Source organism: Oncorhynchus gorbuscha, linkage group LG06 (genome assembly GCF_021184085.1).
Source record: "Oncorhynchus gorbuscha isolate QuinsamMale2020 ecotype Even-year linkage group LG06, OgorEven_v1.0, whole genome shotgun sequence".
NCBI lineage: Eukaryota > Metazoa > Chordata > Actinopteri > Salmoniformes > Salmonidae > Oncorhynchus > Oncorhynchus gorbuscha.
The window spans coordinates 78,343,537-78,487,715 of record NC_060178.1 but is presented as its reverse complement, the minus strand read 5'-3'; the positions used below and the strand labels follow the sequence as shown (position 1 = coordinate 78,487,715).

Below are 144,179 nucleotides of genomic sequence, written 5' to 3'. Positions count from 1 at the left end.
CTAATCTGAAAACAAGACTCCCTAAATGTTAACAGCATATTGAATGCTCTACCCGGGTGAAAAAAATCCTGAACCATTGTTACTCTAACTTCCGCGATGCATACAAAGCCCTGCCCCGCCCTCCTTTGGGAAAATTAGACCACGACTCCATTTTGTTGCTCCCAGCCTATAGACAGAAAATAAAACAGGAAACGCCAATGCTCAGGTCTGTTCAACGCTGGTCCGACCAATCTTATTCCACGCTTCAAGATTGCTTTGATCACGTGGAATGGGATATGTTCCGCATACCGTCGGACAACAACATTGATGAATACGCTGATCAGGTGAGCGAGTTTATTAGCAAGTGCATTGTTGATGTTGTACCCACAGCAACTATTAAAACTTTCCCCAACCAGAAACCGTGAATTGATGGCAGCATTCGTGCAAAACTGAAAGCGCGAACCACTGCTTTTAATCAGGGCAAGGTGACTGGAAACATGACCGAATACAAACACTGTAGCTATTCCCTCCACAGGGCAATCAAACAAGCTAAGCGTCAGTATAGAGACAAAGTAGAGTCACAATTTAACGGCTCAGACACAAGAGGTATGTGGCAGGGTCTACAGTCAATCACTCAGTCATCATGAAGTGCTTTGAGAGACTTGTCAAGGACCATATCATCTCCACCCTACCTGACACCCTAGACCCACCCCAATTTTCTCACCGCCCCAATAGGTCCACAGACGACGCAATCGCAATCACACTGCCCTATCCAACATGGACAAGAGGAATACCTATGTAAGAATGCTGTTCATCAACTACAGCTCAGCATTTAACACCATAGTACCCTCCAAATAGTTATTAAGCTCGAGACCCTGGGTCTCGACCCCGCCCTGTGCAACTGGGTCCTGGACTTTCTGACGGGCCGCCCCCAGGTGGTGAGGGTAGGAAACAACATCTCCACCCCGCTGATCCTCATCACTGGGGCCCGACAAGGGTGCGTTCTCAGCCCTCTCCTGTACTCCCTGTTCACCCATGGCTGCGTGGCCATGCACGTCTCCAACTCAATCATCAAGTTTGCAGACGACACTACAGTGGTAGGCTTGATTACCAACAACGATGAGACAGCCTACAGGGAGGAGGTGACGGCCCTCGGAGTGTGGTGTCAGGAAAATAACCTCACACTCAACGTCAACAAAACTAAGGAGATGATTGTGGACTTCAGGAAACAGCAGAGGGAACACCCCCCTATCCACATCAACGGGACAGTAGTGGAGAAGGTGGAAAGTTTTAAGTTCCTCGGCGTACACATCATGGACAAAGTGAAATGGTCCACCCACACAGACAGCGTGACAGCGCCTCTTCAAACTCAAGAGGCTAAAGAAATTTGGCTTGTCACCAAAAACACACAAACTTTTACAGATGCACAATCAAGAGCATCCTGTCGGGCTGTATACGGCAACTGCTGTCTGGCCTGGTACGGCAACTGCTGTCTGGCCTGGTACGGCAACTGCGCCGCCCACAACCGTAAGGCTCTCCAGAGGGTAGTGAGGTCTGCACAACGCATCACCGGGGGCAAACTACCTGTTCTCCAGGACACCTACACCACCCGATGTCACAGGAAGGCCAAAAAGATAATCAAGGACAACAACCACCCGAGCCACTGCCTGTTCACCCCGCTATCATCCAGAAGGCGAGGTCAGTACAGGTGCATCAAAGCTGGGACCGAGAGACTGAAAAACAACTTTTAACTCAAGCCATCAGACTGATTAACAGCCATCACTAACATTGAGTGGCTGCTGCCAACATAGTGACTCCATCTCTAGCCACTTTAATAATTAAAAATTGGAGGTAATAAATGTATCACTAGTCACTTTAAACTATGCCACTTCATATAATGTTTACATACCCTACACATCTCAAATGTATATACTGTACTCTATACCATCTACTGGATCTTGCCTATGCCATTCGGCCATCCATATATATTTTTATGTACATATTCTTATTAATTCCTTTACACTTGTGTGTATAAGGTAGTTGTTGTGAAATTGATAGATTACTTGTTAGATATTACTGCATGGTTGGAACTAGAAGCACAAGCATTTCGCTACACTTACGTTAACATCTGCTAACCATGTGTATGTGACAAATAGAATTTGATTTGTTCTGGACCAAATGCAATTTTCCAACTGGGCAGTAGTCTAGGTGTAACAAAACTAGGTCCCGTAGATCCTGACTGGTTGATTTAGAAAGAAAGCAGAGCAAAGCCTTATCATGGACAGACTTCTTTCTATTTGAGCAATTATTGTCTTGACCATGACAGCTTTCTATCTAGGGTGACACCCAGCAGTTTAGTCTCCTCAACTTGCTCAATCGCCACATTATTCAGTAATAGATCTAGACGAGGTTTAGGGATGCGTGAGTCTTTTGTAAAAGAAAAACAATCGTTTTTTTAGTTTCAGAGAAATTTAACACCAGCCTATTACTAGTCAGCTATTCAAAACCTGACTGGAGCTCTATGTGAAGGGTGTCAGTTATTTATTTTACTGTCGTATCTGAAATGTATAAGGTTGAGTCGTCAGCGTACATAGACACACAGGCTTTATTTAAGATCAGTGGAAGGTCATTAGTAAAAACAGAACACAATAATGGCCCAAGCCGGCTGCCACACTCAACCAAATTTGCATTAGAGAGGCTTCCATTAAAGGAAACCCTCTTGTGTTCTATTAGATAGGCAACTCTCAATCCATGATAAGGCAGAGGATGTAAAACCATAACATTTAGTTTTTCCAGCATTAGCATCAATGATATCAAAAGCTGCACTGAAATATAACAAAACAGCTCCCACAATCTTCTTACTATAAATTTCTGTCAGCCAATCATCAGTCATTTGTGTCAGTGCCAAGCATGTGCCCTTCCCTAAAAGCATGCTGGGAAAGTCTGTTGTTAATTTGTTTTCTGTATAACATTTTATTTTGTCAAACACGTTTCTTTCCAAACGTTTGCTAAGCACCGGTAACATGCTGATTGGTCGGTTGTTTGAACCATGAAAGGGTGCTTTGCTGTTCTTGGAGTGGAACAACTTTTGCCTCCCTCCAGACCTGAGGGCACACACCGTCTTCTGGGCTTAAATTGAAGATGTGGCAAGCAGGAGTCTGTGTTTTCCTCTAACAACTTCAGCAATTTACCATCCAGGTCATTGGTACAAGATGGCTGATATTTTGTTTTACTATCACCTCTTCCACACCAACTTTGCTGAACTCATAACAGTGCTCGTCTTTCATTATTTGGTCCATTATGCATGAATTTGAAGGCTCAGTGGTTGTTGTTTGCATATCATGCCTAAGTTTGCTAATCTTGTTGACAAAAAGTTCTTAAAGTGGTTGGCAATATCAAAGGGTTTTGTTGTGAACATGCCATCTGCCTCAATGAAGGATGGAGCAGAGTTCACTTTTTTGCCTAGAATTTCATTTAAGTCACTTTTTAATCATTATTTATATCATTTTCTTTGTTCCATAGTATAGTTTCTTCTTTTTGTTTAGTTAAGTTACGTGATTTCTCAATTTACTGTATGTATGCCAATCTGCTGTGTTGTCAGACTTATTTTCTATTCCCTTTCCCTCATCCCTCTCAGTCATACAGTTTTTCAATTCATCATCTATCCATGAGGATTTGGAAGTTCTTGGCAGGCCTATCAGTAACCGGAATAAGTCATTTAATAAGTGATTCAAGTGCGGTGTCAGGTTGTTCCTCGTTACACCCATCAGACCAACAAGGATTTTTCACATCTTTGACATAGGAATCATTGCAAAACCTATTGTATGATTGTTTATACACAATTTTAGGTAAAGTCTATGGAACTTTGTTTTTTCTAGATATGGCTATTATATTATGATCACTACATCTGATGAGTGTGGATACTGCTTTAGGACAGACTTCTGCCGCATTAGTAAAGAGGTGGTCAATACACATGGATGATTGAGTTCCTGTTCTGTTTTTAAATACCCAGTAAGATTGACTGATAACCTAAACCAGATTGCAGGCATCGGTTACAGTTTAAAGGTTGTTTTTTTGTGGACATCTTGATGTCAACCGGTCAATATTTAAATCACCCAGAAAACATGCTCCTCTGTTTTTTTCTCACATGCATTATCGAGCATTTCACACAGTCCAAATACAGACTTTTAGCACTGGGTGGTCTATAGAAACTTCCTACGATAATAGGCTTTAAGTGAAGCAAACTAATCTGTAGCCACATTACTTCCATGTCATCGGACATGAGATCCTCTCTCAGCCTAAATGGAACAGGACTCTGGACATATATAGCAACACCTCCATTTGAATTTCTATCTTTCCTGTAAATTCCATAACCATGTATAGCTACTACTGCATCATCAAAGGAATCATCTCCATGTGATTCAGAGATGGCCAGAATATGAATGTTTTGTGATGTAAGTAAGATGTACATTTCATGAACCTTGTTTCTCAGGCTATTCTGAGAGGCTGATCCGAGGTAGACATTTCAGTGACATTTGAACCAATGGTAATGAGTGAGCTGACCACAGTGGGCTTCTTCCTAAGGCAGACAGTTTCAGCGCAAACAGCGGAATTCAATTATACAGACATATGATCATTCACTGTTAGCTCTGATCAATACCATCAGAGCTAACAGTTAAAAGAACATAGATTAGGTTACTTACATTGACAGGACTTTCTCTGGGACATAATATATCCTAGCTGTGTCTGAATCCTGGCTTAGGAAGACCACCAAAAACCCTGAAATTTCCATCCTTAACTATAACATTTTCATACAAGATAGAGCTGCCAAAGGGAGCGGTGTTGCAATCTACTGCAGAGATAGCCTGCAGAGTTCTGTCTTACTATCCAGGTCTGTGCCCAAAAAATGAGCTCCTACTTCTAAAAATCCGCCTTTCCAGAAACAAGTCACTCACAGTTGCCGCTTGCTAAAGACCACCTTCTGCCCCCAGCTGTGCCCTGGACACCATTTGTGAATTTATTGCCCCCCATCTTTCCTCAGATCTCGCACTGTTAGGTGATCTAAACTGGGACATGCTTAACACCCCGGCCATCCTACAATCTAAACTTGATGACCTCAATCTCACACAAATTATCAATGAACCTACCAGGTACAACCCCAAATCTGTAACCATGGGCACCCTCATAGATATCATCCTAACCAACCTGTACTCCAAATATACCTCTGCTGTCTTCAACCAGGATCTCTGCGATCACTGCCTCATTGCCTGCATCAGTAACGGGTCTGCGGTCAAACGACCACCCCTCATCACTGTCAAACACTCCCTAAAACACTTCAGTGAGCAGGCCTTTCTAATCGACCTAGTCCGGGTATCCTGGATGGAAATTGACCTCATTCCATCAGTAGAGGATGCCTGGTTATTCTTGAAAAGTGCCTTCCTCACCATCTTAAATAAGCATGCCCCGTTCAAAAAATGTAGAACCAGGAACAGATATAACCCCTGGTTCACTCCAGACCTGACTGCCCTTGACCAGCACAAAAACATCCTGTGGCATACTGCATTAGCATCGAATAGCCCCACGATATGCAACTTTTCAGGGAAGTTAGAAACCGATATATACAGGCAGTTAGGAAAGCAAAGGCTAGCTTTTTCAAAAAGAAATTTGCATCCTGTAGCACAAACTCCAAAAAGTTCTGGGACACTGTAAAGTCCATGGAGAATAAGAGCACCTTCTCCCAGCTGCCCTATGCTCTGAGGCTAGAAAACACTGTCACCACCTATAAATCCACAATAATTGAGAATTTCAACAAGCATTTTTCTACGGCTGGCTATGCTTTCCACCTGGTTACCCCTACCCCGGTCAACAGCCCTGCGCTCCCCACAGCAACTCGCCCAAACCTCCCCCACTTCTAATTCAGATAGTTGATAGTCTGAAAGTGCTGCAAAATCTGGACCCCTACAAATCATCTGGGCTAGACAATCTGGACCCTCTCTTTCTAAAATGATCTACCAAAATTGTTTCAACCCCTATTACTAGCCTGTTCAACCTCTCTTTTTTATCGTCTGAGATCCCCAAAGATTGGATAGCTGCCGCAGTCATCCCTCTCTTCAAGGTTGAAGACCCAAACTGCTACATACCTATATCTATCCTACCCTGCCTTTCTAAGGTCTTCGAAAGCCAAATTAACAAACAGATTACCGCCCATTTCGAATCCCACCGTACCTTCTCCGCTATGCAATCTGGTTTCCGAGCTGGTCATGAGTGCACCTCAGCCACGCTCAAGGTCCTAAACGATGTCATAACCGCCATCGAAAAGAAACAATACTGTGCAGCTGCACATCTATCACTCCAGTGTTTAATTGCTATATTGTAACTATTTTGCCACTATGGCCTATTTATTGCCTTACCTCCGTTATCCTACCTCATTTGTACACACTGTATATAGACTTTTTCTATTGTATTATTGACTGTATGTTTGTTTATTCCATGTGTAACTCTGTGTTGTTTGTGTTGCACTACTTTGCTTTATTTTGGCCAGGTCACAGTTGAAAATGAGATCTTGTTGTCAACTAGCCTACCTGGTTAAAAAAATATATATATATTATTTCCCCTTTAAATACAATTTCCATGTCCTCTGCTGCTTATTATGACAGAAAGGACTGGAGATGGAGGACTGGAGACTAGACAGTCAGTCTCTTAAGAAGTTTGCTATGTTGATGGAGATAATCCGGGAACCTCCGCGGTTAGAGTGAATGCCTTCTCTTTTAAAGAGTGTCGGTTGCTCCCACAGTGAGTTAAAATTGTCACAAAAAGAGAAATTCCTGTCTTAGCAATTTTCTTCAGAAACTCGTTTAGGGCAGCGAGGCAGCTGTAACTTCTATAGCATGGCAGGAGGCCAGAGATTATTATTCTCTTTCCTGTGGCAACAAGGGTGTTCAAGAGAGAATGATGTAGTAGAGATAGAAGGAGAGTATTTTCCTGTGTGCATGGTCAGTCTGTCTGAATGGTGACAAATAGAACTTAGAGTTTGTGTGCTGTGACCATCCCAAACGGCAACCGATTTACTATTTAGTACACTACATTTGACCAAAGGTAGTGGATTATTTGGGGGCCCCTGTGTGGCGCAGAGGTCTGAGGCAATGCATCTCAGTTCTAGAGGCTTCACTACAGACCCTGGTTTGATCCCGGGCTCACAACCAGCCGTGATCGGGAGTCGGCGCACAATTGTCCAGGTTTGGGACTTGCCTAGTTAAATAAAGATTAAATTAAAATAAATATATAGGGATTATGGTGCCATTTGATATGAGCACTTGTTTTACTTTTTCTAAATTCACTGAGCGATTTATTTTTTTATTTTTTTATTTAACTAGGCAAGTCAGTTAAGAACAAATTCTTATTTACAATGACCTGCCACAAAACCCACATCATGACAAGAGAGACAACACTACATAAAGAGAGACCTAAGACAACAACATAGCATGGCAGCAACACAACATGACAACAACATCTTATCAACACAACATGGCAGCACCACAGCATGGAGGCAGCAGCACATCATGGAGGCAGCAGCACATCATGGAGGCAGCAGCACATCATGGAGGCAGCAGCACAGCATGGAGGCAGCAGCACAGCATATATATATGCCATTTAGCGGACGCTTTTATCCAAAGCGACTTACAGTCATGTGTGCATACATTCTACGTATGGGTGGTCCCGGGAATCAAACCCACTACCCTGGCGTTACAAGCGCCATGCTCTACCAACTGAGCTACAGAAGGACCAGCATGGAGGCAGCAGCACAGCATGGAGGCAGCAGCACAGCATGGAGGCAGCAGCACAGCATGGAGGCAGCAGCACAGCATGGAGGCAGCAGCACAGCATGGAGGCAGCAGCACAGCATGGCGAGTGAGTAAGTAAGTGATTAGACTAACCTGATGAGAGGAACATTGTCCAGAGTACAGCACAAAGTTGGTCCACTCTGTAGATAAAGCTCCTCCTCACATGACTGGTTATACAGCCTAGACAAATAAAATGCACACACACACACACACACACACACACAGGAGGGGGAATGTTTTGATGAGTACATGGTTTTAAAAATCATGTCAGGCCTTGTAATTGTAACACTGTGGAACAGTCTAGTGTGTAATAGCAGACTATGTTTCTCCATTGCAATAGTCCTGTTATGGAAATACTAGTCTGGAAGTGACGTTACATGGAAGACAGTTTTGACAACCCCACACACACCCAGTATGGTGGAAGACTTTGGGAGTGAGTCAAAGACAGTTAAACATCATCACTAAGGACAGCATGTCACGGTGCACACACATTGTCACACACACACATTACACACGTGTGGTTTTCACATCACCCAGAAATACTCTGGTGAACCACAGCTACTCCCACGCCATATAAACCCACACACACAGAGGAATGCACCTCCCTCTGTGAGGCACAGTTTGAATTCTCACAAGACCAGCAACATTATACTGGTGTGTTTGACCCGAGGTAAATATTAGCATCAATGTTGTATATTATTGGTTCTACCACCACAGAGTGAGACAATACAATGGTACTTGGAGTGTTATTCCACCTGCTCTCAATAAAGTTGTCATTCATGTTTTTCTAGCATTCCCTTTAGACATACTGTATGCTGTAGGTCAGTGTCTGCACCTACTAGCCCCAGAAACAGGTGTGGTGTCACATTATAGGGACAATGGCCGTGAGTGCTATAGAGTTTCTATTTGTAGCCTAAACATTAACTAGCCTAAACAGGGTTTGCCCTGGATCAAAAAGGGGCTTAGGTGGTGTAGGGGCAGGGGGTGTATTATAAAAAACATATCCTGTAGCTCCATGATCTTTTCTGCATATTTTATATCTGGTTTTAATCGTTTGAGTTCACACTGAAAGTGTTTTTCCATCCCAAAAATGTGTTTCTAAAATTAAATTAAAAAATCTATATCTGTTTTTTTTTACATATAGGCAGCCCGGGGGGGGAAATGCTTAGGCGGCCCATTCAAGGATTTCAATTTTAAGGGGAAAGGGGGATACCTAGTCAGTTGTACAACTGAATGCGTTCAACTGAAATGTGTGTTCTGCATTTAACCCAACCCCTCCGATTCAGAGAGGTGCGTGCGGAGGGCTGCCTTAATCGGCAGCCACGTCTCTGGCGCCCAGGGAAGAGTGGGTTAACTGTTGCTAAAATGCTGTCAATTCTAGTTTAATAACTGGTTATAACTTTAGCTGGTTAACATAGCCAATCAGAGCTACAGTAGGCCTTTATGTAAACAAGCCATTTGCCACAAGGGATTGTCATCATTCACTTTGAACATGACAGTGTGTTTACAGGCAGTTGCAACAGCGCAAATGTAGAACATTAGAAATGGATTACTGCAAATATGTAAATACCACAGGAGTCCTCTTACATTTGGGAACTTTTACTATGACTTTTTTTTTTTTGCCTAGGTTTACTGACACCGGTCACATTCAGCGACTGTTACGAGTTCTTAAATTCACCAGTTATTCTGAGCTCTGGCACACCAAATGACATCTTTAGCTGTGTAGCCACCGAAAAACTGAAGGAAAAAGTCAGCCACTCACCTACTCCTCCGATGACATGCCATCCTCCTAGCTAGTTATATAGCTAACGTTAGGCTCTGTGTTTTTAGTTCGCTATATAAATAGATATGCTAGCCGATTAGCCACGTTATGACTGACTTGTGATCATTGCCCCTGGTAGTTTAATTGTATTGACATTCCCAGCCTTAGTTACATTCATCAGTTTTTGTCCAAAATATTGAGTCATTGAAACTGATTTACAACCTGATAGCAATCTTTTTTGGACTACCAAGAAATGTATTGGTGAATTATATTAATCATGCATTGAACTGCATCCGTCAATTCTTCCAACAATTCCTTACTGTATGTCATGGAATGTGGAGTCAAATATAACCCATTTTTAAAACCTCTTATAATGTTGGTTTTATAACATCATTATATTTTTGACTGATATGATTGTCTGTTTGTTTCATATCTGCAAAGTAGTTCAAAGGCTGTCAGTTACACATTAACATGAATAGGGTATGATTTAGCTACGTACCAGTTATCCACAGGGCAGACATGCTGGTTGTACAAGGCCATTGCGTACCTGTGACGAAGAAAAGAGTTAGCCTATACATCAGACAGACAACGTGGATCAGGTAAAGGGCACATGGTTAGGGTTAAACACATCAGGCAGGATGCAACACACCCGACTCAACTCATCAACTAACCATGGTCTTATATCTGGACCACACAACTGGAACTTGAACATTTGATTACTTGAAGCATTGCACTTATTAATACCCACTCATTCATATTCAAATATGCAATGTGATTTTGTAGGGGTGTAATCACACATGTAGGTATGGGTACCTAGGTTCGGTCCACACTGTGAACCTAAATGAATACATCAAAAATACAAAATAAAAACACGAGGCCTTTAGGCTATGCTGCATTGTAGGCCTATATCTCTTGAGTAAATCTGAGCTGAAAACAACTTTTCAGGCCTTTCCGTTAAAACAACTAGAGTCTATGTGCACGTTGCAATCAAAATTAAAATCTTAATTGGCGCATTTCAAACTGTCATTTTGTGAGGCGCAGCCGGGAACTAGTTATGTAAGTGGTGGGGTCGATCAACCAGAATTTGAGAATCTTCCATCATTGTTTAAATATCCAGTTTGGGAATGTTTTGGCTTCCCAGTCGAATACAACGGCGACGGACAGAGAGTTGTGGATAAAACGTTAACAGTATGTCGCCACACTCAACGAGAAAAGCCTATGCAATTGCCAACGCCTCAAATATGTTGACAAATGTACGTGGACATCACCCCAGTATACCGGAGCAAGACCGAAACGCAAAGAAACAACATCATCGCCCCGCTGCAATCAAGCAGCCCTTGGCAGCGGATTCTGACCGGGCCAAATAAACTACAAGAGCGATAGGTAGGCTGTGTTCATATTTTTTTTACAGTCTTTGGTTTATAGACGGATATGCGCCCATTCTCGGTAGTTGAGAATGTGACAGCAGAGATGAGGTGCGCACTGTCGACCACGCCCCTGACTTTGAGAAGTTCCAATCAGATTTAATTAACTACATTTTTTTTAGAGAAAGAACTTGTAAATCGGTCCAATTCGACCAAGAACACAGCAGGAGGGTTAACACAGGGAACAAAATTGTATTTGCCTACATGAGATGAATTGTCCTACATCTTTATGTGCACAAATATCATATCAATGCCAAGCGTCGGTTGGAGTGATGTAAAGCTCATCGCCATTGAAGCAGTGGAAACGCATTCTCTGGAGTGATGAATCACGCTTCACCATCTGGCAGTCCGACGGATGAATCTGTGTTTCACAGGTGACAGGAAAACGCCACCTGCCCCAATGCATAGTGCCAACTGTAAAGTTAGGTGTAGGAGGAATAATGGTCTGGGGCTGTTTTTCATGGTTCGGCCTAGGCCCCATAGTTCCAGTGAAGGGGAATCTTAACGCTACAGAATACAATGACATTCTAGACAATTCTGTGCTTCCAACTTTGTGGCAACAGTTTGGGGAAGGCCCTTTCCTGTTTCAGTATGACAATGCCCATACGCACAAAGCGAAGTTCATCAAATAAATGTTTTGTCGAGTTCGGTGTGGAAGAACTTGACTGGCCTGCACAGAGCTCTGAAACCATGGGGATTAATTGGAACGCCGACTGCGAGCCAGACCTAATCGGCCAACATCAGTGCCTGACCTCACTAATGCTCGTGGCTGAATGGAAGCAAGTCCCATTAGCAATGTTCCATCATCTACTGCAGGTATTCCCAAACTTGGGTACTTGCAATTCGGTCGGTGGTACGCCAAATAAAAATGTAATTCACATTTAAAAATATATATTTTATTATTCTTCACATTTTCAAACAGTCCATTTCTATTTTCCAACAGGGCTATACATTTTTGATGTTTCCAGTCAAAACTGTTCGCTGCTCTGGCCCCCCAATGGTGGAACAAACTCCCTCACGACGCCAGGACAGCGGAGTCAATCACCACCTTCCGGAGACACCTGAAACCCCACCTCTTTAAGGAATACATTTACATTTAAGTCATTTAGCAGACGCTCTTATCCAGAGCGACTTACAAATTGGTGCATTCACCTTATGACATCCAGTGGAACAGTCACTTTACAATAGTGCATCTAAATCTTAAAGGGGGGGGGGGTGAGAGGGAATACTTATCCTATCCTAGGTATTCCTTAGAGGTGGGGTTTCAGAATACCTAGGATAGGATAAAGTAATCCTTCTCACCCCCCCCTCCCCTTAAAAGATTTAGATGCACTATTGTAAAGTGGCTGTTCCACTGGATGTCATAAGGTGAATGCACCAATTTGTAAGTCGCTCTGGATAAGAGCATCTGCTAAATGACTTAAATGTTCATGTTAAATGTTCTTCTCGCCTGAGTAGCCTCGTTTCACTGGCAAAAATCAAATGAAACCATCTAGTGTTCAGCGAAATAACAACACAATGTCAAATACAGGTAGCCCAGTCAAATAATTAACATCCAATCAAATTACCCGTTAATCTCTTGCGGGAATTCCATTCACGGTCAGTATGTAGCCAAATGTAGCTGCTGCTCATTCAAGACCCGCATCCATAGAGACACCAGCTCTACTGGTAGTACTGCAACTACCAGCAGTACTACACCTGCACCTGTCGATGACACAAGTTGTTCTGCTTCCACGAGCACTTCCAATGCTAGCATCAGTAATTCTACATGTTGTTAGCCCAGCTAGCATGGACACTGACAGGTGTGAATCTGATGCAGCTGAAGAGCTACTGCCCCCTTACCTGGGAAAGCACTGAACAACAGACAAGGACGTTGGACCATCAAAGAGGCGCAAATATGATAACTACATTGATTTGGGGTTCACTTATATTAGGAGTAGTGCCTTTTCTCAGCTACAGTGTGTTATGTGCAAAAGTACTACCTCACAACTAGATGAAACCTTCAGTCTTGCGCAGACATTTGGAAACAAAACATGCCAATGTGAAAAATAAGCCACAAGGTTTTTTTTAGCAAGAATTGAGATGACTTTCGAGTAATAATAATATAATATATGCCATTTAGCAGACGCTTTTATCCAAAGCGACTTACAGTCATGTAAATTCTACGCCCGGGAACAGATGCCATTAAGTCAAGAAGATGCCATTAATAAGAAGGGGCTGGAAGAGTCTTATATGGTGAGCTACGGAGTGGTTAGGACAGGCAAGCCCCATACTATTGTGGAGTACTTCATTCTTCCTGCTGCTGTGGATATGGCTGGGACAATGCTGGGGGAAAAGACTCCCCAAAAAACTGTACAGACAATGACTTCATCAAACAACTGTTTCATGATGCATCAGTGACATTGCAGATGTTTTTAAACAATTACTGCTTCGCATACAAGCCAGTGAATTCTATGCGTTACAGCTGGATGAGTCAACAGATGTGGCGGCCAGGCCCAGCTCCTGGTACATGATATAATAATATAATAATAATGATAATGACATTTCTCTAAAAACAGGCTATAGGCTACATGTGCACCACCAAGTCAGAACAGTAGGCTAAGCGCTGAGGGGGATGAGGGACCAAATTCTCAGTGAGGCCCATGGGCTACTAACAGCTTACTACACAACATACTGTACACTTAGTAATAATTTCTTAGCTATCCTAGAACTTGAAATAAAAAGGTCAAATAATGACATCATTGACCTTCAGGTCGGAATGTCATAGCTCTAGAAATTGGCCCGAGTTCCCGACTTGGAATTCCGAGTTGGATGACCGTTCAAAACATACTTTCACAGTCTGAGCTTGTTTCCCCGATTTCAAGTTTTCATACCAAACGGAAATCAGTATTTTTGGACACCGATTTGGCCAATTTTTTTTTTCTTACACCTTTATTTAACTAGGCAAGTCCGTTAAGGACACATTCTTATTTTCAATGACGGCCTAGGAACGGTGGGTTAACTGCCTCGTTCAGGGGCAGAACGAAATATTTTTACCTTGTCAGCTCGGGGGAATCAATCTTGCAACCTTACAGTTAACTAGTCCAACGCTCTAACCACCTGCCTCTCATTGTGCAGTAAGCCAAGGTAAGTTGCTAGCTAGCATTAAACTTATCTTATAAAAAACAAATCAATCAATCATAATCACTAGTTAACTACACATGGTTGATGATATTACTAGTTTATCTAGCGTGTCCTGCGTTGCATATAATCGATGCGGTGCATATCGTTGCTCCAATGTGTACCTAACCATAAATATCAATGCCTTTCTTAAAATCAATACACAGAAGTATATATTTTTAAACCTGCATATTTAGCTAAAAGAAATCCAGGTTTGCAGGCAATATTAACCAGGTGAAATTGTGTCACTTCTCTTGCGTTCATTGCACGCAGAGTCATGCAACAGTTTGGGCCGCCTAATTTGCCAGAATTTTACGTAATTATGACATAACATTGAAGGTTGTGCAATGTAACAGGAATATTTAGACTTATGGATGCCACCTGTTAGATAAAATACGTAACGTTTCCGTATTTCACTGAAAGAATAAACGTCTTGTTTTTGAGATGATAGTTTCCGGATTCAGCCATATTAACTGACCTAAGGCTCGCATTTCTGTGTGGTATTATGTTATAACTAAGTCTATGATTTGATAGAGCCCTTGCTCTGCAAGGGCCGCAGCGTTTATGGAGCGATAGGTAACGCTGCTTCGAGGGTGGCTGTTGTCGTTGGCTGTCGGTGGCTGTTGTCGTATACTGTTACACTGGCAATACTAAAGTGCCTATAAGAACATCCAATAGTCAAAGGTTAATGAAATACAAATCGTATAGAGAGAAATAGTCCTATAATAACTACAACCTAAAACTTCTTACCTGGGAATATCTAAGACTCATGTTAAAAGGAACCACCAGCTTTCATATGTTCTCACGTTCTGAGCAAGGAACTGAAACGTTAGCTTTCTTACATAGCACATATTGCACTTTTACGTTCTTCTCCAACACTTTATTTTTGCATTAATTAAACCGTATTGACCATGTTTATTTATTTGATTTTATTGATGTATTATATTAAGTGTTCATTCAGTATTGTTGTAATTGTCATTATTACAAATAAAATAAAAAAGTTGGCCGATTAATCGGTATCGGCCTTTTTTTGGGTCCTCCATTAATCGGTATCGGCGTTGAAAAATCATAAATCGGTCGACCTCCATCACCTACATATGGTTAGCAGATGTTATTGTGAGTGTAGCAAAATGCTTGTGCTTCTAGTTGACAGTGCAGTAATATCTAACCATAATCAAACAATTCCACAACACCTACCTGTCACCGATACCTCCGGGAACTTTCATTACGCACACCTGTCCCCTATTCCCACTGATTAGTACTTGTATAAGTACTTGTATCCTTTGGTTTCCATTGGGTTATCGACTAATGTCCGTTGGTGCATGCGAGTACCTGTGCTGTGTGTTTTGGGCTTTCGTGTCCTTGTTGATTGCGCAGATGATTACGGGTCTCCGTGTGAAAATCACTGTGCGCTAGTGTTATTTATTTGAGGTACTCCTCACTCATCTGGGTTTCAACCCTGTGTTTTTGTTACGTGTTTGTTTAGTCTTCATCCCGTGCCTTTATGCGGCACGCCTTAATTTGGGGCTTAATTTAAAAAACTATTACGCATTCCTGCGCCTGCCTCCAGAATCTCTTCATTCCAACAATTCCACAACAACTACCTAATAAACACAAATCTAAGTAAAGGGATGAAATAAGAATATATACATGAATATATGGATGAGGCCTCCCGGGTGGCGCAGTGCTCTAAGGCACTGCTGTGCCACAAGAGATTCTGAGTTCGAGTCCAAGGTCTGTCGCAGCCGGCCACGACCGGGAGGCTCATGGGGCGACACACAATTGGCCCAGCGTTGTCCGGGTTAGGGAGGGTTTGGCCTGGCAGGGATATCCTTGTCTCATCGCGCACTAGCGACTCCTGTGGCGGGCCAGGCACAGTGCACGCTGACCAGGTCACTAGGTGTTCGGTGTTTCCTCCGACACATTGGCATGGCTGGCTTCAGGGATGGATGTGCATTGTGTCAAGAAGCAGTGCGGCTTGGTTGGGTTGTGTTTCGGGGGACGCATGGCTCTCAACCTTCGCCTCGCCCGAGTCCGTACGGGAGTTGCAGTGATGAGACAAGACTAACTACTACTAATTGCATACAATTATGAAATTGAGGAGAAAAAAAGGGGGTAAAATGTAAAATATATATACAAAAAATATATATACAGTGGGGCAAAAAAGTATTTAGTCAGCCACCAATTGTGCAAGTTCTCCCACTTAAAAAGATGAGGCCTGTAATTTTCATCATAGGTATGATCGTTGTCGGTGATCAGGCCTGGCCATGCAGTCATGAGTGAACAGGGAGTACAGAAGGGGACTGAGCACGCACACAGACACCAACATAACATCAAAAACTAGGAGCAACATGACACAGTCTTAGACACACGGATCACCTGAGACCAAAAACGAAATTACATTTGGTAAACAAACACTCCACCATTTGCCTCTAAAACCCCAGCAACCATGAATAATCATCATAGAGAGAGAGGTAAGCGATGGGAGGGAGGGAGGAAGAAAGAGGGGGAGATAAAAGAGAAGGGGATAGATGAGATAAGAGGGGGAGATTAAAATGAGAGAGGGTTAAAAGTGAAAGAGGGGGATAAAAGGAGAGGGAGAAAGAAAGAGACGCTAGTCTACGAGCCTCAAAACACCAAGTAACTGCTCCCAAAATACAAATCAGCTTGTGTATGCTGCCACACACACACACACACACACACACACACACACACACAAAGTGAAAATAGGACAGGTAGGTGTGAATGACAGACAAAACACAGGTAGTAATAGATTATTGAAAGTGTCCTCACCCTGCATGGGCCTCTCAGGGTTTCAAAAACATGGAGGACAGATTTAAAATAAAAAAAAGAGCAAGAGAGTTCTCCTGCAGAAACACAATCACCACATTCACTCAACCTGAACAGTCACGCCTCACTGAGCTGGGCTGGCTAACTGTTTTCAACCCGTTTTTCCCTTTTCCTCAAACCCGTTTTTGTGAACTCATGGAGTTCTTGAAGTTAAAATAACACCAAGTGTGGTTTGGTTATAGAGAATTTCTCGAAATAAAGTGCTCTTTCTTTGCCTTGATACTAGCTATATGGGCTGTATATGGTGGCATGATAATAATAGATGTGCTTATATCCGTAGGGTGAGTTGTGGTGGTGTGTATGTGTGTGGTTTGGCTATAATTGCATGACTGGGAGGGAGCAGAAGGGAAAGCCATGTTTTCCTATGGAAACTTCTAGAATCTGTACATTCTGGAACACTATAAAATAACACAATGTCATCCGAGACTGTAGCTTAGGTTTTGGGCACATGCATAAGCTAGTACTCTAGTCCAAGTCACATGTGGATTTTGGTAACAGTTTTTGGACAATAATATCAAAGTATGGACAACTATAAACTGAACAGAAATGTAGAGAGACTGTTGAATCTAAAAAGGTCTTACTGCAGAAATGCCTCATGACAAATGAAACGGAGATGAAATGTCAGAGAGAGTGCTGCTATCATTTGTTGTTCTGTAATCAAATCAACATCTAAGATTTCATTCACTGAAGCAAAACAGAGAAGAGTTGAATGTCTGACTATCAGTACACATTAACTTACCTCAGGGTATCTCTAGGCTACATGTAAATTGTCAATATAATTTTAGCATTTTCGGACACCTGTTTTCAGCATTTTGAAGAGCATGGAAAAAAGGACACTGTACTGAATAGACACAGCTCTTCAATAAAACAATTTTATTTAAACATTAGTGAACTGAAAGGTCAATGGGAGAATCAATGTAAGAAGCTGGCTAGCTATGGGTGGACCATAAAGTCATCGTCTAGCTCTGAGTAGCTCTTTCATGGTGCAGGGCTGAGAAGGGCTTACCGTGTGTGTGTGTGTGTGTGTGTGTGTGTGTTCCCATGTGAAAGTCCTGAATAAGCACTCTGACTACCCCGGCAGCCCAGTATTTACCCTACTTCCACCCAGCCACGGCAGTGGGAGGAGGGCCTTTACGTAACAAAGCGTGCCTTTTCAATTCCGCTGCCCAGGGAGAGGGACCATTGACTGCTCTGGAAGACAGGGCAGCCTTGTGAGGCCCACTGGACAAGAAGGAAATAGGTAGGGTTGGGCGGTATCCAGATGTTCATATGGTCCTTCTCTCATCCCGGGATTTACAGTATTACCGGCTTAGTATACAAGGGGGCGCCATGCACTGTCAACTGTGGGACCTTATACTGTATAGACAGGTGTGTGCCTTTCCAAATCATGTTCAATCAATTGAATTTACCACAGGTGGACTCCAATCAAGTTGTAGAAACATCTCAAGGATGATCAATGGAAACAGGATGCATCCGAGGTCAATTTCAAGTCAAGGTATGTTTTTTTATTTTTAATAAATTTGCTAACATTTCTAAAAAACAGTTTTTGCTTTGTCATTATGGGGTATTGTGTGTAGATAGATGATTTAAAAATAATAAAAAGAGTAAAAAGTTTTTGTTTTGTTATTATCGGGTATTGTGTGTTGATTGATGAAGGAAAAAAAGAACTTCATCCATTTTAAAATAAGCCTGTAACGTAACAAAATGTTGAAAAAGTCAAGGAGTCTGAATACTTCCCGAAGGTACTGTAGGTAAGAACTACCGAATGTCATTTCTGGTGAGTTTGGACATTTACAAGCAAATGTGAAGTAGAGATATTGTGCAAATGAACAAAGTTTTGGATGCATGTTTGTCTACAGGAACAACATTACTGGCTCTGGAGCAGCATGTGTACACGCTGTAGCTGTGTGGAGTCAGGAGTCGCTAGGGCAACAGGCCAGCTCGGAGAAGAGGGGGAAGGAGAAAATGAACCGAGAACAGAGGAAAAGAAAGAAACGCAAGGAAATCAAAGATAGCAGTGGCAGCTATACATATAACTAATCCAAAGGGCTTGACTTCTCAAACATGGCAGAAAGCTAATACAATATGATACCCCGTCAATGTATTAATTCAGCCACTTACTTAGATAACTAGCAAGTTAAATTTACAGGTCGTGTTCATGCAGAATAACACTTCTTATTGTATTTCTGCTCAGGATCAGACAAATTTTGTGCTTCGGTTGGACTTCTCCACTATGATGAGAATTCCCAAACGGGCATTCTATCAGCAGACTCGCTCTGACTGATGGGTAGATACTTTTCTCCGGTACTTTTATTTTCTCTTTGTAGCCAGCCTACTTTTCTTGCTAAAATGCAAGATTAACTTTAATCAAAACATTAGGATATGTAGCTGGCTATTTTTTTCTATGATAAACAGTATAAATATGATGGTCGTGCAAAAAATACCTTGCTTCTTCATTGTAAGCTTATTTACTCTGCCAGCCAAATAGCGTTGCACTTCTGTTGTCATCTGATGAAAATTAAGCTATTTTCTGCCGAATGTGTTGCACCAATTTATTTTCTGTGAAGGATAACTATAGTTGCACGACCCTGATCACTCTACTGAAATAAATAAAAAGCACTTGACTTTCAATATAAAACATGACCCCTCTCAATACACAGCTGGACTAACCTGCTACCCCTTTCTCCCGTTGTGCTATTTACAAACAAATAGGTGGCTGGCTCAACTGTTCTGGTTAACTATGGTAACATGCTGACCAGACCGCAGGCTCGCGTGCGTCCGCGCAAGTTGATTTTGTCCCCCCACATCAGACGCGATCAGGACACGCAGGTTGAAATATCAAAACAAACTCTGAACCAATTATATTAATTTGGGGACAGGTCAAAAAGCATTAAAAATGTATGGCAATTTATCTCCGTAACTTGCTGTTGCTAGCTAATTTGTCCTGGGATATAAACATTGGGTTATTATTTTACCTGAAACGCACAAGATCCTCTGACAATTAATCTACAGATCAAACAGTCAACCGAGTTCAATTCTAGGAATCTCTCCTCCTTCAGGCTTCTTCTTCTTTGGACTTTATATGGCGGTTTGCAACCAACTTTAAGGTGCATTACCACAACCGACTGGACTAGAGTGTGGACCTCAGATCATCTTTCAACCACTCATGTGGGTATATGCTCCTAAAACCCAATGAGGATATGGGAGAGGCAGGACTTGCAGGGCGTCGAGCGTCACAAATAGAACCAAGTTCTATTTTAGCGCCTAGCTACACAGCCGTTCATTGACACGCACGAGCAGTGTGGATGAAATTATGAATTAAATTTTATTTTGCAACACTCGCTCACGAGACATGTGGTCAGCATGTAAGCTTCATAATGCTAAATAATGTGACAGGTGAAATGAAGAACATAATCTGCTTTATCTACTAAGGTATTGCACAAGTTGACTGCAGATATTTACTTAAAAAGTAGCTACAAATATTAAAATTAATTGAAAAACATTTGTTTCAAAAATAGTTTCAACGGTATTGAGAGTATTGAAAAACCATCCAGTGGCTATGTCCAAATATCCCAGCATACGGTATACCGCCCAAGCCTATAGGTGAGAGGAAACTGGCAGCAACACAGCAGCCAACACCCTTTCCTCCCTATCCATCTTTCCTTCTCTCACTCTCCTTATTTGGGGAGGACAGGCTCACAGTAATGGCTGGAACAGAATAAATGGAATGTTAATCTATCTCATCAAACACATGTGTTTCATGTGTTTGATACCATTCCATTGACTCCATTCAACCATTATTATGAGTCATCGTCCTCTCAGCAGCCTCCTGTGATACACTCGTATCCTGTGGACCGGTTCGTACATAAAACATTCTTCATTCAGGCTGCAAAGGCGTTGATTTTCTGGGGGGGAAAGGCTGGACATTTTTGGGAAAATATGCCTACTTTCTTTATGAAACACCATTTTACACCACCATGCTAGGGTGACTAATGCTAATTCCTGACTTTGTGTACAGCGTTCAGACCAAATGTAAACAACAGACTGCTGCAACCTGATTGTCTGAACGCAATACGCAACATCCGGGACTAGCATTTAGCCACTCTTAAATGGTGATGGTAAAATTGTGTTTCATAAAGAAAGTATGCATATATTTTTATATCCACCATCTCATTAAATATGGCTAAAATGCAATTTTTTATGTAGTACCTGTCCACGGGGATAGGAGTGTATAGCTGGCAGTACAATGAAACTGCTCAATATCACCACCTGCCTGCCTTTGGGTTCAAGCCTAGATTAAAACAAAAACAGAGGCACTCACACAACCCAAATTCCAGTGATGGTCAAGGCAGGCAGACTGACAGGTAGTATCGCCCAAAAAGACATGTCCACTCCCCGTCCTGTCCCTCCGCTTCGGGAATCGGTCTTCTTTCTCCTCGTCCTTGGCCAAACTTGCACTCTCCTCTCATGAGCTACCATTTAACTCAAGGTGACTGGCAGCTGCATCTCAGCCGATTTGTTCGTGATTTGGGCCCCAAGTTGGGTGCGAGGAAAGGGAGAGAGTAAAGCGGCGACGTGTCCAGTCTAGAAAGAGGAAAAATTGATAAATACTCAACATCATCGTGTTGTCACTATTGGCTATCATGATCATCAGATCAGTTATCTATTTTAGCCGCCTGGTTTATAGTGTAAACACACCAGATGATCAGCTTTTTGACACTTTCGCAGCAAAATGACAGAATTTTATGTGCAACATTTGCATAACTTCAGTTAGAGGTTTGATGCTGAATTCCCTAGATATCAACTCTAGCAAATTCTTACAGGAAATAAAGATAAGATACATTGTCAGTATATCACATTTTCCCTTTTGGATTAGAATCAAGTTTTTCGCTCTCACCTTTTGTTTCTTCTTGCTCGTCTGAGCGCCTTCAGCTAGCTGCAATACCTCTGTCAAAAGACAATCCAATGATGATCACCATTTAACGAGGAAAATCTCCGGTGTTTCTCACGAAAAACTAAGTTCAGTTGATTCAACGATGCAGTTGCAATAGTCCATCAAATCTTTGGGTAGTTTTAAGTCCTCCTTGTCCGTTTTTCTTCTTTGAATGGGACAATGTGTGCTTTTTTCAAAGGGCACAGACAGTGTATCGCGGTGTGGCAGGGTCAAAAAGCATCAAAGCGAGCCAGCCAGCTGTTGAGCTGGACTCCTCCCACAGACGCGAGATTGAGTGGATTCAATTTAACTCACCAATGTGCGCCGGTTGGAGTAGATGTGCAGAAAATGACTGGAAATCCAACGGCCATAAAGGACGAACTCCGGTCACGTGAACTAAATCAAGTGCAACTTTGGGTTTTCTCGCGCCTCCAATGCGTTGACGTTCCAGCCTGCATTTTCTCTCTTGGGGAAAGTAATTAGGCATATTTGCTTTGTTTGTTTGTTGTTCCCAATTTTTTGTTTGTTTGTTGTTCCTAATATTTTGTTTGTTTGTTGTTCCTAATATTTTACTCAATCATATTATTCTCATTACTCTTGGAATGACATTGCTGTTACTCAGTGTATTAACTAGGCCTAAATCCCAATTACCCTGTTGGGCATGCATGCCTTGGGATAAATATTCTTGATACCATGGTGTGTCTCAATAGTCTGACCTCCTCTCATCATCTCCTTTCAGTCCAATATTTTGAAGGAAAGGAGACCTTCAGGTCAAACCAAATAGGTAGCAGGAAATAAGCATAGCATACTAGAAGTTGCACAGCTGTATCATGTACATTACATCTAAATCCGTAGGGAATCCATTTTAACACATTCATCCATCATCAATATGACTGGGTTGAAAACTAGCTCTCAGGAATCCAAGAGGCCATACCCATTCGAACCATTGACCACAACATGGCCAAGGTTTGCATGGGGACCATATGGGTGAAGATTTTCTGGAACCCAACTTGCTGTTGCTAAAAATATGGAGATTTCTGTGCATTCGAGATCCACTAGCCTACCTCCTTTCAGCTGCTCCACTTGTACACAAAACCATTTGAACAAACATAGTTATTTGTCTGTTGAAACAGTAGGCTATTGCAAACATAAGCATGACTCAAACAAGTTGTCCAGCAATTTCATGTTATTTTTTCAGGAGGGGAGTTACATGCAGTTATTTAGGCAAGCTACTGTAGATCAAACAAGCAAGACACACATAGAAAAAAACACTCATTGTTTTTGCTGCAATGCAATTTGTAGACTGCGTCTTGCTTGTGCTACGGCAATATCCATTACGACAGACTTAGAAGGTTGTAGCCTTCATGTACACTGAGTGTACAAAACATTATGAACACCTGCTCTTTCCATGACATTGACTGACCAGGTGAATCCAGGTGAAAGCTATGATCCCTTATTGATCAGTGTCAATGAAGGGGAGGAGATAGGTTAAAGAAGGATTGTTAAGCCTTGAGACAATTGAGACATGGATTGTGTATGTGTGCCATTCAGAGGGTCAATGGGCAAGACAAAATATTTAAGTGCCTGGGTTTTTAATGTTCAACTGGGTTTTTCATGCTCAACAGTTTCCTGTGTATTAAGAATGGTCCACCACCCCCAAAGGATATCCAGCCAACTTCACACAGCTTTGGGAAGCATTGGAGTCAACATTGGCCAGCATCCCTTTGGAATGCTTTCGACACCTTGTAGAGTCCATGCCCCAATGAATTGAGGTTGTTCTGGGGGATACTAAGATTTGAGAAATACGTTTCCAGAGGGCGGGGTTGAAAATGCAGTATTCATAACTGGTTGTCTGCGTGGATGGTCCTATTAGAGTTCGCCAACATGTAGTCCTAAAACCCGGAAATTAGTTATCGCTGGTTCGTTCAGCCATTCCTATTGGGAAAATGAATAGGGAAAGAATAGGTTAACACAGGCCTAGGAGATCTTATATGTTTTGTTCTGAGATAAAGCGAAGGGAATTATGAAGCATTTACTGTATGTGCTATATGTGATTTTTTTGTTACTTTTTTAAAATTCTGTAGCATTTATGTAACATTAGCTGATGAAGATTATATCATAGAACGAAACGTATAAGATCTCCTAAACCTGTGTTTACCATAGACCTTATTTTCTGCATTTATCCAAAAACCCTAGTTTGTTAGTGCCTACAAAAAGAGCGGAGTTAGTGCCTACTATTGCTCTCTATGTAGGCAGGAATTTCAGACAATATATCCACGGGAAACATAGCTGCAGGAAGTAGGGGTGTTGCAGCACCCCTGAAAAATTTGAATAAAAATATATATTATACACATTTTTTACACGTTTTTGCTTCATGTGATAGTTGGTTTAATTAATAATACTTTTCTGTGGATATATTGTCTCAAGTTCCTGTCTATATAAGGACCAACCATGCAGACAACCGGTAGACTAAGTTCAAATGTTATTTTATTCAACATTCTGTCTTGTAAAGGACCTGAGAGGACCATTTCAAGAATCAAATTTAGAAATGTACCTGTCTGGTCCCCACTCCCCAAGCAAGGCCAATGTGTACAACAGTCCTGACCAATGTTCCTTCTGCGCTGCACACGTGCGTCACGCACCTCATCTAGGTCTGCTGCACAGAATAAATGCATGGTATGCAGAAAAACAAGGGATTGAATGTCACTAAGTTCACCCCATTAGTTTGCACTATATAAACAATTTTTTTCTGTGATCGAATCAACATTATATCAGTCCCTTTTCAATGCAACAAAACAAAACAAATCTAACTTTGCAAGACTGAGCCTATTATTTTGTTATAGGCAAAGCCAAAGCACAATGGAGTAGAATTCTATTGGCAGGGGTAGCCCACCAGCAGTCTTTCAATCATCTGTGAGTGAATTAGCTTTTCAGGTCAGAGCATAGAAGTGTGCACATTTGTTGATATTCTTTGTTAGTTAGCCAGTTATTAGCCCCCTTACAAATAAGTATAGGCCAGTAATGGGGAGTTACTTCTTCCTACAAGAGCACAAAACATGCAGGCTACATTTCAACCTGTCTTTGAAAAGCCAGTCAGGTAAAACGTTTGTCTTAATTAAAGGGGCAGTGTTGTATTTTTAGACAGGCTTGAATATGCAAATAAGCCAATAGGCAGAGTAAGGTATGGTACGGTAATAATAATAAATTGTATCTTGTAAAGTGTTTTCTTGCATCATACAATACAATACAATGTAATTTACAGTTATTTGGCCCATGATGTTGTAGACCAATTAAAATTGTATGTCAAACCCTTCATAATGTAATAACGTTTTCTTTATGTCTCATGCAATGTAGGCCTACATTGAGCAACACATATAGGCTACTGAAACCTAAATTAAGAAATAAAAAGCTATTTCCATGTGAAAATGTTTGGGATTTGCTCCATTGGTTTTGTTGGTCTACACTACTTACTGCTCAAATAGCCACTAATGTCAGTGCTTAATTTGACAGGATCCGGCACCTCTCAGATTTGACTTTATGTCACGTTCTGACCTTAGTTTGTTTTTGTCTTTGTGTTAGGTTGGTCAGGGCGTGAGTTGGGTTGTCTGTGTTATTTTGTTCTAGGTTATATTTTCTACGTGTTTGGCCTAGTATGGTTCCCACCTGTGTTTTGTGGGTGATTATTTTCTGTTTAGTGTTTCTTCATCACCTTACAGGACTGTTTTAAAAAAACATTTATTTACGTTGTTGTTTTGTTCGGTGTTCAGTTGTTTCATTAAAATAATGGACACTTACCACTCTGCGCTTTGGTCCACTTACAAGACCTACCTTCTTCCACCTACAACAGCCGTTACACTTTATTTGTTCCGGCACCTATTTGCCTACATCCGGTAGCTCTTGCGGCATGATTTATTCATTGTTTCCCTGTTCAAACTGTAGACATTCTAATAAAAGCTATCGGTGTTAAATCAAGTTGCCTTCTCATTATTTCTCCTGCCCTCCAGAAAGACCATCATGTAAAAGCACAGTGATCCTTCTGTGTAATCATCCTATCCTGCCACACTGATTCCAGACCTGCTTTATTCTTTGTACATAGAGGTTATGGGGAGGGTCAGTGGGGTAAGTAACTGATCTTGACAAAGGTCTTGGTAGTCGTGGTCAGCTAGTGAAGAGATTCCTACGTAATCATGTTAGTCATCATAATCTAGGCTAGTCATGAATCAAACCCAGAATGATTCAGATAGCTGTCAGTGCCGGAGGAGAGGAGTGAGGGGGAAACTGTTCCTGATGGCGATGCCTTACCTAGCAGCACTGCTTGAAACGACTGGAAGGATTAAACTAGCAAAAGAGTGGGTATAGTAAATTACCATCCTATGCCTCAGATGTAAAAAAACAAACAAAAAAACAATTAAACCTCAAATAAAGAGCCCTCAGAAAAATGTTTTCTGAACATGCCCGCCCAAACCAAGGCGCATTTGGTGGGAGTAAGTCTTATAGACAAGGTTAAAAAGGACATCTAGGTTATAGTTAACACTCAAAATGAAAAAAATAGACACTACAGCCAGTCTTCAGAACAGCCTTAGAAGGAGACGAAACGTCACAGCCACAGGTCCGCTCATGGCTTTTAGCAAGAAATTGGCTCTCAGGAGTTAAATGGACTTGACATGGGGAGAGTCATTGTGGGAGGTTTTGAAAACTAAGGTAGGACATTTTTTTTATTTTACAAACTTGTTCGGTACTGTGAAGATAATCTAAATATGTGCTTTATATTATCACATAGGTAGGAGGCCTATATATTCTCATATGTGTGTTCTGCTGTAGCCTTCATTGATTTATTTTATTTGGAGTTATATTCCGATATTGTGATATTTGTTCTACTGCTACATTGATGTCTTGAAAATTATATGAAATTCAGGTCTTGTAAGCCCCACAGCTGAGTATGTGTGCATTACTGGAGGCTCCTCCTCAGAGGAAGGGGAGGACCATCCTCCTCAGTGAATTTCATCAAGAAATTAAATTGTAAAACATTTTAAAAGTTATAATTTTCAGATAAAACTATACTAAATATAATCATGTCACCAAATAACTGATTAAAACACACAGCTTTGCAAAGAAGGTCTACAGTAGCCTAAACAGCACCAAGGTAGCACCATGGTGAAGACCGCTAACTTCCGTTCTCCTTTGGGTACATTGACTTCAATACAAAATCTAGGAGGCTCATGGTTCTCACCCCCTTCCATAGACTTACACAGCAATTATGACAACTTCCCGGAGGACGTCCTCCAGCCTATCAGAACTCTTGCAGCATGAAATGACATGTTGTCCACCCAATCAAAGGATCAGATAATTAATCTAGTACTAAAAGCTACAGCTAGCTAGCACTGCATTGTTAGTGTGGTGAGTAAATGTGGTGAGTATTTGACTCAAAGAGAAAAGCAATAGTTGAACAGTGTTGAGTAAATTAATTTATACCAAAATGAAGGAGAAGCAGAGAGAGATAGAGAGATCTATTTGTTTCACTTTCAATTTCACTTACTTAGCTAGAAAATGCAGCTAGCCAGTTTTGTCATGTTTGTCATTTATTATCATGTCTTGTCCCTGTGCTCCCCATGCTATTCGTTTCCCTCTGCTGGTCTTATTTGGTTCTTTCCCTCCTATCCCTCTCTCTCCCCCTCCCTCTCTCACTCTCTCGCTCTCTCTTCTCTCTATCGTTCCGTTCCTGCTCCCAGCTGTTCCTATTCCCCTAATCATCATTTAGTCTTCCCACACCTGTTCCCGATCCTTTCCCCTGATTAGAGTCCCTATTTATTCCTTTGTGATCCGTTCCTGTGCCGTCGGTTCCTTGTTTTGTATTCCATGCTGTGATTGCGTTTCGCCCTGTCCTGTCGTGTTTTTGCCGTGAGTGTGTATCACCCTGTCCTGTCGTGTTTTGTGCCTTCTTCAGACGCTGCGTGTGAGCAGGTGTCTCAGTTGACTACGGCCTGCGCCTACCCGCTAATATGCAGTCTGTGGCCGCTTCTCCAGTTGTTTTCCCCTCTACTAATCTAGAGGATTTCAGTTATTCGGTTTTGAACATTAATAAACTCTGTTTCTGTTAAGTCGCGTTTGGGTCCTCCTTCACCTGCATGACAGAAGGAACCGACCAAGGAATGGACCCAGCGACTTCAGGCTCGTTACACTGCCGTCAGTTCAAGGAGCCATGCTCGGCAGACACGAGCAGGAATTGTCTGCTGCTCGCCATGCCGTGGAGAACCTGGCCGCTCAGGTTTCCGACCTCTCTGGACAGTTCCAGAGTCTACGTCTCGTGCCACCTGTTACTCCCTGGCCTGCCGAGCCTCCAGAACCCAGGGTTAATAACCCACCTTGCTACTCCGGGCAGCCCACTGAGTGCCGCTCCTTTCTCACGCAGTGTGAGATTGTGTTCTCTCTCCAACCCCACACATACTCTAGAGAGAGAGCTCGGGTTGCTTACGTCATTTCACTCCTTACTGGCCGGGCTCGAGAATGGGGCACAGCTATCTGGGAGGCAAGGGCTGATTGCTCTAACAGATTCCAGAACTTTAAAGAGGAGATGATTCGGGTTTTTGACCGTTCAGTTTTTGGTGAGGAGGCTTCTAGGGCCCTGGCTTCCTTATGCCAAGGTGAACGGTCCATAACGGATTATTCCATTGAGTTTCGCACTCTTGCTGCCTCTAGTGAGTGGAACGAGCCGGCGCTGCTCGCTCGTTTTCTGGAGGGACTCCACGCAGCGGTTAAGGATGAGATTCTCTCCCGGGAGGTTCCTTCAGATGTGGACTCTTTGATTGCTCTCGCCATCCGCATAGAACGACGGGTAGATCTTCGTCACCGGGCTCGTGGAAGAGAGCTCGCATCAACGGTGTTTCCCTGCTCCGCATCGCAACCATCTCCCTCCTCTGGCTTTGAGACTGAGCCCATGCAGCTGGGAGGGATTCGCATCTCGAATAAGGAGAGGGAACGGAGGATCACCAACCGCCTGTGCCTCTATTGCGGAGTTGCTGGACATTTTGTTAATTCATGTCCAGTAAGAGGCCAGAGCCCATCAGTAAAAGGGCTACTGGTGAGCGCTACTACTCAGTCCTCTTCATCTAGATCTTGTACTACTATGTCGGTCCATCTACGCTGGACCGGTTCGGGTGCTACATGCAGTGCCTTGATTGACTCTGGGGCTGAGGGTTGTTTCATGGACGAAGCATGGGTTCGGAAACAAACATTCCTTTCAGACCGTTAGACAAGCCTACGCCCATGTTTGCCTTAGATGGTAGTCATCTTCCCAGTATCAAATTTGAGACACTACCTTTAACTCTCACAGTATCTGGTAACCACAGTGAGACTATTTCTTTTTTGATTTTCCGTTCACCGTTTACACCTGTTGTTTTGGGTCATCCCTGGCTAGTATGTCATAATCCTTCTATTAATTGGTCTAGTAATTCTATCCTATCCTGGAACGTTTCTTGTCATGTGAAGTGTTTAATGTCTGCCATCCCTCCCGTTTCTTCTCTCCCTACTTCTCAGGAGGAACCTGGCGATTTGACAGGAGTGCCGGAGGAATATCATGATCTGCGCACGGTCTTCAGTCGGTCCCGAGCCAACTCCCTTCCTCCTCACCGGTCGTATGATTGTAGTATTGATCTCCTTCCAGGGACCACGCCTCCTCGAGGTAGACTATACTCTCTGTCGGCTCCCGAACGTAAGGCTCTCGAGGATTATTTGTCTGTGTCTCTTGACGCCGGTACCATAGTGCCTTCTTCTTCTCCGGCCGGGCGGGGTTCTTTTTGTTAAGAAGAAGGACGGTACTCTGCGCCCCTGCGTGGATTATCGAGGGCTGAATGACATAACGGTTAAGAATCGTTATCCGCTTCCCCTTATGTCATCAGCCTTCGAGATTCTGCAGGGAGCCAGGTGCTTTACTAAGTTGGACCTTCGTAACGCTTACCATCTCGTGCGCATCAGAGAGGGGGACGAGTGGAAAACGGCGTTTAACACTCCGTTAGGGCATTTTGAGTACCGGGTTCTGCCGTTCGGTCTCCCAATGCGCCAGCTGTTTTTCAGGCATTAGTTAATGATGTTCTGAGAGACATGCTGAACATTTTTGTTTTTGTCTATCTTGACGATATCCTGATTTTTTCTCCGTCACTCGAGATTCATGTTCAGCACGTTCGACGTGTTCTACAGCGCCTTTTAGAGAATTGTCTCTACGTAAAGGCTGAGAAGTGCTCTTTTCATGTCTCCTCCGTTACTTTTCTCGGTTCCGTTATTTCCGCTGAAGGCATTCAGATGGATTCCGCTAAGGTCCAAGCTGTCAGTGATTGGCCCGTTCCAAGGTCACGTGTCGAGTTGCAGCGCTTTTTAGGTTTCGCTAATTTCTATCGGCGTTTCATTCGTAATTTCGGTCAAGTTGCTGCCCCTCTCACAGCTCTTACTTCTGTCAAGACGTGTTTTAAGTGGTCCGGTTCCGCCCAGGGAGCTTTTGATCTTCTAAAAGAACGTTTTACGTCCGCTCCTATCCTCGTTACTCCTGACGTCACTAGACAATTTATTGTCGAGATTGACAAGAGGTAGGCGTGGGAGCCATTCTATCCCAGCGCTTCCAGTCTGACGATAAGGTTCATCCTTGCGCTTATTTTTCTCATCGCCTGTCGCCATCTGAAACTATGATGTGGGTAACCGTGAACTGCTCGCCATCCGCTTAGCCCTAGGCGAATGGCGACAGTGGTTGGAGGGGCGACCGTTCCTTTTGTCGTTTGGACAGACCATAAGAACCTTGAGTACATCCGTTCTGCCAAACGACTTAATGCCCGTCAAGCTCGTTGGGCGTTGTTTTTCGCTCGTTTCGAGTTTGTGATTTCTTACCGTCCGGGTAGCAAGAACACCAAGCCTGATGCCTTATCCCGTCTGTTTAGTTCTTCTGTGGCTTCTACTGATCTCGAGGGGATTCTTCCTTATGGGCGTGTTGTCGGGTTGACAGTCTGGGGAATTGAAAGACAGGTTAAGCAAGCACTCACGCACACTGCGTCGCCGCGCGCTTGTCCTAGTAACCTCCTTTTCGTTCCTGTTTCCACTCGTCTGGCTGTTCTTCAGTGGGCTCACTCTGCCAAGTTAGCTGGTCATCCCGGTGTTCGAGGCACTCTTGCGTCTATTCGCCAGCGCTTTTGGTGGCCGACTCAGGAGCGTGACACGCGCCGTTTCGTGGCTGCGTGTTCAGACTGCGCGCAGAAGAAGTCTGGTAATTTTTTTCTGCTTCTGCTCCTGGTCTTGCTGGGTCTCAGTCTGTTCCCTGCCATCGCATCTCTCCTGTTCTTGTCCCTGCCCTTGCTGTGTCTCAGTCTGTCCCTAGTTCTCTTTTTTTTAGAGTAGTACCCTAGTTTCCCTTTTTATCGTTTTTCGTTACGGTCCTGAGGAGAGGAGTGGGGTTCTTTCTCGGGACGTGCTGGACCGTTTGATCTATGATTTCCTCCGTTGCTGCCAGTGTTCCTCCTCGAGAGCGCCAGGAGGCGCTCGGTGAGTGGGGGTACTGTCATGTTTGTCATTTATTATCATGTCTTGTCCCTGTGCTCCCCATGCTATTCGTTTCCCTCTGCTGGTCTTATTTGGTTCTTTCCCTCCTATCCCTCTCTCTCCCCCTCCCTCTCTCACTCTCTCGCTCTCTCTTCTCTCTATCGTTCCGTTCCTGCTCCCAGCTGTTCCTATTCCCCTAATCATCATTTAGTCTTCCCACACCTGTTCCCGATCCTTTCCCCTGATTAGAGTCCCTATTTATTCCTTTGTGATCCGTTCCTGTGCCGTCGGTTCCTTGTTTTGTATTCCATGCTGTGATTGCGTTTCGCCCTGTCCTGTCGTGTTTTTTGCCGTGAGTGTGTATCACCCTGTCCTGTCGTGTTTTGTGCCTTCTTCAGACGCTGCGTGTGAGCAGGTGTCTCAGTTGACTACGGCCTGCGCCTACCCGAAGCGACCTGCAGTCTGTGGCCGCTTCTCCAGTTGTTTTCCCCTCTACTAATCTAGAGGATTTCAGTTATTCGGTTTTGAACATTAATAAACTCTGTTTCTGTTAAGTCGCGTTTGGGTCCTCCTTCACCTGCATGACAAGTTTAGTCTACTGAAACACCCTGCTCAAACAGAGGGATGCTATGTTAGCTAGCTGGCTGTGACTTTCCAACACAACACTGGAACTCTTCCAAGTCGAGATAAGCTTTTGGTATGACAGGTAGCAGGTTTACTTCTATTAGCTATGCTGACTATGACGTTACTTTAGCTAATATGGTGAACGATGTAGGCTGTTTGTAGAGGTTTGGCTTGGAAAGGTTTTTTCACCTGGTCACAAAATGTGTTGTACATTGAAGTCCAAAGCGAAGGGAAGAGAAGGAATACAACATGGATGTCACAAGAGTGAACTCCGTTTACGCGTGATCGGGGGTGTATTCATTCCGCCGGATATTGTTGTTTCTTAAACGGAAGCAAACGGAACAAAACAGGGATAAACATATCTGAATTTGTCCATAGAAACTCTTGTTTGCAACTGGACTAATGACTACACCCTATGTCATGTAGATGCAGGCAAGAGTGTGCAAGGCGGTATTGAATGTCACTGTCTGTTGTAGCAACCTCATGATGGGTATAGGGAAATTTGAGTATCGTGTAGTAGCCTAAACTTATTCTGTTACATTGAACTGGTTGAATGGAATATGAATGAGAGTCATCCAATATGCTATAATAGAAATAAGGCCATGCTGATGAAAAAAAATGTATCTTCCCTTATCTTAAACGACACTAACTGGCGGGTGTTCTGTCATCAAAATAAAAATTAGGCTATAAGAAATTCGGACTTGTGTAAGTCCCACAGCTATAATCAAGTATGTCGGCATACGTACTCAGTGCCCCAAACAATTCGAGGGAACATTATTAACTATTAATAATGTAACGATCGTCGTTGGAATGAGGTGAGGACCAAAGCGCAGCGTGGTACTTGTTCATGTTATTTAATTCAACTGAACAACATCTAACAAAGAAACAAAACAGCACAACCACACCAGCTCCGTCAGGTGCACCACATTAAACAGAAAGTATAATCACCCACAATTCAAGGGGGGGAAACCGGCTGCCTAAGTATGGTTCTCAATCAGGGACAACGATTGACAGCTGCCTCTGATTGAGAACCATTACCAAATCATAGAAAAATGAACATAGACAACCCACCCAACTCACGCCCTGACCATACTAAAACAAAGACATAACAAAATAAATAAGGTCAGAACGTGACAAATAATCCTTATGTGTTAAACGGGTTTGGAAACCTAAGAAACTCGACTGTATTATCACTCTGAAATAATTTTACAATTACAAAAGATAATTACAAAAGAGGAGTGAACATAAAACAACGTTGGCTCGAACCTGTGTTACACACACAAAAAAGGAAATCAGTGGTAAAACAACTAACAGTAAAGCCGTCTGCATACATAGGCTTGGCTGGCACACAGCATAACTGGGCTTGACCAACCGAACGAGTGTGATTGCATACTCCCTTAAAAGACGTTCGCCTGAAAAACGAGAAGAAAACGGCAAAATTACTGTCCCTATTGAGAGGACATATCAATAAGTACACTTCCCCAAAATACACCTTAAGTGTGTATTTTGCATTAGTAAAGGTTTCCAAAACCATATCACAATCAAGGATTAAAAAAAAACATGTTAGATACAAGTTTGGATTAATACCCCTCAGCTAATCAAAATAATCAAAATAATCAAAATCAAGAGACAATGATTCCAAATGCAATGTCATAATGCATTTGGGAGTCAAAGGAAAATATTGAAAACGTCTTCATACTGCCACCTAGTGCTTTGAAATCTCATTGTTTCCCAAATTATGAAGGAAAAACTGGTGTTTGGCTTGATACTGAACCTTATAGCAAGTGTCATGTGTGTAACATATCATACTGTAATGACCTGGTTAGATCATGAAGAAACAATTGTCCAGACAGAGGGTTGAGTTTACAAATTGACGGTTTATTAAGCCAACTTCACACAGGCTACTGTTTGGCCGTAGCCCACGCCAAATAAATGAAGGATACCCTATAAAACAACCGTGACCTTCTCTTGTAAAGGCCAGACATAAGAGAGAGAACAATGGCTAAACCTGGTCTTAACTTCCAATGCTCCACCCCCCTGGTCCATCCCACCAAGTCAGAACCGTATGATAAATAAAAGGGGCATATAAGCAGACAATGAAAGCTCTTACAATATTCAATGATGACATTACTCTAAAATAGGCTATAGACTACATATGCACCACCAAGTATGAACAGTAGGCTAAATTATGAGGTGAACAGGGAGTAAATTATTAGGGTGAGGCACATGGGCTACTAACAGTTTATTACACAACATACACATTACTTTCTTAGCTACAGTATACACAGTATCTTGAACATGCACGCTCCGTATTAGTACACAATTAGACATGTTTAGTCACAGTAACCTCAGAACATTTAAAAGAGATGTATCTACTGCTTGGACATTTCCATCTAAGCCACTTGATTAATTCCATTCTATAATTGTATTTTTTTGGTTGAGTTGGAGACATGCAGTATCCTTTGTTAACTTGTGGACAAGTTAATATTCTATTTATTGTGTTTCAAAAGTGATATTGAATTGTGTTTGGTTATCAACACAACCAAATATTAACATTTGAATTAGATGCATCTTCAACTTGGATATTTCCATCTGTCCCACTAATTACTGTCACGAGGTTCTTCCTGGGAAGGAAGAAAAAAAAAAAACACCACCAAACAGGCTACTTAAATATGGTTCCCAATCAGAGACAATGACTAACACCTGCCTCTGATTGAGAACCATATCAGGCCAAACATAGAAATAGACAAACTAGACATGTAACATAGAATGCCCACTCAGATCACACCCTGACCAAACAAAACATAGAAACATACAAAGCAAACTATAGTCAGGGTGTGACAATTACTCTGGAGCACAGATGCCGCTTGAGGGAGGATGCTAGAATGATGGAGGCATGAGTGACTGTGCTTCGTGTGGATTATGATGGGCGGGACGAGGAATCTGGGGCTCAGGATGTTAACAAACAAGACCCCGAAGTATTCCGGTAAGGCAGATTTGGAAGCTTTTCATGCTTAGTTTGAACTGTTAGCTCATTTCTGGGGATGGTCGAATGAAGATAGGGCACTGCAGTTGGCTTTATGCCTCACGGATGATGCTCTGGTCTGTTTGATATTGATTTGCTCCTGAGGACAGATGTGATTATGGGGCTTTAGTGGGAGCACTGAGGAGGCGCTTTGGACAGTGTGTACAGCCCGGGCCGTTGCGCTCCGAACTGAGAAATAGATGCAGGCATCCTGGAGAGCCACTACGGGTGCTAGCTAATGACATTGAGAGCCTCTCTCGGTGGGCATATGCTCACATGCCCCCCTCTGTGCACCGCGAGCTAGCACAGGACCAGCTGCTCCTACGGAGCTGCGCATACAGATCCAGCTGGTCTGCAGATAGTCTTGGAGATGGCTTTGGAGAGGGAGCTGGTGTGGGCTGGGGCTTCAGCTGGGGCTTGGGTGGGGGTGCAGGAAGACAGACCCACTGTGCGGGCAGGGGGCAGAGCAGCCCAGCGCTGGAAAAGCCTGCATGGGTGGCTGAAATGACTGAACTCATTTGTGCTGTGTCGCTACAGGCGGCATGAAACACACACCCTGGTCCCAGGGTCTGCTGGGGGTGTGGCCAGCGAGGCCATCTGCGCTGGGATTGCCCCATGTCCCCCAGAGCTCAGGGAAACGGCTCGGGTCTGCATAGACCGGGTAGTGCGGACCCCTGGCTCTCTTTCCCAACCACCATCATCTTCAGGAGGAGACCACCGGCACAGACTGGGAAGCAGGCTCCACTTTCCCCAGAAGCAGACGAGGGCAAGCTGATGGAGCCTGTTGTTGTGGTGGGCCGGACCTGTGTTGGGGACTTTTGTCATGTCCCTGTTACTGTGGAGGGGGTGCCCTGCTCTGCCCTGGTGGACACTGGGTCCACAGTAACCCTGGTGAGGCCGGATATTGTGCCAGGTTGGACTCCACAACTGTGCAGCTCCGCACAGTCACAGGTGAGCTGGCACCCATGAAAGGGAATAATGACTCTTGACAGTAGGGGGCAGGTCTGTGCGTCATCCTGTGTGGGTGGTGGCTGTGCAGGACCCTTGTATCCTGGGGTTGGACTTTCTTAGGAGCGCAGGTTGCCAGTTAGACCTAAATGGGGGCACACTGAGCTTCCAGGGAGGGCCGCCAGTCACCATGGCCCCCCCTAATGTCACATTTACTCAACCCAACAAACCCTTTACTCCAACATTAAAGCAGAAGAGACTCATGGCTGCCCCCCCTCCCCCACATCTGTGTGTGACATTTTCCCAGCTCCTCTGTCACCTATGGCTGTGTGTTACATTCCCCCAGCTACCTCCACGACATATCCCTCCGTGAGCCCCAGCCCAGCTGCCCCAGGTGGGAGAGGAGAGGACACTGTCTGCAATGAGGGAGATATGGGGGAGGAACTGTGTTGGTCTTGACCCCGAGCAGCAAGAACGGTTGTGGCAGTTGCTGTTTGAATTCAGAGACAGCTTTGTGCTGAGTGAGGAAGAGGTGGGTCACTCATCTGGTGCAGCATGAAATCGACACAAGTGATGCTCGGCCCATCAAGATGCGTCCCCGCCGTATCCCTCTGGCACAACAGGAGGTGGCAGACAAGGCTGTGTTGGAGGTGCAGAGGGCAGACTTCATCGAGCCCTCAGACATGGTTCCTAAGAAGGGGGGTAAGCTGAGCATCTGTGCGGACTACAGGCGGCTGAGTGAGGTAACCAGGAAGGAAACCTCGATGACATACTGGCCCATGGCAGCTCCTTACAGTCAGCCCTGGGGGCGCTACGTCGTGTGCTGGGGCGGCTGGCTGCCGCAGGTCTGAAGCTACACAGAAGTGCCACTTCATGAGGAGTGAGGTGTCCTTCTTGGGTACCCGAAGTGGGGAAGGAGGGTATCAGTACCATGGAGGACATGGTGGGAGCTGTCCGAGACTGGCCCACCCCCACCGACCCGCGTCAGCTGAAGAGCTTCCTGCACCTGGCCTCGTACTACAGGAGGTTTGTACAGGGATTCTCAAGCGTCGCTGCTCCCCTGAACCACCTGCTGCCGAAGGACAAGGCCAGTTCTAACCGTGCCACTAATTAGTCTGACTTTAATTCCAGTTGATCTACAAACAAATAATTGATATGTTGAATTCACATCTCCATCTCAACCAAAATAAAAGTTAAAGAATATGACTAAATAAAATCAAACTTTAAATGCACTTTAAGTAAAGTTTGATTAGATTTATTCCTATTCTTTAACTTAGATTTTTGGTTGAGATGGAGACATGAATCACAAATCAACTAATTAACTAATTTGTAGGCAAACTGGAATTGAAACCAGACTAATTAGTTGCACGGATCCAAGAAGAAGATACATCTCCTTCAAATGTTGATATTTCGTTAAATTGACAGCCATACACAATTCAATATCCCTAAATATCAATACATTTGAAATCAGTCAGAGCTTGAAACCCTATTTTTAGTTGAATGCTGATGACTTTCCAAATGCCATAGGCCAAAATAGCATAATTGATGATATATAGTGCATTTGGAAAGAATTCAGACCCATTCACTTTTCCTACATTTTGTTATGTTACAGCCTTATTCTAAAATTGATTTTTTTTAAATAAAACTCATAAATCTATACACAATACCCCATAATGACAAAGCAAAAACACGTTTTTAAAAGTGTATTAGAAATAACAAACTGAAATAACTTATTTACATAACTATTTAGACCCTTTGCAATGAAACTCGAAATTGAGTTCAGATGCATCCTGTTTCCGTTGATCATCCTTGAGATGTTTCTACAACTTGACAGGAGTCCACCCGTGGTAAATTCAATTGATTCGACATCATTTGGAAAGGTACGCACCTGTTTATATAAGGTCCCAAAGTTGACAGTGCATGTCAGAGCAAAAACCAAGCTATGAGGTCGAAGGAATTGACGATAGAGCTATGAGATAGGATGGTGTCGAGGGACAGATCTGGAGAAGGGTGCCAAAAAATGTCTGCAGCATTGAAGGTCCCCATGAACACAGTGGCCTCCATCATTCTTAAATGGAAGAAGTTTAGAACTGCCAAGACTCTTCCTAGAGCTGGCTTCTCGGCCAAACTGAGCAATCGGGGGAGAAGGGCCTAGGTCAGGGAGGTGACCAAGAACCCAATGGTCACTCTGACAGAGCTCCAGAGTTCCTCTGTGGAGATGGGAGAACCTTCCAGAAGTACAAACATCTCTGCAGGACTACCAATCAGGCCTTTATGGTAGTGACCAGACGGAAGCTAAATCTCAGCAAAAGGCACATGACAGCTCGCTTGGAGTTTGCCAAAAGGTACCTAAAGGACTCTTAGACCATGACAAACAAGATTCTCTGGTCTTATAAAACCAAGATTGAACTCTTTGGTCTCAACGCCAAGCGTCACATCTTGAGGAAACCTGACACCATCCCAATGGTGAAGCTCGGTGGTGGCAGCATCATGCTGTGGGGACTTGAAGACTAGTCAGGATCGAGGGAAAATGAACGGAGCCAAGTACAGAGAGATCCTTGATAAAAACCTGGGGCGAAGGTTCACCTTCCAACAGGACAACGACCCTATGCACACAGCCAAGACAACGCAGGAGTGGCTTCGGGACAATGTCCTTGAGTGGCCCAGCCAGGGCCCAGACTTGAACCAGATCTAACATCTTTGGAGAGTCCTAAAAATAGCAGTGCAGGGACATTCCCCATCCAACCTGACAGATCTTGAGAGGATATGCAAAGAATAATGGGAGAAACTCCCCAAATGCAGGTGTGCCAAGCTTGTAGCGTTATACCCAAGGAGTCTCAAGGCTGTATTCGCTGCCAAAGGTGCTTCAAAAAAAATACTAAGAAAAGGGTCTGAATACTTATGTAAATGTGATGTTTCAGTTTTTATTGTTAATACATTTGCAAACATTTCAACAAACCTGTTTTTGCTTTGTCATTATAGAGTATTGTGTGTAGATTGATGAGGGAATAAAACTATTCAAGCAATTTTAGAATACTGCTGTATCAAAACAAAATGTGGAAAAAGTCAAGGGGTCTGAATACATTCTGAATGGACTGTATGATGTATATTTAATTTTTTTATTTTTCAAAAATGTCTAAAAACCTGTTTTTGCTTTGTCATTATGGTGTATTGTGTGTAGATTGATTAGGGGAAAAAACGATGTAATACATTTTAGAATAAGGCTGTAACGTAACAAAATGTGGAACAAGTCAAGGGATCTGAATACTTTCCAAATGCTCTGTATGATTGATAAAGTCTGGTCACATTTCATTTGCCCTGTTAAACCAACTCTTTGGAATGACAGATAGAAACAGTGAATCTGTTTAGTTTTTAAGTGGAGATCTCTTAATAATCATTCTCACGATAACACATTGGTAATAGTAAGTGACAAATACTGTATCATAGCTAAGCAGGGCCAGGTTAAAACCTTGGATGGGAGCAGTGGCGATTTTAGCATGTAAATCTTGGTGGGGCAAAAAATCAGCGGAGCTTTGTCTGGCAACGAAACAGTTAATTCAGCCTAATTTACTGCCTTAAAAAAACATGGCTGACTTGCTTAAACAATGGTGGTTTCTACTGACAATTGAGATGTACAAATTATGGCATAAGAGGACAACAAACGGATATGAAGCAATCCGTAATCAGTCATTTTGATTAAGACAATCAGTGAGCTAGGACGGACGTAGTCAATATAACTATTTGTTCACCACTTTTGAAATGTACAGCGACAGAATTCAGAACATGGGCCGTTCTTACAGTGTACTCCCTGTACATCAAGTCAGAACCGTAGGGGGCATATAAACAGACAATGAAAGCTCTTACAATGTTTGATGATTACATTTCTCAAAAACAGGTTATAGGCTACATGTGCACCACCAAGTCAGAACAGTAGGCGAAGTTAAGAGGTGAAAATAGACCAAATTATAAGGGTGAGGCATATGGGCTACTAACAGCTTACTACACAACATACTCTTAGCATTACTTTCTTAGCTACAGTAAACATATCTTTCAGGCATATTACATGATTTATGCAGCAGCATACAAGACATTTTTGGACTCGCCTTGTTGTGCTGTGCTCACTTGAACAGGAAGGTGTCGTGGGGGTCCTTCGTGGGCAAATTTTGTCATTAAACTTCATCATCAAAGTCTGGCATTCTCTGGATTTATGGTGCTTTCTAGACAACTGGGAGCTCGAACAAAAAAATGGTTGAATCATGATGACATCAGTGATCTTTAGGTCATAGCTCAAGAAAGAGGCCTGAGTTCCCGATTTACAATTTCGAGTTGGATGAAAGTTCAAAACATATTTTCCCAGTCATAGCTTGTTTTTTCCGAGTTCCCAGTTGTCTTGAACTCACTAAAGTCAGATTTTGCAGTTCCAAGTTAACAGTTGTTTTGAGCGCGGCACAAATCATGCTTCATTGACAGCATGGCCAATGTTGAATGTTTATCATCTTAAACTAGGAAAAGACACCCTTAATCTTAGACTTGTGACCACATAGCCATTCCACTGAATAGCAGGCTAATGATTTCCCTGCAATACTTGCAGTTAACTATTGATTCCTTCCAAACCATTGTTGCAATTTGACATTTCTAACTTGTTGTGTAATGTTTATGTCCAATGGCCGATGAGCACTGATACGTTTTGTCTATAATTTCTCTTCATTATTTATCTTAATGTGACAAGGATTAAAAAGTATTTGCCAGTAGATTGTCGACTTGATTCATGACTGCTAGCTAAGATTTTGAAGGTATGATGTTGACATGATCAGTCCAATCACAAAATGTGGGGCTCAAAACAGGTGGGTCTCTCCCCTGAATGACGGGTCGCCAGTGGATGGGAGACCAAAGGGTAGTTTTAGATAGATACGTTCTCTAGTCAGAGGTGCTGCCCAGCCTATAGTTGTTTTTTTCGGATAGTGGCTATAAAGTTGAAAATCTGACTTGTATTAAAGGAACAAATTCAACATATTTGTCTATGTTGAAATTTAGTTACCATGATGACATAATCCTGTGGTTGAAATGTCACTCTCAAAGACAACAGTTTATCATGATAAAAAATGTCAAATCCAATGTAAAATGTTGGATCCATGGATATTTACAAGATGTTAACGAACACTGACATATAGATTAAGAATTCCAAAATAACAAACAAATAAGCCAAATGGCTCATATGCAGACACTAAGACCGGCTTCCAAGGTAGAGCACCTTAGACAGAGTGCCTATAACTTTGTCAAAGCTTCAATCATTCCTCACACAGCTGAGTTAAAGAGAGCACTATGACTTCGCAATTCCCCTGGAATTACAAACCCATCCCCTAATACTGGGCCAATCCAATACGCACCTAAACAGGTAGGCTATTTCATAAATTCCTTCACAATCAATAGCCTACTTCTCATAGTTATCATATTAATGGCGAATATATAATACATTTCAACATATCACAGCATATGTCACGTTCTGACCTTTATTTCCTTTGTTTTGTATTTATTTAGTATGGTCAGGGTGTGAGTTGGGTGGGCAGGCTATGTTTGATTTTCTATGATTTGGGATGTCTATGTTAGTTGTGTCAGGACAGGTCTCATTTGTAGCTTCACGGTCGTCATTGGTTTATTGTTTTTGTATAGTGTTGCAGTGTTCAGTGTTTTCTTTATTAAAATTCACTATGAACACATACCACGCCGCATTTTGGTCCTCTGATCCTTCTCGTCTCTCCTCTTCAGAAGAAGAGGAGGAAGACCGTGACAGAATCACCCACCAACCAAGGACCAAGCGGCGTGGTAAAAGACAGCGACGACAGCAGCAGCAACAACAGCAGCCAGCATCACAGCACTCCTGGACATGGGAGGAGATACTGGATGGAGAGGGACCCTGGGATCAGGCTGGGGAATATCGCCGCCCCAAAGCAGAGCTGGAGGCAGCGAAAGCTGAGCGGCGGCGATATGAGGAGGCAGCACGGCAGCGCGACAGGTACGAGAGGCAGCCCCCCAAAAAAATGGGAGGGGGCAGACGAGGTGTGGGGGTAAGCCAGGTAGCAGACCTGACCTCACTCCTCGTGCTTATTATAAGCAGCGCGTTACTGGTCAGGTACCGTGTTATGCGGTAAAGCGCACGGTGTCGCCAGTACGTGCCCATAGCCTGGTGCGCTATAGGGCAGCCCCCCGAAAGTGCCATGCGAGTGTGGGCATCGAGCCAGGGCGTATGGTGCCTGCTCAGTGGGTCTGGTCGCCGGTACGCAGTTTTGGTCCAGGGTATCCTGCGCCGGCTCTGCGTGCTGTGTCTCCGGGGCGCTGGGAGGGTGCAGTGCGTCCTCTGCCTGCGCTCCGCTCGTGCTGGGCAAATGTGGGAGTGGAGCCTAAGGGAGAGGTGCGCGTAGTAAGCACTAGATCTCCCGTGCTTACCCACAGCCCGGTTCAACCTGTGCCTGCACTCTGGAGGGTCCGGGCTAGAGTAGGTGTCCACCCTGGGGAAGTGGTGCCAAGGCTGCGCACCAGAGCTCCAGTGCTCCCCCACAGCCCGGTCCTTCAGGTGCCTCCTCCTAACACCAAGCCTCCTGGGGGGTCTCCCCAGCCTGGTGGTTCCGGTGGCAGCCCCACGCACCAGGCTGTCTCTCAGCCCAGAGGCGCCCGAGCCTCTGCCCCTCTGTCCTGAGCCCGTGGCCCTCTGTCCCAAGCTGCCCCTCTGTCCAGTGGGGTCATTGAGAAGGGTGGCCATGGTTAGAAAGCCACGGAGGCGGACAATAAGGCGGACTAAGACAATGGTGAAGTGGGGTACGCGTCCCGCGCTGGAGCGCGCGGGGGGGGGGGGGGGGGGGGGGGTTCTGTCACGTTCTGACCTTTATTTCCTTTGTTTTGTATTTATTTAGAATGGTCAGGGCGTGAGTTGGGTGGGCAGTCTATGTTTGATTCTCTATGATTTGGGATGTCTATGTTAGTGGCTTGTGTCAGCACAGGTCTCATTTGTAGCTTCACGGTCGTCATTGGTTTATTGTTTTTGTATAGTGTTGCAGTGTTCAGTGTTTTCTTTATTAAGATTCACTATGAACACATACCACGCCGCATTTTGGTCCTCTGATCCTTCTCGCCTCTGCTCTTCAGATGAAGAGGAGGAAGACCGTGACAGCATAATAATACATAAACATTCATCAAATAAATATTAGGCAAACACACCTCAAGTAGAACATTCTAATTACTCAGCCCTCATTACTCAGCCCTCATTACTCAGCCCTCATATATATATATAGAACTGAGTTTAAAAAAGCCTCATACAAACATCGTCTCTTTTTTGTAATTCAACGATATTGAAATCAATGTCATTTCCTATTTTTCTAAGTGTAGGCTGCCTACAGTCTGTCATTTTGGACTCAGTATATCTAGTGATGTTTAACAACATGTGCTTAATGATATGCCAAGACTTGATTTGCATTTACATTTTAATCATTATAGGGTAGACTAAGCATTAGAATAAGCCACCACAATATTTGCAGCCGTAGGTGATAATATCTTTCAAGGAGCGGAGCCTTTGTCAGTATTGTGGAATAATTATAATGTTAAGGTACAATTTGACTTTCTTTCCGTCCTATCAGTATCGACTGTAGGCCTATGCCTCAATGATGTACTTAAAGTCAGGGAACGTTCTCTCTGCATGGTCTTTTGGGAAATGTTACAGTTTCGGCCTTTTTTTTCAACAAAGCATCATTCAAACGTTCATGAGCCTAAATTCCATTGCTATTTGGAAACCGGGCCCAGGTCATTTGGTTCTTATTTAGATGAAGAACATCGATAACACATTATGTTGTATGAATAAAGAAAATATCTGACATATTCCCATTTGAAGTTTTCTGTGCTTTTAAACGGTTGCAAACGCAGTGATAGACATTTGGGTGGCAAACTAAACCAAAAATCGAATTGTTTTTCTATTGGAATTTGGTTGTGCTTTTAGCTGGTTGAAAGCATAGTGATAACACATTGGAAATTCAATTTACTTTTGACTGTCTTTTTGAGTGATTTTTGGTTGTTAATTAATTTATTAACATCACAATCAAATATTACAGAATTCTCCATGTTGAAAGTACATTGTGTGCCCAGTGGGAATACCATAGGGTAGGGTCCACTTTTCTTACATTCATTATGATTATACAATATCTGATTATTATAAAAGGGAAAGAAAGGTAAGTAGTACAGGACAGAAAGGTCCAATAACATCCAACAGTAATGTTCTCACCGAACTGTCAGAGCAGATTCCGTCCCATCACTCATCTTAAAGCTTCTAAACATTTGCTTACTCTTTTCTCCTTTTTTTCTTCATAAACATAAAACATTGCATCTCTCTGCAATTACATAGGTATTCAAATGTAATTCATCTATTGTAATGACAGAATTATACACACTTTATAATGAGCATCAATCTATTTACAGGTACATTTCAAACAATATGCTCATACAGGGTAGCCTCCCTGTATGTAAGCATACAAAAACTTCAAGAGGTCTGGACCTTTATGGCACAGATTTAGTGAGATTTCTCTGTAACCATAGGGTCGCTGGTTCAAGACCCCCATTTAGTGTTTCCCACTCAATCATTACACTAGTTTCACACTGGAACCAAAGCCCCACACACTGAAGGCAGGGTAGAGAGGCTCTATGAAGGTGGTCTGTACTTTGTGAAGGAGGTTCATGCTATCAGACACACTGTAAAATGCCAGAGTCCCCTTTATCTGGTCCACATACACTCCTACCCTTGAGGACCTGGGCTTGGCAATATCTGTGCTCTGGTTCTTGTGCACAAAGGAATATTTGTCCTCAGAGCAGTACAGGCTCCAGGACTTGTCGTTCCAACCCAGGCTGCATTCGTTGCTGTTGCCCTTGCGGTTGATGCTCTGAAAGGTGACGGCGATGTCTATCTCCGTTCCTCTCCAGTCCACCTCCCAGTAGCAGCGACTCCCTGACAGACCCTCCTTACACAGCAGCTGGGATGGAAGAGAGTTGAGTTGAATTGAATGAGTTTAGTTAATTGGATGTGAATCTGACTTTCTGCCCACCCACCATACAATGTAAAGCACTATGAGTGCTTTGAAAAATATTATGTGAAACAATGAGAAAGCCCTATCCTTTCCTTGTCTAAGTCATGTGATGTCACACCTGAGCAAAAACAGTTTCTTACCTGCTGCCAATGGTCGAACCTGTCTGGATGGTCTGGGTAGTTCTTGGGTTCGCTCATCATCTTGGCTACAGTGTTGCCCTCAGATAGGTACAAGTTGGGGTGGGCACTGTTGACATCCAGGGTCGGCTGGACCAGGTCTGGAACAGAGGGATAAAAGCTTTAGAATAGAAAGATAGACCAAACCAATAAATGCTGTGGCAATTTCAGGGGGGTGTCCCCAACCAGGACTTGAACGCAGGACCCTGAAGCTGTCAATCCAACACTTAACATTTACAGCAGGGGGTTTGAACAAGATAGACCAAACAATGACCAAACAAGGCCTACATCAGAGGAACTACCAGTGTGATATGCTGTTTAATTATGCTGTTGTTTCCTTATAGTTGCCGTGGAGTAACAACTTATAAAATGGAAGCTCCAGTTGCACTTCTCTCTTATTAAAAGAGAAGAAACTCTGTCCCGTGACACATGATTAGGTGTCAATATTGCGTAACTGTTTGTTCAATCATAAATGTTCCGTGTTTTTCCACCGCTGGGAGCGACACAGTTATGGATTGTTTTCACCTAACCTGTTCTGCAGGTAGACAGACTATCTCTGTAACTGTGGCACACTGGTTTCAATGCCCGTTTCATCCATCATGATAATGTGACCACAGGAAGGTCGTGTTACATTTACTTCCCTCCTTCAAATAAATATGAGTGTCTGCTGTTACAAGAGACAGGACACAAATTGAAATAGACACACTGTTATTTAATAAAAAATGTGTTAAAATGACTCACATTTCTTGAAATCCTCTCTTGTCTTAGGTTCGGAATATTCTCTTGTATTGGTTTCAAGTTCTTCTCGTGCCATATGTTCTAGTGGTTGGATAATGTGGACCTCTTTGACTGTGGAGACAGACAGACAGACCGCAGTAATAAATATTTGATACAAACAAAAACAATTAAATAGCAAATAAATATGCTACTGTGAAAATGGAATGAATCAAAACACACATTTTCAAACATAGCATGACATACATCGTAAAGAATAACCAGAGCAAAGTCACCCAAAAATAAGAAATCACTGTGTTTTGAGGTAACTCACCTGCTGAGGCGATTTTGCTGATTTCCGTCTTGTTGATTTCCTCCACTTGCACCTTCAACGCAGCGATGGCTCTCTTGGCTCCATCGAAGGAGTAGTATGGAACGACAGTGACATTGTTTAGATCCTCATACCCAGAGGGACCAGACAGAGACTGCCAGCTCTAGAGGAACGATGGAGAAAAGGTTGGAAAAGAGGAGCATGATGATGACTTTGAGCAATTCAGTTAAATAGCCACATTGATGATACAACATAATTACGTTAATTAATTAAGCTGAAATTGAGTTTGAAGTCAGTTGAAAGGACAGGTGAAACAATGTGGTTTCAAGCCACTTCTGCCCAGTATACATTTAGTGCCTGGAGGGAAGTCTGATGCTCCAGCTTCATCACGTTCCTGTGCCAGTTCCAGTAGCCAAGTGAATACAAGACTATGAAATCTGTCAGTGTGAGACTGTAACTGTACATTATACCAACGTGTAGGAAGTGTATGTGGTCATCAGTGTGGGAGAGTTTCTCCAGGTCCGTGTGTTTCTTCCTCAGCAGAGTTATCTCTTCTTCCAGACGGTCCAACAGTCCCTCAGCCTGGATCACTGTGGTCTTCTCCTGGGCTCGCACCAGCTCCCTCACCTCTATGTACCTTCTCTCTATGGAGCGCAGCAGCTCTGTGAAGATACGTTCGTTGTCATCCAACACCGCCTGTGCAGAGTGCTGTATGGGGGAAACAGAGGGAGAGATAATAGAGCGGGAGTAAATGAAAGAGGGGACATGTAAGCAAGAAAGAGGGAGGGGAAAAAGGGGAGGTTAAAGAGAGAGGGACATCCCCAGTTTGTTAGGAAGAGTCTCTTACGAGGTTTGTGGGGGTTTATTGATGTGATTTAAAATAATACGCTCTCCCACCCACTGCTTGCATGCAAAGTTTCATAATGTTTTAACCCACTTTGACTGACTCCACAGCCTGGCGAAGGTCTGTCCACTTCTTCACTCTCTGATCCAGCCTCTGCTGAGACTTCATTAGAGTGGACCCCAGCTGTTTCTGTAGGGGACAACGTTGACACAATGTCATAGGAGCATCAACATATGAACCAGGCCTATGATGGATGTCATAATGTCTTAAGTAGTATCTGTTATAAAGGCTTTATGAATGCATATGGTGTGTAAAAAAAGGCCAGCTGTCTGAGGCTTTTTTAATGGGGCCTAGAGTATGGTATTACTAAAACTCACGTACTTGTTTCTCAATCCTTTCGGTGCCAGCCGGCACAGTGTCGTGGCGCTTGTGTTCATCCATCATGCAGAGGACACAGACAGAGGTCTGGTCTGTGCGGCAGAACACCTCCAGCAGCTTGTCGTGCTGGGCACAGATCTTCTCCCTCATCTGGCCCGTAGCCTTCACGAGCTTGTGTTTCATCAAGGCTGGGTACTCATAGTGGGACTGGAGGTGGGTCTCACAGTAGGAGGCCAGGCACAGTAGGCAGGACTTCACAGCCTTAAGAAGAAGACAACACAACACAGGTTTTATATGACACTTTTACAGAACCTAAAGACACTTTACAATATAAAAAATAAACAAAACAATGTCGAAAAATGTTATGGGGTAGCAGGTCATCTACAGTATAGCGTTTAAGAGTGTTGGGCCAGTAACCAAAAGGTCACTGGTTTGAATCCCCGAGCTGACTAGTTTAAAAATATGCCGTTGTGCCCTTGAGCAAGGCACTTAACCCTAATTGCTCCTGTAAGTCGCTCTGTGTAAGAGCATCTGCTAAATTACTCAAATGTAAAAAGATTTTATAAACGTTTTTTCACCAAAATAAAATAAAACCAAACCTTTTGTTTCCGAGTGGTGCAGAAGTCACAAAGGACATCGCCTGGCTTGGAGGTTTTGGGCTGAGCCTGGGAACTCAGGGTAGTGGAGCGCCGTTGGGCCTGCCCTCCCAAATTACTGTACTTGCTGGTAATGTCCAGGTCCAAGGTACTGGCACGACGAGACATCTCTCCTGGGACAAGTAGTAGTCAGATCCTCAGATAGAAGTGAGATCCCTAAAGGTGAGGTCCTCAGGTGAGATCCACAGGTAAATGAGCAGTACAGATTTAAAAGGGGGTGTCAGAAGGTTAAAGTGAGGTCTAAAGATTAAATCCACAGGTAAAAGTGTGACAGACAAGTAAAAGGTTAAAGTTGAGTTTCCACATTTAAATTAGGTGAGATCAGCAGGTGAAGAATGTTCACATATGTAGGAGATGGGATCCGTAGGTAAAAGTGAAATCCACAGAGATAGATGTTGACAAGTGGTTGGTTTCAGTGAAACTGTGTGACTGGAATGTATGTGCTTGAGAGAGAGAGAGAGAGAGAGAGAGAGAGAGAGAGAGAGAGAGAGAGAGAGAGAGAGAGAGAGAGAGAGAGAGAGAGAGAGAGAGAGAGAGAGAGAGAGTGTCAGTAATGAAGCCTGGTCACTGGGCTAAACCAGTCCTTCTGGTTGGATGTTTAAAGGCTGGAGAGGTGTGGCTCTTCACTGCACATAGGTGCTGCATTTCACAAAAAGACAGGCAAGCACAAAGGAATTTAAAGCAGAGGGAAGTTTCAACAAGGAAGACACTAAAACAAGGTGTTATTTCACAAAGAATGATCAGTAAGTTGGCTAGCTAACTTTTATAAACACCTATAAATAACTTCCTTTTATGGTTTGTAAAGGAAGAAGCCAAAGTTCAATATACTGAGAGAATCTGTCAATTATACCATGCCCAACTGTCATGCCCTGACCTTAGAGAGCCGTTTTATTTCTCTATTTGGTTAGGTCAGGGTGTGATGTGGTGTGGGCATTCTACGTTCTATTTTCTATGTTTTGTATTTCTTTGTTTTGTATGAGTATGGTTCTCAATCAGGGACAGCTGTCTATCGTTGTCTCTGATTGGGAACCATAGGCAGCCCTTTTTCCCACCTGTCTTTGTGGGTAGTTAACTTTGTTTGTGGCACTTAGCCCTGTTGAGCTTCACAGTCATTTTCTTGTTTTGTTGGCGACATTTATCTTAAATAAATGTAAATGTACGCTCACCACTCTGCACCTTGGTCCTCTTCTTCAGACGCCCGTGACAGAACTACCCACCACCAAAAGACCAAGCAGTGTGGGAAAAAGGAGGACTGGACATGGGATGACATCCTGGACGGCAAGGGATCCTGGACGTGGTAGGAGATTCTGTCCGGAAAGGATCGCCTGCCGTGGGAGCGGTGGAAGCAGAGAGGAAGGCGGAGGCAGTGAGAAAGAGGGCCCGGGATTACACAGGGTCACGGCTGGCACTAAAGACCGGGAGGCCACTCCCCTGAAAAAAATTGGGGGGTACACGGGGAGTTTGGCTGAGTCAGGTTGGACACCTGAGCCAACTCCCCGTGCTTACCATGGCGAGCGTCGTGCTGGTCAGGCACCGTGTTATGCGGTGGAGTGCACGGTGTCTCCAGTGTGCGTTCACAGCCCGGTGCGCTACCTTCCAGCTCCCCGAATTGGCCGGGCTAGAGTAGGCATCCAACCAGGTCGGAGGATGTCAGCTCAGCGCATCTGGCCGCCAGTACGTCTCTAAGGCCCAGGATATCCTGCGCCGGCTTTGCGCACTGTGTCTCCGGTACGTCTGCACAGCCCAGTGCATCCTGTGCCAGCTCCCCGCATTTGCAGGGTGAAGATAACCACCCAGCCAGGACGGGTTGTGCAGGCTCTAAGCTCAAGACCTACAGTGCGCCTCCACGGCCCAGTGTATCCGGTGCCTCTGCCAAGGACAAAGCCTCCTGTGTGTCTCCCCAGCCTGGTGAGTCCTGTGCCTGCTCCCAGAGCCACACTTCCTGTGTGTCTCTCCACTCCAGTGATGATCCATGGCAAGAAGTCTCCAGCGATGATCCATGGCAAGAAGCCTCCAGCGATGATCCATGGCACAAAGCCTCCAGTGATGAGTCATGGCACGAAGCCTCCAGCGACGTCCTCCAGTCTGGAGCCTCCAGCGACATCCTCCAGTCCAGAGCCTCTAGCGACGGTCTCCAGTCCAGAGCCTCCAGCGACGGTCTCCAGTCCGGAGCCTCCAGCAACGGTCCCCAGTCTGGAGCCTCCAGCAACGGTGCCCAATCCGGAGCCCCCAGCGACGGTCCCCAATCCGGGGCCCGCAACGAGGTTGCCCAGTCCGAGGCCCGCAACTAGGGTGCCCAGTCCGGGGCCCGCAGCGAGGGTGTCCAGTCCGGGGCCCGCAATGAGGGTGGCCAGCCCGGGGCCCACAGCAAGGGTCTCCAGTCCGGGGCCCGCAGAGAGGGTCCCCAGTCCAGGGTCGGCACCGAAGGTCCCCACACCAGAGGTGCCACCAAAGCGGGGTGAGCCAGAGGTGGAGCGGGGTCTACGTCCTGCACCAGAGCCGCCACCGCGGATAGATGCCCACCCGGACCCTCCCGTATAGGTTCAGGTTTTGCGGCCAGAGTCCGCACCTTTGGGGGGGGGGGGGTACTGTCACGCCCTGACCTTAGAGAGACGTTTTATTTCTCTATTTGGTTAGGTCAGTGTGTGATGTGGGGTGAGAATGTTCTATTTTCTGTTTTGTATTTCTTTGTTTTGGCTGGGTATGGTTCTCAATCAGGGACAGCTGTCTATCATTGTCTCTGATTGGGAACCATACTTAGGCAGCCATTTTTCCCAACTGTCTTTGTGGGTAGTTAACTTTGTTTGTGGCACTTAGCCCTGTTGAGCTTCACGGTCGTTTTCTTGTTTTGTTGGCAACATTTATCTTAAATAAAAATAAATGTATGTTCACCACGCTGCACCTTGGTCCTCTTCTTCAGACGCCCGTGACACCAAATAAAATGTATAAATTACAGGAAACTGATCCAGTTTCATGTTAAACTTCTATTCAGATGAATGCTTCATTCATGCAACCACATTGTAACGAGTGTGCTGAGAGTCAGGAAGCAAGTGCAGAGTGAGTGATTTATTAAATAAATGCAACTAAATACAAAACAAGAAACACAAACAACGCACAGACATGACACTGGAACAGAAACAATGATGCCTGGGGAAGGAACCAAAGGGAGTGACATATATAGGACAGGTAATCAAGGAGGTGATGGAGAGGGAGCACACGTGACACACTATGAGATCAAAACATCCCTTCATTCTGAAAGTGTTCATCTACAGGAAAAGGAGGACCAAACTCCTTGGTGTCCACATCACCAACAAACTATCATGGTCCAAACACACCAAGACAGTCGTGAAGAGGGCACGACAAAACCTTTTCCCCCTCGGGAGACTGAAAAGATTTGCCATGGGTCCTCAGATTATTTTACATTGTTACATTGCTGCTACTCGCTGTTTATCTATGCATAGTCACTTGACCCCTACCTACTTGTACAAATTACCTCAACTAACCTGTACCCCGCACATTGACTTGGTACCGGTACGCCCTGTATTGCTATTTAATTTTTTACTTTAGTTTATATTGTAAATATTTTCTTACCGCTATTTCTTGAAATGCATTGTTGGTTAAGGGCTTGTAAAGTAAGCATTTCACCTGTTGTATTCGGCACGTGACTATTTTCATTTGATTTGATTTGTCCACTGCTGTCTCCCAGGCAGCGTTTACACAGGCAGCCCAATTCTGATATTTTGCCACTAATAGTTTTTTTGAGCAATCACATCAGATCTTTTGAGATCAGATCTTTTTCAGGGCCAATCTAAATTGGTCAAAACACCAATTAGTGAACAAAAATAAAATAATTGGGCTGCCTGTCTAAACACAGCTCTAGTGTTTATAGCTGTATGTCTGTATTGCATAATTACACATGACTGTGTAACGAGGTAAACCAAAGACACTTATACAAGAACATCCTCTTTGGGTAAACCCCACAGTCAATGTGGAAAATGTCAAGATATTGAAAGTTTCTTCAAGTGCAGTCACATAAACCATCAAGAGCTATGATGAAACTGGCTCTCATGAGGACCACCACAGGAATTTATGAGGGTTACCAGCCTCAAAAATTGCAGCCCAAATAAATGCTTCAGAGTTCAAGTAACAGACATATCAGAAGAGACTGTGTGAATCAGGCTTTCATGGTCAAATTGCTGCAAAGAAACTACTACTAAAGGACACCAATAAGAAGCAGAGACTTGCTTGGGCCAAGAAAATCGAGCATTGGACATTAGACCGGTGGAAATCTGTCCTTTGGTCTGATCAGTCCACATTTGAGATTTTTGTTGGATGGAACAGGCCGCTATGTCTTTGTGAGATGCAGAGTAGGTGAACGGATGATCTCCGCATGTGTGGTTCCCACAGTGAAGCATGGAGAAAGAGGTGTGATGGTGCTTTGCTGGTGACACTGTTGGTGATTTATTTAAGATTCAAGCCACAATTAACTATCATGGCTACCACTGCATTCTGAAGTGATACGCCATCCCATCTGGTTTGCGCTTAGTGGGACTATCATTTGTTTTTCAAGGGCTATTTGACCAAAAAGGAGAGTGATGGAGTGCTGCATCAGATGACCTGGCCTCCACAATCACCCAACCTCAACCTCAAAAATTGACCTAAAAAATGTAGATGGTTTGGGATGAGTTGGACCGCAGAGTGAAGGAAAAACAGCCAACAGTTGCTCAGCATATGTGGGAACTCCTTCAAGACTGTTGGAAAAGCATTCCAGGTGAAGCTGGTTGAGAGACTGCCAAGAATGTGCAAAGCTGTCATCAAGGAAAAAGGTGGCTGTGTAGTGGTGAACATAGAATACATCTTGGTGTACTCCACTACACGCGAGCAACATGTCTCTCATGTCAGGTCTGTTTTGAAGAGGCTGATAAGGCATCACCCCAATGCCAAGGCGGAGAAGTGCCTTTTCTACCAGCAGGCGGTCTCCTTCCTGGGCTATCGGATATCCACTGTGGGAGTGGAGATTGAAGAGCAGAGGATCAGTGCAGTACGGTCATGGCCTGTTCCATCCAACATAAATGTGGTGCAGCGCTTCCTAGATTTTGCCAACATTAGGGGTTTCAGCACAGTGGTAGCCCCTCTCACCTCCCTCCTGAATGGAGGTCTTCGACAGCTGAGCTGGACTGAGGCCAACTGAGGCCAAATGCTCAAGGAACATTTTATGAACGCGCCCGTCCTGGCTCATCCTGACCCATTTCTGCCCTTCACCGTGGAGGTGGATGCCTCCGAGATTGGAGTAGTGGTTGTTCTCTCCCAACGCACTAGATCGCCGCCTAGACTCCACCCATGCGCCTTCTACTCACGGATGCTGTCGCCCACAGAGCGGAATTACGACGTGGGGAGCCGTGAGTTTCTGACCGTCAAGAAGGAGCTGAAAACATGGCGGCACTGACTGAAGGGTGCTCAACTCCCACTCCTGGTTTGGACGGACGACCGGAACCTAGAGTATATTCAAGCAGCGAAGAGGCTGAACCCGCGTCAGGCCAGGTGGGCCATATTCTTCGCCAGGTTTGACTTTACCCTCACCAACCAGCCGGGATCTAAGAAAATAAAGACCGATACGTTGTCCCGGGTGCATGACACAGAGGATCGGGGGGAGAAAGGGACACCAATTATTCCCCTGTACCGCATTGTGGCTCCTGTCATTTTGAATGTGGACACGGACATCCATCGAGCCCTTCAACAGGAGCCCTCACCTGCCCACTGTCCCGAAGGGCGTACCTACATGCCCTCTGATGTGCAGGACCGTCTCCTCGCCTGGGCACACACAGCACCTCGAGGCTTCTGCGGTGAGCGATTGGTTCCAGTGTGCCGAGGAGGTATGGAACACAGCGCACACCCGTCTCCAGCGCGTCGTTCTCCAGCAGAAGGCATAGGCCAATTGTCACCACAGTTTGGCCCCAGTCTTTCAAAGTCCTGAGGAGAGTCAATGAAGTGATGTACAGATTACAGCTCCCCGTCAATTACCGCATCTCACCCTCATTTCATGTATCTCTCCTCCGGCCGAGGCCAGCTGGTCCCTTGGCTAGTGCTGGACCCCACGATGCACCTCCCCACCCCCATTTGGACGTCGAGGGGGCCCCGGCCTCCTCCTTCCGCAGCCTGTTGGAATCATGGCGACCAGTACCTGGTCGACTGGGAGGGGTACGGTCCCGAAGAGCAGTGCTGGGTTCCTGCGCTGGACGTCCTGGACTGTTCTCTCATTCGAGACTTCCACAGGGGTCATGATTTTACTTTTACGCCCTTTTCTCCCCAATTGGTAGTTAAGGTCTTGTCCCATTGCTGCAAATCCCCTACGGACTCGGTCATGGCCGGCTGTAGTGAAGCAGGTTGAGAGCGTCAAGTTCCTTAATTTCCACATCAACAACAAACTAGAATGGTCCAAACACACCAAGACAGTCGTGAAGAGGGCACGACAAAGCCTATTCCCCCTCAGGAAACTAAAAAGATTTGGCATACTGAGATCCTCAAAAGGTTCTACAGCTACAAGTACATCACTGGGGCTAAGCTGCCTGCAATTCAGGACCTCTACACCAGGCGGTGTCAGAGGAAGGCCCTAAAAATTGTCAAAGACCCCAGCCACCCCAGTCATTGACTGTTCTCTCTACTGCCCATGGCAAGAGGTACCGGAGTGCCAAGTCTAGGACAAAAAAGCTTCTCAACAGTTTTTACCACCAAACAATAAGACTCCTAAACAGGTAATCAAATGGCTACCCGGACTATTTGCATTGTGTGCCACCCCAACCCCTCTTTTTTACCCTGCTGCTACTCTCGGTTTATCATATGCATAGTCACTTAACTATACATTCATGTACATACTACCTCAATTGGGCCGACCAACCAGTGCTCCCGCACATTGGCTAACCTGTAAGGATCTGGGTGTAGCTTGTGCAGAAGAGTCAGGCACAGGACAGCAGAGATGAGTAACAAAAGGAACTTTACTCAAAAATTCAAAATACATGAAGTAACACCAAGCCCACAAACATCGGCCCGAACTTACAATAAACAAACACGCACAAAAACCATGGGGAAAACAGAGGGTTAAATAATGAACATGTAATTGTGTGTAAAACAAAGACAAAGCAAATGGAAAATGAAAAGTGGATCGGCGATGGCTAGAAGGCCGGCGACGTCGACCGCCGGACACCGCACGAACAAGGAGAGGGACCGACTTCGGCGGAAGTCGACACCGACCTCGGGACGACCCGGAGGACGAGGTGCAGGGCGATCCGGATGGAGATGGTGGAAATCCTGCAGCAACGAAGGGTCCAAAACGTCCTCCACCGGCACCCAGCATCTCTCTTCCGGACCATACCCCTCCCAGTCCATGAGGTACTGAAGGCCCCTCGCCAGACGCCTCGAGTCCAATATGGCTCGAACAGCATACGCTATGGCCCCCTCGATGTCCAGAGTGGGAGGAGGAGCCTCCCGCACCTCAGACTCGTGGAGTGGACCAGACACCACCGGCCTGAGGAGAGACACATGGAACGAGGGGTTAATACGGTAATCTGGGGGAAGCTGTAACCTATAACATAACTCGTTCAGTCTCCTCAGGACTTTGAATGGCCCCACAAACCGCGGGCCCAGCTTCCAGCAGTGCAGGCGAAGGGGCAGGTTTCGGGTCGAGAGCCAGACCCGGTCTGTAGTCTGTAGGACCGTAGGAAGACCGAGCAAAGGAAGGAGACGGCAGAGAACCGATCCTCAATGACCAGGATCGTGGTGTTACCCTGTGAGAGAGGAAGATCCGTGAGGAAATCCACCGATAGGTGGGACCATGGCCGTTGTGGAACGGATAAGGGCTGTAACTTCCCTCTGGGCAGGTGCCTAGGGGCCTTGCACTGGGCACACACCGAGCAGAAGGAAACAGACACCCTCACGTCCTTGGCCAAGGTGGACCACCAGTACTTCCCACTAAGACAATGCACCGTCCGACCGATGCCAGGATGACCAGAAGAGGGTGACGCGATCAAACGGTCGCGGACAGCAGACGGAACGTACAGACACCCAGCTGGACACTGGGGGGGAGTGGGTTCTGTACGTAACACCCACTCGATGTCTGCGTCCAGCTCCCACACCAACGGTGCCACCAGGAAAGAAGCCGGAAGTATGGGAGTGTGATCCATGGACCGCTCCTCTGTGTCATACATCCGGGACAGTGCCTTATTGTTCTGGGAACCTGGTCTGTAGGACAGGGTGAAAACAAAACGGGTAAAGAACATGGCTCACCTTGCCAGGTGAGGGTTCAGTCTCCTCGCCGCCTGGATGCACCCTAGATTGCGGTGGTCAGTCCAGATGAGAAAATGGGTGTTGAGCCCCCTCAAGCCAATGTCTTCATGCCTTCAGAGCCTTGACAACAGCTTACAGCTCCCGGTCCCCCACATCATAGTTTCGCTCCACCGGGCTGAGCTTCTTCGAAAAGAAAGCACAGGGGCGGAGCTTTGGTGGTGTACCCGAGCGCTGAGAGAGCTCTGCTCCTATCCCAATCTCGGACGCATCCACCTCCACTATGAACGCCAAAGAGGGATCCGGATGAGCCAGCATGGTAGCCGAGGTAAACATAACCTTCCGGTGACCAAAAACCCTGTCCACCTCAGCCGACCACTGCAGTCGCACCGGTCCCCCATTCAGCAGTGAGGTAATGGGAACCGCTACCTGACCAAAACCCCGGATAAACCTCCGGTAGTAGTTGGAAGACCCTAGAAACCGCTACACTTTACCGTGGTGGGAGTCGGCCAATTACGCACAGCTGAAATGCGGTCACTCTCCATCTCCACCCCTGAAGTAGAAATGCGGTACCCTAGGAAGGAGACGGACTGTTGGAAGAACAGACATTTCTCAGCCTTGACGTACAAGCCATGCTCCAACAGTCGACCAAGCACCCTGCGCACCTGTGACACATGCTCGGCGTGTGTAGCGGAGTATATCAGAATGTCATCCATATACACCACTACACCCTGCCCATGCAGGTCCCGGAAAATCTCGTCTACAACTGCCTGGAAGACTGATGGGGCATTCATCAACCCGTACGACATGACGAGGTAGTCATAGTGCCCTGAGGTGGGTGATTAAGAAGCGATTTCTCTCCAGGAAAAAATCAGGGACAGACTGATATTCTGCAAAAGGTACAGGGATTGGACTGCTGATGACTGGGGTAAAGTCATTTCTCTGATGAATCCCCTTTCCGATTGTTTGGGGTATCCAGAAAAAAGCTTGTCCGGAGAAGACAAGGTGAGCGCTACCATCAGTCCTGTGTCATGCCAACAGTAAAGCATCCTGAGACCATTCATGTGTGGGTTGCTTCTCAGCCAAGGGAGTGGGCTCACTCACAATTTTGCCTAAGAACACAGCCATGAATAAAGAATGGTACCAACACATCCTCCGAGAGCAACTTATCCCAACCATCCAGGAACAGTTTGGTGATGAACAATACCTTTTCCAGCATGAATGAGCACCTTGCCATAAGGCAAAAGAGATAACTAAGTGGCTCGGGGAATAAAACATTGATATTTTGGGTCCATGGCCAGGAAACTCCCCAGATCTTAATCCCGTTGATAATTTGTGGTCAAACCTCAAGAGGCGGGTGGACAAACAAAACCCCACAAATTCTGGCAAACTCCAAGCATTGATTATGCAAGAACGGGCTGCCATTAGTCAGGATGTGGCCCAGAATTTAATTGAAAGCATGCCAGGTCTTGCAGAGGTCTTGAAAAAGAACGGTCAACACTGCAAATATTGACTCTTTGCATCAACGTCATGCAATTGTCAGTAAAAGCCTTTGACACTTGTGAATGCTTATAATTATACTTCAGTATTCCTTAGTAACATCTGACAAAAATATCTAAAGACACTGAAGCAGCAAACTTTGTGGAAATTCATATTTGTGTCATTCTCAAAACTTTTGGCCAAGACTGTACAGTAGTTATTGCCAAAATAATGAAAACAGTGGGGCATTTTAGTCAACTAAAAGCCGGTTCATTTTAGTCACATCACATTTGTAAACATAAATCACTGACTTCCATGTGCACAAACAAACATAGCCTTGTCCTACCAACATATTTGTCTGCATAACATCCTATTCTCTTCCCAACCACAGAAATATGACAAACATATACGAAACAACTATCTGGCCATGTAATTTCCTAATTCAGCTTACATAGATATTGCACATTACATACAACACAAACAGACACACACAAGCGCAGTATTGGCAAAATAAACTCAGCAAAAAAAGAAATGTCCCCTTCAGGACCCTGTCTTTCAAAGATAATTTGTAAAAATCCAATTTACTTACATTTACATTTACATTTAAGTCATTTAGCAGACGCTCTTATCCAGAGCGACTTACAAATTGGTGCATTCACCTTATGACATCCAGTGGAACAGCCACTTTACAATAGTGCATCTAAATATTTTAAGGGGGGTGAGAAGGATTACTTTATCCTATCCTAGGTATTCCTTAAAGAGGTGGGGTTTCAGGTGTCTCCGGAAGGTGGTGATTGACTCCGCTGTCCTGGCGTCGTGAGGGAGTTTGTTCCACCATTGGGGAGCCAGAGCAGCGAACAGTTTTGACTAGGCCAGAGGTGGATGAACGCAGTGCCCTTATTTGGGTGTAGGGCCTGATCAGAGCCTGGAGGTACTGAGGTGCCGTTCCCCTCACAGCTCCGTAGGCAAGCACCATGGTCTTGTAGCGGATGCGAGCTTCAACTGGAAGCCAGTGGAGAGAGCGGAGGAGCGGGGTGACGTGAGAGAACTTGGGAAGGTTGAACACCAGACGGGCTGCGGCGTTCTGGATGAGTTGTAGGGGTTTAATGGCACAGGCAGGGAGCCCAGCCAACAGCGAGTTGCAGTAATCCAGACGGGAGATGACAAGTGCCTGGATTAGGACCTGCGCCGCTTCCTGTGTGAGGCAGGGTCGTACTCTGCGGATGTTGTAGAGCATGAACCTACAGGAACGGGCCACCACCTTGATGTTAGTTGAGAACGACAGGGTGTTGTCCAGGATCACGCCAAGGTTCTTAGCGCTCTGGGAGGAGGACACAATGGAGTTGTCAACCGTGATGGCGAGATCATGGAACGGGCAGTCCTTCCCCGGGAGGAAGAGCAGCTCCGTCTTGCCGAAGTTCAGCTTGAGGTGGTGATCCGTCATCCACACTGATATGTCTGCCAGACATGCAGAGATGCGATTCGCCACCTGGTCATCAGAAGGGGGAAAGGAGAAGATTAATTGTGTGTCGTCTGCATAGCAATGATAGGAGAGACCATGTGAGGTTATGACAGAGCCAAGTGACTTGGTGTATAGCGAGAATAGGAGAGGGCCTAGAACAGAGCCCTGGGGGACACCAGTGGTGAGAGCGCGTGGTGAGGAGACAGATTCTCGCCACGCCACCTGGTAGGAGCGACCTGTCAGGTAGGACGCAATCCAAGCGTGGGCCGCGCCGGAGATGCCCAACTCGGAGAGGGTGGAGAGGAGGATCTGATGGTTCACAGTATCGAAGGCAGCCGATAGGTCTAGAAGGATGAGAACAGAGGAGAGAGAGTTAGCTTTAGCGGTGCGGAGCGCCTCCGTGATACAGAGAAGAGCAGTCTCAGTTGAATGACTAGTCTTGAAACCTGACTGATTTGGATCAAGAAGGTCATTCTGAGAGAGATAGCGGGAGAGCTGACCAAGGACGGCACGTTCAAGAGTTTTAGAGAGAAAAGAAAGAAGGGATACTGGTCTGTAGTTGTTGACATCGGAGGGATCGAGTGTAGGTTTTTTCAGAAGGGGTGCAACTCTCGCTCTCTTGAAGACGGAAGGGACGTAGCCAGCGGTCAGGGATAAGTTGATGAGCGAGGTGAGGTAAGGGAGAAGGTCTCCGGAAATGGTCTGGAGAAGAGAGGAGGGGATAGGGTCAAGCGGGCAGGTTGTTGGGCGGCCGGCCTTCACAAGACGCGAGATTTCATCTGGAGAGAGAGGGGAGAAAGAGGTCAGAGCACAGGGTAGGGCAGTGTGAGCAGAACCAGCGGTGTCGTTTGACTTAGCAAACGAGGATCGGATGTCGTCGACCTTCTTTTCAAAATGGTTGACGAAGTCATCTGCAGAGAGGGAGGAGGGGGGGGAGGGGGAGGAGGATTCAGGAGAGAGGAGAAGGTGGCAAAGAGCTTCCTAGGGTTAGAGGCAGATGCTTGGAATTTAGAGTGGTAGAAAGTGGCTTTAGCAGCAGAGACAGATCTTCATTGTAAAGGGTTTAAACATGATTTCCCATGCTTGTTCAATGAACCATAAACAATTAATGAACATGCACCTGTGGAACGGTCGTTAAGACACTAACAGCTTACAAAAGGTAGGCATTGAGGTCACAGTTATGAAAACTTAGGACACTAAAGAGGCCTTTCTACTGACTCTGAAAAACACCAAATGAAAGATGCCCAGGGTCCCTGCTCATCTGCATAAATGTGCCTTAGGCATGCTGCAAGGAGGCATGAGGACTGCAGATATGACCAGGGCAATAAATTGCAATGTCCGAACTATGAGACGCCTAAGACAGCACTACAGGGAGACAGGACGGGCAGGTGATCGTCCTCACAGTGGAAGACCACGTGTAACAGCACCTGCATAGGATTGGTACATCCGAACATCACACCTGCGGGACAGGTACAGGATGGCATCAACAACTGCCCGAGTTACACCAGGAACGCACAATCCTTCCATCAGTGCTCAGACTATCCGCAATAGGCTGAGAGAGGCTAGACTAAGGGCTTGTAGGCCTGTTGTAAGGCAGGTTACTCCTCACTGACGAGTCACGGTTTTGTTTCACCAGGGGTGATGGTCGGGTTCGCGTTTATCGCCGAAGGAATGAGCATTACACCGAGGCCTGTACTCTGGAGCAGGATCGATTGAGGTGGAGGGTCCGTCATGGTGTGGGGCGGTGTGTCACAGCATCATCGGACTGAGCTTGTTGTCATTGCAGGCAATCTCAACGCTGTGTGTTACAGGGAAGACATCCTCCTCCCTCATGTGGTACCCTTCCTGCAGGCTCATCCTGACATGACTCTCCAGCATGACAATGCCATCATCCATACTGCTCGTTCTGTGTGTAATTTCCTGCAAGACAGCAATGTCAGTGTTCTGCCATGGCCAGCGAAAAGCCCGGATCTCAATCCCATTGAGCATGTCTGGGACCTGTTGGATCGGAGGGTGAGGGCTAAGGCCATTCCCCATAGAAATGTCCGGGAACTTGCAGGTGCCTTGGAGGAAGAGTGGGGTAACAACTCACAGCAAGAACTGGCAAATCTGGTGCAGTCCATGAGGAGGAGATGCACTGCAGTACTTAATGCAGCTGGTGGCCACACCAGATGTTACTTTTGATTTTGACCCCCCTCTGTTCAGGGACACATTATTCCATTTATGTTAGTTAAATGTCTGTGGAACTTGTTCAGTTTTTTTCTCAGTTGTTGAATCTTGTTATGTTCATACAAATATTTACACATGTTAAGTTTGCTGAAAATAAACGCAGTTGACAGTGAGAGGACATTTCTTTTTTTGCTGAGTTTAGTATGGGTTGCACCTCTGTCATTGTAATTATTATTGTTATCAGAATTCCACAGCCACACTGATGTCCAAAAGTAGAATGGGAGGTAATGACTGTTTCGGCCAGTGATGTAGTATAGTCACTTAACCTTGAGTCCAAATCGAGTCCTAAGTCCCCTGTGTTCGAGTCCGAGTCACCAATGGTCGAGTCACAAGTCGAGTAAATGGTTTGCTATCCATTTTCCTTTCTTTCTATGCCACCAAATGTTTAAATATAAGGAATAACGTTGGCTCTATTAGTGTAATTTCTATCTGCAACGTTCAACAACATTTTATAACTGAACGTGGACCTGGTAACATTACCAGTAACCCTTATCCATAAAAAGAGATGCATGTTTGTTCTACACAGCATATTTCTATCTGAAAATTCCAAAAAGTTGGGTCCTGCTGAACGCACCCCAGGTTGTTTGCTATGACTAGCTAATGAGGTAACATGACTGAACAAGGTGAAACCTAAGCAAGTAGTTAACTGCCCGGTCCACCAGTAGCTTAGTTTTAGAATGGCCTCCAATAATCTTTATGAATGTAAAATGCGGCCCGTCAATGCATGATAGAAAAAAATATAGCACCAGTATTATGGGTCATATCTCTTAAACGGTAATGGCTAGAATCAAGCCATTTTTTCTGAGGAAAAGAGGCTCATAGGTTTATGTTGGCTACAGAACCTGGCTATGAAATGCAGTGGGGAAAGTGGGAGGGTTGAGCGAGACTACAAATTCAAAAACGTTCTGTAGTCAAGGGATAGTAAAACATAACCATTAAACTTAATGCTGCTATTGTTTTTCATTTCTTAAAGCAGCTTGTGTTTCTTAACCAGGCAAAGGGTAGCTAACTACAAGGCTGGTGGTACCCATCTTTGATGTGGTTTTTATTCTGGTATTGTCAGCATTGGCCTACAAATTCCAGTTCTACCAGTATTACTTCTGTGTTTTGTTGAGAGGCTACAAGGTCTCCCGCCAGCAGGAATGCCCTTACGATGCTTTTGTGATCTACTCCAGCAAGGATGAGGCCTGTGTGATGGAATAGTGGAGAACCTTGAGAAAGGAGTCCCTCCTATTCAGTGGTGTAGTGGAAGTAATTTTTCAGTGGGCATCGCATATAATAACTTCTTAATCCCCAGGATGCATATCAAAGCAGTGTAGTGGAGGTATACGAGGTATCAATTAATAAGGCGATGTAACAGATCAGAATGTTTTGCTTAAAATGTTAATAAACTATTATTTCTTCACATTTTCAGTACAGCAATGTGCACACGGTGGTAGGCCTAGAACGGTGTTAATGTTCCAAAATGCAATTTTGAGGAAAATCCTGTTGTCACGACTCCCACTGAAGGTGGCTCCTCTTCCTGTTCGGGTGGCGCTCGGCGGTCATCGTCACCGGTCTACAATCTGCCACCGATCCCTTTTCCATTTTCTGTTGGTTTTATCTTATTGGTTACACCTGTTTTGTGTTTAGGTTTTAGTTGGGCTATCACCCCGAGAGTAATGGGCAGGTGGAGAGAGTGAACCAGGAGGTGGGTAGATTTCTGCGGTCGTATTGCCAGGAACGGCCAGGAGAATGGGCGAGGTACGTCCCATGGGCGGAGGTGGCTCAGAACTCACTCCGCCACTCCATTTCAATGCGTGTTGGGCTTCCAGTCGGTCCTGGCACCGTGGCATCAGAGTCAGACCGAGGCTCCTGCGGTGGAGGAGTGGGTGCAGCGCTCTAAGGAGACCTGGAGGGCTGTCCAGGAATCCCTCAAGCAAGCTGGTGGACGGCAGAAGAGGAGCGCTGACCACCACCGCAGTGAAGCCCCCGTGTTCGCACCGGGGGACAGGGTCTGGCTCTCGACCCAAAACCTGCCCCTCTGCATGCCCTGCTGGAAGCTGGGGCCGCAGTGTGTGGGGCCTTTTAAAGTCCTGAGGAGGGTTAACGAGGTGTGTTATAGATTACAACTCCCTTCTTACTATCGTATTAACCCCTCGTTTCATGTGTCTCTCCCCTGGCCGGTGGTAGCTGGTCCCCTGCAGGAAGGTTAGGTGCTGGAGGTCCCTCCGCCCCCTCTGGGCATTGAGGGGGTCCCCGGTGGACACAGTACGTGCTGTTCTGGACTCTATACTCCAGTTGAGGGGCCTGCAGTACCTCGTGGACTGGGAGGGGTACGGTCCAGAGGAGAGGTGCTGGGTACCGGTGGGGGACATCTTGGATCCGTCACTGTTGAGGGATTTCCATCGCCTCCATCCAGATCGTCCTGCGCCTCGCCCTCCGGGTCGCCATCGAGGCCTGTGTCAGCACGTTTAGGTTTTCGTTGGGCTATTTAAGCCGGTAATGCCCACCTGCTCTTTGTGCAGGCTTATTTTTCCTCTGTTCATGTTTGTGGTTGTGTGGTTGGGTCCAGGTTTTAGGCCGGTCTTATTATTGCGCCTCGTGTTTGGCGTGATCATTTTCCCTGCGCCGGAATAAAACATTTTCTTTACCCTCTGCTTCCTGCGCCTGACTCCGCACCCACTACGCATAGAGTGCATGACACCTGTTCCAAAATGTGCACCCCACATGCAAGCAGTTTCATGGACAGAGATGGAAATACACATAAGAAATTAAGAGAGGGGAGATCTAAAGATGCAACAGCTATCATGGGTTGCTAATATGACTAAGATAATGCCTTTGGCTGCTAGACAATGAAAGAAATTTGAAAGAAAAGCAACAGAACAGGAGAATGCAAATAAGAAAGTCTTTATAAGTAATTGACTCCACGGTTCTATGGTGGGACTTTGGCTAAAAGCTACTTCGAAGCAAGGTAAGAAATGCCTCATATATGAAGTAAAATGTCCAAGTTTCAAACAATTTAAGGAACATAAAAAATACAGTGATGCTAATGATAGGCCTAACCATCTTCTTGTAGATGGAAAGGTTTTCCCAAAAACCTTATCAATGAAAAGAAAATCCTTAATTATTATTATTCGATTTTTCCCAGATCTCAAAAGTGGTCTCCTGATGTGGTTTAAGCATTGTTGTGGACTCTATTAAAAAATCTTAACTTTGAGAATGAAAACCTGAAATGTAAAAAAACAACAGTCAGCTTATTATCTGTTTCAACAGTAGGCCTACTATTAGCTTAGGTTGACCTGACTGTAAAAGACCAATATGGGATTTATCATTAGATCATTCAGAGTGTGTCACTGTTTCTCATATAATTTTCACATGTAATTTTTGACACAGGGCGCCTTTCATTCATTTGGGATTTATTTGGTACAATTTGAGTATACCCACTGACTTCTCCAGGCACCACTACACCATTGCTCCCATTCAACTGTGCCTCCACGAGCGGGACTTTGAAGTGGGTAAGTCTACCACCTCCAACATCATAGACGAGGACATTATGGGTAGCTGCAAGGTCATCATGGAAGTGTCGCGCCACTTCATCAACAGCGCATGGTGTCGCTTTGAGTTTGATGTAGCTCAGTCCTGGCTGGTGCTGAAGGGCAACCCTATCATCACCATCATCATCATCATACTGGGGGATGTGGAGAAGAGGACCAAGAAAATGTTTGGGCTCCACAAATACTTGAAGAGGAACACTTACCTGAAATGGAGGGACAACCCCGTCAGCAGCATGAGATTCTGGAGTCACCACAGGAAGGCTGTCATCTCAAAGACACAATAAACTGGTTCTGCATGTCATCATTTTCTGTCACATGCTCAGATATTGAGAAGTGAGTCTTTTAAGTTCCTAACCCTTTACTTAGTTATACATTTAACATCAATTAATTGTATAATGCCTTTTTTGATACAAGAGATTATTCAGTGATACAGTGCTTTATATCAGACTGTACTCACTGCAGTACTGCACATATGTACCTCCATTTTGTAATTTGTTGACTTACGACAATGTGATTGTAAAAAGGCATGACTGCTTATTCTTCTCTACATATATTCACGTGGTCCAACTGCATTATTTCGAATAAACACATGGGAATTTACAAACACTCTCCCTTTTTGCTCAGTTAACTACAGAATGCTGTTTTAATTCTCCGAGAGCAGTTTGACTACCAGAGAAATATGAAGTCCATAATATAGGCCAAGCAGGAGGATGAGAATTGTGGAAATCATGCATCTTCCAGTTCTGTGAATGGCCTCATTGTCCTGGCACTGTAATACAAATGCTTCCATTTATAAGACAACGCCTGCAGTGAATGCATGCAAATACAGGGACGTCCGGAGTCATTGACACCAAACCTATAGCTATCGGATTTCATATATCAGATTGGTTGTTGTTTACAGGCAAGAATGTTTATGGTCTGAATAGTAAATACTTAAATAGTAAAAAAAGACATCAAATTACATACACAAAATCTGATTTTTTTGTTTGACGTGACTCGCCTACAGACAGAGGGCTCTAGCAGCTGATTTACCATAGACACACACATCAAGTGCCAAAGAATGTGTGTGTGAGAGAGATAACGTGTGACAGAGAACAACCCATGAGAGAGCTGGCCACCCCTGCAGAGAAGCCAGTAGAACAGTCCACCTCAAATCCTGACCATAGCCTTGACATCACAGGAGGACAGATAAATTAAGCCCAGGGGATCCCACCCCCTGTCAGCCCCCCTGTAAGCCCTCCTGATATCCCCTCCAAAAATGTCCTCATGTGTGCTACCTATATGCCCCCAGTAGAATCCCCATACTTTAATGAAGACAGCTTCTCCATCCTAGAGAGGGAGATCAACCATTTCCAAGCCCAGGTACATGTACTAGTCTGTGGCGCCCTAAATGGCAGAATTGGACAAGAACCTGACACTCTCAGCACACAGGAAACAAACACCTACCTGGAGGTGACAGTATTCCCTCCAAAATATGCCCCCCATAGACACAACTACGACAAAACAACCAACAAAAATGGGTCAAAACTCCTGCAGCTCTGTCACAAGCTGGGTCTGTACATAGTCAATGGTAGGCTTCGAGGAGACTCCTATGGTAGGTACACCGACAGCTCATCCCTTGGCAGTAGTTACTGTATATTACTTCACCACTGAACTCAACCCAGAATCTCTCAGAGCGTTCACAGTCAGACAACTAACACCCCTATCAGATCACAGCAAAATCATGGTCTACCTGAACAGAGCAATACTCAACCATGAGGCATCAAAACCAAAGTAACTACACAATATTAAGAAATGCTATAGATGGAAGGAAAGTAGTTACACAATATTAAGAAATGCTATAGATGGAAGGAAAGTAGTGTAGAAACCTACCATAAAACAACTAGGCAACAATGAATTAAATCCCTTTTAGACAACTTCCTGGACAAAACATTTCACTGTAATAGTGAAGGTGTAAACTTGGCAGTAGAAAGCCTAAACAGTATATTTGAACTTTCAACTTCCCTATCAAACATTTCAAGAAGACAACCTAAGTACATTAACAACAATTCCCTCCGTAAGGCTATTAAACAAGCTAAGCGTCAGTACAGAGACAAAGTGGAATCTCAATTCAATGGCTCAGACACAAGAGGCATGTGGCAGGGTCTACAGTCAATCACGGACTACAAGATGAAATCCAGCCCAGTCACGGACCAGGATGTCTTGCTCCCAGGCAGACTAAATAACTTTTGCCCACCTGCTCTTTGTGCAGGCTTATTTTTCCTCTGTTCATGTTTGTGGTTGTGTGGTTGCCCGCTTTGAGGACAATACAGTGCCACTGACACGGCCTGCAACGGAAACATGCTCTCTCCCTTCACTGCAGCCGAGGTGAGTAAGACATTTAAACGTGTTAACCCTCATGCAAGGCTGCAGGCCCAGACGGCATCCCCAGCCGCGCCCTCCGAGCATTAGACCAGCTGGCCGGTGTGTTTAACATATTCAATCAATCTAACCAGTCTGCTGTTCCCACATGCTTCAAGAGGGCCACCATTGTTCCTGTTCCCAAGAAAGCTAAAGTAACTGAGCTAAACGACTACCGCCCGTAGCACTCACTTCCGTCATCATGAAGTGCTTTGAGAACTAGTCAAGGACCATATCACCTCCACCCTACCTGACACCCTAGACCCACTCCAATTTGCTTACCGCCCAAATAGGTCCACAGAAAAGATGCAATCTCAACCACACTGCACACTGCCCTAACCCACCTGGACAAGAAAATACCTATGTGAGAATGCTGTTCATCGACTACAGCTCGGCATTCAACACCATAGTACCCTCCAAGACTGTCATCAAGCTCGAGACCCTGGGTCTTCGAGTGCCCTGTGCAACTGGGTACTGGACTTCCTGACGGGCCGCCCCATTTGGGTGGTGAGGGTATACCCACTTCTCCAGGCAACAACATTCTCCCCAACTGATCCTCAACACTTTGGGGGCCCCACAACATCATAGACGTTCTGAGCCCTCTCCTGTACTCCCTGTTCACAACAGCGCATGGTGTCGACTGCGTGGCCACGGCTGGTGCTGACGGGCAACTCAACTCAATCATCAAGTTTGGAGGACGACACAACAGTGGTAGGCTTGATTACCAACAACGAAATGGAGACGGCCTACAGGGAGGAGGTGAGGGCCCTTGGAGTGTGGTGTCAGGAAAATAACCTCACACATCAACGTCAACAAAACTAAGGAGATGATTGTGGACTTCAGGAAACAGCAGAGGGAACACCCCCTATCCACATCGATGGAACAGTAGTGGACAGTTTTAAGTTCCTCGGCATACACATCACAGACAATCTGAATTGGTCCACTCACACTGACAGCGTGTGAAGAAGGCGCAGCAGCGCCTATTCAACCTCAGGAGGCTGAAAAACACATTCGGCTTGTCACCAAAAGCACTCACAAACTTCTACAGATGCACAATCCAAGAGGAGCATCCTGGCGGGCTGTATCACCGCCTGGAACGGCCTCACTGCTCCGCCCTCAATAAAATGCTCTCCAGAGGGTAGTGAGGACTGCATGCAAATCACCGGGGGCAAACTACCTGCCCTCCAGGACACCTACACCACCCGTTGTTACAGAAAGGCCATAAAGATCATCAAGGACATCAACCACCCGAACCACTGCCTGTTCACCCCGCTATCATCCAGAAGGCGAGGTCAGTACAGAGTGCATCAAAGCTGGGACCGAGAGACTGAAAAACAGCTTCTATCTCAAGGCCATCAGACTGTTAAATAGCCACCACTAACATTGAGTGGCTGCTGCCAACACACTGTCATTGACACTGACCCAACTCCAGCCATTTTAATAATGGGAATTGATGGAAATGATGTAAATATATATATATATATATATATATATATCACTAGCCACTTTAAACAATGCTACCTTATATAATGTTACTTACCCTACATTATTCATCTCATATGCATATGTATATACTGTACTCTACAACATCGACTGCATCCTTATGTAACACATGTATCACTAGCCACTTTAACTATGCCACTTTGTTTACTTTGTCTACACACTCATCTCATATGTATATACTGTACTCGATACCATCTACTGTATGCTGCTCTGTACCATCACTCATTCATATATCCTTATGTACATGTTCCTTATCCCCTTACACTGTGTATAAGACAGTAGTTTTTTTTTGGAATTGTTAGTTAGATTACTTGTTGGTTATCACTGCATTGTCGGAACTAGAAGCACAAGCATTTCGCTACACCGCATTAACATCTGCTAACCATGTGTATGTGACAAATAAAATTTGATTTGATTTGATTTGATTTGATTTGAACAATGACAAATTGTTTTGTTATGCAGGTGAGTGAAGACCCAAAAGCGACTTAACAGAAACTGAGTTTATTAAAGTCCAAACAGAGATAACATAATCCTCAATCTTTTACAGGAAATGTCCAAACGGGGAAAACATAAATCCTCTAGTTGTTGAGGGGGATTGCAGGATAAGCGGCAACAGACTGCAGGTCCCTTCGGGTAGGCGCGGGCCGTAGCGGACAGAGACACCTGCTCACACGCATCATCTGAAGATAAGGCAAAACACGACAGGACGGAACAAGGACACAGCAAACAGCAAACAGCAAACAAGAATCCGACCAGGACAGAGGCAGAAACCGAGAGAGAAATAGAGACCTAATCAGAGGGCAAAATAGGGGACAGGTGTGAGAGAGTAAACGAGGTCGTTAGGAGAATGAGGAACAGCTGGGAGCAGGAACGGAACGATAGAGAGAGAGAGGGATAGAGAGAGGGAAAGAAACCTAATAAGACCAGCAGGGGGAAACGAATAGAAGAGAAAGCACAGGGACAAGACATGACAATATATGACAATACATGACATGTTTGATGAAGAATGTAAAAACCTAAGAAAGAAATTGAGAAACCTATCCAACCAAAAACATAGAGACCAAGAAGAGTCTATGCCTTCACTTTGGTGAATCACTAAAACAATACAGAAATACACTATGTGAAAAAAAGGAAAGCATGTCAGAAATCAGCTCAATGTAATTGAAGAATCCATCAAATCTAAACACTTTTGGGAAAGTTGGAACACACTAAACAAACAACAACACGAAGAGTTATCCATCCAAAACGGAGATACCAATCTTATACCAATCTTTTTGGTCTATAACAAAGAACAAATAGCAAAAACATATCCATTATCAATTACAAATCTTAGAATCGGCTACTTAAGACTACCAGAACCCAGTGGATTTTCCAATTACATTGAATGAACTACAGGACAAAATACAAACCCTTAAACCCAAAAAGGTGTTGATGGTATCCAACATGAAATGATAAAATATACAGACCACAAATTCCAATTGGCTATACTTAACTCTTTAACATCATCCTCAGCTCTGGCATCTTCCCCAATATTTGGAACCAAAGGACTGATAACCCCAATCTACAAATGTGGAGACAAATTTGACCCCAATAACTACCATGGGATATGTGTCAACAGCAACCTTGGGAAAAATCCTCTGCATTATCATTAACAGCAGACTTGTACATTTCCTCAGTGAAAACAATGTACTGGGCAAATGTCAAATTGGCTTTTTACCAAATTACTGTACGACAGACCACATATTCACCCTGCACAGCCTAATTGACAAACAAACAAAACAAAACAAAAGCAAAGTCTTCTCATGCTTTGTTGACTTTAAAACAGTTTTGACTCAATTTGGCATGAGGGTCTGCTATACAAATTGATGGAAAGGGGTGTTGGAGAAAAACATACGACATTATAAAATCCATGTACACAAACAACACGTGTGTGGTTAAAATTGGCAAAAACACACATTTCTTTCCACAGGGCCGTGGGGTGAGACAGGAATGCAGCTTAAGCCCCACCCTCTTCAACATATATATCAACGAATTGGCGAGGGCACTATAACAGTCTGCAGCACCCGGCCTCACTCTACTAGAATCTGAAGTCAAATATCTACTGTTTGCTGATGATCTGGTGCTTCTGTCCCCAACCAAGGACGGCCTACAGCAGCACCTAGATCTTCTACACAGATTCTGTCAGACCTGAGGCCCTGAAAGCAAATCTCAGTAAGACAAAAATAATGTTGATCCAAAAAAGGTCCAGTTGCCAGGACAACAAATACAAATTCCACCTAGACACCATTGCCCTTGAGCACCCAAAAAACTATACATACATCGGCCTAAACATCAGAGCCACAGGTAACTTCCACAAAGCTGTGAATGATCTGAGAGACAAGGCAAGAAGGGCCTTCTATGCTATCCAAAGGAACTTCAAATATGACATACCAATTAGGATCTGGCTAAAAATGCTTGAATCAGTTTTAGAACCCATTACCCTTTATGGTTGTGAGGTCTGGGGTCCGCTCACCAACCAAGAAATCACCAAATGGGACAAACATCAAATTGAGACACCAAATTGAAAATATCCCCTGTGTACAATGTAAACACCAAAAAAATGCATGCTGAGCAGAATTAGGCCAATACACGTTAATTATCAAAAATCCAGAGAAGAGCCTTTAAATTCTACCACCACCTAAAAATAAATTATTTACAAACCTTCCATAACAAAGCCATCACCTACAGAGAGATGAACCTGGAGAAGAGTCCCCTAAGCAAGCTGGTCCTGGGGCTCTGTTCACAAGCACAAACAGTCCCCACAGAGCTCCAGGAAAGCAACAGAATTAGACATGAACCAAATTGTGAGAAAACAAAAAGAAAATTACTTGACATATTGGAAATAATTAACAACAAAAGAATGGTAAACTACAATGCTATTTGGCCCTAAACAGAGAGTACACAGTGGCAGAATACATGACCACTGTGACTGACCTAATATTAAGGAAAGCTTTGACTATGTACAGACTTGCTATTGAGAAAGGTCGTCGAAGGCAGACCTGGCTCTCAAGAGAAGACAGGCTATGTGCACACTGTCCACAAAATGAGGTGGAAACTGAGCTGCACTTCCTAACCTCCTGCCAAATGTAGGACCATATTAGAGACACATATTTCCCTCAGATTACACAGATCCACAAAGAATTAAAAAACAAATCCAATTTTGATAAACTCCCATATCCATTGGGTGAAATACCACAGCCATCACAGCAGCAAGATTTGTGACCTGTAGACACAAGAAAGGGGCAACCAGTGAAGAACAAACACCATCGTAAATACAACCCATATTTATGTTTATTTCTTTTTCCATTTTTCCTTTAAGTATTTGCACATCGTTACAACACTGTATATGGACATAATATTATTTTGGAATATTTACTGTTCACTTTTTTATTGTTTATTTAACTTTTGTTTATCAATTTCACTTGCTTTAGCAATGTAAACATATGTGCCCAATGCCAATGAAGCCCATTGAATTGAAATTGAACAGAGAGAAGGACACAGGTAGTGAAGGCAACTTCGTAAATTTACAGTAGAGGCAGTCGGCATGTATTACTCCGGGGCTATAGGGGGCAGTCTTGATTGCATATGCCAGTGACAAGCTACAACGCATTCGCTAATGCACTCTAACGTTGTTGGCGCCAGAAGGAAGATCAGTGGCGCCAGCTCTACAGAAAGAGAGAGGAAGACATTGCAGACAGTCGCAGGCAGCAAGGAGCTAGCTATCGGTTGTGCAGAGCCCATAAACATTTTTTTCATCACCTAGCTAGTTAACATAACCAGAAGACAAAAAGGTGGGTACCCGCAGACCTACACGAATAAAACTCACAATCAGCTGTCGAGGTTGATTGTTTTGTGTTGTTTAGGTTGCGTATTAACAGGCTCTACAATCAAGTGATCATTTTGTACGTTTTAAATTCAATTAATTTATAGATTCATTACTTTTACACAAATTGAAAATATGCCACTATGAAATGTCAATGATTCACCCCAGTGATAGTACCAAGAAAATGACAGTCGGACCCCGTACGGACTTAGTTATAGCTGGCTAGGAAGATAGCCGGCTAGTTAGCGTGAAGTCGCGGCTAAGTAGCCTGCTACCAGAGTACGCTAGCGCGGTAGCTAAGCGAGGCTAGGCCATATTGTATGTGAGCTGAAAATATACTCCTGCAATGCTGTCTCATCTCGAGTATATATTTGGGTAACTTGATGCTCGAGCGTTCTCAATCTTACAATACATGGGTCAATTCAATTAACTGTAAATTATACAGGCATTTGTCCTGTGTTGTATTATTTCTAAGGCATTTTAGAAGTGTTTTGTTATGCATTGTTGATTATATAAGATGGGGTCGCCTTTCCCGGGCTTTTTAGCGACGCGAACACTCCTCGCCCGGATAATGTTAGCCATCTTTGTTTCAGGTTGATTTATCGGATTATAGTGAAAACAATACCCCTTCTACACATCGGTGTGGCATATTTGTGTTATATACAAAATAGTTTTCTGCTCGTGTAACTCAATTTACTTGAATAAGGAATGTGCAGTGCTTTTTGAAACCCCCTTGTAGTTCTGAAATGCGCTGTGAAGGGCGGTACTTAGCGTAGTGGCAGCCATCTTATGCTTATTCCTGGCTAACTGGAAAGTGGTGGTGTGGCAAAGACAAGATGGCCTGTTAAAACTGCGCACAAGCTCAGGGATAATTTCCGCATTCGTGATTGTGTTCCTAACCATTGAAAAATGACTTGGGTGCATGTAAGGTTTGTTGCATGTTCGAGGGGAACTCTTGTTTTGATGATCAAAACAAGCCAGCTAGTTGTCAGCTACTAAGCTAGTTAGCGCGCTATCTTGGCAAACATTAGCCGCTAACAATGCTGTGTCGTCGTTAAGTTGTTTTCCCCCTACCGTAGCCAGCTAACTAGCGGGCTAATGTTGGCTATGTAGCCAAGATGGTAAATGTTGTCTTACGTTGGCTAGCTAGCTAAACACTGCGTTTACACTATTGTCATGCCATTTCAAATAATGTGTAAATAACTTGTGGCTTCTGTGAAGCCCGCGTGCATTGTCTTATCAAAAATCCGCGTGCCATGTCTTGTGCAATGAATGACTGTGCAAGAACCGATGACTTCCATTCTGCCTAAGTAGCCGCAGTTCTTGAGCTCAACTTGGGATAGCGATTTATAGCCATCTAATGAAGCATTAAGATGCATTTGAACGGTTTCAAATCTAATGTAAATTGGTGACATTTATATCCATTGTTAGAGGATGGTATACACACCCGTGGTGTGGTCTCTGTTGTAGAATTAATACAAGTATTTTTTTAGCAGTTTGTACTGTGTGTTGCCCTTGGTCCTCCTATCACTTGGCTAGTTAGCCGTAAATGAATTGCTAGTTGGTGGTCTTGGCTGGCTAGTTAGCTGGCTAATAACAACAAGTGTCATAGTGCAGAAGCTATGGCTCCATGGCGTGTTGGCATGTTGGGTGTTTTCATGGGTTATATAGCACAAAAAAATAATATTATTCTTCATAGACAAGTTTTTCACACCAATCTCTGCAAAAAAATACAGTAGTCCAAATATAATTTGTTTTAAGGAACACCAGCAGTCCTGTGCTTAGTATCAGTAGCATTGAATATGCCCCACAGTGCTACTGTTCATTAGCATGGAAACACTTCATTGAGATGTAAATGATAGCTCATTGTCACGTCATTTAATCCTAGATATATATTGTATTTTCTCCCCTGGCAGCCCTTTGTGACTGACTGCTGATCCAAGCACGACTACCAACCCGCTGTGCTTGCCATACTAAGTGGAGCTCTCTTATCCCCAAGTCCCTCTAAGCTTCTCGTCCAGCACAAAAACGGAGGTCGTCGGGCTGGAGTGTGTTCTGATGGCTGAGTCAGAGACTGAGTGTGACACACCCGGCCTTGACACGCTGGGGTCGGAGTGTGTCATCGCCCACAGCCAGGTTGACCTGCACTACGCAGCCGAGACTGAGATCATGACAGAGGAGAAACGTGGCCTGGAACTGGAGATCCACGGGGCCGACCTGGCCAAGATCGAGGGGCTCACCGCGGTGGCCTGTGTGGACGCCATGGTCACAGAGACGGACCATGACTATGTTACCAAGATGGACCACCATGGCGAGATCCAGTGCTTCACCATGGGGGGTGAGGGCAAGGGGGAGGCACTGCTGGGAGAGGTGCTGTTAAAAACTGAGACGGAGCATATGGTTAAGGTGGAGTCAGACCACGTGGGCGGCGAGCTGACTGTGGAGTCAGAGAATGGTGTGGTGATCCACGAGGCCCACGGCCTGCAGTGCAATGAGTGCGGCGAGATCTTCGGCAGCATGGCCGACCTGCACCAGCACTTCGAGATCCACAAGGCCACCAACCCTTACATCTGTGTGCACTGCGGCGAGAGCTTTGCTGTGGAGTCAAGCCTCAAGCAGCACATGAAGATCCACATGAAAGAGAAAGCGTACGCCACCACAGGCGTGGAGATGGTGGGCAAGGGGGTGATCGACACGTTCAACCTCAAGTCTCACCAGATGATCCACAGCCCAGAGAAGCCCCACCGTTGCTCTGAGTGCGGCAAGAGCTTTGCGGCAGCCATCACCCTGCGGGAGCATATGAAGATGCACTCTGAGGACAAGCCATATAAGTGCACCCAGTGCAGAAAAAGCTTCATCCGCCGGCGCCACCTCAAGAAGCACCAGGAGCTCCACGCCAGGGAGAAGCCCTTCACCTGTTCCCAGTGCGGAAAGGGCTTCACCACGTCCTCCAACCTGAAGCAGCACCAGAGGACCCATGCAGGGGACAAGCCCCACCGTTGCACGCAGTGTGGGAAGTGCTTTGCCGCTGCCTCCACCCTGCGGGAGCACCAGCGGATCCACTCTGGGGAGAAGCCCTACAAGTGCAACCAGTGCAGGAAGAGCTTCGTCCGCAAGCGCCACCTCAAGAAGCACCAGCAGGTCCACTCTGGTGGGAAACCCTACTCCTGCTCCCAGTGTGACAAGAGCTTTAACCACTCCTCTTCGCTCTCCCGGCACCACAAGGTCCACCTGGAGGCCCGCATCTACTCCTCTCCTCCCCAGGGTAAGGCCTTCTCCTACGGGTCCACTATGAAGCAACAGGCAAGGCTGCACCAGGGGGGAGGCAGAGGCGCGGGGGACAAACCGTACAGCTGCAACCACTGCGACAAGGGCTTCAATCATTCCTCCTCCCTATCCCGCCACCAAAGAGTGCACTCGGAGGGGAAAAGCTACACCTGTGGCCACTGTGGGAAGAGGTTCAACCACTCCTCTTCCCTGTCCAGGCACCAGCGTGTACACCAGGAGGAGAAGCAGCAGCAGGTGCAGCAACAAGTGGTAGTGCAGCAACAGTACAGCGCTGTGCCCTCGACAAAGGGATTCCCCCACACCACCATCCTCAAACAGCGCATCCTGGCCAGCGAAAAGCCATACAGGTGCTCCCAGTGTGGTAAAGGCTTCAACCATTCATCTTCACTCTCCAGGCATCATAGGATCCACATAGACCAGTGAGCTTCTAGTACACACACCCAAACATAGTCTCATACACACAGCCCTGGCTGACACCCACCCCTGTGATGTTTCTGTTCTACCAATCGGTCCCAAGCTCCAGACATGACACGACTACTGCGAATAAAACCAGGCCAGCTCTCACAGTAAACAGTGTAGAGGTCAGGAGCAAGGAGTTTGTCTTTGTGGAGCAGTCAAAACAAATGGACAATGACACAACAAAAATATCCTTTTTCAAGAGGAGGAAGAAATCATATATAAAAGTTCTTGCCTGAACTTAAAAGGACTTATAACCCTTTACAGAGGAGCTGTTGACAAGTTCCTTGGACCTTTGAGATTAGTTTGTTTTCAATAAATTGTCTGATGACATTTTGAATGAGCCTGCAATTCTCATTTGTGATTGTGCTTAAACGTTTGCTCTGGAGACCCTCTTTTTGATTGATTGTTTTAAAGAGATCAAATCTGATTTGATAATCTAGATCAGGTTTTCCTGAACTTGGTTCTGGACCGTTTTGGTTTTTGCCCTAGCACTACACATCTGATTCAAATAATCAAAGCCTGGTGATGACTTTGTTATTTGAATTGGCTGTAGTGCTGTGGCAAAAACCAAAACGTGCACTTTGGGGGGCAGCAAAACAGTTTTGGAAACCCTGATCTACATGATAAAAATGTTATCTGACCAATGTAGTTATTTAATTCATACATAATACCCCCTTATCTTAGTGTGACCACTTACACGCTTTACTCTGAGAATTCAAGTCATGATGTAACTAACTGACCCGTATGGGGGCGTCTCACTGTATATGACTATATGGAGTGCTTTTCAAGATCTAACATTTGAGGTCAGTCTCCCACACTTGGCTACTGATGCAACCTGCTATCAAGTCATACTGTCTTGATGGCATAAATTAGCCATTTTGCTATTTTTTGGCCCCATCTTACCACCTCACCTGTAAACTCGTGAAAAAAATAAGAAATCCATGTAAATAATTGTTGATTTATCCTTTTATATATCTGTATAGATGGCTAGTGTGCAGTTTTGTTCCAGAAATAGGACTTTTATTTATATAAAATTAGTAACATCCCCATAGTCTCCCCCCCCATCCGTTTTCATTTTATTCATTGTTTTTTTTGTAGGTGTTACAGAGCTACCAGGAAATGTTGCTACTGCTCTCTTATGTACATACAGTCAAATCTCGGATCTGGGGCTCCAACCAGTGTGACTAAGCTCCATGTGTATCAGGTAAAGTGGATGGGAATGTACCTAGTGACGTGGTCATACAGCTGAACAGACTGGAGAGCAATACTGCCTCGACATCGTAGTGTGGGATGCAATTAAGTCGTGATGATAAGTGGACAAGATGCATCGCTTAAAAAAATAAAACCACCCGGTAGCTTTATTTGAAGTTGACTTGTGTCCTTTTTCATTGAGTCCCTATTGATTTCTGTGTTCCCGTACCAAATGTACATCATTGTTATTACAGATAGACAATGGACTGGACTCGGTCGTTCGAGTCATTTTTTGCTTTGGAGACTATTCGATTATCAGTGTATAGAATTATAGTTAGCTTCATAGGTCTTCACTCAGATGAGAACTTCTATTCTGAATAGATTTATTGTGTATACTAATCTATACGACTACAGGACTAGGTTGCTTTTACTGACAACACTTAATTTTGGACTTCCTTTTTTGTGTGCAAATTCCATGGGATTGAGCTCTATTTACTGTTCTGTGTATAAAAAAAATATATTAAACTTTTTTTTTTTTATGGTTTGGGTCATTTTCAAAGGATAAAATACATATACTGTTATGGGAGGGAATGATATTTTGAGCAGTTTCTTTTCCCCCTTTTGAAAAACATTTATGCTTCAAACCATAGCATAGGCTTATTCCTTGTGTTAGATAGGTGCCTTATTGCATGCTATGTAGAAATGTATGCTGAGCTGTCAACTTTTTTTTTTGTTATTGTTTTTTTGTTATTCATACTAACTTACTCCAACATTTTAAGATGTCATTACTTTCAGTCTTCTATGTATATTACCATGTGTTTACACATAATTTTCATTTAATTTTCTCTCCTGTCTTGATTGGCCTCAATGTAGGTTTTCTTATTGAAGCTTAATTAAGGAAAATACATTTAGTTACAATGTCATCGATCCATATAGGGCTCTGCTTTCTGTAGAGGCCCCAGCCAGCCCCACCTTTCCCCCCAGATCTCTGAGTGGAACATATGGACAAATAAAGGTTGACTGTCAACATCGCATCAACGGTTTCTTGTCTGATTCCTGATTCTGTCATTTTGATATATAAATATAACACTTTGAAATGACACCCACAGACTTCCCATTTACATATTGACTCTGTTTGGGATGCCATAAAAAAATACAATAGTGGGCCATTTGAAAACTACCACTTACAACTATTTGATGTGAGAATTTATGAATTATTTAAGTTAATGTTTTCGCCTCCCCACAGACTACTGTAAGCATCAGCTCATTTGGTCTTGATTTTTCAGACACATGCCTACATTTGAGTCCACTTGGGGGCAGCCTTACATAAAGTAAAGTAACACTCCAGTGAAAATCTAATTTTTAAAGCTCATATTCTGTTTTCTCATTTCCAAATAATATTCTGAACTCGTCCCTTGTAGTTGTGGCCAAAGTATAAATTAGAGCAAATACTCAACCATCTGAAACTTGTTTTTGAAGAAAGATTTTTTTTTTTAAATGCTTGAAATTTGTTTCTAGCATTCATTAGTAGCTAGCTAACAAAAATAACAAAGCAATGGGCAGAAATGACTCACGCTTGTAAAATAATCATTCTGCATTTATTTCTGTTGTAGTTAAATGCTCTAGTAGTTCCATCATGTTTCCAAATCCTGAATCCATCTATACTGACTACAGGCATTAGAAAGTGGTACTTACTGTTGTCTCGTTTTGTAGGCTAAGAATGGCCTAAAACTTTGCATCGTCTAATTCATGAAAACGTGGTCATATAAGATATATATTACAATGTATACGTGTTTCCGAGGGAATTAACTTACAATATGCCGGTTTTCAACGTATTTGATGGATAAGAAGAAGTAGGAATCAGAAAAGTTACTTAACTACTGAATGAACTATATCTTCCACCAGCTGTGTATGTCCCACTTTCAACACCTTGCCAGTCTACAAAAAAATAATTTGGGGCTTTTTCAAAAAGCACTGTTAGTAAAACCACAAAGTAATCTAATATAAAACAAATCAAACATCCTGTAAGTCCTCAACTCAAACAGGCAGGAGTCACAAGCACGCTAATGAGGCTGCAGGATGTCTTACTGCTTGAGCGTCAAATATTTTGATAAAAGGCATCTGGTATGAGGAAATCAGTACACAAAAATAATTTCAGAAAGGCAAGCTTGGAGTTTGTAGCTAATTTGAATAACCAAGTGTATGCACGTCTCATTGGCTGAGCTGTATTTGCTCAAACCACTGTTATTTCCCCACAGGCCAAGGGGAACAGAAAACCTGCTTTTTAAACAATAAATCCATGTTATACATTTTTGGTAAATATTTCATTGAAATCTGGAACACACTTTAAGAGCTGGATTCAATCTGTATCACAGTAGATCCACCTTAAAATGTGAAGGTAATTTCTGATTGGGCTGACATATGCAGCATTTACCTCGAATGCATTCCCCCGAATGCGGGAAAATTGCCTTTACATTTCAATTGCTTTAATGCATGGATCTTCCGCCATTCTTCTGCTATAGGCTACAGATTCAATAATTCAAGAAAATGATAGCCTTCCCTTGTTAGGGCTGTGGCAGCATGACATTTTGTCAGCCGGTTATTGTTATGCAAAATACTGCCGGTCACAAGGTTAGGCTAATTAACATAAACACATTTAGTATCAAATCAAATTTGATTTGTCACATACACATGCTTAGCAGATGTTAATGCGAGTGTAGTGAAATATTTGTGCTTCTAGTTCCGACAATGCAGTAATATCCAAGGAGTAATCTAACCTAACAATTTCACAACAACTACCTTATACACACAAGTGTAAAGGAATGAATAAGGATATGTACATAAAAATATATGAATGAGTGATGGAATAGAACGGCATAGGCAAGATGTAGTAGATGGTATAATGTACAGTATACATATAAGATGAGTAATGTAGGGTATGTAAACATGTGAAAGTGGCATTGTTTAAAGTGGCTAGTGGTACATTTATTACATCAATTTTTACATTATTAAAGTGGCTGGAGTGAGTCAGTATGTTGGCAGCAGCCACTCAATGTTAGTGATGGCTGTTTAACAGTCTGATGGCACTGCTTTGATGCACCTGTACTGACTGCACCTGTACTGACCTCGCCTTCTGGATGATAGCGGGGTGAACAGGCAGTGGCTCGGGTGGTTGATGTCCTTGATGATCTTTTTGGCCTTCCTGTGACATCGGGTGGTGTAGGTGTCCTAGAGGGCAGGTAGTTTGCCCCCGGTGATGCGTTGTGCAGACCTCACTACCCTCTGGAGAGCCTTACCGTTATGGGCGGAGCAGTTGCCGTACCAGGCGGTGATACAGCCCGACAGGATGCTCTCGATTGTGTATCTGTAAAAGTTTGTGAGTGTTTTTGGTGACAAGACCAATTTCTTCAGCCTCCTGATGTTGAAGAGGCGCTAATTGCGCCTTCTTCACCATGCTGTCTGTGTGGGTGGACCATTTAAGTTTGTCCGTGATGTGTACGCCGAGGAACTTAACTTTCTACCCTCTCCACTACTGTCCCGTCGATGTGGATAGGGGGGTGCTCCCTCTGCTGTTTCCTGAAGTCCACGATCATCTCCTTTGTTTTGTTGATGTTGAGTGTGCGGTTATTTTCCTGACACCACACTCCGAGGGCCCTCACCTCCTCCATGTAGGTCGTCTCGTTGTTGTTGGTAATCAAGCCTACCACTGTAGTCTGTAAACTTGATGATTGAGTTGGAGGCGTGCATGGCCTCGCAGTCGTGGGTGAAGAGGGAGAACAGGAGAGAGCTGAGAACGCAACCTTGTGGGGCCCCAGTGTTCAGCGGGGTGGAGATGTTGTTACCTACCCTCACCACCTGGGGGTGGCCCGTCAGGAAGTCCAGGACCCAGTTGCACAGGGCGGGGTCGAGACCCAGGGTCTCGAGCTTGATGACGAATTTGGAGGGTACTATGGTGTTGAATGCTGAGCTGTAGTCGATGAACAGCAATTCTCACATAGGTATTCCTCTTGTTCAGATGGGATAGGGCAGTGTGCAGTGTGATTGCGTCGTCTGTGGACCTATTGGGGCGGTAAGCAAATTGGAGTGGGTCTAGGGTGTCAGGTAGGGTGGAGGTGATATGGTCCTGGACTAGTCTCTCAAAGCACTTCATGATGATGGAAGTGAGTGCTACGGGGTGATAGTCATTTAGTTCAGTTACCTTAGTATCTCCAGGCCTCCACGCATACAAGCTGCATACAAGCCCCTGATGTACGCTTTTGCTAAATCTATATTTAATTAAGTATAATAAATCAATTGAATAATAAATCAATTGAATATACAATATAAATCCATTATTATTTTAGTCAGGTCTAAAGAAACCTGATATGAAGAAAATATATTTAAGAACAGAATGGTTGGCCTACTGTATGTTATCTGGCTATGTTCCATGCCATAGACTGTAGGCTTGTTCGTTTAGCTGAAACATATGCTTATAAGTCATGCCATTGTTTCATATTATAGGATTTTATAGTAGGAAGAATATTTTGAACTAAACTGAATAAAATACTAAGGATATTTTTCACATTACGGAGTGGGTGTGCATATGAAGTGTCTTTGAAGCAGGTCCTCCCTATATGATAGATTTAGAGTTATTTGGCAACTTAATTTGTGAATAATACAAACCTTAGAATGTCTTAGAAATCAACACATATATGGCCTGCATGATGCTATTATCGGCTATTCCTAATTTGAGAAAGTAGAAAAAAGCTTGCACTGTTCCTTGCCTCAAGCAGCACAGCTGTTCTCTCAATTAATCATATTGTCACCCATCAGACTATTCTCAATTAATCTTGTCTTTACTAATATGTACAATTTGTTTAGATTTAGAATGAGCCATTATCAAGTGGGCAGGAACAAGGGCAGGGGAAAAAAGTCATGTTATCTGTATGCACGCAAATAGCAAATCGTGAATGGAGGCCGCGCACTTTCCCACCGGTCTTGTTCAATGATACGTCTTCGGTTGTATAGCTGAGCATGTGCGTAATATGAGCAGCTGAGAAATAAATACTATAACACTTATTTCACTCCACGCATCAACCACTATTTGATGAGCATTCTCTCGCTGCGCGACAGGTGATATTCCGCCCAAACTCTGTATGCCATGTTCTCACCAAACCTGTTCCTGCAGCTACCCAGTGCTTAAAGTTGCACTATGCAGAAATCGCTCCATTTCCTGGTTACCAAACTCTAATAGTACACCTAATTTCAATTTAAGTGACAAAATAAGATAGTATAGTGTAGATAATCATTGAACCAGCTACGATAAAAGATTGTAGTCAGAGTGCATTATAACTGCAGTGTGCTGCAAATACGGCATCCAAAATAACACTGTTTTTTTACTGCATTACTTTTGCAGTTAGAGTGCAGTATCTACCGCTTATTAAACATGATTTCAAGTCGAATGATATATCTAGAACTCACATTGCTATGTGGATTTGGTCGGTTCGACCAAAAAGTTACATATTGCCATATTGGGAAACCGAGTGAAATCTGTTCGGGAACATGGTTTCACAACTAAACATATTTCAATAAACTGTTGACAGCCCTTCTGTGCGCTCGAGAAAGGAATAAAGGAGAGATGGGAAACGTATTGTGGTGAGAAATGATGTAGGCTATAGTTAAAGGTGTGCCACCCAATTAATTATACAAATATAAAAATTCCCTATCACAAGGCTATTCAAAATCGCTCGTGGATATAACATTTGGACCGTAGCATACGGTAACCAGTCCATCCAGTATGCATAATAATACAGTCCACACTCAAAGGCGATTACTTGAATTTGTTTAATTTTGAAGTATAGCCTAGACCAATTATGTACTAAAGACATCTTAAATCGGTTTTGTTTGATGTTTTTCTGTCATGCATAATATGCGGTAGGCTATGTATTGTATAACGGCACAATCATCATTTTAATTCCGTTTTTTTTCGGGCTTGGGCTCAAACGCATATGCATAAGCTCTAATATGGATATGGGCGTTTTTAATTAATCATCACCTTAGAAAGCTGTCCATTTCATTGTTAGTCTTTGAAACAACATTTACAATGACCATGTTTTACACTCAGTTTCAACCGACTGTTGAACTTCTTTTTTCAAATTGATCACCAGTGATGTGAGTTTTAAAAGCATGATACTGTTTTGATGTGTTTGATGTGATTTTCGATTTCATTTACATTGATGTCAGAGTGGTTAGAGGGACAATAGACCCCTTAGAACCAGGCCATTAGAACCTGTACTAACAAAGCATGTCCACAGTGCATAACAAGAAATTACCATGACTCAACAGTCACATGGAATTTGACTGTGGTCATGACTCATGACTGGTGGTGTGGTGGTAATATTAACACCACAACAGCCCTCTGGCCTTTACATAACACTAAACCACCTCCCATTCCTCCACCCATTCCACCCTCCTAACGCTAGCTCCCCCAGAGACGGGGTGACATGGTTGGGGTTTCTCTTCCATGTACACCTCTTCACTGGAGCCTCCACCAACACCCAATGCTTAGCTTATCAGCTGTTTGCCAGGTTCAGGTTTTTTACAAATCTTTCCTGAGTGATGTGAATTAACTTTTTTGCCTTTCACTGGAATTCCTCTTGTAAATCTAGTCATTTCAGGTGAAAGGTTAGGTAGTGAGTGTACATGTGTCATCCAATTTCTTTAAAAAATAATTTGTATGATAAAAGATATGATCCACACATTCAGCGAGGAGGTGGCTTGTGGTGCATAAAGATTTATTTGTGTTACACATGGCGACAAGGAAAGAAGTGTGAAAATGAAGATACAGGTTAAAGATCCAGTACTGAGTTATTTTGTCATCGTTTTGGGCCAAGTTGAATGTAGTGAAAAACAATAGCAACTCAGAGTACAACCTGTTACTTCAATCCCACCAATCGATTGATCATGCATTTAACATAGCCGATTCACCAGTCATTAGCCGAATACGTCTCTCAGGATATTCCTGTTAAATGTTATATACAGAATGGGAAAAGTAGACTATACATCTGTACAAAGACCTCCATTGGGGTAGGTCTGGAGTTTGAGCACCCATAAATTGCTGCTATAGACTGTAGCCCTGGAGGACAGGATATATAACCAGGCTAGGCAATGAGGAAAGGTTAGAGGTTCACAGCAGATTTATGACAGCAGTGAAACAAATAGATGCTGTAAGTCCATAAAGACTGGGGTTGTGTACCCCATATCTGATAGCACAGTGTTCCTACTTCCCATGCTTTTTGGTGGTAGAAAAGAGGGAGCTGCATCAAAGGACTCATGGGCCCTAACACAGAGCTGCATCAGGGAGATCATAGTCCCTCACACAGAGCTGCATTGGGGAACTCATGATCCCTCGCACGGAGCTGCATCAGGGGGCCTATGGTCTCATACGTTCATGACGGGTGTGAGCTGTAGCAGAGAGCTCTGTGGTCGCATGGCTGAGCTCTTGGAGTGCAGTTTCTCCAGGTTCTGTAGGAAACCTTGCCTATTTAGACTCTCCAGAATCCCTGTGTTGTTAGTTGCCAGACAAACACGGGTCCTGTAGGGAGAAACAGAAGAACAGGGTGTAAATGCATGGATGGACACTTGTGTGCACATGAACACAAACTGGTCCTGTGGGGATTGGGGAGATTAACCATATCAGTTGGATAGAATTACAATATGCAATACACTGTTAGTCACACACACTAACTATACTGTGAAATCCAAGTGAAAACAACTCTGCTCTTCACCACAAAAGGGGAAAAGCCAAGTACTTATAAAGTTAATGGAAAAACCTTTGACCTTTTCCCCTTTCTTTGTTTTAAACATGAGGGTGTACCCATTCCAAAGTAATTACATGAATCACTATAATCATTCCCCTCTGTCTAAATACTGCCTGGTGTAATTGGCTATGGGGTGTTTGTTCAGCTTCTTCTCCATTGAAAATGAAAAGGGAAGAGAGAGAAGGCACACCACCGACCAGGGCCATGGGTGATCTAACTACTCCCAGCCTTAGCTTATTTTCTGCATCTCCACATTCCTCCACCCTCCCTGGGCCAGCACTATAGGCTCTATGGCCTCTACCTCAGCCAAAGAGAGAGGCTAGGGTTACAGCTGGAGATAGAGGTCGAGGCCGCAGGCGAGAAGACAAATAAACAGGGGATATAAGGGCCAAGTACCTCTGTTATGTTTTCTGGTTGACTGGGACCTCACACAGGAGAGGATGTGAGGAGGGTAGGTACTGCTGCCTAGAGGAGTTCCACTGAGATAGCACTACAAATGAAGGCCATTCCTGGGGCATAGTCCTTTAAAATAGACTAATACTGATGAATATCATGGTCATTTAATAATATCTAGCTGGTGCCAAATTGTCACAATCACTCCACAAAATATAATGAGACCCTTTGTGAAAAGTGGTATAACTGCAATCCATTAAAAAAAAGTGACGATGATGATCATCAACATTTTAATACAAAGAAATAAACGTACCGTGGCGAGTCTATCCCGCTGTCTCCTGTGTTGCTCTGACTCTCCCCCGCCTCCCCCATTATCTCTCCCCGTCCAGCTCCACTGGGCATGCCCAGACTGGCACTTGAGGTCTGAGGGCCTCCTCTGTCCCCCAGGGTCTCAAAGCCGCCCTTTTCCTCCTCCTCCTCGACTCCACACCCCCACTGAGATGACTCCCTGTCCCCCTCGTCTGCTGATTTATGGAGGGTCTCAGCATCCGAGTCCACCTCGCTGGTCTGGCAGTAGTCAAAGATGCTGCTGTCTGCCGCCTCAGGTGGCTCTAAACCCTCTGGAGCTTCCAGGGAGAGGCTGGCGTCCTGTCTTCGCTCCCCCGGGATTGGAGCTTTTCGTCTGGGGATGGGATCACTGTGGACTCCTGGGGACGTGTGGCTGCGGTGGTTATGGGTAGAGCCGCTCACCCTGAACCACCTCTCCTCTTCCTGTCTTTGGGGGATGTGGGGGGACAGAGGGGGGTCTTGGTGGATAGTGGAAGAGTGTTCCCCTGGAAAAGTGCTATTCCAGTCTCCTTGCAGGGAATGGGGGTTGGGACAGTGGGGTTGGGGCTCGTGGTAAGGGGAGTGAGGTTGGTTGTGGTAGTGGGTGATAGTGTCTTGGTATATGGTCTTAGGATCATGGTAGAGGGATTGAGAGTCATGATAATGAGACAGGTGTGTTTGATAGACCTCTCTGTTGTCAATGACTCCCTCCTCACTCAGATACAGAGAACTACAGGCATCCTCATCTTCTTCCTCTGCTCTCTGGTAAAACCTGTGATCATCTTCTATAAACTCATCACTCTCTATCGTAAAGCCATTACTCTCCACTGCTAACCCATCACTTGCCCTTTGCCCATGCCCTGGACTCCTGTGGGCTCTACTGACACCAATGCTGTGTACCTGCCCATGTTGTTTGGGAGTGGTACTGCAGGCCTGTTGGTGTGAGGAGAGCAGGTCAGGCCTGTGGGTTAGGTCTCCCTGTGTGTCTGTGTGTTTGAAGGATTGCCTGCGATGCACAGCAGGCTTTGGCCAAGGCATGGCCTGGTCGTACGGGTGGGCAGGGACTGAGTCATAGGGGTGGGTACTAGGGAGGTTGGCATCAGAGTCCAGGGTTTGGATTGTTACTGCTGGGTGTCTATGGTCTGTTGTACTGCCATATTCTACTTGCTGTGTCGGTCTATGCTTTCCCTCCTTCTCCTTCTCCTTCCCTCCCTCCCTGCTCTTCCTCCCTCTGTTCTTTCCCTCCCTCTGATATCTAACCTTGTCGTCCATCCTTAGTGTGCTGCTCTGTGGGTAAGCCGAGCTGTAGTCCAACGGTAATTCACTGGGTGGTTTGGTGTCAGAGAGGGGCAGGAGGAGGGGTTCAGTGGTGAACACCCTCTCGTGGAGACGGTCACATGACCTGTCCTCGGCTGTATGAGACTTCCCAGCATACTGTGTGTCAGCAGCGGTTGCTTTTGCTTTGTGCGGGTCCCAGGATTTGGAGCGGTGTCCCGCTGGTTCTCTCCTCCCTCCTCCTGAAGTCTTTCCCTCTTTCCCCTCCTTCGCTTCCTTTCCCTCTCTCCTCCTCTGTTCTTTGTGGGTCATAGTAGGTGCCACAGTCTGGGTTGTGGCTGTATCTTTCCCAGGTGATTGACCATCAAAGGGGTTGTCAATGCGTTTCTTATAGAGGCTTTTCCCCTCCACCGCTCCTGGCTCCTCTCTGTGGTCTAATTCATCAATAGGGACCTTTGGTCTGAGGCAAGAGGGACCAGGTCCTCCCCGTCTGGGTCCACATCCACACACACTGGGGCCTTAGTCTTCAGCCGGTCTCTCCGTTTCTCTCTGGAGGAATGGGCCCTTCTCTTAGTGCGAGAGGCCTTGGAGGTAGATCTCCTGCCCCCAGCCCCTGCTCCTAGTCTGGCTCGGGAGGACTGGTGGTGTCTGGGCTTGGAGCAGTTTAGGATCTCAGTGGACATGCCCTTGTCCACACCCTTGTCCCCTCCGTCAACCCTGTCCCCCTTGTGCAACCCTCTGTCCCTTTCCACCCCTCTTTCCCCTCGTCTTTCCATTTCCATCCCTCTCTCCCCTCCTCTCTCCTCCAGTTTCTTCATTAGTACAGTGTGGCGTGTCAGGTTGTCAACAGTAAGCTCAGGGTTGATGCGTCTGATGATAGCATGCTCCAGGTCTCTGGGCAGATTGTTCAGATCCTCCTCGTCCCTCACTGGCCACTCCTCCGGAGGGAACTGACCTGAGAACAAGGCATATTCTTTCTTCACTTTCTCCTTCTTCCCTCCGTTCCTCCTGAAGAGGCTAAGGCCAAACCTCCTCCCTAGTTTCTCCTTGCCATCTTTGTCTTTGTCCTTACGGCTAGTGGCAGTAGTGGTAGCCGTAGTGGTCTTGCTGACCTCACTAATCTGGTAGTCTGCGGCCGTCGAGGTCGACTGGTGCTGGACTTGAGGCTTATGGTCTCGAGGCCACTTCAGGCTCTTCCCTGTGCACTCGCTAATAGAAACAGAAACCGAGTGCTGGTCTGGGACAGATGGAGGAACAATGGCAGCTATAGTGGCCGTAGTAGCAGCATTGGTCATGTTCTGGGCAGGAGCAAAGCAGCTGCAGGACTTGCAGTGGGTCACCAGGGGGGACTGTGGGTGGCTCTCCAGAGTGTCATTACTGAGCAAGTAGGTGATGGGGGGAGGGGAGGGCAACTCATTGTCTCCAGACCCTGAGGTCCACCAGCTCTTCTCTCTCACCAGGCTGTTGGTGATGAAGTAGGTCTGAGGAGTGACAATGAAGTAGCCCTCTCCTGTGTGGTAGATCTTCCTCTCTTTGATCAACGAGCCCAGAGCGTTGTACAGGATGTCTTGAGTAGGGATGGTCATCCCTGGCAAGGAGAGAGCGAGAGAAGTTCAGTCATATTAGTTAATACAGTTTATCTCCTTTAAATCCCTCAAAAGTTACTGTATATCTGCTGAAAACTGCCAGTTGAGATTAAGCGTTAGACTTAATACACTAAATAACATTCTCCCCTTTTTTCCCAACTACAATTCCCCTTTTTCAGGAGCACCTGTGGTTGAATGTACTGTATGTTTTAACTTATTTATTTTGATTTAACCTTTATTTTAACTAGGCAAGTCAGTTAAGAACAAATTCTTATTTACAATGACGGCCTACCAGGGAACAGTGTGTTAATTGCCTTGTTCAGGGGCAGAACGACAGATTTTTTACCTTGTCAGCTCTGGGATTCGATCCAGCAACCTTTCGGTGTCCCAACGCTCTAACCACTAGGCTGCCTGTATGTAAGGACATGCTCTGAAGCTCTCCCCATACATCTTTATATGTTACCTTGGTGAGCCTTGGTCATGTGACTGATGAGGGCATCCTGGTTGACGGTGATGTTGGAGGAGTTCATGTCAGAGATGACACAGCATAGGACCTCGGCTAGAGGGATGAACTGAGACTGGGGCACTGGAGACATCTGCACTGGGGACAGGTCACCTGGAAAACACACACACACACACACACACACACACACACACACACACACACACACACACACACACACACACACACACACACACACACACACACACACACACACACACACACACACACACACACACACACACACACACACACACACACACACACACACTTACTTAGACTGGTGAAACACACAAACATCTGTGTCACACCCACGTCTGTTAATGTTGAGTTTTCATGTAGTAGCAATATTATGACCATTGTTGGTCTTCAACAACTGTTTTTGCCAGTCAAAATAACTTAATTCTGTCATGGTTGCAACTTTTACTTTGTGGTCTAGATCCTTTTTCCAGTAAAAATAATCCTGTCACGCCCAAGATGAGATTTCTGAATGCGGGTGGTCCAGTGAGTAATGTAGACCAGGCCTGACTTCCATTGGAATTCCATTAATACTGGGATGGATTGCGGTATTCCATATATGCTGGGAGCGACCACGGAATGTCATTACCCCCACAGAAGTGACCACAAGTTCTGCCTGCCAGGCTATCACATATCACCTCTATATCATACTGTGTCTTCAGCTGCTATAACCCGGCCACACACTTTTGGGAATTTTCTTGTGATCCAAGAAAAATACATAAACTAAATGTATGTTTAAAAGAGAGAAAGAGAGGGAGGGAGGAATGGATGGAGGGAGAAAGAGAGGGAGGGAGGAATGGATGGAGGGAGAAAGAGAGAGCATTTTACAGACACTTCAATCCGTACAAAGCTCAGACTGTACCTAAAATGTCTGTCTCTGTCTCTATGTCTGTCTCTCTGTCTCTCGCATGCACAAGTGAACACCAGTGGAGACTGCTGAGGGGAGAACAGCTCATAATAATGGCTGGAACGGAGGAAATGGAATGTTTGATACCATTCCACTAATTCCACTCCAGCCATTACCAAGAGCCTGTTATCCCCAATTAAGCTGTCACCAACCTCCCGTGGAGTGCACACTACACACACACACATCAAACCCACCCAACCAACCCGAGGGCTGACTGACAGCGTTCCAATGACATGATTCTAAGATCTGGAAGCCATCTCAGAGAGAAACCACAGGCCTTTGAAATCATAAAACAAACTCATTTCAAAACATAGCAGACATTTGAACATTTTAAGACGGATTCATCTCAGGACCAAAGACAAGAAACTGCAGTAGAGTTCCTCACATACAGTAAAACAGTCAATTACCTGCCATACCAGCCTAGACTAGAAGGACTGAACTCCCTCAGGACTACAGGTTTTTTATAGTTTTGCTTCAGTGTCTGTTTCTTTACTAACTGAAGATGCACAGACAGGGGGAGGAGAGATGGTGATGGTACGTGGGGGGGACAGAGCGGGAGAGAGAAAAGCGACAGGGAAACAGATGTGGAGAGAGAGAGGGGGAGATAACAAAACCATAAAGATCCCCCCCTTAAAGGGATAGTTTCAAGTTTTAATGTCTCATAGGAAATATGAAATACACAATAACGTAAGTAAGTACGCATACTACTGTGATGGATATTTTATACTTGTACTTTTCTAATAACTCAGTTTTGTGTTCTATTCAGGTGCTGTTCTAATAACCAATTTCTATGTTCGTGCAAGTGACTGATTGAACGAATCCTCACTTATCAGTATCTGCAATTTGGCAGTACGCCCAGACCTTGTTTTGAGAACGAAAGAACTCAGTTTCAAGGTCTCAGCTTAGAGAGAAGAAGCCTCGTGAGATATTGGTCGGTCACATGAATAAAGCAAACGTTAATTCATTATGAATGATGAATAAGCTAAATCATGCAAATATAAATTGTCTGTATATAAGATAACTAACGGGACTACCCCAGGTGGAGCTCCTGATTGACATGTGTACTTGGTGCATTGAGTTGGTTGGAAACTCTCCAGCGTGCTGATAATAAAGGATGATTCATTGAAGATTGACTTCGAGTGTCCCTGGTGGTAATTTCCACAACATTTGTAAGAATTGCCACAACAGGAAATATTTAAAAAGTCAGTTCCAATATAAATATTTACATGTGCAGGGATACTGGAGTGATGGAGGTAGATGTGTATAGGACTAACGGGACTAGTCAACAGGATATGCATTTAACAGAGTAGCGGCAGCTTGCATGTGAGTGGGTGTGCGGGTGTGGTGGGTCAGTATAAATGTACAGTACCAGTCAAAAGTATGGGCAAACCTACTCATTCAAGGTTTTTTTTTTTTTTAAACTATTTTCTACTCTGTAGAATAATAGTGAAGACATCACAGCTATGAAATAACACATATGGAATCACGAAGTAACCAAAAAAGTGTTAAACAAATCAAATATATTTTATGTTTGAGGTTCTTCAAAGTAGCCACCCTTTGCCTTATTCACGACTTCCACCGAGGGTTTCTCCTCTCCCTGTTCGGGAGGTGCACGCCGGTCGTCGTCGCCGGCTTACTAGCCACCACCGATCCATTTTTCTTTTTCGTTTGGTTCTGTCTGTTTCTTACACCTATGTTCTATTGAGTTAATTTCTGTGGGTTTATTAACCTTGTTGTCTGCTGGTATTTTGTGCAGGATTATTTCTGTGTTTGTTTGGTGCGTGTGCTAGGTTGCGCCACAGGCTATTCTCACGGTCGTTTGAGCCGTTGTGATTTATTTAGGAGTAGATTATTTTTCCTCCTGTTGTCACTTTGTATTCCTGTTTTGTTGGGCGCCTTCGTTGGGTTTGTTTCCCGACCAGTTTTGTTGTGTTTTGTGACTTCCAAATATGTATTTTCTATTTCGACTTCAGTGCTCTCCTGCTCCTGACTTTTGCACCCACCTCGTCCTAGTGAGGCATCTTACAGCCTTGATGACAGCTTTGCACACTCTTAGCATTCTCTCAACCAGCTTCACCTGGAATGTTTTTCCAACAGTCTTGAAGGAGTTCCCACATATGCTCAGCATGTGTTGGCTGCTTTTCCTTCTCTCTGTAGTCCAACTCATCCCAAACCATCTCAATTGGGTTGAAGTTGGGTGATTGTGGAGGCCAGGTCATCTGATGCAGCACACCATCACTCTCCTTCTTGGTCAAATAGCCCTTACACAGCCTGGAGGTGTGTTTTTGGGTCATTGTCCTGTTGAAAAACAAATGATAGTTCCACTAAGCGTAAACCAGATGGGATGGTGTATCTCTGCAGAATGCTGTGGTAGCCATGCAGGTTAAGTGTGGCTTGAATTCTAAATAAATCAAGGACGGTGTCACCAGCAAAGCACCCCCACACCATCACACCTCCTCTTCCATGATTCATGCGTTCACCTACTCCGGGTCTCACAAAGACACAGCGGTGGAACCAAAAATCTCAAATTTGGACTCATCATCTCAAAGGACAGATTTCCACCGGTCTTATGTCCATTGCTTGTGTTTCTTGGCCCAAGCAAGTCTCTTATTCTTATTGGTGTCCTTTAGTAATGGTTTCTTTGCAGAAATTTGACCATGAAGGCCTGATTCACTCAGTTTCAACTGAACAGTTGATGTTGAGATGTGTCTGTTACTTGAATGTGAAGCATTTATTTGGGCTGCAATTTCTGAGGCTGGCAATTAACTTGTCATCTGCAGCAGAGGTAACTCAGGGTCTTCCTTTCCTGTGGCGGTCCTCATGAGAGCCAGTTTCATCACAGAGCCTGGTGGTTTTTACAACTGAACTTGAAGAAACTTTCAAAGTTCTTGACATTTTCCGGATTGACTGACCTTCATGTTTTAAAGTAGTGAAGGATTCATTTCACTTTGCTTTTTTGAACTGTTCTTGCCATAACATGGACTTGGTCTTTTACCAAATAGGGCTATCTTCTGTATATCACCCCTACCTTGTCACAACACAACTGATTGGTTCAAACGCATTAAGAAGGAAAGAAATTCCACAAATGAACAAGGCACACCTGTTAATTGAAATGCATTCCAGGTGACTAACTCATGAAGCTGCTTGAGAGTATGCCAAGAGTGTGCAAAGCTGTCAAGGTAAATGGTGGCTACTTCAAAGAATTTCAAATATAAAATATATTTTGTTTCTTGGTTACTACATGATTCCATATGTATTATTTCATAGTTTTGATGTCTTCACTAGTACTCTACAATGTAGAAAATAGTAAAAATAAAGAAAAACCTTGGAATGAGTAGGTGTCCAAACTTTTGACTGTTACTGTATATGCATATTATGTGTTTGTGTGTGTGTTGGCATGTGTAGGGCTCTGTGAATGTGCATAGAGACAGCTTGTAGCTTGTTGATGTCAGACTTGATGCACCAGTACCTCTTTCCCTGTGGCAGCAGAGAAAATAGTCTATGGCGTGGGTGGTTTGGTTCTTTTGGCAATGAAGCCCTTTTGTCTACGTCAGACAAACTCGTGGATACCATTTTTATGTCTGTGTGCAAAATTAAAGAAGTTGCTAACTAGAGCTTGCGCAAATGCTAACTAGTGTTAGCACAATGACTGGAAGTCTATGGTATCATCTAGCATGCTAGTAGATACCATAGACCTCCAGTCATTGTGCTAACACTAGTTAGCACTGGCTCACAAAAGTACATCTAACTTCTTTTATACTGGATGCAGAGACATAAAAATGCTATCCCTGAGTTCAACTGACTCTGGGGTAGTAGATAAAGGGTTTCATTGCCAAAATCCCGAAGTATCCCTTTAACTTCTTATGGCTGCAGGGGCAGTATTGAGTAGCTTGGATGAAAGGTGCTCAGAGGTGCCCAGAGTAAACGGCCTGCTCCTCAGTCCCAGTTGCTAATATATGCATAGTATTATTGGTATTGGATAGAAAACACTCTGAAGTTTCTAAAACTGTTTGAATGAGGTCTGTGAGTATAACAAAACTCATATGGCAGGCAGAAACTTGAGAAAAAATCCAAACAGGAAGTGGGAAATCTGAGGTTGGTCGATTTTCAACCCAGCCCCTATTGAATACACAGTGGGATATTGGTTATGTTGCCATTCCTAAGGCTTCCACTAGATGTCAACCGTCTTTAGAAACTTGAATGGGGCTTCTGCTGTGATCTGGAGCCAGATGGGAGCTGTTTGAGTCAGTGGTCTGGCAGAGAGCCAGGTCCTGGTTACACACATTTCACATGATAGCGACCTGCGTTCCATGGCTTTTCTACAGACATAGGAATTCTCCGGTTGGAATGTTATTGAAGATTTATGATAACAACATCCTAAAAATTGATTCTATACTTAGTTTGACAAGTTTCTTAGACCTGTAATATAACTTTTTGAAGTTTTCGTTGGACGTTTGGCTGGATCTGCACGAGCGTTTGGATGTGTACTAAACGCGCTAACAAAAGTAGGTACTTGGACATAAATAATGGACATTATCGAACAAAACACATATTTATTGTGTAACTAGGATTCCTGGGAGTGCATTTTGATGAAGATCATCAAAGGTAAGGGAATATTTATAATGTTATTTCTGATTTATTTCTGTTGACTACAACATAGCGGATAAAAAAAATGTTTTTTCTGAGCTCCGTCTCAGATTATTGCATGGTTTGCTTTTTCCATAAAGTTTTTTAAAAATCTGACACAACGGTTGCATTAAGGAGAGGTATATTTATATTCCATGTCTAACAATTGTATTTGTCGACATTTATAATATTATTATTTCTGTAAAATGATATGGCTCTCTGCAATATCACCAGATGTTTTTGGAACTAGTGAACGTAATGCGCCAATGTATACTGAGATTTTTAAAATATAAATATGAACTTAATCAAACAAAACATACATGTATTGTGTAACATGAAGTCCTATAAGTGTCATCTGATGAAGATCATCAAAGGTTAGTGATGAATTTGATCTCTATTTGTGCTTTTTGTGACTCCTCTCTTTGGCTGGAAAAATGGCTGAATTTTTCTGTGAGTTGGTGGTGACCTAACATAATCGTTTGCGGTGCTTTCGCTGTAAAGCCCATTTGAAATCGGATAATGTGGTGGGATTAACAACAAGATTACCTTTAAAACGGTATAAGATACATGTATGTTTGAGGAATTTTAATTATGAGATTTCTGTTGTTTTGAATTTGGCGCCCTGCACTTTTCACTGGCTGTTGTCATATCGATCCTGTTAACGGAATTGCAGCCCTAAGAAGTTAACAGGACTGGGTTTATGGGCAAACAATGGACTTTGAGGAGATTTAGTTACATCTTGATTCAAGTTCACAGTTTGAAGTTGTGTTTTATTTTGCTTGCTCGAATGGTTATATGTACACACTGCCTAGTGACTACTACAACAGTTCTTAATACTTAACCTATTATAATGTAAGCTATAGTTAACTCACAATCTGGGATGGCCACTTTAGTGCTTTCCCACCCTGAGGTGTTAAATGATTAACCTACCAACAAGCCTGAGTTTTACAGATAGTATAGGTTTACTCTTCTTCTTAAAGAGTTGTAACCAACCCCAAACACAGACATGGGCACAACCACAGACAGACACATGGCAGTGACCACTACCTCATAAAGACCTGGGATATTGGTTTTCATTCATCGACAACACATGCTGTATCGACAAATTCTTATGAGATATTTCAAGTAGGCTGCATGTTTTCATGTAAGAAAATGTAAGAAACATGTCTGTGGTTAATCCCTGTGGTGTGTGTGTGTGCGAGTTTCTCCCACCACTCCTTAGACCACTCAGCTGAAACTGTGTCTGGCACACACACCGCTCCCTGCAGAGTAAACATTCACCTCCGTCACACACTTGAACCACTTATGTCGGAGGCAGCGAAAATAAACCACTAATCAGATGGCTGCCATGGTAGGGTTAATCATGTATGGCATACATGCATGGTGTGCACGCACACATACATGCACACCCGAGGCAGTCTGAGGAGCCAGAGGGGAAGGGGCGATATAAGCCCAAAGTCCAATATAAGCCCAGGATAATTTTGGACCTAAGCCTGCCTTCCCGCTGTTGAAACAACGACTCACATTATTAGGCTGGAGACATGAGCATCTTGTAATTATATACATATCTCTGGATGAGCCTACAAAGGGTTTGCAAACACAGCAAAGAAGTTAAAATGCTCAAATCCTGAAACACACAAACACGCCCAACGTGAGTTGTGTAACTGATATAACATGACATTTTATCTTATTCATTTTGCTGAGCTTTTGTCTGATGAAATACAGTATACAGCTAAGTAGAGGAATTAAGCTGACAACAACAAGGCCCTTTATCAGTCAGTGTTAAGCCACAGCAGCCACTTATCCACAGCCCACTAGTGGGAGAGGTCTGTTCTTACTTCTTAAACATCCTGATCCTGTTCTAAGGGAGGGGAATGAGGGATAGTGGCCATAGCCAGACAAAAATATGCCTTCAACCCCTAACCCCCATACATCCTCACCACTGACAACAGGCTGCTAAAGCTCAGTCTAATCCTTAGATCTGATGTCTCACTGAGTGTTCCTTCCATTAGGTATTAGCTCTATTGTGCTCACTTCCTAGAGCAATAGCTTCCAGGCTGGCTAGCAACAGCTAATGGCTGGGACTTAGGGCTTCCGCATGCTTCAGTTTGGCTGGTGCCTAGCTGAACCCGGCCAGACGAACCGAACGAGTGTGCTTGCATACTTCCTTAAAAAACCTTCGCCAGAAAAACAAGAGAAAAAAAAGAAAAAGCCAGTATACACTTCCTCAAAATAGTCCGAATTAATCTAAGCTAACTCAAGAAATATGTAATTAATGAAAGTTTTTGCCGAGGAGATCTTAGTCCCGCAATTTTACATCTAACTATTTGGTGCAGTATTTTTCGTGTGAAAAAATCAGCATGAAAACGAGTTGTCTCTGGTTGAACGCCAACAAACTTCATTGAAGAATCCTTACTGTTGACTGATCGCTAACAGAGGGTAGTAGACTTCGGCTCCCAAACTTCGGCTTGCCTGGAAAAAAAGGTTGTGCGCACAAACAGCTGAAAAAACCCTTGCCAAAGACTAAAACGAACAAACATTTCACAAAATGTTGTCATAATATACACTACATGACCAAAAGTATGTGGACACCTGCTCTTTGAACATCTCATTCCAAAATCATGGTCATTAATATGGAGTTGGTCCCCCCTTTGCTGCTATAACAGCCTTCACTCTTCTGGGAAGGCTTTCCACTAGACGTTGGAACATTGCTGCAGGGACTTGTTTCCATTCAGCCACAGGCATGAGTGAGGTCTGGCACTGACGTTGGGTGATTAGGACTTCCCCAAACTGTTGCCATAAAGTTGGAAGCACATAATTGTCTAGAATGCCATTGTATGCTGTAGTGTTAAGATTTCCCTTCACTGGAACTAAGGGGCCTAGGGCAAACAATGAAAAACAGCCCCAGACCATTATTCCTCCCCCACCAAACTTTACAGTTGGCACTATGCATTGGGGCAGGTAGCGTTCTCCTGTCATCTGCAAAACATAGATTCATCCGTCGGACTGCCAGATAGTGAAGCGTGATTCATCACTCTAGAGAACGTGTTTCCACTGCTCCAGAGTCCAATGGCAGCAAGCTTTACACCACTCCACCTCACGCTTGGCATTGAGCATTATGATTTTAGTCTTGTGTGCGGCTGCTCAGCCATGGAGACCCATTTCATGAAACTCCCGACGAACAGTTCTTGTGCTGACGTTGCTTCCAGAAGCAGTTTGGAACTCGTAGTGAGTGTTGCAACCGAGGACAGATGCACTTCAGCACACGGCGGTCCCGTTCTGTGTGCTTGTGTGGCCCATTACTTCACGGCTGAGCCATTGTTGCTCCTAGACGTTTCCACTTCACAATTAACAGCACTAAGAATTTACTGGGGCAGCTCGAGCAGGGCAGAAATTTGACAAACTGAAAGGTGGCATCCAATTACGGTGCCAGGTTGAAAGTCACTGAGCTCTTCAGTAAGCCCATTTTACTGCAAATTTGTCTAAGGAGATTGCGTGTGCTCAATTTTATACACCCGTCAGCAACGGTTGTGGCTGAAATAGCCAAATCCACTAATTTGTTGGGGTGTCCACATACTGTTGTGTGTATATATAGTGTACGTACAAACTGTTTTGAATACAAAACATGTGGACGCCTTAACACAGTCTTGTGGGGGAGATGGAGGAAGGGCATTTCCATGGCAACAGAATTACACCGAGACTCAGATTTTTCACTTAAATGTATGCTAAATAAAAACCATTGATTTAAAAGTTTAACAGACCATACAACTTTATGCAAAAGGCCTACTTTTAACCATTTAGACAGAATTTTGTTTTGATAAAACCTCTTTTATGTGAGCAAGTTTTCCAAAAACTCAAAATTATGATCAAAAGATATCTGCAGAAAGAATGGGGTGTCAGCTATGACATGATACCATGACTTTGAAAAAATATATACACTGCTCAAAAAAATTAAGAGAACACTAAAATAACACATCCTAGATCTGAATGAATGAAATATTCTAATTAAATACTTTTTTCTTTACATCGTTGAATGTGCTGACAACAAAATCACACAAAAATGTTCAATGGATATCAAATGTATCAAGCCATGGAGGTCTGGATTTGGAGTCACACTCAAAATTAAAGTGGAAAACCACACTACAGGCTATTCCAACTTTGATGTAATGTCCTTAAAACAAGTCCAAATGAGGCTCAGTTGTGTGTGTGGCCTCCACGTGCCTGTATGACCTCCCTACAACGCCTGGGCATGCTCCTGATGAGGTGGCGGATGGTCTCCTGAGGGATCTCCTCCCAGACCTGGACTAAAGCATCCGCCAACTCCTGGACAGTCTGTGGTGCAACGTGGCGTTGGTGGATGGAGCGAGACATGATGTCCCAGATGTGCTCAATTGGATTCAGGTCTGGGGAACCGGCGGGCCAGTCCATAGCATCAATGCCTTCCTCTAGCAGGAACTGCTGACACACTCCAGCCACATGAGGTCTAACATTATCTTGCATTAGGAGGAACCCAGGGCCAACCGCACCAGCATATGGTCTCACAAGGGGTCTGAGGAACTCATCTCGGTACCTAATGGCAGTCAGGCTACCTCTGGCGAGCACATAGAGGGCTGTGTGGCCCCCCCAAAGAAATGCCACCCCACACCATGACTGACCCACCGCCAAACCGGTCATGCTGGAGGATGTTGCAGGCAGCAGAACGTTCTCCACGGCGTCTCCAGACTCTGTCACGTGCTCGGTGTGACCCTGCTTTCATCTGTGAAGAGCACAGGGCGCCAGTGGCGAATTTGCCAATCTTGGTGTTTTCTGGCAAATGCCAAACGTCCTGCACGGTGTTGGGCTGTATAAGCACAACTCCCACCTGTGGACGCCGGGCCCTCATACCACCCCATGGAGTCTGTTTCTGACCGTTTGAGCAGACACATGCACATTTGTGGCCTGCTGGAGGTCATTTTGCAGGGCTCTGGCAGTGCTCCTCCTGCTCCTCCTTGCACAAAGGTGGAGTTAGCGTTCCTGCTGCTGGGTTGTTGCCCTCCTACGGCCTCCTCCACGTCTCCTGATGTACTGACCTGTCTCCTGGTAGCGCCTCCATGCTCTGGACACTACGCTGACAGACACAGCAAACCTTCTTGCCACAGCTCGCATTGATGTGCCATCCTGGATGAGCTGCACTACCTGAGCCACTTGTGTGGGTTGTAGACTCCGTCTCATGCTACCACTAGAGTGAAAGCACCGCCAGCATTCAAAAGTGACCAAAACATCAGCCAGGAAGCATAGGAACTGAGAAGTGGTCTGTGGTCACCACCTGCAGAACCACTCCTTTATTGGGGGTGTCTTGCTAATTGCCTATAATTTCCACCTGTTGTCTATTCCATTTGCACAACAGCATGTGACATTTATTGTCAATCAGTGTTGCTTCCTAAGTTTGATTTCACAGAAGTGTGATTGACTTGGAGTTACATTGTGTTGTTTAATTGTTCCCTTTATTTTTTTGAGCAGTGTATTATGTTTTTTAAACTACAGTAAGTGAAGTGGATTTACATCCAGTTACAGAATTGCGGTAACCAGTGGTGAAAAATGTACCAAATTGTCATAACTGAGTAAAAGTAAAAATACCTTTCAAGAAAATGACTGAAGTAAAAGTGAAAGTCACCCAGTACAATACTATGTGAATAAAAGTAAACAATATTTGGTTTTAACTTAAGTATCAAAAGTAAAAGTATAAATAATTTCAAATAAAGAAAACCAGACGGCACCAATTTTTTTTGTATTTTTTTCTTTTTTACCGATAGCCAGGTGTCAAGACTTCCGCCGAAGTCGGCTCCTCTCCTTGTTCGGTACAGCGTTCGGCGGTCGACGTCACCAACTTTCTAGCCATCGCCGCTCCATTTTTCATTGTTCCATCTGTTTTGTCTTGTTCCCTGCACACCTGGTTTTCATTCCCTAATCACACTGCGTGTATTTATTCCTCTGTTAAATTCCATGTCTTTGTGTGAAATTGTTTATTGTTATTGTGACACGCCAGGCTGTTTCCATGTTCCATGTTTGTGCACGTTGTATGTTCGTTTGGTACATTAGCTTTGGTAAAAGTTTTTTCGCGCTTTTGCCTTTTTCTGGAGGTTTTGACACAGTTTGCGTCCATCTGTTTTTTCACTCCAGCCTGAATAAAGAGTGCGCCTGTTCACAACACTCTGCTCTCCTGCACCTGACTTTGCCACCAGTAAACACACCCTTGACACCAGGGGCACACTCCAGCACTCAGACATAATTTACAAACTAAGCATTTGTGTTTAGTGAGTCTGCCAGATCAGAGGCAAGTAGGGATGTTCTTTTAATAAGTGTGTGAATTGGACCATTTTCCTGTCCTGCTAAGCACTCAAAATGTAAGGAGTGCTTTTGGGTTTCAGGGAAAATTTATGGAGTAAAAAGTACATTATTTTCTTTAGGAATGTAGTGGAGTAAAAGTTGCCAAAAATATAAATATTAAACTAAAGTATAGATGCACAAAATACTTTCAAGTACTAGGTACAGGTACTTTACACCACTGGAGGTAATGGAATTTCATTATGGGTCCCTAATCTGTCCTATACAGAAATGCATAATTATGGATATGAATGTCATTCTCTTCATGGATGTATCCTAAATAGGTACAAAAGGTATAAATATGCTATATCCTCCTTTGCATATGTGTGTACTGTTCTACACACTGGTTATTATTTGAAGGAGCTCTGCCACCAAACAAGACCAAATTTTGTCCAATCATAGACGTCCATGTTTCACAAGTTTGAACATCAAAGTACAGCACAGCACAGTACAGTACAGTCGCATTCAGTACAGTGTAGTACAGTAGAGTTCAGTACAATCAAGTAGAGTATAGTTAAGTACACTACAGTAGATTTATAGTACAGTAAAGAAAGTATAGTACAGTAACGTTCAGTACAGTGAAGTATATCCACTCAATTCTACTGTTCAAGAACAGTTCAGGACTGTCCTGAACTATACTTTTCCTTACTATACTGAACTATACTCTACTTTTCTTTTCCTTACTGTACTGTGCTGTCCAAACTTGTGCTACATCGATGTCAATGATTCGGTCCGACCTGTACCAAATCAATCATGGACCTCTATGTTTTGGACCAAAAAAGACATCTGTGGACGTTGAAATAAAGGCCAGGGCGGACTGACCAAATTTCAACGTCCAAGGACGTCCGGTGTCGGTCGGTGCTTAGTGGGTGATGATGCATGTTACAGTAAATGGAAAGAGAGGGAGAGTTGACATTAATATACAGTGCCTTCGGAAAGTATTCAGATCCTTTGATTTCTTTTCCAAATTTTGTTACGTTACAGCCTTATTTTAAAATATATTAATCATTTTCCCCTCAATCTACACACAATGCCCCATAATGACAAAGAAAAAATAGGATTTTAGACATTTTTGCTAATTTATTGCAAAAAAAAAATGAAATATGACATTTACATAAGTATTCAGACCCTTTACTCCGTACTTTGTTGAAGCACCTTTGGCAGCGATTACAGCTTTGAGTCTTCTAGGGTATGACACTACAAGCTTGGCACACCTGTATTTGGGGAGTTTCTCCCATTCTTCTCTGCAGATCCTCTCAAGCTCTGTCAGGTTGGATGGGAGCGTTGCTGCACAGCTATTCTCAGGTCTATCCAGAGATGTTCGATCAGGTTCAAGTCTGGTCTCTGGCTGGGCCACTCAAGGACATTCAGAGACTTGTCTCGAAGCCACTCCTGCATTGTCTTGGCTGTGTGCTTCGAGTCATTGTCCTGTTGGAAGGTGAACCTTCGCCCCAGTCTGAGGTCCTGAGCATTCTGGAGCAGGTTTCCATCAAGGATCTCTCTGTACTTTGCTCATCTTTGCCTCAATCCTGACTAGTCTCCCAGTCCCTGCCGCTGAAAAACATCGGCCAACACCATGCTTTACTGTAGGGATGGTGCCAGGTTTCTTCCAGGGTGACGCTTGGCATTCAAGCCAAAGAGTTCAATCTTGGTTTCATCAGACCAGAGAATCTTGGTTCTCATGGTCTGGGAGTCTTTAGGTTCCTTTTGGCAAACTCCAAGCGGGCTGTCATGTGCCTTTTACTGAGAAGTGGCTTCCATCTGGCCACTCTATCTTAAATGCCTGATTGGTAGAGTGCTGCAGAGATGGTTGTCCTTCTGGAAGTTTGTCCCATCTCCACAGAGGAACTTTAGAACTCTGTCAGAGTGACCATCGGGTTCTTGGTCACCTCCCTGACAAAGGCCCTTCTCCCCCAATTGCTCAGTTTGGCCGGGCAGTCAACTCTAGGAAGAGTCTTGGTGGTTCTTCCATTTAAGAATAATAGAGGCTACTGTGTTCTTGGGGACCTTCAATGCTGCAGACATTTTTGGTACTCTTCCCCAGATCTGTGCCCCGACATAATCTCAGAGCTCTAGGGAGAATTCCTTCAACCCCATGGCTTGGTTTTTGCTCTGACATGGACTGTCAACTGTGGGACCTTATATAGACAGGTGTGTGCCTTTCCAAATCATGTCCAATCAATTGAATTTACCACAGGTGGACTGCAATCAAGTTGTAGAAACATAAAAAATGATCAATGGAAACAGGATGCACCTGAGCTCAATTTCGAGTCTCATAGCAAAGGGGCTGAATACTTACGTAAGTAAGGTATTTCTGTTTTTATTGTTAATGCATTTGCTAAAATTTCTAATGATCAGTTACATTTACATTTACATTTAAGTCATTTAGCAGACGCTCTTATCCAGAGCGACTTACAAATTGGTGCATTCACCTTATGACATCCAGTGGAACAGCCACTTTACAATAGTGCATCTACATATTTTAAGGGGGGTGAGAAGGATTACTTTATCCTATCCTAGGTATTCCTTAAAGAGGTGGGGTTTCAGGTGTCTCCGGAAGGTGGTGATTGACTCCGCTGTCCTGGCGTCGTGAGGGAGTTTGTTCCACCATTGGGGAGCCAGAGCAGCGAACAGTTTTAACTGGGCTGAGCGGGAACTGTACTTCCTCAGTGGTAGGGAGGCGAGCAGGCCAGAGGTGGATGAACGCAGTGCCCTTATTGGGTGTAGGGCCTGATCAGAGCCTGGAGGTACTGAGGTGCCGTTCCCCTCACAGCTCCGTAGGCAAGCACCATGGTCTTGTAGCGGATGCGAGCTTCAACTGGAAGCCAGTGGAGAGAGCGGAGGAGCGGGGTGACGTGAGAGAACTTGGGAAGGTTGAACACCAGACGGGCTGCGGCGTTCTGGATGAGTTGTAGGGGTTTAATGGCACAGGCAGGGAGCCCAGCCAACAGCGAGTTGCAGTAATCCAGACGGGAGATGACAAGTGCCTGGATTAGGACCTGTGCCGCTTCCTGTGTGAGGCAGGGTCGTACTCTGCGGATGTTGTAGAGCATGAACCTACAGGAACGGGCCACCGCCTTGATGTTAGTTGAGAACGACAGGGTGTTGTCCAGGATCACGCCAAGGTTCTTAGCGCTCTGGGAGGAGGACACAATGGAGTTGTCAACCGTGATGGCGAGATCATGGAACGGGCAGTCCTTCCCCGGGAGGAAGAGCAGCTCCGTCTTGCCGAAGTTCAGCTTGAGGTGGTGATCCGTCATCCACACTGATATGCCTGCCAGACATGCAGAGATGCGATTCGCCACCTGGTCATCAGAAGGGGGAAAGGAGAAGATTAATTGTGTGTCGTCTGCATAGCAATGATAGGAGAGACCATGTGAGGTTATGACAGAGCCAAGTGACTTGGTGTATAGCGAGAATAGGAGAGGGCCTAGAACAGAGCCCTGGGGGACACCAGTGGTGAGAGCGCATGGTGAGGAGACAGATTCGCGCCACGCCACCTGGTAGGAGCGACCTGTCAGGTAGGACGCAATCCAAGCGTGGGCCACGCCGGAGATGCCCAACTCGGAGAGGGTGGAGAGGAGTATCTGATGGTTCACAGTATCGAAGGCAGCCGATAGGTCTAGAAGGATAAGAGCAGAGGAGAGAGAGTTAGCTTTAGCGGTGCGGAGCGCCTCCGTGATACAGAGAAGAGCAGTCTCAGTTGAATGACTAGTCTTGAAACCTGACTGATTTGGATCAAGAAGGTCATTCTGAGAGAGATAGCGGGAGAGCTGACCAAGGACGGCACGTTCAAGAGTTTTGGAGAGAAAAGAAAGAAGGGATACTGGTCTGTAGTTGTTGACATCGGAGGGATCGAGTGTAGGTTTTTTCAGAAGGGGTGCAACTCTCGCTCTCTTGAAGACGGAAGGGACGTAGCCAGCGGTCAGGGATAAGTTGATGAGCGAGGTGAGGTAAGGGAGAAGGTCTCCGGAAATGGTCTGGAGAAGAGAGGAGGGGATAGGGTCAAGCGGGCAGGTTGTTGGGCGGCCGGCCGTCACAAGACGCGATATTTCATCTGGAGAGAGAGGGGAGAAAGAGGTCAGAGCACAGGGTAGGGCACTGTGAGCAGAACCAGCGGTGTCGTTTGACTTAGCAAACGAGGATCGGATGTCGTCGACCTTCTTTTCAAAATGGTTGACGAAGTCATCTGCAGAGAGGGAGGAGGGGGAGGGGGAGGAGGATTCAGGAGGGAGGAGAAGGTGGCAAAGAGCTTCCTAGGGTTAGAGGCAGATGCTTGGAATTTAGAGTGGTAGAAAGTGGCTTTAGCAGCAGAGACAGAGGAGGAAAATGTAGAGAGGAGGGAGTGAAAGGATGCCAGGTCCGCAAGGAGGCGAGTTTTCCTCCATTTCCGCTCGGCTGCCCGGAGCCCTGTTCTGTTCTGTTCAGTTAACTTTGTCATTATGGGGTATTGTGTGTAGATTGCTGAGGATTTCTATTTATAATCAATTTTAGAATACGGCTGTAACGTAACAAAATGTGGAAAAAGTCGAGGGGTCTGAATACTTTCCGAAGGCACTGTATATAAGAAAGAGAGAGATTATGAAGGCAGATGACCCTCAGACTGGTCTCACTCAGACTGCCAGCATCCATCTTACCTCGATTGCAAGGACGTCTGTATGAGGAACCAGACAAGAGGGCAATGGACGCAGAACACACACAAACACCCAGACACTCTTAAGGCCTCTATGTGAGGCTGGAATAGATGATGCACCAGCCCATCACCAGCCCGGCCTGTATGTGTGTGTATGTGTGTGTGTGTGTATGTGTGTGTGTGTGTGTTTGTATTGTGTGCGCACTTGCGTGCTGGCGTGTGTGTGTGTGTGTGTCTCCGGGCATATAAAGTGCAGCCCCAGCACAATCCCCTGACAGCCAGGCTGGCGAGAGAGAGGTTATCCAGACTTTACACCCCAAGCAGACAGAATGAGAAAAAAAACAGTTATCAGCTGAACATAACAGTATTCCAGTGGGAGGGAGGACAGTAGAAGGTGACCCAAGTGGTTTGTGACTACTATGATTTCAGTTACCTATTTTTCTGAAATTCTGTTACTGATTTGGTAACAGAATTAGGTTTTAATCACTTAATAATTTAGAAACAAAATTGAGGTCTACCTTTTCTTGTGACTTTTATTTTCATGAGGGATAGAAAAAATTATCCTGGGGCCTCTCGAGTGGCGCAGCAGTCTAAGGCACTGCATCGCAGTGCTATAAGCGTCACTACAGACCGGGGTTCAATCCCAGGCTGTGGCACTGCATTCTTGTCCCATTGCGCTCTAGCGACTCTTTGTTGCGGGCCGTGCGCATGCACACTGACTTCGGTCACCAGTTGTACGGTGTTTCCTCAGACACATTGGTGCGGCTGACTTCCGGGTTGAGGAAGCAGTGTGTCATGAAGCAGTGTGACTTGGCAGGGTCATGTTTTGGATGACGCATGGCTCTTGACCTTCGCCTCACCAAGTCCGTGCGGGAGTTGCGGCGATGGGACAAGACTGTAACTACCTAATTGGATATCACAAAAATGGGGTAAAAAGTTATTTAAAAAATATATAATTATTTTAAAAATCCTAAACTAAATATACAGTAAGTGTTGAAATTAGTTGGCAGGTTTTTCCATCTGTTTGACCAGAAATCCAATCCTTTGCTTATTCCTATTTTTTTAATGGAAAATAGTTGAAAAATGTATTTATGCCTTAATTATAAAAAATAAAAAACCTCTTAGCTTTCATTTGACACCAAATTTAACATTCTACTATGAACTTCACATATGGGTGCTCATTGGTCATTTTAGACAGAAATGACCGGAAACATTGATAATGTGGAAGGAAGAACACTAAAACGTTGTTTTTCTAAGATGCAAGTGTGGCAAATCGTCTTGAACAGGGCTTGGAACCAGTAACCAGGTAACAGGGCAAGTGCACTGCGTTCTGCACCACAAAGGTTCAGACCTCTTGGCAGGTGTTGTAATGCACTTTGAAAGGGAAGCTCCACAAGCAGCCTACACAGCACAGTAGCAGACTGGACCTGCCTATGGTGGATTAATGTTATTATTTAGTCTAACATTAGAAGGTGTGACCACCCCTCAGTAATAGAGATCAGTGCTGTAGCCCAATTCTCTCCAGGGGAATATATACGAAAGAGAGAGATTATGAAGGCAGATGACCCTCAGACTGGTCTCACTCAGACAGCCAGCATCCATCTTACCTCGATTGCAAGGACGTCTGTATGAGGAACCAGACACCTGGACACGGACATTAAACCCTTTGTCAAACGCCACATCAATACCCCTCTGGGTACCATGGCAATGACACACTGTGCCACGAGGAGGAGAAACGGCGTTCTAGTGGGTAAAACAGGAGGTAGAAGCAACATTCTAGACTTAGAATAAGCTAAGTATCACAATACTTTTTCCATGGCAACAATGTTAACACGAAGCAGCCTAACTCTTTGGTCCTTTAAAAACCTGCTGTATGTAAAATATTGTGTGTTGTAGCTTAAAAATAAATGAATGTGACTCTGGATGACAATAAAATGATGTTTGTTTACAAAATTAGGGCTGCTTTCCTGAAGAAGTCAAATCCGCTTCGTGTTTTGTTTCCTTGCCACGCTACTAACGAGTATCACAAGTTTGTACTTGTGATGGTATTACTGTACAAAATAGCTTATTAAAACTAGAGGTGGACAGAACATGACTTTTCAACGCCGATACCGATTAATCGGACATTTTTTATATATACAGTGGGGCAAAAAAGTATTTAGTCAGCCACCAATTGTGCAAGTTCTCCCACTTAAAAATATGAGAGAGGCCTGAATTTTCATCATAGGTACACTTCAACTATGGCAGACAAAATGAGAAAAAAAATCCAGAAAATCACATTGTAGGATTTTTAATGAATTTATTTGCAAATTATGGTGGAAAATATGTATTTGGTCAATAACAAAAGTTTATCTCAATACTTTGTTATATACCCTTTGTTGGCAATGACAGAGGTCAAACGTTTTCTGTAAGTCATCACAAGGTTTTCACACACTGTTGCTGGTATTTTGGCCCATTCCTCCTCTGTAATTTGACCTTCACATGAGTCTTTCTGTACAGATGTTCATTTTACATTATTAATAGGAAAACAATCCATACAATTAGCTTCGGTTGTTGGAAATGGGGGAGACTGAAACAAATATATTCTTAAAGTACTTTACTTCCTCTTTCCCCCACTGTATATATATATATATATATATATATATATATATATATATATATATATATATATATATATATATATATATATATATAATAATAATAATGTAATGACAATTACAACAATACTGAATGAACAATGAATACTTATTTTAACTTAATATAATACATAAATAACATCTATTTAATCTCAAATAAGTAATGAAACATGTTCAATTTGGTTTAAATAATGCAAAAACAGTGTTGGAAAAGAAAGTAAAAGTGCAATATGTGCCATGCAAAAAAGCTAACGTTTAAGTTCCTTGCTCAGAACATGAGAACATATGAAAGCTGGTGGTTCCTTTGAACATGAGTCTTCAATATTCCCAGTTAAGAAGTTTTAAGTTGTCATTATTATAGGCATTATGACGCATCAACTATTTCTCTCTATACCATATGTTTTTCATATACCTTTGACTATTGGATGTTCTTAGAGGCACTTTAGTATTGCCGGCCTAATCTCAGGAGTTGGTAGGCTTGAAGTCATAAACAGAGCTGTGCTCAAGCATTGCTAAGAACTGCTGGCAAATGCAGTAATGTGCTGTTGGAATGCATGCTTACGAGCCTGCTGCTGCCTACCACCGCTCAGTCAGACTGCTCTATCAAATCATAGACTTAATTATAATATAATAAACACACAGAAATATGAGCCTTTGGTCATTTATATGGTCAAATTCGGAAACTATCATTTCGAAAACAAAACTTTTATTCTTTCAGTGAAATAAGGAACCGTTCTGTATTTTATAGAACGGGTGGCAACCCTAAGTCTAAATATTTATTTTGCATTGCACAACCTTCAATATTATTTCATAATTATGTACAATTCTGGCAAATTAATTACGGTCTTTGTTAGGAAGAAATGGTCTTCACACAGTTCGCAACGAGCCAGGCGGCCCAAACTGCTACATATACCCTGACTCTGCTTGGACTGAACGCAAGAGAAGTAACACAATTTCTCCAGTTAATATTGCCTGCTAACATGCATTTCTTTTCACTAAATATGCAGGTTTAAAAAAATATACACTTCCGTGTAATGATTTTAAGAAAGGCATTGATGTTTATGGTTAGGTACATTTGTGCAACGATTGTGCTTTTTTTTCGCGAATGCACTTTTGTTAAATCATCACCCGTTTGACGAAATTGAAGAAGGCTGTGATTCAATGATAAATTAACAGGCAATGCATTGATTATATGCAACACAGGGACAAGCTAGTTAACCTAGGAATATCATCAACCATGTGTAGTTAACTAGTGATTATGTTAAGATTGATTGATTGTTTTTTTATAAGATACCTTTAATGCTAGCTAGCAACTTACCTTGGCTCCTTGCTGCACTCGCATAACAGGTGGTCAGCCTGCCACGCAGTCTCCTCGTGAATTGCAATGTGATCGGCCATAATCCGCGCCCAAAAAGGCAGATTACCGATTGTTAGGAAAACTTTAAAATCTGCCCTAATTAAAATCAGCCATGCCGATTAATCGGCCAACCACTAATCAAAACAAGCAATGTCCACAATTATCTCATCTGGGCTATATTTACTCTCATACATCAAATAGTTTGCCATACTAGAGTAAACATGGAAAGAAAAATCTAAAATATCACATAAACAAGCTAGGTTTATTGAAATGATACTCCTGTGATTTTCAAAGAAATTGACAGACAAGACCATCTAGCCTCACTCTCTCCTATCACGAGGCTGATAAATGCCACATGTATTCTATTCAAATGCTGCTGCTTTAGCCCCACCGGGTCAGTCGCATGAGTCCCATTAGATTAGGCATGTGATTACATTACAGCCTAAAGGTCTAAAAACATATCTTACAGCCAGGCCCCTTCTGACAGCCTACACAACAGGAGAGATAACACTGGGTTAGTCAGTAGTACCTACTACACTACCAATAAGGGACATACTGGCAGGTCTGGAGTCAGCCCCGTTGCCTGTGTGGACTTCATACTCTAATCATTGGATGGTCTATTGATATCACTCTTTCTCACACACACACACACAAAGACATGCACGCACACACACATGCATGCAGGTGCACACACACGCAGTCTTTCTTGTCCCTTTCTAATCTCCAAATCCTAATGATGTGGTCCTCATTCCGTACGCGTGAAATAACAGCCCTATACAGCTGTTCTTTAGGTTTCCGTCTATCTAGTACCTCATCAGTGGACAACGTGTGCCTGTGCCATCTAACCTCAGAGACATTCTGACCAGCTACTGAGACAGTAGACGCAAGACTCAGACACAGTTCCCTCTGGTTCGGCATTGATCGTCCTCTGCATAGACAGAGATTTATCCCTATAGTACTCTACTGCCAAGCCTACACAGACCCACACCCATCAAGTCCCATAATATCTCACCGAGACTGAACAGGATCTGGCTGATTTGTATTTAAAATCGGCAAATATTATGCCTTGTGCCGACATTTTATGATAAACTGATTACAAGAGCAGTATACGGTATCTAATAGGTATACCAAGTCCTAGTAGGGAGAGGCTAGGCTACTACTACCACCGTTCCAGTTGGAAAAGCCTCAAAACCAAGGCAATGACTGAACACTACTCCTTATAAGAAAAAGAATAGTCAACTATGATGCAGTTTCCCAGCATGGTTGACAAGACCATGTTCATGCTCCCCCCTGCATACCACTATACTATCACATTCTAGATCTAATGGAAACTTAGGCTAAATCCACCATGATCCTTCACTCTGTGGACTTTGTGATACACACTGAATTCACGCATGCACTGAACACACACACACACACACTTCTACCCAGGCCATGTCTGTAAGTTATCTTGTCTCTAATCTTTTCCAATAAGCATTTTGACCAGAAGCCTAAGGGCCCTGTTCAAAAGTCCTGCACTACATACGGAATACGGTGCCATTTGGGGTGCAGACAGGGTTGCTCCCTGTCACAGTGAACCTGGAGACTGATTTAAACCACTAATAGGACTCTCCCTCCCTGTCACAGTGAACCTGGAGACTGATTTAAACCACTAATAGGACTCTCCCTCCCTGCCACAGTGAACCTGGAGACTGATTTAAAACACTAGAAGGACTTTCCCTCCCTGTCACAGTGAATCTAAAGACTGATTTAAATCACTAGTAGGACTCTCCCTCCCTGTCACAGTGAACCTGGAGACTGATTTAAACCACTAGTAGGACTCTCCCTCCTTGTCACAGTGAACCTGGAGACAGATTTAAATCACTAATAGGACTCTCCCTCCCTGTCACAGTGAACCTGGAGACGGATTTAAACCACTAGAAGGACTCTCCCTCCCACTCACAGAGACACTTAACCACTGGCTTCAGTGAATCATCAGATGAATGTTGACTGAATAAAAATCGACATAAATCTTACCAATGTCTCTACAATGTCACCGTTGTTACAACCCCTCTCTCTTTCACACACACCCCACAGACACACACACACACAGTGATAAATGGTGAAGGATGCCTGTTGTGAATTTTTATTACCACATCCTCCCAGACACTCTTCTTTGCCTTTTTGTCCTTGCTGGGCTTACAGGGCTCCCTGCCACACCCTCGTGTGTGTGTGTGTGTGTGTGTGTGTGTGTGTGTGTGTGTGTGTGTGTGTGTGTGTGTGTGTGTGTGTGTGTGTGTGTGTGTGTGTGTGTGTGTGTGTGTGTGTGTGTGTGTGTGTGTGTGTGTGTGTGTGTGTGTGTGTGTGTGTGTGTGTGTGTGTGTGTGTGTGTGTGTGTGTGTGTGTGTGGTGTCTTTACGAGCAGAGTGTCGGTGGCCGTCATGGAGGACACAGATGTGGAGCCAGCAACAGTAAAAACAGACCCATAAAGACACTGAAAAGAGTCCTTTACGAGACCAGCACAGATGTGGAGCCAGCAACACATGCATTCAAATCACTGGAGCCATTAACTTCTATACTCCATCCCAGTCAATGTCATCCCATCTCAGCCTGACTCTCTCTGGGGTCTGCCCTTGGGTTCTTCTTATCTCAGACACCAAAGGGCACATCTCAAGAATCTGAGTGACTTCCTCTCCTTATTGATGTGAAAGAGCTGGATAAATGAAAGTAAAATCCCAGTAGACATCATCCACCATACTGCTTCCTTTACCCTGTTTTCAAATCATGTTGATGAATGTAGTGTTTCATGTTATTATTTTTTTAAGAAAAAAAAAGGTTTTCTTAAGGACTGAAACAGTGGATTTCATTTCTGGAATTTTCATATATGACAAGGAAAATAGCCACTACAGAAGTGAATGATTCCAACCAAATTATATCCACATTACTGAGCCATAAAAAGGCAACAATCAGTCCATGAACACTTTGTGATGACTTAACAGCTCCATTGACTTCCAGCAGTAAACTCAGCCTTCCCCTCCTTCCCACCCCTCCCTATGGGCTTAAGATAATTATTTCAGTAGAAACTTTACTATCTCAGGGCATCAGTGTTTAAACATAAAGTAGAAGACTTAAGTGGGAGCAAAGGGCAATGTTATGACTGAACCCTCATAGTAATCACAGCTTGAGGAAATGGCTGTGCTGGCAAAGTGATATGATTACTACAAGCTGAAGTATGAGGAAACAGGCCATTGAATATCTAATCATGGGTTAAGTAAAGCTGTGTGAAGGTCCATTCATCTTGGATGAAGATTTTTCAGGGGCAGGACAGGAAAACACAAAAGAGAACGAATATTCACCACACATACACTACCAGTCAAAAGGTTGGACACACCTACTCCTTTTTCTTGATTTGTACTATTTTCTACATTGTAGGAATAATAGTGAAGACATCAAAACTATGAAATAACACATATGGAAACATGTAGTAACCAAAAAAGTGTTAAACAAATCAGAATATATTTTATATTCTTCAAAGTAGTCACCCTTTGCCTTCCATGACAGCTTTGCACACGCTTGGCATTCTCTCAACAGCTTCATGGGGTAGTCACCTGGAATGCATTTCAATTAACAGGTGTGCCTTCTTAAAAGTTAATTTGTGGAATTTCTTTCCTCCTTAATGCGTTTGAGCCAATCCGATGTGTTGTGACAAGGTAGGGGTGGTATACAGAAGATAGTCTGGTCTGTCTGGTCTGGAGTCCAAATTTGAGATTTTTGGTTCCAACCGCCGTGTCTTTGTGAGACGCAGAGTCGGTGAACGGATGGCTCCCACCAGGAAGCATGGAGGAGGAGGTGTGATAGGGCTTTGATGGTGACACTGTCAGTGATATATTTATTATTCAAGGCACACTTAACCATCATGGCTACCACAGCATTCTGCAGCGATACACTCCCACTAAGCGCAAACCAGATGGGATGGTATCATTTGTTTTTCAACAGGACAATGACCCAAAACACACCTCCAGGCTGTGTAAGGGCTATTTGACCAAGACGGAGAGTGATGGAGTGCTGCATATGATGACCTGGCCTCCACAATCACCTGACCTTAACCCAATTGAGATGGTTTGGGATGAGTTGGACTGCAGAGTGAAGGAAAAAAAGCGAATAAGTGCTCAGCATATGTGGGAACTCCTTCAAGACTGTTGGAAAAGCATTCCAGGTGACTACCTCAAGAAGCACTTTTTTGGTTACTACATGATTCCATATGTGTTATTTCATAGTTTTGATGTCTTCACTATTATTCAACAATGTAGAAATAGTCAACAAAAATAAATAAAAACCCTTGAATGAGTAGGTGTATCCAAACTTTTGACTGGTTTGACTGAGCTGATTGAACTGGAGTTGGAAGTGTATTTGACTGTTATTGAACCTTGTTTGTCAGCGCTCTGCGATTCAAAACTAACAGCCACAAGGAAACTGCTATAGTTTTCAGTCTGGGAGTGACAGTTGACTTTCAGTCAACACTCAGGTAGTGGGTTGCTGCCTTTCTTCATGATTGTAACCTATCACCAGCTCACTACCTCTGTTACATAAGAAAGACACAGACTACACAGTGAGATCAGATGGACGTTTACCACAGTGGGGAAAGGTGAAAGGTCATTAAAACAGGATACATGGGCGCTGTGGAAGGAGAAAGTGACCTGAATGTAATCCTGAGAAGGCCTTGCTGTCCTGGACAACACCAACAGACAGACAGTAGGAGCTTGGGCATAGCCTATTTGTCAAACTGACAGAGACACCCACAGACGGCTTTAGCTATCTGAGCAAATAGTGAATAAGCCAGAATAAAATACGAGAAAGCAGACTGTTTATGGACGCCCGGTTCTTACTCTACAGCCCTTTCAGAATCAAAACAACATTTTAACTTTTGCCAAAAGTTATTAGGTCATTGTTTCAAGCTCTGACTGGGAACAGAGGCACACTTTGTTAGGAGTTCCATCACCATAGAAACACATACAGAACTGTGCCACACTGAGTTTACGTCAGATATCAAAAGGATGAAAAAATCTATCCATCAAAACAAAATGCCTTGCACTGACAAAGTCTCAAAACCAATACATTATTACATTTACACTACCAAAATTATGTGGACACCTGCTCGTCGAAACATCACATTCCAAAATCATGTCATTATTATGGAGTTGGTCCCACCTTTGCTGCTATAAGAGTCTCCACTCTTCTGGGAAGGCTTTCCACTAGATGTTGGAACATTGCTGTGGGGACTTGCTCCATTCAGCCACAAGAACCTGTGCCCCCACACATTGACTCTGTATCAGTACCCCCTGTATATAGTCTCGCAGTTGTTATTTTACTGCTGCTCTTTAATTACTTGTTACTTTTATCTCTTATTCTTATCTGTATTTTATTCAACTGCATTTTTGGTTAGGGGCTCGTAAGTAAGCATTTCAGTGTTGTATTCAGCGCGTGTGACAAATAAAATTTGATTTGAAGAACATTAGTGAGTTCGGGGACTAATGTTGGTTGATTAGACCTAGCTCACAGTCGGCGTTCCAATTCATCCCAAAGGTGTTTGATTGAGTTGAGGTCAGGGCTCTGTGCAGGCCAGTCAAGTTCTTCCACACCGATCTCGACAAACCATTTCTGTAGGGACCTCGCTTTGTGTATTGGGGCATTGTCATACTGAAAAAGGAAAGGGCCTTCCACAAACTGTTGGAAGCACAGGATTGTCTAGAATATTTTTTGTATGTTGTAGCGTTAAGATTTCCCTTCACTGGAACTAAGGGGCCTAACCCGATCCATGAAAAACAGCCCCAGACCATTATTCCTCCTCCACCAAACTCTGCACTATGAATTGGGGCAGGTAGCGTTCTCTTGGCATCCGCCAAACTCAGATTAGTCCGTCGGACTACCAGATGGTGAAGTGTGATTCATCACTCCAGAGAACGTATTTCCACTGCTCCAGAGTCCAATGGCGGCGAGCTTTACACCACTCCAGCCGATGCTTGACATTGCGCAAAGTGATCTTAGGCGTGTGTGTGACTGCTCTGCCATGGAAACCCATTTCGTGAAGCTCCCGAACAGTTCTTGTGCTGACGTTTTTTCCAGAGGCAGTTTGGAACTCGGTAGTGAGTGTTGCAACCGAGGACAGATGATTTTTACGCGCTTCAGCACTCCGCGGTCCCGTTCTGTGAGCTTGTGTGGCGTACCACTTCCCAGCTTAGCCGTTGTTGCTCCTAGATGTTTCCACTTCACGATAACAGCACTTACAGTTGACCTGGGCGGCTCTAGCAGGGGAGAAATTTCATGAATTGACTTGTTGGAAAGGTGGCATCCTATGACAGTGCCACGTTGAAAGTCACTGAGCTCTTCACTGAGTATGGGATCCCCATACTTTTTAATATATAGTGTATGTTCTGAAGTCTCAAAGATATGAGTTATGAGTCTGTGAAGAAAACATCTAACCACATTTGTTGAGCAAAGACCCAGACATCTGACTTCATACAAACAGACACACTGTTGTATGGAGATGCCAGAGGTGCTTTTCGGCATTAAAAAGAACAGTCAGTGTAGTGTTTCACGGTATATCGGTACCACAGCAATATCACAGTACCAAAACACCACGATACCTATGACACCAACATTTTAGAATACCATAGTACAGTTTCATATGATACTACCGACTTTTTCAGCCCTACCGATCTAAAGAACCTGCTGGCGCCTGCTATAACATGTTTATAAAGTCAGTTGTGTTTATAAATTCAGTCGAATTTAAGTAACAGCCACTGGTCTCTTCTATGGGCAGAGCCAATAATATCCACTTCATCCCCTACCAGCCCTCAAAGCCAATTTATATTTGTTCCGAAAATGTGGTCGGAGGCGCCGTATGGATGGTGTAACCCATTCGCGGAGCCTCATGAGCCATGCAGAAGCCAAATTGCAGAGCTCCGTACTGCATCGATGTGCGTCTCCAAATTGTTGTAACAATGCGAAGGGCTCCATATAGCTCCAGAATGACTGTGCAGCGCCTTTCACTGACCTGCTTTTCTCCGTCTGCTCTTCATGTGCATCTATTCCTCTGTCGGTTTAAAAATATACATAATGTAGGCGTGTTTGCGAGCGGGGATGCAGACCCAGATGAGTCTTCTGTTGTTAGATTTGTACATGTATTACATTGGAGCAGCGTGAAAAGAGAGCAATGTTGATAGGCTACATTGTAACATTTCATCGCATGTAATACCCTAGAGCACAGGCCAGTCTGAGTAGACTACGCAAGTTTACTGTCCTGCAGCCTCACTGTCAGAGGTGGAAGAGTCTGTGTCACTTATTCTGTGACACAACTTTATGACATGTCTTCAGGATAAGAGCTGTGAAGATGCTGACCTCCTTCTCGTCAGTCATCAACACACCAAGGGATGGTTTCCTGGACCAGGATGATGTTTAGGCCTCCTCCTAGACTCCTCCTCCTGCTCTAGACAGAACGCTTATTCCTCCCCGCATACAGAGTTTTAGGAAATGGGCCAATAGTGACCTGAATCCTGACACTTCATTCCCCAAACAATGAACCCTGTAATGTTCCTAGGAACCAGACAGAGTAACCAGGTGTTAGACTGAAGAAAGGTAATAATGTAACAGAGAATAAGCCCCTATTTGGCCCGGTTCCCAAAGTGCTCACTGTAACCCGATGCTCAGACAACTTTTAGATCCCTCATCACTGTGATACATTGACCATGGAGGCAGGTAGCAGATAAAAATGTTAACTACATTCCACTGTTTTTTTTATTAAACAGTGGGAGGAAGGTTGGCATTCGTTTCTTAGCTATTATGTGATATTAGAATGGGACGGAGCATGGCTTAGACCTAGTCATTAAAATGGCATGTTATGGTTAGAAAGCACAGTGCTTCTGTCCTCTATCCTGGCTGTCTAGTGACCACCAAACCCAGAGGAATGCAGAAGACTTCAGTTTCACAAGCTTCCCTTCCCTGGGAAGTTTAGAAGTTCCGGGTGTTTCCAGCACGCTCCACCCAAGGAGCCTTAACCCCCATGAGATTGAGTGATGGTACACATACACACGGACACCGACATGTGTGCACACACACAAACGGATGCACTCACACACACGCGTGCACACACACGCTCGAAGCCTCGAACACACATTCACGAGCATGCACATACATACATACATACACACAGGCATGCAGACACACATATAAACACATGCACACACATACTCCTACCCTTACCCCTGGGAGAGAGGAATGGTTTATAGTACTCCCAACCCCTCTAATCAAGAGTGATGGTGGTGCGTGGGTCATTGAGGCCAGATGAAAGCCATTTCCTCTCTAGTCTAACCAAAGTATGTGCAGTAGGCCTAGCGGAGAGACGTCTGATGCGCCAACAAACTGAACCAAAGACAAAAAACGTATGTTTCAATTCACTCTTCATCCATAATATAATAATACCAGGCCGTGTTTCTATCTCCGAGCATGTGTTATCAGTGTTATATGAAGCTAAGTCAACGTCCCCTCAGGAAGCTGTAGCTTCAATAATAACAGAAATACTAGAATACTACATCACCTGGTGACTTCTACCTCTGACCAGCAGTGAGAGAATAAGGTTCAAATCCAATAAAAGCAGTCGACACACACACACACACCCACAAACCATGCACACACACACACCCACAAACCATGCACACACACACACCCACAAACCATGCACACACACACACCCACAAACCATGCACACACACACACCCACAAACCATGCACACACACACACCCACAAACCATGCACACACACACACCCACAAACCATGCACACACACACACCCACAAACCATGCACACACACACACCCACAAACCATGCACACACACACACCCACAAACCATGCACACACACACACCAGTGTGAATAAGCTGAGGGGTGCAAGATCTGTGTGTAATTGTTGGCTGTGATCCAGTGTTGTGGGTAAACTCTCCAGGTCAATAAATGACCCAGTCTGTATGATTCTCACCTAGGGAGAGTTTCCTGCTGAATGGGAAGAGGATGTAGCTAACAAACGATCAGGGACACCGAGGGGTCATGTTAGAGAATGGAGGGTGAGGTTGTCTTTTCCTCTCTGGACTAATAATAAAGCAACTGATGAAATAGCTATCAAGACACCACATACACACATACTTTCTCCTTTTTCCATTTCTCACACTGTGGGATCCATGACCAGGACACACAGAGAGTGAGAGCGAGACCCATGTCTAACAACATCAGGTCACACTGGACTGGTAGCATGAAAGATGGAGCTTCATAAAAAGGCCTTTTTTCTTTGTAAGAACGTCACTGGCCCAGCCAGTCTGGCTGAATCAATGGACAACAGGGAATAGCTAGGCCTATTCTGACAACTATTGGAGGAAAATGGTTTGTGCTACTTCATTATTCAAATCCAACACATTTCACCATTCAGTGTGCTTAAACATTTGTCAAGCCAAGCTACGCCTGACTGGCCCTGTTGAATGCAGAGTCCGACCACTTGTAATCAAGCCTCATCTCCACTCAGAAACACTACCTCTGTACTGTGTGTGTTCTTCTACAGGGAGAGAGTGTGTGTGCGTTCTACTTCTTTTACAGGCACATGGTGATTCAACTGGGCTTTATCTGTATATGAGGAACACCTAGAAACACAGCATGCACGCACGCACAAACAGGGCTTTTTCTGTTTAGGAGGAATACCTAGAAACATAGCACGAACGCCCGTGCACACACACAGTCTGAGGATGGAACACCTGGAGACGCTGTGATTATATGAGCCGGTTGCCTTAACTACGACCCCAGTTAGCCCAGAAGTTGCCACCTTTGACCTTAGCTGCATGATCACGACAGGGTGCCCAGGCCACGTGGCAATCACACACATATGCACAAACACACACAGGGTGGGCAGTTTAACCCCAGTAAGTCGAGGGGATGTCATGGCTAATAAGAGGACATCTGGTAGAGTTACGACCATTAGTACGGCTCCGAGTCTCGGACCAAACAAACCAATGAAATCAGACTCCCTATGTCTTAAAGTATACAAGCACTTTCATCTCCAAGATGTGAAGAAAAAGGACAAACATAAGTTCTCTGTGTTCATTTACATTACATTTAAGTCATTTAGCAGACGCTCTTATCCAGAGCGACTTACAAATTGGTGCATTCACCTTATGACATCCAGTGGGACAGTCACTTAACAATAGTGCATCTAAAACTTAGGCAGGGTGGGGTGAGAGGGATTACTTAACCTATCCTAGGTATTCCTTAAAGAGGTGGGGTTTCAGGTGTCTCCGGAAGGTGGTGATTGACTCCGCTGTCCTGGCGTCGTGAGGGAGTTTGTTCCACCATTGGGGGGCCAGGGCAGCGAACAGTTTTGACTGGGCTGAGCGGGAGCTGTACTTCCTCAGTGGTAGGGAGGCGAGCAGGCCAGAGGTGGATGAACGCAGTGCCCTTGTTTGGGTGTAGGGCCTGATCAGAGCCTGGAGGTACTGAGGTGCCGTTCCCCTCACAGCTCCGTAGGCAAGCACCATGGTCTTGTAGCGGATGCGAGCTTCAACTGGAAGCCAGTGGAGAGAACGGAGGAGCGGGGTGACGTGAGAGAACTTGGGAAGGTTGAACACCAGACGGGCTGCGGCGTTCTGGATGAGTTGAAGGGGTTTAATGGCACAGGCAGGAGCCCAGCCAACAGCGAGTTGCAGTAATCCAGACGGGAGATGACAAGTGCCTGGATTAGGACCTGCGCCGCTTCCTGTGTGAGGCAGGGTCGTACTCTGCGGATGTTGTAGAGCATGAACCTACAGGAACGGGCCACCGCCTTGATGTTAGTTGAGAACGACAGGGTGTTGTCCAGGATCACACCAAGGTTCTTGGCGCTCTGGGAGGAGGACACAGTGGAGTTGTCAACCGTGATGGCGAGATCATGGAACGGGCAGTCCTTCCCCGGGAGGAAGAGCAGCTCCGTCTTGCCGAGGTTCAGCTTGAGGTGGTGATCCGTCATCCACACTGATATGTCTGCCAGACATGCAGAGATGCGATTCGCCACCTGGTCATCAGAAGGGGGAAAGGAGAAGATTAATTGTGTGTCGTCTGCATAGCAATGATAAGAGAGACCATGTGAGGTTATGACAGAGCCAAGTGACTTGGTGTATAGCGAGAATAGGAGAGGGCCAAGAACAGAGCCCTGGGGACACCAGTGGTGAGAGCGCGTGGTGAGGAGACAGATTCTCGCCACGCCACCTGGTAGGAGCGACCTGTCAGGTAGGACGCAATCCAAGCGTGGGCCGCGCCGGAGATGCCCAACTCGGAGAGGGTGGAGAGGAGGATCTGATGGTTCACAGTATCGAAGGCAGCCGATAGATCTAGAAGGATGAGAGCAGAGGAGAGAGAGTTAGCTTTAGCAGTGCGGAGCGCCTCCGTGATACAGAGGAGAGCAGTCTCAGTTGAATGACTAGTCTTGAAACCTGACTGATTTGGATCAAGAAGGTCATTCAGAGAGAGATAGCGGGAGAGCTGGCCAAGGACGGCACGTTCAAGAGTTTTGGAGAGAAAAGAAAGAAGGGATACTGGTCTGTAATTGTTGACATCGGAGGGATCGAGTGTAGGTTTTTTCAGAAGGGGTGCAACTCTCGCTCTCTTGAAGACGGAAGGGACGTAGCCAACGGTCAGGGATGAGTTGATGAGCGAGGTGAGGTAAGGGAGAAGGTCTCCGGAAATGGTCTGGAGAAGAGAGGAGGGGATAGGGTCAAGCGGGCAGGTTGTTGGGCGGCCGGCCGTCACAAGACGCGAGATTTCATCTGGAGAGAGAGGGGAGAAAGAGGTCAGAGCATAGGGTAGGGCAGTGTGAGCAGAACCAGCGGTGTCGTTTGACTTAGCAAACGAGGATCGGATGTCGTCGACCTTCTTTTCAAAATGGTTGACGAAGTCATCTGCAGAGAGGGAGGAGGGGGGAGGGGGCGGAGGATTCAGGAGGGAGGAGAAGGTGGCAAAGAGCTTCCTAGGGTTAGAGGCAGAAGCTTGGAATTTAGCGTGGTAGAAAGTGGCTTTAGCAGCAGAGACAGAGGAGGAAAATGTAGAGAGGAGGGAGTGAAAGGATGCCAGGTCCGCAGGGAGGCGAGTTTTCCTCCATTTCCGCTCGGCTGCCCGGAGCCCTGTTCTGTGAGCTCGCAATGAGTCATCGAGCCACGGAGCGGGAGGGGAGGACCGAGCCGGCCTGGAGGATAGGGGACATAGAGAGTCAAGGGATGCAGAGAGGGAGGAGAGGAGGGTTGAGGAGGCAGAATCAGGAGATAGGTGGGAGAAGGTTTGAGCGGAGGGAAGAGATGATAGGATGGAAGAGGAGAGAGTAGCGGGGGAGAGAGAGCGAAGGTTGGGACGGCGCGATACCATCCGAGTAGGGGCAGTGTGGGAGGTGTTGGATGAGAGCGAGAGGGAAAAGGATACAAGGCAGTGGTCGGAGACTTGGAGGGGAGTTGCAATGAGGTTAGTGGAAGAACAGCATCTAGTAAAGATGAGGTCGAGCGTATTGCCTGCCTTGTGAGTAGGGGGGAAGGTGAGAGGGTGAGGTCAAAAGAGGAGAGGAGTGGAAAGAAGGAGGCAGAGAGGAAAGAGTCAAAGGTAGACGTGGGGAGGTTAAAGTCGCCCAGAACTGTGAGAGGTGAGCCGTCCTCAGGAAAGGAGCTTATCAAGGCATCAAGCTCATTGATGAACTCTCCGAGGAACCTGGAGGGCGATAAATGATAAGGATGTTAAGCTTGAAAGGGCTAGTGACTGTGACAGCATGGAATTCAAAGGAGGCGATAGACAGATGGGTAAGGGGAGAAAGAGAGAATGACCACTTGGGAGAGATGAGGATCCCGGTGCCACCACCCCGCTGACCAGACGCTCTCGGGTGTGCGAGAACACGTGGGCGGACGAAGAGAGAGCAGTAGGAGTAGCAGTGTTGTCTGTGGTGATCCATGTTTCCGTCAGGGCCAAGAAGTCGAGGGACTGGAGGGAGGCATGGGCTGAGATGAACTCTGCCTTGTTGACCGCAGATTGGCAGTTCCAGAGGCTACCGGAGACCTGGAACTCCACGTGGGTCGTGCGCGCTGGGACCACCAGAGTAGGGTGGCCGCGGCCACGCGGTGAGGAGCGTTTGTATGGTCTGTGCAGAGAGGAGAGAACAGGGATAAACCGACACATAGTTGACAGGCTACAGAAGAGGCTACGCTAATGCAAAGGAGGTTGAATGACAAGTGGACTACACGTCTCGAATGTTCAGAAAGTTAAGCTACGTAGCAAGAATCTTATTGACTAAAATGATTAAAATGATACAGTACTGCTGAAGTAGGCCAGCTGGCAGTGGGTGCGTTGTTGACACTACACTAATCAAGTCGTTCCGTTGAGTGTAATAGTTTCTGCAGTGTTGCTATTCGGGGCTAGCAGGCTAGCTAGCAGTGTTGTTTACGTTACGTTGCGTTAAAAGAACGACAATAGATGGCTAGCGAACCTAGAAAATCGCTCTAGACTACACAATTATCTTTGATACAAAGACGGCTATGTAGCTAGCTAAGTAGCTAGCTACGATCAAACAAATCAAACCGTTGTACTGTAATGAAAATGAAGTGAAAATGTGATACAACCTGTGAATGCGACCGGGTAGTTGAGTTCTATACAGAAGACGTTGGCTAGCGTTGGCTAGCTGTTGGCTAGCTAGCAGAGTCACCTACGTTAAGGACGACAAATAGCTGGCTAGCTAACCTCGGTAAATTAAGATAATCACTCTAAGACTACACACTCTAAACCTAAACAACACAATTATCTTGGATACGATGATACGATGATACGAAGACAGCAAAGACAGCTATGTAGCTAGCTGACACTAAACTAATCAAGTCGTTCAGTTGAGTGTAACAGTTTCTCCAGTGCAGCTAATCAGTGGACGTTAGCTAGCTGGCTAGTGAAGACTAGTGAAGACTACGTTAGGACGGCGAAATACGATAATTACGCAATTATCTTTTGATACAAAGACGGCTATGTAGCTAGCTGAGAAGAAATTGCTAAGATAAGACAAATCAAACCGTTGTGATATAATGAAATATAATGAAAAAGTTATACTACCCGTTGGAGCGACGTGCAGATGCGACCACTCGCTCCAACCGGAACCGGATCAGATAATGATTGATTCAAGAGGGAAGCATTGCAGAAATGAGTTGGAAGCAATGCATACATTTGTGTTGCATGTGTCCTATAATTCTACATCCTCTCATCAACTCAATTTATAGACCTAACCCAATACTTCTCCAATTACGTTTTTCCTTCTTCATCTATTTGCATTTTATAAGGTAAATAAATTGAGAACACAATATAATTTACAACGACGATGTCGAGAAGAGTTACATTGGATTGAATAACCCAATTGGAAGCTCCACATTCAAATTCAATACCACGACACTGACAGTGACGACATAGTCTCTTGTTGCCCTTGACAGTGGAGGATGAGGGTTAAATTGTGTCGGAGGACACAGGATACCTCATTACACCACAGGGCGACTCAACATTAATGTCTTACGTGCATATCCCTCCGCCTGGCTGTAGCCTTGTACCAGGAACTATATTCAGAGTGAGGTGCCGTCCTAAATGACACCCTATTCCCTACATTATGCACTACTTTTGACGGGAGCCGTATGGGCCAAGAACAAAAGTACTGCACTATAGGGAATAGAGTTCCATTTGGGATGCATATTAGCCTTCTCAATAATGCAGAGGCAGCTAACAGTCATTGTGATGGATGAGGGAAGCCTCTTATTTCACCTGAGGAAAAGAGTTGAACGACAACTAGGTTCTTCCATGACAAGGCTATTAGTATTAGGACATAACAAGACTGATGAGAGTGCCCCTCCCCCATAGTAGAATAACAGTATAGCCTAGGACATCTATTTGTATGGTGTCACCATTCTCTCAAAATACCTTCCTTCCAACCTCATGCTTTACTTTACCACAATTGTTCAGGAACCGGATGGCTTCTGTGATCAAATGTTTTTTTGGTTTTTTTTTTATAAGTTACACAAAACAGATACGTATGGACAGACAAAACAAGTGTCAAAACCAAACAGTTCCCATCCCACCCTCCACCACAAGACTTCCCCAACCCAAAGTTAGATTAGTGGTTCTCAATAGCAGTCTTTTTACAGAGTCATACGTTGATGAAAGAGTAAATCTGTTTATTTCACTCGCCCCATGCATGCGTCCTACAGATATTTCCATGTTTATTATGTCCATGAATGATAGCAGCCACTGCTGTCTGCTTAAAGAATGAGGAGCCTGCCAATGTGAGTCTACAGTCCCCCCCAAAATGTGGCTGCTGTTAATTCAACCAGCCAAATATGTCGCTATTTGACAGATAAGTCTACAGTAATGTCATCATTTAACAATAAAATGAATGGTGAACATGGTACATTTCTACCCATTATGTCAGATAGACAGGATGAGGCAACAGAAAAGTCAAATCCCTGGGCACTCCCAAACCAAAACCAAACCAAACTCTGGTCCAAACCAAACTCAGGTCCAATTACTCACAATGCTACATATGAAAAGGTCTTTCTTCCATGACGTATGTGAAGGGATAGGTTTATGAGTCTAACGCCAGTTCTAACCACTCTTCTGCTCTCTCAGTTGAACTCAGAAAGCTCTTTTCTCAGAGCTCAGTGAGATCACTTGCTCTGTTTTTTCTGACAAACATAGCTGTCCAATCATTCAATCATTCCAATAAAACTACAGTTTCTACTCTTTGTATAGAAAAATATGTTCATGATTTCATAAGCCTTGAGGCTAGCCTGAGGCTATGAGAGAGAAAGAGCGAGACAGAGAGAGAGTGATGAGTGTTACTCCAGCGTAGGAGGTCAACTCCAGTACCAGGGGGGGTCCATTCCCAGAAAGACAAAACAGAGCCTGTTCATTCTCCAGCTCACCCCATCCCTGTTTCCTCATTCCCTTAACACATCAATCCTTCACCCTCACCACCCACTGTCTCCCTCCACTCATCCCCTCCAAACACCCCTCCTCCTCAATCAGTCACCCAAACCCCTTCATCTCCTCACCCCATCCCTGTTTCCTCAGTCCCTTAACACATCAATCCTTCACCCTCACCACCCACTGTCTCCCTCCACTCATCCCCTCCAAACACCCCTCCTCCTCAATCAGTCACCCAAACCCCTTCATCTCCTCACCCATTCCCTGTTTCCTCATTCCCTTAACACATCAATCCTTCACCCTCACCACCCACTGTCTCCCTCCACTCATCCCCTCCAAACACCCCTCCTCCTCAATCAGTCACCCAAACCCCTTCATCTCCTCACCCATTCCCTGTTTCCTCATTCCCTTAACACATCAATCCTTCACCCTCACCACCCACTGTCTCCCTCCACTCATCCCCTCCAAACACCCCTCCTCCTCAATCAGTCACCCAAACCCCTTCATCTCCTCACCCATTCCCTGTTTCCTCATTCCCTTAACACATCAATCCTTCACCCTCACCACCCACTGTCTCCCTCCACTCATCCCCTCCAAACACCCCTCCTCCTCAATCAGTCACCCAAACCCCTTTATCTCCTCACCCATTCCGTTCATCGTCCTCCCCTCTCCCCTCATCGTCCTCCTCTCTCCCCTCATTCTCCTCCTCTCTCCCCTCATCCAAACAGTGGTGGCACCAGTACACCATCAGTCTTCTCTCCCCATTAGCACTGACACAGTGATAATCAGACAGACCGAATGAGGAAACTAACCCCGCCTTATAAATTACAGAGCTGTGGTGATCGATTCTCACCTTTCCCTCTCTCTGTCGCTCTCTCTGGGCTAAACTTCTCCTAAAAGTTATAATAAGAGTTATGTTACTACCAGTAGATTAGCTAAACCCACCACTGCACTGAGATTTACTGTAATCTCGAGCTCTCAATTAGAAAAGAGATGGGACTTTGTGTTTAACAAGGGTTAGGCCATATTCAAATAGGGTTCTTGCTAGGGTTTTTGCGCAGTGTCTTAAGAAATGCCTAAAATAGGCTAATCAAATAGTTTGGTTAGCTGGTAACGTCATTACAAATCCTACCACCCGATTTCCTCCAGTGAATAGAAAGAGAACAGCCCTCTCAGTTAGGAAAATTGCATTCTAGTCACATTCAAAACGTAGGAAATTATCTGGTTAAAAACTCCATAACAAATTATAACCTGGAAAAGGTCAGAGGGGGCATCTCCAAGTTGGAGCTGGCGTGTTGAAGTCAATGTCAAGGTCTTTCTCGGTGTCTGCTATAAAGGCATCAGGCTTATATAGTCCCTCGCTGGCCATAAAATGAAAGGACATTAATCCTGAAGGACTGGGGTTGTTAGGGTGGCTCTGGTTGGCAGCCAATGGAGGACTGATTCACTGCTGACCGCCTTGTAGTGAAAAGGCAGTAAACCAACCTGCAGGGACTAATTTCCAAACAAATCACTATCGAGTAGAATCAGTCTGATCAGAAGGAAGAGAAGGGTGTGTGTGTGTGTGTGTGTGTGTGTTTGTGTGCACGTGTGTCTGTCAGTCTGCCTGTGTGTCACTATGCATTTATGCACGCCCATGTGTTCGTGTTTTTAGGGTGTGCATAACAATATCCTTGTCCCCCATGTGGTGAGTGTGTATGTGGGAGTTTGTTGTGAGTTGAAGCTTATTAAAAGGCGGTTACAAGCTCCACTCCATTGATCTACATGCTTGCGTGCATGTGGGAGGAGATGTTTTTGGGGGCAGCGTGACTCTTTCCGTTGCGTTCCATCCAGTGAGGAAGTCCGCCTTGTGGAATGTATATTCACTAGTGGGTTTGGGGAGGCAGCGGAGCTTACCAAGCAAGAGGGTCGAGGCACTCTCATTTTTTATTTGTATTTTTATCTCGAACTAGTGACAGCATTTTAACTTCCGGATCCGGTGTTACATGCCTGTTTATAAATAGTAGCTAGCTGGCTACATGTCAGGCTAGTCTGGTCTATGCTTTACAACGCTACTTTTTAGCCACAGAAGATGAAGCAAACATGTCTCTCTATGAATGGCAATAGATTGAACTACTCAGGAGAATAAAAAATTGCTGACAAAATGGTGAGTTCGTCCAATGAAGAGAATACACGAGCTGGAGAATACACATCTGTTGTTCAACCTATGTGAAGCAATGATGAGGAAAGACATTTTCAATACTTTCGGATGTCGGATGCCAGATTTGACGACTTGCATCAGCGACTTCCCTCTAACCTCTAGCACGAGAGAACTCACAGCTTGACCATCATTGCTTCAGGAAGGCTGTCTTTGACATGTTTTTTTTTTGCCAGTGGCAGCACACAGAAGTGTGCCACGCAATCTGGCATGTCCTGAAGGAGGATTTTGTTGCTTATCCCTCTGTGGCAAAAAATGGGCTTCACCATGGTCAACGTGAATGCATAGCCGAGAGGGAGATGCAGGAATCTTTTCCAGAAACAAGTTGGGCTCCCAACTCATTACAGGCCATCTGCCACTACCAAGGTCAGAGAGCTTGCCGGGGACCCAAACACAGAGCCTATGTTTTCGTGGAAGATGAGGCATTCCCTCTGATGGTAAATCTAATGCGACCATATCCAGGTAAGATACTCTTAATACATGTGACTGTACATATGTGAAAATTATTGCATGAACGTTGTAATTATATGCCTCACATAAATGTGATCTGGCATCCCAGTAAGTGGACGGGGCCTATGTCCAAAGCATTGGCTGCACAGATGTTACAGTACACATTTGGCAGCCTTCATGTTCCTGTTCAATACTAATAGAAAAGCTTATTTTATTCAAAGATTCTTCTGGCTTTAATGGCGCCAAGAAGATCTACAACTATCACCATTCAATAGCCAGAAGAATTTCAGAGAACTGCTTTGGGATCCTTGCTGCAAGATGGAGGATCCTGAGACAAGCCCTTGAGGTTGCCCCAGCTGTTCAAGTGCCTTTTCAGGATGCTGCGATCACGTGTGGCAGCCTACAGTAAATGTTGGAGTGTGGTTTGGAAAACGTGTGCACATACACTAAGTGTACAAAACACTAGGAACACCTTCAGAACAGTCGCTATTCGTCGGGGCATGGACTACAAGGTGTTGAAAGTGTTCCACAGCGATGCTGTCCCATGTTTATTCTAATGCTTCCCTTGGGTGGTGGACCATTCATGATACACAGCAGTGTTGCAGTTCTTGACATAAACCGGTGCGCCTGGCACCTACTACCATACCCCATTCAAAGGCTCTTGAATATTTTGTCTTGCTATTTACCCTCTGAAGGGCACACATACACAATACATGTCTCAAGTCTTACAAATCATTTTTTAATCTGTCTTCTCCCCTTTATCGACACTGATTGAAAAGTTGTCTGGACTACGAGGGACCTCCGCCGACGACTCAATCTGCACCCATCGCATCAGTGTCCATAACAAACAGGGTAGGCAGGGGTATTAAGGGTGTGCAACATTTATTTTCTGTTAAATAAATAACAGTTTTTAGCAAATAGTTTTTAGCAAAGATCTTTGTCGAAAACGTGTTGTGATTGGAGCTCTGGATTTTCTACACTGCATTTTTTAAACAATGCAGTGTAGAATCTTTTAAACAAGATGTGCTTTAGAAATAGAAACTTGGATTAAATATGACGATGTTTGCCTTTCCGTGCTTTGTATAGCCTACTACTGAATATGGTGCAAATGTATGCTCAGATATGTCAACTTCATGTCAAGAAGCACAATGATTTTCGGCACCTGAACAGGTAAAATTATTTGTCCGCTGGGCATTTCATGAGTCGAATTTATCCCATTTTCTATCAGACATATGAGGATGAATATTACATATCATGTAAGGATATCTATTGAAATTATGAAAAAATAAATAAATACGGATACATAAATGATTAGGTGATGACTATAGATATTTACATTTACATTTAAGTCATTTAGCAGACGCTCTTATCCAGAGCGACTTACAAATTGGTGCATTCACCTTATGACATCCAGTGGAACAGTCACTTTACAATAATTTCTGAAACTATATGTAAAATATATGGATCTGCCTAATTATAAAGGCTTAGATATGTCAGCATGTTGACACATACCCTTTCCAGAGTTAGAATATTAGACAAATATGTAAGCGGGTGCACACGCATCAGATGTGTGTCTTGAAAATATCTCACCCCAGATATCTCCCTGGACTCATATGGTTTTGCAACTCCGGGAGAAGAGGAATAGCAGAGCGGCATGCACAACTGCGTATGGGCTCATCTGGAAAAGAGAGGCTATGTGTAGCTAAAGAAGCAAATTCATATCAACCCATCATGTGTTGGCTAAATAGTAAGCCCAATGTTGCAGTAATGTATCATCACCAGCCAATGTGATCACACTATCGCACGCTTTCTCTCCTATCAAACACCCACCAGTTATTTTGGCTCTAGACAGATAGCCTACTAGCAATTTGTAGTTGCATGCATATTAACCCATCATTTTCTTAGCTAAATAAGGGCCTTTAAATATTTACCTGTTAAGTCAGGAAAAAAATATGAAATGGCAGTGTGCATTAGAGGCCATTGCGGGTCCCATATGGACCCAATATGCATAAATGTATACAAAATATATAGAGACCGGTTCAGAACGGATCCAAGGACAACTAGACCCATTCCATATATACCTGATCGGATTCAGACTGGTCCGATCCAAGTGAGGGAAGCAGCAGAAAGTACATTTTTAAGCTACTTTATTAACCGGAGCTGTGCTGTGTGTGTAGGCCACTGTGAGTGTGAGCAAGTGACATGGGGAGCAGGGAGGGATAGACAGCAACTAACCAACCCGACACACGCCATAGTAGACTAATAGCTGCCATAGCTAGGTTATTTATCATCCAATATGAATATGTAGTAGCTACCTGTCTTGAGTGCATCAAACCGGGAGAAGCTAGTTAAGCTAGCTAGCTAGGCCTACAGCTACAAACAACAACTCGGAATATAAAGTAGCAACCTACTTGTTAGGCTACAGCGACCAAGAGCTATCATTCTTCTTTAACTTTTAATTCCATCATTTTAATTTCATCTTCCATTGATTAGATATTTCCTAACTTTTGCCCCATATGAAGGCTGGCAGACATATCAGTGTGGATGACGGATCACCACCTCAAGCTGAACCTCGGCAAGACGGAGCTGCTCTTCCTCCCGGGGAAGGACTGCCCGTTCCATGATCTCGCCATCACGGTTGACAACTCCATTGTGTCCTCCTCCCAGAGCGCCAAGAACCTTGGCGTGATCCTGGACAACACCCTGTCGTTCTCAACCAACATCAAGGCGGTGGCCCGTTCCTGTAGGTTCATGCTCTACAACATCCACAGAGTACGACCCTGCCTCACACAGGAAGCGGCGCAGGTCCTAATCCAGGCACTTGTCATCTCCCGTCTGGATTACTGCAACTCGCTGTTGGCTGGGCTCCCTGCCTGTGCCATTAAACCCCTTCAACTCATCCAGAACGCCGCAGCCCGTCTGGTGTTCAACCTTCCCAAGTTCTCTCACGTCACCCCGCTCCTCCGTTCTCTCCACTGGCTTCCAGTTGAAGCTCGCATCCGCTACAAGACCATGGTGCTTGCCTACGGAGCTGTGAGGGGAACGGCACCTCAGTACCTCCAGGCTCTGATCAGGCCCTACACCCAAACAAGGGCACTGCGTTCATCCACCTCTGGCCTGCTCGCCTCCCTACCACTGAGGAAGTACAGCTCCCGCTCAGCCCAGTCAAAACTGTTCGCTGCCCTGGCCCCCCAATGGTAGAACAAACTCCCTCACGACGCCAGGACAGCGGAGTCAATCACCACCTTCCGGAGACACCTGAAACCCCACCTCTTTAAGGAATACCTAGGATAGGATAAGTAATCCCTCTCACCCCCCCTTAAGATTTAGATGCACTATTGTAAAGTGACTGTTCCACTGGATGTCATAAGGTGAATGCACCAATTTGTAAGTCGCTCTGGATAAGAGCGTCTGCTAAATGACTTAAATGTAATGTAAATGTAAGGCTCTATCTATGACTGTAACAACTGCTCCCACGTGGCGCATCTCAGTGCAAGAGGCGATACTACAGTCCCTGGTTCGAATTCAGGCTGAATCACATCCGGCCGTGATTGGGAGTCCCATAGGGAGGCGCACATTTGGCCCAGCGTCGTCCGGGTTTGGCCGTCATATGTTCTTAACTGACTTTCCTAGTTAAATAAAGATTAAATTATTTAAAAAATTAAATTCCTCTTTGATGACTTATGATTGGACGACAACAACAACACTGTGAAAAGCAAAGAGCAGCAACATAAATTACAATTTCTCTCTCTCCATCTCTACTGTTAGCAGTCACGTTTGGATCTGTATGGGTCCTTCCGGACAAGTCAGTTAAAATTACACATACAGAGAAGCGTGACAATCATATCAGATCAGATCCGACTCATGACATTAATTAGAATTCTGCATCTGGACCTACTCAGGTCCCAGATATTCGGGTACAGGTGGATCCGTGAAGACCTCTAGTGTGTGTTCCCCGGGCTAGGTGCCATAGAATGTCAGTGACAATAGACTAGAACAGCACAAGGACAGAACTACATACATTTTAAGCATTTCCTTTAAGCTTTGAGAGTGATAAGGACAAGTTTAATGTCAGACAACAACAGAATGTTCATTTATTTAATGCGTGCCAAAGCTGGTGAAAGGGGAAGTTTTATACTGAGGCATTGGCAGGACGTTTAAACATATTAGCACATGCATGCCTCAGTTGGCCAAAATAAAAGTACAGGCGTTATTACTGGCAATACCATTAAGATATACAGAAAAGGGCTGCAAAAAGTTGACATGGTAAAGTTGGCAGATTTTCGTCATGGTATGTATGACAGGGATATTTGTCTCTATTTCTGTCCTATAACCTGATCATACCATAATTGGGTCCAAAATCCACACAGAGGTACACTTACTATACAACCCATGATATCATGTCATACATATATGGATGTTCAAAACACCATGCACAATATAGCTACCTGAAAATTATTTTTTTAAATATAGCTTTCTGAAAGTAATAAGAGAGAGAGAAGCCTATTTAAGGTTGTACAGAAATTTGTAAACAGGCTTTGACAAACATACAGAATGTTTCAACGTGAAAGATGACACTGATTGGTCAGTCAAAAGTCTGCAGAAGACTACCAGACAATGTTTTTTAGCAAGCGGACGTTTATTGGACATCATGGCTGAAGCTTTGTGACAAATACAATAGATAGTTTACCAATCACATAAATTAAAGGGTACCCATAGTCGCGTGAATTAGGGGTGCTGAGGGTGCTGCAGCGCCCCTTAAAAAATAAGAATTTAAAAATATATATAAACACTTTTTTTAAATAAATATTTCTCCACAAAAGTAGTGCACTGGGCCTATACTAGTATTAGCGAACCACTATAGACATTTGTAGTGGAGGCCAAAAAAATGACATAGGTGCAAAGTCATGGGCAAAGACACAAAACATCCACATCAAATTAAATGTATTTCTTGATCAAATAACATGGAAAACAACCACTTTTTGTGAAGTATTAATGTCCTATCATTACAAACCACTTAATGACTATATTGTACATAGGCTGGTCATCTAGGTTTGTACCTGTAGACTTTCCATTACCATGTAGAAAAACAATACACAATACAGTAATTGAGACATCAAGTGGTTTGTGGTGATGTGGCTCAGTTGGTAGAGCATGGCACTTGCAATATTACGGTTGTGGGCACGCCCGGCCCTCTCATTAGGCGTCCGCCTATGGTGGCAGATTGACGAGGGCGGCATTTTCTGAGCTAAACTGACCAAGACACACCTCCAACAACAACACATAAAACCTCACACAATTCTGTCCCAAAACAATGACAATTTCTCAACCAGTGGCATAAGGGCTTTTTAGATGAGCGTAGATTCCGCCCTGTGATAAGCAGTGCCCACTTTGTCAAAGGAAGTGCAAAATATTGTCCATTCTCAGCATGCCTCTTCAGGGTGCTGATGGAGAGACGCATCGTTGTGGTGCTCCAGCAACGTTCCGACAAAAAGATCATCCAACATAAATTGTGTAGCAGATATAGGATATGGTAGAAAGAGTGTGTGGCCTTTTCTGTAGCCTACAGGCTGGAGATAAAATGTATGACAATGTAATGAGATGGACACATCAAATAGCCTAACCTAAATGGTGCCTAATCAACAACAAAAAATGTGCTGTCATGTTCCCACTGTGGAAACACATTGCAAATAGGCTCACGATAACTCCTGATAAAGTTGGGTATCAATATCCGAAAAATAACTATTTTCAACTTTCAGTCAGAACCAAAATTTAACCTAACTTCAACATCTGGAAAATATGTTTTTACACGTCTTTTCAACATCATTTTGCTTACTGGGGATATTTTTTTTTTTGCGGGGCATATTTTTTAGTCTCGTTTAAGGAGGCAGAACAGCAAGGACCAGCCCTGGTTGTGGGTTCAATTCCCACCGGGGACCAATACAAAAAAGGAATGAACAGACCATTTCAGTTTTCACATAAAAATAAGTTCCATTTGCAAAGTATTTTAAGAAACTGGAAAGCATATATCATGCAAGTATTTTTATATTCCACAAGTATTATCAGATGAATTGTTTTGTACAGATAATTATCAGTCATGTACAAATAATGTTAAACAGTCAAATACATTTAGTTTTTTTAAAGTCACACTGGGCCTTTATTAGTCCTGTATTAGAAACCAATATATATATCTGCAGGGCGGCCAAATTGTTTATGCATCCCCCAGTCCGGAAAAAAAATCGCAGTATCCCCGCCCCCAAACTTCATGCAGCAATGAGGGTACCCAACTAAAGGTAGTTAGCGCCTATTGATTTTTTTCTTTAGCGCCTATTGATGAATGCATCTACTTCCTGGGAAATTTGATTAAGAGTCCTGACGCTTGCTGTAAACATGAACACGCAACGCTTGCTGTACAGTTTTTTAAACATAAGGAACATATCTTTCATATCAGGCAGAAATCATTTTCACACAAAAAAACACGAGTTCGACTACCATTATGAAAGCGGAATAATTCGCTTGCGCCAAACACCTGTGTGTATGCTAACTCGAGAAGTGTCGTTTGGTCAAATGGAGCCATAGCTGTATGGAACTGTGCAAAACTGCTACAGTAAGTGTATTTTGCGTGATGTATTGTTGTCTTTACCTTCTTGCCCTTTGTTCTGTTGTTTGTGCCATGTTGTGCTGCTGCCATGCTATGTTGTTGTCTTAGTTCTCTCTTTATTGTGGTGTCTCTCTTGTCGTGATTGTGTGTTGTCCTATATTTTTATTTTATTATTTTTATTCCCAGCCCCGTCCCCGCAGGAGGCTTTTTGCCTTTTGGTAGGCCATCATTGTAAATAAGAATGTGTTCTTAATTAACTGACCTGTCTAGTTAAATAAATACAAAATATTTTAAGGATTCATTCTTTCTCGTTGATGAAAGTGCCACATACTGTATGCTTCGAAAGGCGTATCGCAAGCTATGATTATTGACGTTTCGAAACATTAAAACATAGCTTCGGGATTGTAGTTCACATGAGCCAGTTGTGGGAGAAACTAATCGCTGAAACTGTAGGGAGAAGGCAGAATACCGCCTGTTGATCACTCGCCCATTGACAGTTGCTCAGGCTTTTATTTTCATTAGCCTACATTTTCTCTCTCGAGACTGAGTGCTGTGTAAACAAAGTATTTCCCAAAGAGACCCTATATAAATTCTGGAGAGTGGGGACTCAAGTCAATACCAATGGGGTTAGATCATTTTCTTATGGAAGAAAATAATCATTTATTGTGCGCCATGATGGCAATGACCATTCATATATATTTTGTTGCACATACATGTTCTCATATGTAATCTAAAAATAATCAAACAAAGTATAAATAGTAATGGTAGAATAATAATTCCGGCACATACCCACTGCTTTGATGACAAACCCTTTGGGTGACCTCAGCGCTCTGCGCATCCAAGCTTCCCTCAACACCTCCAGGTTGTTGGCATTCCCATGGACGAACAGGACCAAATTCTCCATCCATCCGTGGAAATAAACTTCAGCTACCGCTTTCACAAGTCTTTTGTTCCAAAAACTGCGCAGATTTTGCGCTTTGAAATCCGTAAAAATCTCCTGACCACTCGCACTGTTCACGTTGTATTTCCCTCCACCGTTGATTATCGAGCTCTCCTCTTCCTTGCAGAAGACCAGCGCGAGCGAGGCGGTCGACAGTTGGACGATCCGCTGTTGTTGTGACATTTTTGTTATCGCCGATTCGCTCGATTCTAGGAGAAATATCATGCTACAGACATCATCACACAACGAAGCACGTATTTTCCACCCTAAATACCATTGGAACGCTAGAATTTGTAAAACATTCCGACAGTGTCCGTCGGAGCTGTGCCAAGTGATCTGAGCGGAGCGCAGACTGTGGTAGTTTCTCCTGCTTCCAAGGTAACCAGTGGTGAATCTGGCAGAGGAGGCGGAGGGATCAGCTAGTTGTGACAGGGCCAATAAAAGTAGTCTTGGGTTGGCTATTGAAGTGCAATTCAACTGGAACTTGACAGACAGGTGCGAATCTCGATTTTTTTTTTTTTTTTTACCTATATACGGTCTATGGCTTTTACGCATTGGCATAATAATAATGCGCATATTATGTAGGCTAAGGCTGTCCTTATACAAGAGAGCACTCTAAACCCAAATACACTTGCCATGTTGTCTATAATACACTTCTTACAATGTAATTATTTAACACATGTTACACAATAGCACATTAATGTCTAATAAGAGCTGGTATCAAAATCATATTCTGGATGACATTGAAATTGGGCCTGCCAAGGTGTTTTTCTGAAGTCAATAATATTCAACAGTTCTTAGTCATTTAATTGTGTAGGCCCCATAATAATATCATGAATGCAAGACTTTATGCAAGAAGAGATATGTACAAATGCCCTTGCTCACAGAACACATAACACAGATCTTGTTTGTTCAGAATACATCAGTAGCGCAGGGTAAGGTTTGGCAACAGACCAGCTCCAATGCTTCCTTGTAAAACACTTGGTTCCTGTTCAAGGTTTTTCTTATAAATGGTTGCTACATCAGAAAGAACATGGGATAGCTCAGAGTCAGGCTTGAAAGCAACTTTTGTTAAAGGCTAGGTCCTCTCCATAAGAATAAACTCACTAGACTGTGCTGCTCGGGGTTACTTGCTTCCAACAGACAAATAATTTGATTCCGATAAGAACATTTTTGCAAAATGGTGCAATAGTTCTTTAGTTTTGCTACATGGAACGTACATGCAATGCCACAGGTTACAAGAAAAACTAGCTCTGTGGCTCTAATAAAAGTTTGGTAACCACTGCCCTATATAGATACTGTAGCTAAAATGAGAACCATTCCCTCCCAAATGCTTTTACTACAGACACCCCCATTAGGCCAGGCTTAGGCCAGGCTCCAACTTTAAGCAGGCCCAGTCAGAGCCACAGATAGACAGATATTATATCAGTCTTAGAGAGCCCCTAAGGTCTGTCTATAGTTTCAGGGGCACTCAGAGCCCTGTAGAAGTAAAGGGGCCACCCTGACTAGCAGTGGTATTAAGCTCAGTGCTGGAACAGGATATTGTGTTTCCTATGTACATGAAAAGGATACATCACCCAAGCTACACTTGATGAATTATGTGCTGTGTTTTACCCGTGGAGGAGGAAGGGGATGTGAGGGGAGGGGAGAGGAGTGCAGTTACAAGGCAAAGGCATATGGGGTTGGCAGAGATATATTTTGTGGTGGCCTATACCAGAAAACTAATGCCTACTTTTGCTAACGCTTTATTTTACTGTCTGTTGTTCACCTAGTATCCAGCATTCGACAACTTCTTTATTACCTGAAAATATAGACACTCCATATCATTCCTTCTGCAGCCTTGGGGGCAGTGTGGTCGCTTGGTTCCTTGATCTGGTCTACGCTATAGAGGCTATTCATCAAAGTAGCGTATTTTGCATTAATAACCAAATATAATCTCAGCGACTGTTCAAACCGTACATTTGTTTTGCAGTTTTACTTTAGTGCCTTATTGCAAACAGAATGCCCTTTTTTGAGAGGTATTGGAGAACCTCCCTGGTCTTTGGTTGAATCTGTTTGAAATTCACTTCACTGCTCGACTAGGGGACCTTACAATTATCTGTATGTATGGGGTACAGAGATGAGGCAGTCATGTTAAACACTATTATTGCACACAGTGTGAGTCACGCAACTTATTATGACACTTGTTAAGCACATTTTTACTCCTGAACTTATTTAATCTTGCCATAACAAAGGGATTGAATACTTATTGACTCAAGACATTTCAGCTTTTCATTTTAAATGTATTTGTAAACATTTCAAAAACAAAATTCAACTTTGACATTATGGGGTATTGTTTGTTGGCTAGTGACACAATCTCAATTTAATCCATTTTAAATTCAGGCTGTAACAACATGTGGAAAAAGTCAAGGGGTGTGAATACTTTCTGAAGGCACTGTAGTTGGCAGACTGTGGGTAACTTTGTGGGAAGGTAACAATGGTAGTTGGGAGCCCCTCCAGACTAGTATTTAGAATGTGAGGGGCCTTTGCCCCTAGATGTTTAGTCTACTGGTGGAACTGATTACCACAACGCATACTTCAGCAAGTTACTATAATTATATGAAATTCTGCACTCCTCTCCCATGATTTCATTTTGTCTGCATGCGCGTTTGTGTGTGTGTGTGTGTGTGTGCGTGCGTGCGTGCGTGCGTGTGTGTGTGCACACGTGTAGCTTTGAAACAATTTCACCTGAGGCAGTATCAGATGTCTCTTTAGGTTTGTGTATGTCAGATATCCCTGATTTTATTATACTGTATGTTTCCAATCAGATATATCAATGAAGTGAATGTTTAAACAAGACGACTGAATTTCCGCCTGCATGCCAATACATCGGTTACTACTACAGCAGCTCTGGCTTTGGGACAGATTCGGACTAAACCCCAGAAATACTTTCCCGAATTCCCTATTCCTCCCTGGCCAAGAATAGCATGATTCATTCTAAAACCACTGTAGGACTCAACACATATGGAACACCCTCCCACAAAACCATAGCCATACTGAGACACTCAAGTGCGAGCCAAGCCAAAATGGTACCCAGTGCATTCATTTTGGCCATAGCCTACTACACTACTTTAGTCCAGAGTAAAGTAGTGCACTACATCGGAAATGGGGAGACTACTGTCAGCCTATTGTTGATTGGAATCCTTTATTCCAAATCTCTCCAAGCTGTTTGGGTTGTCTCAGGAATCAGGATGTTACCATAGTGACCCAGCCCTTGTCAGAGGCAGTAGAGTTGGAATCAGCCATAGAAGAGAAGGGGTGAGGCCAAATGAGGTCAGTGTGATCATTAGAATGTCTGGTGTGAGCAATTAATTCTCCTGCCTTCCAATACTGCTGTCAAAGACCAGAATAGATATCTGGATATGTCTGTCTGAGGGGCTTGAGTTTTTCCTGGTCAGCTCCCATGGTCAGGAAAGACTCCTGGCCCTATACTCGGTCTTTCCATTCTTAACCAGTCAGAACAGAGATTCATAATGTCTTTAATACATCTATGTACACCAAAGAAGAAAAAAACCCGCAACATGCAACAATTTCTAAGATTTTACTGAGTTACAGTTCATATAAGGAAATCAGTGAAGTTAAATAAATCTATAAATGAAGACCTAATGAATATCACACGACTAGGAATACAGATATGCATCTGACGGTCACAGATACCTTTAAAAAAAGGAAGTGGATCAGAAAACCAGTCAGTATCAGGTGTAACCACCATTTGCCTCATGCAGCGCGACACATATATTTCACATAGTTTGGTTCAGGCTGTTGATTGTGGCCTGTGGAATGTTGTCCCACTTCCCTTCAATGGCTGTGCATCGTTGCTGGATATTGGCAGGAACTGGAACACACTGTCATACATGTCGATCCAGAGCATCCCACACATGCTCAATGGGTGACATGTCTGGTGAGGATGCAGGCCAAGGATAAACTGAGACATTTTCAGCTTTCAGTAATTGTGTACAGATCCTTGTGACATGCAGCATTATCATGCTGAAACATGGCACGACAATGATCCTCAGGATCTTGTCACGGTATCGCTGTGCATTCAAAGTAATGAAATCCAATTGTTTTCGCTATCCATAGCTTATACCATAGCCTATACCATAACCTAACTGCCACCATGTTGTACTCTGGTCACAACTTTGACATCACTGAACCACTTGCCATATGCCCGATACAGTTGAAACCGGGATTCATCCGTGAAGGGCCCACTTCTCCAGTGCCAGTGGCCATCGAAGGTGAGCATTTGCCCACTGAAGTCGGTTATAAACGTCAAACAGCAGTCAGATTAAGACCCTGGTGAGGACGACGAGCACACAGATAAGCTTCCCTGAGACGGTTTCTGACATTTTGAGCAGAAAATCTTTGGTTATGCAAACTGATTGGCACAGACGCCTCACAAGTCTTCAACTGGCAGCTTCATTAAATAGTATCCTCAAAACACCAGTCTCAACATCAACAGTGAAGAGACGACTCCGGGATGCTGGTACTTCTAGGCAGAGTTCCCCTGTCCAGTCTCTGTGTTCTTTTGCCCATCTTAATCTTTAATTTTAATGGCCAGTCTGAGATATGGCTTTTTCTTTGCAACTCTACCTAGAAGACCAGTATCCCATAGTCGCCTCTTCACTGTTGATGTTTGTTTCTCAAACTAGACACTCTAATGTACTTGTCCTCTTGCTCAGTTGTGCACCGGGGCCTCCCACTCCTCTTCTTGTTCTGGTTAGACAGTTTGCTCTGTTCTTTGAAGGGAGTAGTACACAGCATTGTATGAGATCTTCAGTTTCTTGGTAATTTCTCACATGGAATTGCCTTCATTTCTCAGAAAAATAATAGACTGACGAGTTTCAGAAGAAAGTTTTTAGTTTCTGGCCAATTTGAGCCTGTAATCGAACCCACAAATGCTGATGCTCCACATACTCAACTAGTTTAAAGAAGGCCAGTTTTATTGCTTCTTTAATAAGAACAACAGTTTTCAGCTGTGCTAACATAATTGCAAAAGGGTTTTCTAATAATCAATTAGCCTTTTAAAATGATAAATTTGGATTATCTAATATAACGTGCCATTGGAACACAGAAGTGATGGTTGCTGAAAATGGGCCTTTGTACGCCAAAGAAGATATTCCATAAAAAATCTGCCGTTTCCAGCTACAATAGTTGTTAACAACATTAACAATGTCTACACTGTATTTCTGATCAATTTTATGTTATTTTAATGGACAGAAAATGTGTTTTTCTTTCAAAAACAAGGACATTTCTAAGTGAACACAAACATTTGAACGTTAATGTACATGTTGAGACTGACTGCCTGTGGATAAAACATGTAATTCATCGTCTCTACAGCGTGGAAGCAATACTGGGAGGCTGGTGGGGGATCAATAATGTTGACAGTTCATTGTTTAATGTAAGAAAGAACGTCACCGTAAGGTAGAAATCAAACATGATTGAATGGATTAATATGTACAGTTGAAGTCGGAAGTTTACATACACCTTAGCCAAATACATTTAAACTCAGTTTTTCACAATTCCTGACATTTAATCCTAGTAAAAATTCTGTCTTAGGTCAGTTAGGATCACCACTTTATTTTTAAAATGTGAAATGTCAGAATAATAGTAGAGAGAATGAATTATTTCAGCTTTTTATTTCTTTCATCACACTCCAGTGGTTCAGAAGTTTGCATACACTCAATTAGTATTTGGTAGCATTGCCTTTTAAATTGTTTAACTTGGGTCAAACATTTTGGGTAGCCTTCCACAAGCTTCCCACAATAAGTTGGGTGAATTTTGGCCCATTCCTCCTGACAGAAGCTGGTGTAACTGAGTCAGGATTGTTGGCCTCCTTGCTCACACATGCTTTTTCAGTTCTGCCCACAAATGTTCTGTGGGATTGAGGTCAGGCTTTGTGATGGCCACCTCAATACCTTGACTTTGTTGTCCTTAAGCCATTTTGCCACAACTTTGGAAGTATGCTTGGGGTCATTGTCCATTTGGAAGATCCATTTGCGACCAAGCTTTAACTTCCTGACTGATGTCTTGAGATGTTGCTTCAATATATCCACGTAATTTTCCTACCTCATGATGCCATCTATTTTGTGAAGTGCACCAGTCCCTCCTGCATCAGAGCACCACCACAACATGATGCTGCCACCCCCGTGCTTCACGGTTGGGTGGTGTTCTTTGGCTTACGAGCGTCCCCCTTTTTCCTCCAAACATAACGATGGTCATTATGGCCAAACAGTATTATTTATGTTTCATCAGACCAGAGGACATTTCTCCAGAAAGTACGATATTTGTCCCCATGTGCAGTTGCAAACCATAGTCTGGCTTTTTTTATGGCGGTTTTGGAGCAGTGGCTTCTTCCTTTCTGAGCGGTCTTTCATGTCGATATAGGACTCGTTTTACTGTGGATATACAGTCGTGGCCAAAAGTTTTGAGAATGACACAAATATTAATTTCCACAAAGTTTGCTGCTTCAGTGTCTTTAGATATTTTTGTCAGATGTTACTATGGAAAACTTAAGTATAATTACAAGCATTTCATGTGTCAAAGGCTTTTATTGACAATTACATGAAGTTGATGCAAAGAGTCAATATTTGCACTGTTGACCCTTCTTTTTCAAGACCTCTGCAATCTGCCCTGGCATGCTTTCAATTAACTCCTGGGCCACATCCTGATTGATGGCAGCCTATTCTTGCATAATCAATGCTAGTGTTTTTGTTTGTCCACCCGCCTCTTGAGGTTTGACCAAGTTTTCAATGGGATTAAGGTCTGGGGCGTTTCTTGGCCATGGACCCAAAATATCAATGTTTTGTTCCCCAAGCCACTTAGTTATCACGTTTGACTTATGGCAAGGTGCTCATTCATGCTGGAAAAGGCATTGTTCGTCACCAAACTGTTCCTGGATGGTTGGGAGAAGTTGCTCGCTGAGGATGTGTTGGTACCATTCTTTATTCATGGCTGTGTTCTTAGGCAAAATTGTGAGTGAGCCCACTCCCTTGTCTGAGAAGCAACCCCACACATGAATGGTCTCAGGATGCTTTACTGTTGGCATGACACAGGACTGATGGCAGCGCTCACCTTGTCTTCTCCGAACAAGCTTATTTCCGGATGCCCCAAACAATCGGCAAGGGGATTCACCAGAGAACATGACTTTACCCCAGTCCTCAGCAATCCCTTTACCTTTTGCAGAATATAAGTCTGTCCCTGATGTTTTTCCTGGAGAGAAGTGGCTTCTTTGCTGCCCTTCTTGACACCAGGCCATCCTCCAAAAGTCTTTGCCTCACTGTGCGTGCAGATGCACTCACACTTGCCTGCTGCCATTCCTGAGCAAGCTCTGTACTGGTGGTGTCTCCTGAACCTGACTCCTGACCCCTGACTCCTGACCCCTCCTGTCTCAGCCTCCAGTATTTATGCTGCAGTAGTTTATGTGTTGGGGGGCTAGGGTCAGTTTGTTATATCTGGAGTACTTCTCTTGTCCTATCCGGTGTCCTGTGTGAATTTAAGTATGCTCTCTCTAATTCTCTCTTTCTCTCTTTCTTTCTCTCTCTCTCGGAGGACCTGAGACTACCTGACATGATGACTCCTTGCTAACCCCAGTCCACCTGGCTGTGCTGCTGCTCCAGTTTCAACTGTTCTGCCTGTGATTATTATTATTATT

General features: G+C 44.2%; 5 protein-coding genes across 7 annotated transcripts in view; 2 read left to right on the top strand and 3 right to left on the bottom strand.

The window, feature by feature from the left end:
• The window catches only part of LOC124038373 (transmembrane protein 150A-like), a 74,577-nt gene extending 52,302 nt beyond the window's left edge, over positions 1-22,275 (bottom strand). Inside the window, exons 1-4 of one of the 3 annotated variants that reach the window (XM_046354184.1) lie at positions 21,913-22,275; positions 21,337-21,599; positions 10,082-10,129; positions 7,914-8,000 (exon numbers count right to left, since the gene is read on the bottom strand). In XM_046354184.1, the coding sequence (XP_046210140.1) occupies positions 7,914-8,000; positions 10,082-10,129; positions 21,337-21,494 (293 nt within the window). In that variant the 5' untranslated portion in view covers positions 21,495-21,599; positions 21,913-22,275. Of the gene's footprint in view, positions 1-7,913; positions 8,001-10,081; positions 10,130-10,253; positions 10,947-21,336; positions 21,600-21,912 lie in introns of those variants that run through there. The other 2 variants (XM_046354182.1, XM_046354183.1) reach the window with 2 other exon arrangements.
• Positions 22,276-43,659: 21,384 nt separating this feature from the next.
• ftr14l (finTRIM family, member 14-like) lies at positions 43,660-48,648 on the bottom strand. Its single transcript, XM_046351945.1, has 8 exons — positions 48,166-48,648; positions 47,570-47,827; positions 47,282-47,377; positions 46,819-47,052; positions 46,348-46,507; positions 46,041-46,148; positions 45,264-45,400; positions 43,660-45,069 (listed from the first exon to the last, which is right to left on the bottom strand). Exons 1-8 carry the CDS (start codon positions 48,328-48,330, stop codon positions 44,683-44,685), a joined length of 1,545 nt encoding a protein of 514 aa, XP_046207901.1. The 5' UTR covers positions 48,331-48,648; the 3' UTR covers positions 43,660-44,682.
• A 13,631-nt stretch (positions 48,649-62,279) lies between these two features.
• On the top strand, positions 62,280-65,489 carry LOC124038740 (toll-like receptor 4). Its single transcript, XM_046354813.1, is given in 5 exon segments — positions 62,280-62,292; positions 62,733-62,864; positions 62,867-62,892; positions 64,071-64,150; positions 65,108-65,489. Coding segments are annotated over 5 exon segments (633 nt in total).
• Positions 65,490-72,760: 7,271 nt separating this feature from the next.
• Positions 72,761-78,942, top strand: LOC124038372 (zinc finger protein 883-like). Its single transcript, XM_046354181.1, has 2 exons — positions 72,761-72,938; positions 74,887-78,942. Exon 2 carries the CDS (start codon positions 75,029-75,031, stop codon positions 76,679-76,681), a length of 1,653 nt encoding a protein of 550 aa, XP_046210137.1. The 5' UTR covers positions 72,761-72,938; positions 74,887-75,028; the 3' UTR covers positions 76,682-78,942.
• Positions 78,943-84,664: 5,722 nt separating this feature from the next.
• LOC124038371 (storkhead-box protein 1-like) lies at positions 84,665-136,896 on the bottom strand. The gene is given in 5 exon segments (XM_046354179.1): positions 84,665-85,481; positions 86,414-88,140; positions 88,143-89,290; positions 89,752-89,904; positions 136,339-136,896. Coding segments are annotated over 5 exon segments (3,516 nt in total). The 5' UTR covers positions 136,673-136,896; the 3' UTR covers positions 84,665-85,327.
• Positions 136,897-144,179: the final 7,283 nt, after the last annotated feature.

Bases quoted from the DNA above. Each gene is read 5' to 3' on its own strand.
- ftr14l (XM_046351945.1), bottom strand. From the start codon at position 48,330: ATGTCTCGTCGTGCCAGTACCTTGGACCTGGACATTACCAGCAAGTAC. The intron at 45,401-46,040 runs GTGAGTCATTTT...CCTCTGTTCCAG, and splicing joins AAGAGAGGATTTCAAGAAAT to ACCTGGTCCAGCCGACCCTG. The intron at 45,070-45,263 runs GTAAGAAACTGT...CTTCCATCCCAG, and splicing joins GGTTCGACCATTGGCAGCAG to CTGCTGTGTAAGGAGGGTCT.
- LOC124038372 (XM_046354181.1), top strand. From the start codon at position 75,029: ATGGCTGAGTCAGAGACTGAGTGTGACACACCCGGCCTTGACACGCTG.